Consider the following 144,179-nt stretch of genomic DNA (forward strand, 5'->3'; position numbering starts at 1 on the left):
AATAAACACAATTAACTTTTTTTTTCATTCAAAAGTTAAAAAGTACCATCATTAAATAGAGATCTGTCATATGAATGAGGGACATTGTTAGTTTATATATACTAAGACTAGAATGCAAAAAGTGTTTTACTAGACAATAAGTTAGTATATTAAAGTACATTGTTCTTATTTTCTATGTTACATTTTATATGCATGGTGGGAAATTTACCTGTGAAGACCTTTGGCATCCCATTAAAATGTTTCAGATTGCAGCACTAGAATGTAGTTTACATCATTTGAGAAACATTTTGACTCAGAGTTTCCCATCTTTCATAATCAGGATACATTAGTATTTAGCATTAACTTGAAAAAGAAAAGGTAATCACAAATACTGAGCAACTGATTGTATTACCTGAGCTTCACTTGATGTAGCCTAAAAGTTTGGCCTGTGGGAGTGTCCTGAGGAAAATCTGTTGCATGATTGTTTGTGACAGGGTTGCTTGGCAGATATAGCTTCTGATTGGCTCTTTTGACCTGCTTTTTATATATAAATATTTTAGTAAGTTAAAATCATACCCTTAGATAGAATGATTTATTTGTTACCATTTTTACTACTGCCATTAGTTGACAGAGTTAAAAAAACAGCAACACATAGTACATTTAGCAATCAGCAAACACTACCCAGGTGCTGAATAAAAAATGTGCAGGCTCCTAAACTTACAAATAAAAATTGACAAAAGGAGTAAATTAGAAAGTTGCTTAAAATTGCATGCTCTATCTGAATCTTGAAATAATAAAATGGGTTTAATATCCCTTTAATTTTAGCCAACATCCTGAAAGAAATGTTATTCAAACATCCTCTGAAAACCACTCTACATGGACGAAAAGAGACATCATACTTTAGAATTTTATCTTGTCTCAGTATGATACAGGGCAGTGCTGAATTTCACGGTTGTCTATTATGCTTCAATATTAGAACACAAATAAAGTTACATGAAAGCTTATTGATTGCAGGGATCACTAGGCTTTTGTGCATTAGTAAATCAGTTTGCTCTTTTGCAATCTGTCCAGAAATCCACAGTGGATCCTTTCCTAATCCATCTGTTTAAGTCTCAAATGATATCACTGCTTCTCTCGCTTACTAGTATCACTGGAATGTTAGTGCTTTATGATTAAAGGATTTTATCTTTCCATTCATTATCTCAGAGTTCACGGTTAATGATTAAAGTTATTTTTGTTCTATCAAAATCTTAAAAAGTTTCACATATTCAGCTTTTGCCCTCTTCCCTGTTTTCCTTCTCCACCTTGTACATTGCAAATATGCACACATGTAATTAGACATGAAATGCACCTTTCAATAAACATACATAAAAAAGTAAAGTGACACAGAAAAAGGCCAATTGTATGTGGGATGAATCAGTAACAAGGTCATCATTTTACATTTTTTTTTTAAATATTTTAATTTATCCATTTTTTTCTTTTATACATAATGACTTAGTTTTATAGTCATTTAGCTTCAGAATGGAAATAGAGGTACAAACCCCTTTATCCAAAGTTGCCTTTGACTGGAAAAGGTTTGGATTTCCGAATATCTGTACTTTAGAATATTTGTATATTTGCATCTGTAAAACAGGACAGCTTGGAGAGGGGATTGGACCAAGTGAAAACAATAATATTTGATGTCATTTAGACAATATTTATATGTCATAATACAGCTTATAATATAATGCAACCTAAAGGTAGTTTTATTTCATTAATACTTTTGCACACATGGCACCATCTGACAGATAGTACAGAATTGTAATCAAGCTAATATTCGCTGTTTTAAATAAATTTGTATTTTATAACACAAAAACCAAACCAAAGATGCAGACAGTGAAGATTGTGACTTGGTTATTTTTATTCATTATATTTAAAAAAACATATTAGTTATTTTTTTACCTGCATTACCTTTATAGCTACATGACAACGAGTGTCAGTAAAACAAACACATGTACAATCACCCTAAAACAAGTCAGCAAAGAGAGAGTCTGCTAGAAACATCACAAAACTGGGCATCAGCAGGAACTTATCTCAGATGGAGCAAGAAAAATCCCAACCATAATTATATTAATTTAGACAAATACACCCAGTATATGATTACACTTTGATGACTGTAAACCACTGTTTTTCAAACCTGTCCTCCAGCCTCCCCAACAGGCCAGGTTATCCATATTACCTTGGGTGAGAGCAGGTAAAATAACCATGTTCACTAATCAGCTGATTATTTATCTGTGCTCTGGTTCAGATATCCTCAAAATCTGACCTGTTAGGGAGGTCTGAGGACAAGTTTGAAACCCAGTGTTCCAAACCAAATATCTTGCTAATTTAATGGCTGTATTTTATTGAGTATGTGCTATCTAGAGGTTCATCTGACCCATCATTTCTAATGTAAGACTCTTCTTTTTTTTTAAAGAAGCTCAAATGTGTATTTTTTATATTTATTTTTGGAAGGTTTGTATAGCTGTCATTCCCACTACATGTAATTTCTATCAGTTTTGTGTGGATTAAACATGTTAATAAACTATTTGATATATAGAAGAGTGTCCTTTTTCAAATGAGGGATGCAATGAATGTCAGGGACAGGCACCTCACACATAATTACTATAACTGTTTTTTCACATGTTGCATGCGCAGTATATTCCTCTGGGTTAGAAGAGGGCTGAATTATGTGATATTTCACTATCTATTACTATCTATTTACTATTGGTCTCTAGACAATAATTCAGTTTACTGATTTTCTTTGGACAGAGAAAACTATTGCCTAGATTACGAGTTTTGCGTTATGAGGGGTGCGTTGCTAACTTGCAGTTTATTCTCACCGCTCACTTACCTACAGCGCTGGTATTACAGGTTTTTATAAACCCGGCGTTAAAAGGCAAGAAGTGAGCGTAGAGCAAAATTGAGCTCCACACTGCACTCCAATACCAGTGCTGCTTAAGTGAGCCTAATCTGCTGCCCCCAACATCGCCGACACCTACATTATATTTATTAACCCCTAATCTGCCGCCCCTAACATCGCCGCCTCCTACCTACATTTATTAACCCCTAATCTGCCGTCCCCAACATCGCCGCCACTATTCTAAATTTATTAACCCCTAAACCTAAGTCTAATCCTAACCCTAACACCCCCTAACTTAAATATAATTAAAATAAATCTAAATAAAATTCCTATCATTACCTAAATGAACTTCAATCCTATTGGCTGATCTAATCAGCCAATAGAATGCAAGCTTAATCCTATTGGCTGATTGGATTAGCCAATAGTATTTTTTCAACCTTAATTCTGATTGGCTGATAGAATTCTATCAGCCAATCTGACTCTAAGGGACACCATCTTGGATGATGTCACTTAAAGGTACCTTCATTTAGCAAGAAGACGTCGGAAGAAGAGGATGCTCTGTGCCAGATGTCTTGAAGATGGAGCCACTCCACATCTGAAGGATGAAGATAGAAGATGCCGTCTGGGTGAAGACTTCTGCCCGTCTGGAGGACCACTTCTGCCCGTCTGGAGGACCACTTCTGCCGGCTTCGTTGAGGACATCTTGCCGCTTGGATGAAGATTTCTCCCGGTAAGTGAATCTTCGGGGGTTAGTGTTAGGATTTTTTAAGGGTGTATTGGGTGGGTTTTATTTTTAGGTTAGGGCTTTGGGCAGCAATAGAGCTAAATGCCCTTTTAAGGGCAATGGCCATCCAAATGCCCTTTTCAGGGCAATGGGGAGCTTAGTTTTTTTTAGTTAGGCTTTTATTTGGGGGGTTGGTTGTGTGGGTGGTGGGTTTTACTGTTGGGGGGTTGTTTGTATTTCTTTTTCAGGTAAAAGAGCTGATTTCTTGGGGGCAATGCCCCGCAAAAAACCCTTTTAAGGGATATTGATAGTTTAGTTTAGGCTAGGTTTTTTTTTATTTTGGGGGGGCTTTTTATTTTGATAGGGCTCTTAGATTAGGTGTAATTAGTTTAAATATCTTGTAATTTGTTTTTTATTTTGTGTAATTTAGTGTTTTTTTTTCTAACTTAGCTAATTGAATTTCATTTATTTAATTGTATTTAATTTAGGTAAGTTATTTAATTGTAGTGTAGTGTTAGGTGTTAGTGTAACTTAGGTTAGGTTTTATTTTACAGGTAAATTTGTATTTATTTTAGCTAGGTAGTTAGTAAATAGTTAATAACTATATAGTAACTATTCTATCTAGTTAAAATAAATACAAACTTGCCTGTAAAATAAAAATAAACCCTAAGCTAGATACAATGTAACTATTAGTTATATTGTAGCTAGCTTGGGGTTTATTTTATAGGTAAGCATTTAGTTTTAAATAGGAATAATTTAGGTAATGATAGGAATTTTATTTAGATTTATTTTAATTATATTTAAGTTAGGGGGTGTTTGGGTTAGGGTTAGACTTAGGTTTAAAAGGTTAATAAATTTAGAATAGTGGCGGAGACGTTGGGGAGGGCAGATTAGGGGTTAATAAGTATAATGTAGGTGGCGGCGATGTTAGGGGCGGCAGATTAGGGGTTAATAATATTTAAATAGTGTTTGCGAGGCAGGAGAGTGGCGGTTTAGGGGTTAATATGTTTATTCTAGTGGCGGCAATGTCGGGAGCGGCAGATTAGGGGTTAATAATTTTATTTTAGTGTTTGCGATGCGGGAGGGCCTCGGTTAGGGATTAGTAGGTAGTTTATGGGTGTTAGTGTACTTTTTAGCACTTTAGTTATGAGTTTTATGCTACAGCTTTGTTCCAACAGAGTTTTGGCACATACCTTTGTTTGCTTGGTCTTGCCTTCTTCCATTTGTTTCTGGCCATACCTAGTTATGTCCTAGAGGCAGGAGTTTATAATGACAATATCAGGCTTGAGCTTGGCCTGTAAGTCAGATAAGATAAGACAATAAATAGAAATACACACAATGCATTGCTCTAAAGTTCCCTCCCTTCCCCAAAGCATCATTGTCAAAAGAGATCTCCCCTTTCCATTTAATTTGTGCTTCTGAGAGAAGCTGGTTAGTAATTTAAAAGGTCTTTGTAAACAGATCTCTGATTTGAATGTCCTAAGAGAACTACAAACTTGTTGTGGAGCAGGTGTGTGGGACAGTGATAAATCTGGGAACTTTATTTTTTTTTCATCCATACTACTTTCATTCCAGCTGTGTACCTTTCTTTGCTTTGTCACACACTACTTTTAGCTCCACACTTTCTTCCCAACTGCTAACATAAGGAGTGCAAAGGACATGGCAGAGTGTGGAAGCACAAGATGGCATGAAAAGATAGTATTAGTTGGAAGTAAAAAGTCATCAAAGGGTGAGACAATAGGGTGGTGGAAAAGGGTAGTGAATGATTAATTGATTATAATTATCACATGCTTTTAATTTAACCTTATTATTTTTTTTGTTCTTATACGTTTTTCTCTCTGTGTTAGCATTGAAAGACAGGCTATTTTAATTGTTGGCATTCCATAATGTAAGTCTTTTTGTTTTAATGCATTTTCTATTAACTTCCCTTTGGGAATAACGATGAAAGAATTAGTTAAGAACACATTTTTGTATTGAACACTCTGATAAGCCAAATGTCCATGTGAACGAAATTCTGCTGAAACAAGCATTGAGGAAAACCTGAAACACATCTTTCAAACAAAATATTTTTTTTCTCCATACACGTCTAATAACTACTCTTCTTTTTCTTTCTTTTGGTTAAGAATCTGTAATTGGCACCCCCAACTAGTTATTTATCAGACTGTTAAAAGTAATAATGCAACAGTATAGGATATCTACATACCTATTCTCCAAGTAGGAGCTTTTTCTTTTTTTGTTGATCATCTCCCATATGTGAAGGAAGTCCCCCTATTTATCTGGCTTGTCCTAAAATTTTGGTCCAGCACTTTTTTCATTGTTGTTTTGCTGAAAAATTACTTAACATGTGTCATGCCTGTTTTTCTGATCACAATACAAATTCTTGATACTTTATTTCACATTTATGAGGATATTTTTCATCCCAGAAAACTTTTCAAATTATTGCCAAGTACCTCAAAAAGTTTTTGCATATAACATTTGTTTTGTGTATTGGAAAAACACTGACATTACTTACTCCATATTGGATGACTGCAAGAAGCGACGTCACTAGACATATAAAAATGTTTAAATGTCCGATCTTCTATTTGACAGTATTGATGACAACTAAGTTATTTCATCATGGGGGGAGTAGGTCCCTGTTCCAATCTGGTTTGTAGGGACCCCTGCACTGCAGCTGAGGAAGTCTCTGTCTCTTTTTGGAGGTCACAGGGGGCGGGTACTCCCTGCTGATGCACAGTGTAATAGAAAGTGAGCCTGGAGCTGGGGGACAGCTTTAAAAGCTTGTACCTCAGCCCCAAGGCCACTTACTTATTTGAAAGAGAGCAGTCTGTCCCTGTAAGATGAATAAATACAGTCATTATCCGAAGCAGCACTTAAAGCACTGTTTAAAATGAGGGTGAGGGGGCTCTAATAGAGCCACTATCTACTTTCCTGTTAGAGATAGAGGATCAAGGGACCCATCATTTGAAAGGGCATAATCTGCTCTTTCAAAGGAGGAGACATTTTCCCCCCAAGGATGCAGATTATCACCAAAAATGGTGATCACCTGCCACAATAGTAGCAAAGTGATTTCTAGTGTTGGGGGAGGGGTCTACTGCAGATCTCCTATCTCCCCCTCTGATTTAATAAAAGGGGCTTGAGACAACTCATGTGAAAGTGGGAATTCCCCTGGTTTAAATGATGTCACACCCTCTCTAATTTTGAGGTGACCTCCGGTCCCAAATATACACCCATACTAATATATATACTGTATGGAGGAAGGGCCCCAAAGCAGCCCCTTAAACCTAAAGACAGCATACAACCCACATATGAACAACACCCCTCACACTGAAAAGGTGATTACCCATTTTAATGTGAGTGTTCTCATACCTTTTTAAAAAGCAGATGTCAATAATCTGTCTACTTGGTGCCTATTACAGTTTTCTGGGGTTTAATTAGCAGTACAATAATAGGCTGCTCTTTTTCAAAGGAGGGTTCACATGCCTAGGTAGCTATCAACTGATCACTGTAGTAACAGTAATCACCTGGCAGAACCATAAGAATATAGAATTGTTCTATTTATTTAGATGCTTTTTAAGTGGCTTTTATTACTCCCCATTATAATAATCACTTCATAGGTTTCGTGTCCTTATAGCTATGAAGTGATTATAATAACTTTTTATGTTGTTGATGTTATGGGGCATATTTATCAAGCTCCGTATGGAGCTTGATGCCCCATGTCAATCAACCCGAACACGATCGGGTTGATTGACACCCCCTGCTAGCGGCCGATCGGCCACAAATCTGCAGGGGCGGTATTGCACCAGCAGTTCACAAGAACTGCTGGTGCAATGATAAATGCAGAGAGCGTATGCTGTCGGCATTTATCGACGTGCAGCGGACATGATCCACTATATCATATCATGTCCACTCGCACCATAATAAATAGGCCCCTATGACTCAGATCCATGTTTATCTGAACTTATAAAACAATTTAGGAAGCAGAACAAATGAAGAACTGGGTAAATAAAAAAAAATATGTGAAATCCTATATTGGATGTTTTTTGGTACAAGTATTTAATGCTTTATTTTAATAAGTGAATGCGTTTAGACAGGGGTAGGAACATGAATACATAGTTAAAATTGGTTAAATCATCCCTCTGGGATATCAGAATTTTTCTTTGTATGTTGCATAGAGACAAAAATAATGAACGTTATCTTCTGATATTTAATTGTTAATTTTATATTAAACTAAAAACTGAGGTATAATTTGTATGGGTATCTCACAGAAAAAAATGATGTGTAAATGCAATAAGGCCAAACAACTAAAATGATCCTTTAGGGGTGTGACAATGGCTCAGCAGCGAAAGGGTTAAATTAAAAAAAATATAAAAATTAGCCAAACCAATGACCAAACACTCATGCCCAATATACATATAATGACGCTGTTTAAATCCCTTAAAGGGACATGAAACCCAAACATTTTCTTTGATGATTCAGATAGAGAATACAATTTTAAACAACTTTCCAATTAACTTCTATTATTTCATTTGCTTCCTTCTCTTGTTATTCTTTGCTGAAAGGTTTATCTAGATAAGCTCAGGAGCAGCAAAGAACCTAGATTCTTGCTGCTGATTGGTGGCTGCATACATATACCGATTGTCATTGGCTCACCCATGTGTTCAGTCAGCAACCAGTAGTGCATTGATGCTCATTCAACAAATGATACCAAAAGAATGAAACAAATTGTTTAATAGACGTAAATTAGAAAGTTGTTTAAAATTGTATTCTCTATCAGAATCATGAAAGAAAGGTTTTGGGTTTCATGTCCCTTTAATTACACACGTCACTAGCATCACTAGACACTATTAAAAGGTATCAATCGAGATATAAATGTTATTTTCCAGTGGCTGCTTTTCTTTGGTGAAGAAAACAAAAAGTAATTGCTGGAATATTTAACATAACCTTAAAGGGACACAGAACCCAATTTTCTTCTTTTGTGATTCAGATAAAGTATGCAATTTTAAGCAACTTTCTAATTTACTCCTATTATCAATTTTTCTTTGTTCTCTTGCTATCTTTATTTGAAAAAGAAGGCATCTAAGCTTTTATTTGTTTCAGACTCTGGACAGCACTTTTTTATTGGTGGGTGATTTTTTTCCACCAATCAGCAAAAACAACCCAGGTTGTTCACCAAAAATGGGCCGGCATATAAACTTACTTTCTTGCATTTCAAATAAAGATACCAAGAGAATGAAGAAAATTTGATAATAGGAGTAAATTAGAAAGTTGATTAAAATTTCATGCTCTATCTGAATCACGAAAGAAAATTTTTTGGGTTCAGTGTCCCTTTAATATGCTCTTGTCCAGTAAAAAAAAAGCCCAGAAATTAAATCAATACACAATCAGTAGAGATTTCCTATAGCTTCTTTCAACCAAGATGGCCACAACTTTGATCCATAAAGGAAGTAAAGATAGTAATTGTACTTTCTGTGCATGTGATATTACTGTCCCTAGGGTTCAGCTACAGTCTCAGGACTGATCTGTAGATTCAAACATGATTTTAACAGGAAACCAACAAAATGAACCACAGCTATCACCTTTTGACTTTTAATTCATAAGAGATGTATTCCCTTTAATTTAAATCTGTAACCCTGTATATTCATTAAAGGGATATGAACCCAAAACCATATCTTTATAGCCCAAACCATAAAAATACATATTTTGAAAACACCTTATGTTGGGGTTTTTCCTTTTTTCTTCATTTGTCATAACCCCACCCCAAGAGAACAACCAAAACACCTAGAGACACAACCTGGGGAAAAAAAAAAAAAAAGAAAAAAAAAAAAGGGGGGGGGGTGAAAGAAAAGGGGAGGGGAAGGGGGGGAGAGGGGGAAAGGGAGAAAAATAAATAAACCTGGGAATTACCTTCTCCTCCCCCTACTCCATTTACCAAATTCCCAACAGGACTATTTCTGAGTTTTGAAATGGGAAGATCATATATTCTATTTCGTTCTCAGGGAGTGTTTTAATATACACTGCCCACTTATTAAAGAAGTTCTTAATATCTGCTTCATTATCTATGTCTGTATCCTTTTGTTCCAATATACACTGTTTTTTTCAGGCAGTTCTTAATTTCAGAGATACTGGGCACTGTTCGCATTTTCCATTTTTTACATATTAGATATCTAGTAGCCAAAATGGATATAGACACCAATTTTTCATTTGCATGTCGTTCATTTGGGTTCCCTGAGCATAATATAATCTGGTATAAAGATAAAGTCAATGAGGGGACGTTCAACACCCTATTCAACCAAAATTCTAATTTACGCCAAACAATTCTTATTTTTGGACATAGCCAACATGTGTTCGAGGTCAGCTGCTGGGAGTGAACAGTTGGGACATCTATTGGACTCCAAGTTATGAACCCTGTAACCTTTTTCCGGGGTAAAGTATGCTCTATGAAGAAGCTTAATATGTGCTTCCCGCCAAGTAGCGGAGAGCGTGGTCTTTGCTACTTTATCTATAGAATATTGTAAAGTCTTTGAATCTATCATATTCTGAGCTGAGAGTGAAGTCCATGTTAATACTAGCTTTGCCAAGATAGGAATTCCCCTGTTAATACCAAGTAGATGATAACATGGGGAAATGGACAATCGATCAATTCTTGTAAGTGTGAGCCAATTTTCTAATTTGCCTAATGCCCAACACCAGCCTGCTTCTTTAGTTATTTCTGAGACAAAGGGCCTTATCTGCAGATATGCAAAGAAATCTTTATTAGGTAAGTTAAACTTTACTTTCAACCCCTCAAATGTTTTAACATTCTTTCTATCCTTGTCTATCAGATATGATAACTTATTTAAGCCATTCTTGTGCCATCTTCCAAAGACCTCTGAGTTTAACCCATGTTGGAATCTCGGGTTACCTATTAGGGGGAGATAATTCGATATCCTGGTATTAACTGAGAGAAGTTTTGATATTCTCCACCATGCTTTGATGGGGTTAGAAATCGTTTTTAGTCCCTTAATTTCTGATGGTAACTCTTTGGGGGAGGAATGAAGCAATGCTACAGGAAGATATGGATTACATATATTTATTTCAAGATGATTATTTAAAAAATATTTTTTAGAGAAGATCCAATCGCTTGCTATATGTGCCAAGAAGCTGAGATTATATGCTCTTATATCTGGCAGCGCCAGACCTCCAAACTCATTTGGCAGAGAAAGTTTAGTAAGAGAGATCCGGGCTCTTTTCCTCTGCCAAAGGAATTGTCCAATTAAGCTATTGATCAGGCGAACTTCTTTTTCTAGCAAGATTAAGGGAACATTTTGAAGTACATATAATAACTTTGGGAGGAGGGCCATTTTAAATAATGCTACTCGACCCGAAATTGATAAAGGTAAATTTTGCCAGATTCTAAGTTTTTCCCTAATTTGCTTTATTATTGGAGGTATATTAAATTTATACAGATCCCCAGATTTACTCGGAATATTTATTCATAAATATTTAAATGATTCTGTTACTGTTTTAAATGGGTTATCTGAACATGAGTCAATGTTCCTCCGAATCCATAAGATTTCTGTTACATTTAGTTACATTTACCTTATAACCTAAGAAAGTACCGAAATGGTCAATTATCTGCAAAAGTTTAGGAATATTAATTTTAGTATTTGACAGGTACAAAAGGAAATCGTCCGCATAAAGTCTGATTTTCATCTCATGGTTTAGGATCTTTATGCCTTCCATACTTTGTCTTAGCATAATTGCCAAGGGCTCAATGGTAATATTGAAAAGAAGTGGGGAGAGAGGACATCCCTGGCGTGTTCCTCTCTCCAATTTAATTGGGGAGGAAACAATGCAATTGACTATCAGTCTTGTATAAGATTGCTTATATAAGTTCTCTATAAATTCAGGGAATTTGCACTTGATCCCAAATTTTATCAAAGATATATTTAAATGTTTAAAGGTAACGGAGTCAAAGGCTTTTTCTGCATCTATAGATAGAATAGCCATGTCAGGTATTTCCTCTCTCCCCACTCCAGATATCGATGCTTTTTCAAGATATTCCAGTGTGACTAAGACCTCTCTAATTTTGGCCGTTGAGTTCCGTTTGTTTAAAAAACCGGCTTGATCTGTATTAATTATTTTTGGAAGGATTAACTGTAACCTAGATGCTAAAATAGAAGTTAAAATCTTATAATCTGAATGCAATAGGGCTATTGGCCTATACGATTCTTTTTATGCAGGATCCTTCCCTCCTTTAAGTATTAAGGTCGTAAAAGAAGAAGAAAATGAAGGTGTAACTAATTTGCCATTGATATAAATATCATTATATAAATTGGTCAGATGAGGAGAGATTTCTGCAGATAAAATCTTGTAGAACTCGTTAGGTAACCCATCTGGTCCTGCCGCTTTATTAGTAGATAACTTAAGGATCACATTCTAATCTCAACTTCTTCTTTAGAAATAGGAGAGTTGAGACTATCGATTGATTCGTCTGTTAACATGGGACTCACGATTTTGCTCCAGAACTCTGCGGACTTCCCCGTATCGTATCCTTAGGGCATGCAATTTTAAGCAACTTTCTAATATACTACTATTGTCATTTTTTCTTTGTTCTCTTGGTATGCTTCGTTGTGAGCAGCAATGCACTATTGGTTGCTGACTGAACATATAGGTGAGCCAATGACAATCAGTATATGCATGCAGCCACCAATCAGCAGCCAGAAACTAGGTTATTTGCTGCTCCTGAGCTTTCCTAGATAAACATTTCAGCAAAGGATAACAAGAGAAGGAATCAACTTAAATAATAGAAGTAAATTGGAAAGTTGTTAAAAATGTTGTGTTTCATGTCCCTATAAGCCTAGATTACAAGTGGAGCGCTAATTTATCGCGCACCCACAAATGGGCAAATTTGCATGTTTGCGGGCTCGCAATAAATAACCAGCCATTACAAGAACCATCATTGTCACTGTATATAGTATTCTCACTGCACCCTAATTGTCACTACCAACACAACACCCTTCTACTCACTCTTTACACAGCACATACAAATGAGGGATAGGCACAGACAAAGGCTGTGGTGGACATTTTCCAAAGTACAGACCTTAATGAAGGACACCAAGGTACATTTGAAATTAAAAACATTATTTTATAGTGCCGGGTGTTATTATACTGATGCAGATACCACAGATTCTATAACCAGCCCTTCTCTGGCTATACACATGTGCCAGTGTCACTACTGTGTCATTATATAGTGCTGGGTGTTATTATACTGATGCAGATACCCCTGATTCTATAACCAGCCCTCCTCTGGCTATACCCATGTGCCAGTGTCACTACTGTGTCATTATATAATGCTAGGTGTTATTATACTGATGCAGATACCACTGACCCTATAACCAACCCTTGTCTGGCTATACGCATGTGCCAGTGTCACTACTGTGTCTTTGTATAGAGCTGGGTGTTCTTATACAGATGCAGATACCACTGACCCTATAACCAGCCCTTGTCTGGTTATATGCATGTGCCAGTGTCAGTACTGTGTCTTTGTATAGAGCTGGGTGTTATTATACTGATGCAGATACCACTGACCCTATAACCAGCCCTTGTCTGGATATACGCATGTGCCAGTGTCACTATTGTGTCTTTGTATAGAGCTGGGTGTTAATATACAGATGCAGATACACATCCAGTATTTCACTCAGGCTTTAGTTATTCCATAACTTATTACCCAATATCACTAGCAGTCTCTTGACAAACCACTAACTTTATTCACACTACATATTTTTTTTTATTCCTATTATTCAATCAAAACATATACTAAGGTTGTGGCGGACACTGCAAGGGCTAGTCACGGACACCTTGCCTACCCCTTCTACAAACACAGCAACCTCACTGTCTCTGCTGCATGCAAAACCCTCACTGCACACAGCACATTTTGTTTATTTTTATATAGTCCAGAGAAAAATGCTGTTATTATGCATATATTATTTGTAGCTATTTACATTCCATACTTTAAGTTTTATAAACATATTTGTAATATTTGTAAAGTAATTATTAATTTTCTAATCACTACCTAACTCTCTTTCTGCAAATGTTTCTATTGTGTAACCATCGTTTTTCATTTCTAATCATTATTTGATTCCCTGTGGCTGCCTGCTACTTATTTGTAGTAGCACCATTCATCCATTGAGACCTTTCCATCTGTCACACAGCTTTGCCTTTTCCCCAGAAGCTTTATTCTCCTGCTGTGACATATTTGCTGTATCTTGGCTTGGTTCGATATAAGCATGCTATTTTAATTTTTAGTTTTAGTTTGGTCAAATGCCAAATTAGTGTTGTTTCAGCACAGAAATAGCAACACATATTTGTTTGATTAGAGGGTTTTCAAACAGGCTATTGGTAATGGATGTTTAAATTCGGACTCTTGAACAGAATACAATATTTTTAGTGGCAGACTATTATTATGCTTTACAGAATCTACTGTAGTATTGTGTGCCTCTAGCTTAATTGGATGTGGAAGAATTAAATGTTTACTGCAAAAATAGTGGTTTATTGAATATAAATGAGTGAGATGTGTACTTTGCTGTAAGCTTAAAATACCTTAAAATATATTCTACTATTTACTAAAAGAAGAATGAATCATAGATGATTAATATTTTGTAGGGTATACAAGTTATTCTGTGAAAAATCATTACATTCAACAATTACAATATTTTCTTTCAACTAATTTCATATGATAGACATAGAGGCCCATTTATCAAGCTCTGAATATAGCTTGAGGGCTCGTGTTTCTGGCGAGTCTTCAGACTCGCCAGAAACAGCAGTTATGAAGCAGCGGTCTAAAGACCACTGCTCCATAACCCTGTCCGTCTGCTCTGAGCAGGCGGACAGGAATCGCCACAATTCAACCCGATCGAGTACGATCGGGTTGATTGCCACCTCCCTTCTGGCGGCTGATTGGCCGCGAATCTGCAGGGGGCGGCATTGCACCAGCAGCTCACAAGAGCTGCTGGTGCAATGCTGAATACGGAGAGCGTATTGCTCTCCGCATTCAGCGATGTCTGTCGGACATGATCCGCACTGTCGGATCAGGTCCGACATACATTTGATAAATAGGCCTCATAGTGTCAGGCATACTTGAATTCCCTTGGTGTATTTGAGGCAACCATCTTTGGGTTACATTATGAGTGGCGCATTGGAATTAGCGCATGTAATACAGGTTGAAATGAAATGCGTTTATTTGAGAGCAATTGAATTTAATGTGCGTTGGGATAGCACAATTTCAGAGCTCTGGATAACTGGTTTGCTCGACTAAAAAGTGAAAAAACAATCAAAAATACATTTACAAGTACAGTAACAATCATAATAACGCTGTTTGATAAAAAAATTATTATAAAAAAAATATTGTATATAAAGTCAATGATATGAGGTCTCAGGTATTAGGTAAAACAAAAAGTCATAGAGATACATTTACATGTCTAAATATGTATATGCATGTATCTATCTATCATCTATCTATATGTATGTACATATATATATATATATATATATATATATATATATATATGTGTGTGTTTATATGTGTATACATATGTATTTATGCATTTATATGTGTATATATGTATTTACAGACATATTTACACATTTTTGGAGCCCTTTGCAGTCAAGTAGCTGAAAACATATAAAAGCCTATTTATGCAATATTCATATTTAATAAAGTGTTTAACTGTGTATGTACTGCAAATATTTAACATTTCAATGTTCTTCACATAGGGGAATATGCTCTAAGTATTTTTTAAATATTTATTCATATATATATATATATATATATATATATATATATATATATATATATATATATATATATATCTGTGTATGTATATATATATATATATATATATATATCTGTATATGTATATATATATATATATATATATATATATATATCTGTGTATGTATATATATATATATATATATATATATATATATATATATATATATATATACACTGTATACAGGGAGTGCAGAATTATTAGGCAAATGAGTATTTTGACCACATCATCCTCTTTATGCATGTTGTCTTACTCCAAGCTGTATAGGCTCGAAAGCCTACTACCAATTAAGCATATTAGGTGATGTGCATCTCTGTAATGAGAAGGGGTGTGGTCTAATGACATCAACACCCTATATCAGGTGTGCATAATTATTAGGCAACTTCCTTTCCTTTGGCAAAATGTGTCAAAAGAAGGACTTGGCAGGCTCAGAAAAGTCAAAAATAGTGAGATATCTTGCAGAGGGATGCAGCACTCTTAAAATTGCAAAGCTTCTGAAGCGTGATCATCGAACAATCAAGCTTTTCATTCAAAATAGTCAACAGGGTCGCAAGAAGCGTGTGGAAAAACCAAGGCGCAAAATAACTGCCCATGAACTGAGAAAAGTCAAGCGTGCAGCTGCCAAGATGCCACTTGCCACCAGTTTGGCCATATTTCAGAGCTGCAACATCACTGGAGTGCCCAAAAGCACAAGGTGTGCAATACTCAGAGACATGGCCAAGGTAAGAAAGGCTGAAAGACGACCACCACTGAACAAGACACACAAGCTGAAACGTCAAGACTGGGCCAAGAAATATCTCAAGACTGATTTTTCTAAGGTTTTATGGACTGATGAAATGAGAGTGAGTCTTGATGGGCCAGATGGATGGGCCCGTGGCTGGATTGGTAAAGGGCAGAGAGCTCCAGTCCGACTCAGACGCCAGCAAGGTGGAGGGGGAGTACTGGTTTGGGCTGGTATCATCAAAGATGAGCTTGTGGGGCCTTTTCGGGTTGAGGATGGAGTCAAGCTCAACTCCCAGTCCTACTGCCAGTTTCTGGAAGACACCTTCTTCAAGCAGTGGTACAGGAAGAAGTCTGCATCCTTCAAGAAAAACATGATTTTCATGCAGGACAATGCTCCATCACACGCGTCCAAGTACTCCACAGCGTGGCTGGCAAAAAAGGGTATAAAAGAAGAAAATCTAATGACATGGCCTCCTTGTTCACCTGATCTGAACCCCATTGAGAACCTGTGGTCCATCATCAAATGTGAGATTTACAAGGAGGGAAAACAGTACACCTCTCTGAACAGTGTCTGGGAGGCTGTGGTTGCTGCTGCACGCAATGTTGATGGTGAACAGATCAAAACACTGACAGAATCCATGGATGGCAGGCTTTTGAGTGTCCTTGCAAAGAATGGTGGCTATATTGGTCACTGATTTGTTTTTGTTTTGTTTTTGAATGTCAGAAATGTATATTTGTGAATGTTGAGATGTTATATTGGTTTCACTGGTAAAAATAAATAATTGAAATGAGTATATATTTGTTTTTTGTTAAGTTGCCTAATAATTATGCACAGTAATAGTCACCTGCACACACAGATATCCCCCTAAAATAGCTAAAACTAAAAACAAACTAAAAACTACTTCCAAAACTATTCAGCTTTGATATTAATGAGTTTTTTGGGTTCATTGAGAACATGGTTGTTGTTCAATAATAAAATTAATCCTCAAAAATACAACTTGCCTAATAATTCTGCACTCCCTGTATATATAAAACTATATATAATCATACAACTATTTGTAAATTTAGCAACATCTATCTTTAAATAATGAACAATTTCTAAGGAATTATAGCATATTATTACTGACATGGGTGTATTTTAGTCTAGGACAAATAGGTTTGTATCCTGGTTAGCATCCTTTTGATGGGGCAGCAGATTGAGATTCATTAGTATAATGCCTCCCAAATTTTATATTCTCCAAATGTTTTATTTATTCATTTTTATTGCAACTAAACAACTCTTCATTGTTAATGTGTGTTGGGGTGTGACCCATCCATGTTTCCCAGAGAAATCGTAGCTATAACTGTTGCTGGGAGGCTTGAGGTGCAGCAGAATTCTCAGTGCCTAAGCTAGCACGAAAAATGAATTTGCCACTTCATACTGACGATACTCTGTAGAGATAAACAAATAATTGTGTTTTGTATACAACAATTGTTAACATATTAGTAGAACAATAGATAAGTTTATTAATAACCCAATTATTATTAACCTTAAATATCCAGTGCTAGTATTATACATAATACTCATGTATTTAACTCGAATACACAAATCCTTGGTACTAAGCACTTATTTCTGTGATCTTGCACAGCAGTAATGCTTGAAAGGCCATAAACTGCTAAAGAAATATTTTCTCATGGAGTCTAGTAAGCATTGTTTTATATTCTTTTATTTAAAAATACCTTTTTATAAGGGCATTAAATACTTGAGTAGTTTTCTTGTGCACCACGGGATATCCTGGCAGCATGACCAGTGAATGTGATGTCTATAGTATTTAGCATAGACAGTTTACTTGTATGCTGCCTCAATTCACATGGTGGAGTGTTGGGGGATGCATGAACAAATGGAAAACTTATTTAACTAAACCTTAAAATAAAGAAGTATTTTATGCAGGGTCTATCTATCTATCTATCTATCTATCTATCTATCTATCTATCTATCTATCATCTAGCTATCTCTCTGTCTGTCTATGTAGCACTGTCTGTATGTTTTACTATATCTATCTATCTATCTATCTATCTATCTTTTATCTATGCCAGAACCATCTTGGGGTTCTGTATCTTTTTACCATGGGTATGCTGTTCAACTGCACAAATTTATGAAACAATGATGGTTCTAAAAAAAGAAGAAACAAATCATTTTGTATAAAAGTCTAATGCAAGCATTAAATTAATATTCGCCCCAAAAGCACAAATTACAACCTATTGTTAAATGTTTGTTTCTTTTGGAGCTATGTAATTTACAGACACACACTTTAAATTCATATATGTTATGTGTTCATGTTGTTAGTCCTCTTAGGAAGCTTAAATGATTACACTGTGATGAGTGCAGATTGTGTGGGATTCAACAATCAATATGCAAATTAGTTGTTCATTTATAGCATCATTATAAACATATAAATCTTAGTACATGGCAATAGAGTGAACTGATAATATATAAAAATACATCTCACCTAAGAAATTTTGCTTACAAATCACAGTTGGCAGGACTGATTGAATTAAGAATTAAACAATGTCATGTCTATGTACACTCGTGACTTAAAAAAAATGGTTAAAATAGGAAAGGCAGGTTCTTTGATACTATTTAATATATATATATATATATATATATATATATATATATATATATATATATATATTTATATACAACTTTTATATGCATATTCTTGTGAAAAATAACAATGACTATAAAGCACTTTTAGAAAAATAACTTTAGTAAACAAAAATGCCTAAATGTCACCACATAGTTTGCTAAAAAGTATGTTTTTGTTACTTTGCATAGCAAATATACGGCGATTCCAGAGTAATGGCCAGGAACGCATATTACGAGTCGTGTCGGTATAGCTATACCGCAAGCATTTTAGCCTGTAACGCAACATTCATTCCGCACTCAAAAAAATTATGTTTTTGTGTGGGATTTTCATAGCGCCGGTATTACAGGTTGTGCGTTGAAGCTAAAAAGAATACGTTACAGCCTATACCGACACAACCCATACTGCCATCTGAGAGCAGTAGTTATGGATTTTGCAAAAAAAAATGTTTAGGGGCAATGGGTAAATTTGTAAGGAGATTGCCATTAAAAGGGCATTCAGCTATTTTTCACTGCCCTTATAAAGGCATTGAGCTCTTTTACGAAAGTCCAAAGCCCTAATCTAAAAAACAAAACAAAAAAAAAACACCCAAAAAAATAAAAAAAACCTAACACTAACCCCAGTATATCTACTCACGATTATATCTAGTTCACATTTTTTCCGGAACTGTTATACCACTTTCATGGGGCGGGAGAGTTTATTACCCCAGTCCCCATTTTTTGCTTATCTGGCTCTACAAGCCTTACCTACGGACTGCCTGGCTACTGAGACATGAGAGTATCAAGACTTACTTTTGTTTTCCTTACATATGACCCGGATCCGCTTAAATATACCACAATCTAAATAAATTATCTTCAATAAATGGTAAAGAATATGAAATCAAAACATTTATAAGCTGTGAATTTAAATTGAGATGTGGTGGATCTTCACACTAAAAGTGTATAGGTCTTGGGGGTTAAATAAGAACACAAAAGTAGCAGCATTTATTTAATATGCTTTTAGTTTATTAATGTCATATATATCATTCACTTATATTTTCTTTTTTAGTCTATATTTAAATAGTTTATGTGTTGGACTTTAAAAGAACTCACTTCACATAAAGAACACTGTGGAATCACATCTATATTTTAAAATAACTTTATTTTAAACAAGAAATCATGTGGAATCAAATTCACATTTTTGGGAATTTATACAATTTAACAAATTAAACGTCATAGAGGGCATGCCATCCACCAGTCTACGCAGATGCCTTTGTGAATCGTAAGTGTAAACAAATGTATGTTCACAAATTTTTTGTTTTCAAATGATATTATGTATTATAGATCACATTTTTTTATGTTTTTCTTACGTATTTTGTAATAGAGAATATGTTTCATACAATTGGTCTATTCATACCATGTAATTACATAATCACTGGAGTACCTGAAAGGGAACTTCTAGTTAAACAATACTGAGAACTGTTACTAACATCTAGTCTTAATGGTTATTTAAGATTTATTGTCGAATTGGTTTTTATTGGTTACCTTATTCACATGACCTATACCATGTTTCCGAATGACTACCTGATTGGGAACTAGGAGTCTAAAACTACTTTAGTGTGAACTACTGCATTTACACAAATGTGATTTGTTGCTCTTATCATGTGATCAACTCTTTTGCTGAATATTATTCTTAATTTAAGAATATTATACCTTTAATATATGTACAAATAATTCTAGATTGTAAAATGTCTAAATTTAAATTAGATATCATATGAGAATATGTTTTATTCTTTTGACTGGTTTTAATTTCAGATTAATTTATCACTATGCTCCTCCATGCTGAATAGTAGGATATACCCCTTATTTGTAAACCTTTTCCCTGCACAGGTGCCATCAATGCAGGAATTAGGTAGGTGGGGTTAATTTACCATATAAAATACATAATGGTAGAAACTTTGAGCTTTTTATTGATGTTATAATGAGTGTAACTGTACTTTGTAATCTAGTTTTGATGTGTTTTGTGACAAGTTTTGTTTGCCAAAACATTTAATTAGAGCTCTGAAGTCGCGGTAAATCACAATTGCGCCCAAGTGATCGCGTTTACTTTCAACTTGTAATATGAGTAGAAAACCTGACACCCTCAAACAGCTGTGATAAACCCCTTATTGTTCATAGATAACTGTTAATGCGCCACTAGTAATCTGGCCCAAATGTGTTTATGTAATATACTGTAGGTGATATTAGTGATTGAAATGAGTTCTGTAGGGTTTCCCAATAAAATTTAATATCTGCAAAGAAATACACTTTTTCTTTCTAAAGTAACCATAATAATAATAATAATTTATTTTTGATGTGACACTTTTTTGTTTCATGAAACAGTTAACCAGAGATCTTAGAACACGCTACCCCAACATGCGTAGACTTCAATTGCACTCAAGCGATCGCGTTTTACTCATCTCGCAATACGAGAGAAAACCCCAATGTGCACAACCCCCCGAGACAAAGCAGCGCTCCACTCGTAATCTGGCCCTCCATATTTTGTAAAGTGTTACATGTTTTTTGCAAAATCTTTGCCATCAGCATGGTTTACAATGTGAAAGATAGGGATGATGAAATTGAAGATGGCTATTAACCTGAAAAAAAAGGAAAATATGAATTTATCTATTAAAGTAGTTGCAGAATTAAATAATATTTTTTAGCAAAACTTTTATGTTATGTATACACAACTGTTTACTAACCTGCAATGATTCAATTGTAATTTCCAAAGAGTATTTTTTACTAATGGTGAACTTAGTAAAAATAAAAAAATAATTAGATAAGCTTTTATAAAGAATTGTTACCGACCCCTATATGTTCTTTTTGTAATGCTCGTGGAATATTTCTTTATCCGGCCAAACTTGGCCAGTAGTCTTCTTATCCCAGCGTCAAGTGGAAGGATAGGAAATATCCCAGAACAGAGTGAGTTTATGAAATGAGGTAAGCAGTACTCACGGAGGACAGGCTAGTCCTTCACGGCAATAAGATTAAGGCAGAGAATGGTCAAGACAGGCAGAGACTGGCAACAGGAAGGCAATCCAGCAGTACAACAGTTCAGGGGTAAACAAATAGAATGGTCAGAAACAGGCAGGTGTCAGCAACAAAGGTAACCCAGCAGTATAACAGTTCAGAGGTAAACCAATAGAATGGTCAGACAGGCAGAGTTCAGCAATGATAAAGCAATACAACAATACAAGGGTTAAGCAGGCAGAGTGGTCAGGCAGGCAGAGTTCAGTAAAGCTATGGCAATCCAGCAGTACAAGGGTTAATCAAGCAGAGTGGTCAGACAGGCAAAGTTCAGTAATGATATGGCAATCCAGCAATATATGTAATACAGCCCCCACGAGCACACACAGTAACACCTATACTTGGGCAGTGTAGTAAGGGAAATAGAGTACTTACATAGGCGCAGATTGGCACCATGGAGGACACACAGGTGCAATCAGGAGCAGCATCCAGGAGAGAGAGATATCGTGTGGTGATGATGTCATCTCTGCACACTCTGAACCACCGCAACAAGTCCCCGCCACCACGTCTATGGCAACAGCCATAACAAGCAGCAGCGTGGCGGCGGCGTGACATAGCCCTCTTCCTAAAGCTTACCTCCAGGAACCAAAGTCGGCTTGGAGGGATAAGCAGCATGAAACCTGGAGACCAAAGAAGGAGCATGCACATCACAGGCAGGAATCAAGGAACGATCTGCCACAGAGTAACCTTTCCAATGCACGAGGTACTGCAGTTGCCTGCACCTGTAACTGGAGTCCAGGATCTTAGCAACCTCATACTCAGGTTCACCATGAATCAAGAGCAGAGGGGGAGGAGGTTTGAGTCGAGAATATCTGTTCTTGATGTAGGGCTTGAGTAGTGAGATGTGGAAGACTGGGTGTATGCGCAGGGTTTTAGGCAAGGCCACTTTGTAGGCAACAGGAGAAGGTATTTTAAAGGACCCTGTAAGGGCTGATATACCTAGGTCCTAATTTATGACAGGGTTGACGTAGACAAACATGTTGAGTAGAGACCCAGACACTTCACCTACCGAAAAGGCACGTACAGTGGCTCGATGATGATCAGTAAAACTCTTGTATCTGGAGACAGCTGACGTTGCCAATGAGTAGTGAGGTCAGTAAAGTGTCAATTTGCGGCAGGAACCCCTGTAGACTGAGCGGAAAGAGGAAAGACACAAGGTTGATAGCCTGCTGCAGCTTGAAATGGAGAACATCATAGAGAAGTGGGCCAGTGAGTATTCTTTGCCAGCTCAGCTATGGGCAACAATCCAGACCAATTGGTATGAAGAAAATTGACATAAACTCAGAGATAGGCTTTGAGATCTTGATTTGCTCTCTCTGTTAGCCCATTAGTTTGGGGATGATAGTCAGAAGACAAAGAAACAGTGGTTCCAATCAATTTGCAAAAAGCTTTCCAAAAGGTAGAGATGAATTGAGGACCTCTGTCGGAAACAATGTTCACAGAAATGCCATGAAGTCGTACCACATGTAACAGAAACAGAGTTAATAATTATTGGGCAGACAGTAGCTTGTTTAAGGGTATAAAATGAGCAAGTCTGAAAAATTGATCCACCACAACGCAGATAATAGTATGATGGTCACAACAAAATCCATGGTTATGTGTGTCCAAGGTTGTATGAGAATGGACAATGGTTGGAGTAAGCCATGAGGCAAGGATCTGGGACTCTTATTGACAGCACAGGTCATGCAGGCCTTTAAATAATCCTGTAAAACAGATTTCATGGTAGGCCACCATACATGTTGGGAAAGAAGCTTAACGGTTCTTGTCAGACCAGGATGTCCTGATATTTTGCTGTCATGAGCCCAGGATAGCACAGGGGTGCGAAGGTCCAGAGGTACAAAGAAGATCTCAGGAGCCGCGAGGGCTTCTGGAGGCTTTCTAGACTGGGCATGTTGCAGTGTTTGTAGTAGAGAGGTGTTAAGTTGAGCAACCACACTTCGTCCGGGCGGCAAGAAGTCTTCATCCGGGCGGCCTCTTCTATTGTAATGCTTCTTTCATAGCCTGTCATACATCATAGCCTGTCATAAATGACATCATGGCTCCTCCTATTTGTCGGCCTATTTAAAAATCACATCTCAAGCTATCCTTGCTTGATTATTTTGTTCTCATGCTGTGTAGTTGTTTCTGCTCCTGCTCACTTTAGAACAACTTCCTGTGAATACTTCCTGTTCCAGCTCAAGTCAAGCCTCTGCAGTTTCAGAATCTCTACACTAAAATCCATCTCACAGCTCCTCTGCATGCCTCCTTGGTGCGTGGCTTTTTGCCGGCTTTTTTGATAAATATGGAGATTGTAATCAGGTCCGCTGCCGCAATGTTAGGTGAGTGTATTGGTGCCGGCAAATGCAGCATAGTTGAGGCTTTGATAAATATCCCCCTAAGACTAATATTTTATGTGTATAAATATAATTTTTTTCCATTCCCACAAAAAAACACAATGGGGGGAAGAGGAAGGGGAGGACAAAATCCTCATCAAGGTCAGAACAGCTATCCAGTCAGGAGAGGGAGATACCAGAGCAAATACCAATGAAAAACAGTGTTATTAACCTATCCCACTATACATTATCGGATATGAAGTTGAAAGTGCTAAATCTTAGTTTAGGCTTTGTACCTTCTAGCAATTTTTTTTTTTTTTAATACCTTGGTGGATATTAATAAATTAACCAGAGAACTAACATTGAGAAAGTATTTTCACAGGGAGGACCAGGTCACTAAGAGTGAGGGATTGGTAACACCCACCAGTGGGCAATTGCCAACTGAAGTCCTTTCCTTTGGTGAAAGTTGTGACCTGGCAGCCTTGGAATTACTCTTTCAAGAAGGTTCAACCTTAGAGAATTCACTAAATATTATATATCCAAGTTTTAGAAACAAAACCAAATTTTACCCTATACAGTACATTATTGGGAAACCATGTTGGAGACTTTTCAAAAACGGGTTGAATGGGACTTGACCGTACTACATCAGACCACCCCTGTGGGAAGACATAATCTAAGTAAGGAAGAAAAACTGTCCTTAAGTGTCTTCAAGAAAACACGGGGCTGGTAATACGTAATGCCGACAAGGGAGGTTCTGTTGTAGTCATGTTCAGGTCCCAATTTATTCAGGAGGCAGAAAGACAGTTACATATTGAAACACACTATAAAAAACTGTGTGGTGATCCTACAATTAAATACAAACGTGAGCTAAAACAGATCCTAGATGATGGTAAGGAGATGGGATTCCTGGATGGGCCAACCTGTGACTTTCTCCTAGTGGACAATCCGGTTACACCGATTTTCAATAATTTGTCAAAAATGCACAAATCCCTGGAGAGAGTCATGGGTAGACCCATAGTCAGTGGAATATGATCTCTACTAGAGAGGCTTTCACAATGGTTGGATACCATTTTACAACCCTCTGTATCCAACCGTATATGTCTCCCTTCAGGAGAAATATACGCCTGTATAGGCATTATATAGATGATTTGCTCCTGGTTTGGAGGGGAACAAAAGAAAGGTCCATATAATTTATAAAGTGGATCAATGTTAATGATATCAGACTTGAGTTTACTTATGAATGCAATAAACAAACTATCACTTTCCTGGATTTAACCCTAAAGGGTATACCGGGAAAGGGGATATTAACTGAAGTCTACAGAAAACCAATTACAGGCAATAATCTCCTCCACGCCAGGAGCAATCATCCAAGGCAAGTATTTTGCTCTGTTGCAAAAGGGCAGTTCACAAGATTGAAAAGGAACTGTACCATACAGCAACAGTATGAGGAACATGCCAACCTGACCAAAGAGTCACTGAAAAGTAGAGGGTATAAACAGAGTCTTATTCAAGGGGTAAGAAAGGAAGTGGGAGCCACTAGGAGACAAGACCTCATAATAAAGAAAAATAGGGAGTCAGATCTTTTCGAAAATATAAAAGGGGCTTTCTTTGTTATGGATTACAGTGATCAGTATCAAAAAATTTGTGGGGTAGTGCAAAAGCACTTTAGACTTTTGGTTGCAGACGATGCCATAGCTGACACTGTACAACAGGGTTGTAAATGCTCCTTCAGAATGGGTCTTTCCCTAGGCAACATTTTAGCACCCACACAGTTGAAAACAATACAAAGAGAAGACAGGAGCTCATGGCTCAGGTATAAAGGTGTTTACAGGTGTGGTAATTCTACCTGTATAGCGTGTGACCACCTTATAAGTGGAGAAGGTTTTAAAATTTATGTTACCAACAAGACTTTTAAACATAAGATGTGCATGAATTGCAGGACAACAAATGCAGTTTATCTAGCAGGTTGTACCATTTGTAACCTACAGTATGTAGGGTTAACAACCAATATCAAAGCTGGTACATTCACAACCCCATTAGTCCAACATTTCAATAGGGTCCACAACAAGGATTCCTCTAGTTTCAAATGGACTATAATTGAAGCTATTGGCATTGGAAAAAGAAGAGGTAATAGGGACCACACTTTAGCTAAAAGGGAGGTAGTCTGGATTTTCCAACTACAGATCAGATATCCCAAAGGTCTGAATTCGGAATACAACCTTATTAATTTCTGGTATTAAATACACAGTAGGAATCCTTGGGGAGACATCAGTTTATATATAGATATGCCCATATACATACTAAATAGTCTAGGGTATGTAGCAGTGTTGGGAGATTACACCTAAAGGGCCATTGTATAGATTAGTAAGTCTATGAGTATGATTTCTAAAATACATTTGGATGGAAAATACTATACACACAAAATATGGATGTAAATACATATAAGAGCTTTTATAAGTGGTAAATAATGGTGTGAAAGTTTAGCTAAGGGTCAGTAGTAACATTGTATATAAAACAAATTTACAATTATATGCTTAGTGTTTTCTAAGTTGTTATCTAAACAGGTATTATGTCTTTAAAGTGTATACCTTGGAGGGGCGGAGCCTGGCCACGCTAGCTGATGGCCGCAAACTGATCGAGCTCTGAAGCCCCAATGCTCTCATGGCAGGGTAGGAGTAACTCTTAGCATGCTAGAAAACAATATATAGTAAGCAAAGTAAAGCTGAACAGTTGCAGCATACAATTCTGCAACCCGGACCTTAATTATTGCAAATAAAAGGCTAAATTAAAGGAGTGAAGCAGCTGCGCACTTGGGCCTATTACGGAGCACAGCACGTCATGCACTGATAGTGCCGGGACACACGCGGAGCGCGCAGAGCTGTATACGGTACACAGACAGTCCGGGTATTAGCTCTGTACAATCGGCCAACAAGATATTGCTCCGTAAGAAAAGTAGAGGGGGCTGAGAGTTAAGCCCTCACAAACAAGCGACTGCACTCCCGATCAGACTATCTCCGGCGCAGCCTGGTGCTGGGAGCGCTCTCTGGCTGGTTATGCAATAAACGGCTGGGACATAGAAACGAGGCAGTGTGACCCCCTTCGTCTGGGTGAGTGTTAACGGTCAGAAAACTGCAGCACCTATATGAATACCATGACCTACACAGACCCATCACATATAACCCTACTGTGAAAAGTATTGTGGAAGTAATTTTATCTGGCAGCAGTGGAGAGTCAGGGCTAGCAAGTACACTCATACATTATACAGAGAATACAGTGGGCCTACACTGTTGATAATAGAGGGTCCCTAGGATATCATTAGTATCACTGCTGTAGAAGGAGATTAAGTGGAGTGCTACAGCACTGATTAAGCTGCCACAAACATTTGAAAGGAACATTGAACACAGTACCTTCTGGCCTGCAGTGATAACCCCTGTGAGATGTCTAACAGGAGAATGTCTAAACCAGCAAAGAGCTCACAGTCTACTAACATGGAGAATTATTTACTACCTCCTGAGCAAAACCCAAGCACTAACAGAGATACCTCAGACACTAGCGGGCAACCAGGCGCTACTCAAAGCTCAGATCTAGCACACTATGGCTTCCTTACCAAAAATGACATTAAACACCTGTCATCTAAAAATGACATAAAAGAAGCTATGATGGATGTGAAGCTCATGTTCGGTGAATTAAAAAAAGACATTGCTATGGTGGATCACAGGGTGTCACAGGTTGAGGAAGTGCAGGAAACCCTGCGCTCTGATCTCCAACATCAAACAAGCTGTGTGCAGTCGCAGGAAGCAGTAGTACAAAACCTGACAGAGAGAATAGAAGATTTAGAAAACAGGAGCCGGCGGAACAATCTGCGGCTCCGTGGGGTCCCAGAGGCAGTAAGCCCACCTGAAATAGGACAATATATTCAAGAGCTATTTAAAGTGTATACCTTGAATAGACAGCCCATATCGTTAACCTATTAACCAATAGGATGATATTAACCCCTTTTTAAGAGGGTTGTATCAAGCAAGCTATGAGTATGTGGCATTGTAGCCGAAACGTGTAAGCTGCTCTCTACCACGCTATTGGTTGCATTTGTATGCTGTGACCGTCAATTTTAATAAGTAAATAAAAGTAAAGTTTTACTTTTACATTGTATATCAATAGGGGACTTAGCACTTTAAACTATATAAAAGCTTGGATATTTCCTAAAAAACATATGAAAGCTTGTATCTTGAAACACGAAAACCCCATGGAAGCTTGAAATTTGTCATTTATTTAGATTTCTTAGGAAATCAATGTTTTATATCTGTAACATATATGCAACATTTCTTCCCTTTTATGCTACAGTTAATTGTTATTTCATTTATGTGGTATCATAAAATTAATGTAGATTTTTTTTTTCTGATTACCACTTTCAGGGCTCTCTTTGCTTTTACTTAAAGGGACACTGAACCATATTTTTTTCTTTCGTGATTCAGATAGAGCATGCAATTTTAAGCAACTTTCTAATTTACTCCTATTATCAATTTTTCTTCGTTCACTTGCGATCTTTATTTGAAAAAGAAGGCATCTAAGCTTCTTTTTTGTTTCAGTACTCTGGACAGCACTTTTGTATTGGTGGATGAATTTATCCACCAGTCAGCAAGAATAACCCAGGTTATTCCCCAAAAATGGGCCGGCATCTAAACTTACATTCTTGCATTTAGAATAAAGATACCAAGAGAAGGAAGAAAATTTGATAATAGGAGTAAATTAGAAAGTTGCTTAAAATTGCATGCTCTATCTGAATCACAAAAGAAAAAATTTGGGCTCAGTGTCCCTTTAAAATAGATTTTTCTAGCAGTCCTATGAAGGAATTTTGTAGCATAATTAGGTGTGGATTTGTGTAGCCATGACGGTTCTTCTTTACGCACACACACAACATATGCATGTCATTTCTGTCATAAAGCATAGTGTTTTAAAAGTGGATGCCTATTACACATTCATGTTTTAGCTTGATTCTGAATAGATCTGACAAAATTCTCTAAACATTAAAATATTCTCATTTTTGACAGTGAGTTTTAAATATAAAGGGCTAGATTACAAGTGTAGCGCTAATTTAACGTGCGCCCATAAAACGGCAAATTTGCCCGTTTATGGGCACACGTTAAATAACCAGCACTAAGCAAAATTAACCAGAGGTCAGGCCTCTGGTTAATTTACAAATTTTCCCCTAATTGCCCCCATAATAAAGTGCACAGTTCCTTTTTAAAAATAAAATATATTAGTATCTTAAAAAAAAAAAAAATGCACAAAGCAGTTATAAGGGGTTAAAGTGAGGGGATGTAGGGTGTGAAAAGTGCCTTTACATAGCGGTCTTCTTTATAAATATATTAATATGTATATGCTTATATACATATATATTTATGTGTTAATATGTGTATATACACATATAAACACATAAATACATATGTAAAAATTCATATACATATTTATTTTAAATATGCTGCCCAACGCTGGGTGACTTACCCCCTTTTAATTTGCTGCGCTAGGTTCTGTGCCGTGTCTATCAGTATCAAAATGAGGCTCCCATGGTAGCCTATGGAAGCACGATCTTATGAGAGCAAAGCTTCCACGCAATGTGAACGTGAGGTCCTGTTCGCATCGCGCTTTACTTGTAATACCAGCGCACATTTGGTATTACTGAGTGGAGCGCAATTATTGGGCTTTGCGAAAGCACAATTTTGTTCTCCACTTGGAATCTTGCCCAAACTGTAATATTAAAATAGTCAAATATTAACATTTAAGTGTTGATTCTCACAGACCCCAATGTAGGTGTATTTGGAATCATCATTGAAATGTAAAACAGGAATGTTACTTTTTAAATTAAAAAATTTAAATTAAATCTATAGCAACATTTGAATGGCAGAACAAATGCTAAGGGGAATATTAATTTTACCCTTTTGTTTCTTTTAAATGTTAAAATTCTGACATCTGCTCATTTATAAATATCATCTCAATATGAGACATATTCTGTTTGTTTGTTTTTTTGTTTAGATCAGTGGGAGTGTTGAGACAGAAATGCTTCTTGTTACTGTGTGGATTATCACATAAGAGGCAAATTTAAATAGTTGTTTTTTACTTATTCCGAATGCTCCAACAAAAACTGATTCTCTGTTTAATATTCTATAGTTTAGGTTTAGATATTGCTGAGAGAGATACATACTTTAAAAACAAATATATACAATACGGATTGTTACTTCTCTTTGATGTCAGAACTGCTGCCTTTCCACAGTCTCTCCCAAAGCCAGTTGAATCCATAGGTTGTGCAAAAGGAGGCGCTGGTTCACTATGGATTCCCGACTGAGATACATACTTGTAATATCATACAACACAAATAAGTTGGTATTTCTCTGATTATTGGGCCACTCCAATGATGATCACTGCCCCCCAGGTTTGAATGTGGCTTTTCTGGGGGTCGATCCGATAAAAATCGTCGCCCGCAAAAGCCGGCGATGCCAATATTTACGCTGGTTTGTTATCACATATACGGCGTAACCTAGAAGTTACGCGCGTATATTTCTGCCGTCGCCCGTAGTTTTTTGGGCTATAGGCAGGTATACCAAACCAGCGCAGTTTGGTATCCAATATGCAGCGTAAGGACTTACGTGGCGAAAATGGAGAAATCTTACTCCATTTTCACCTCGCCACAAAAAGCAGCCGTAAGAAGCCTTACGCTGACTATTGGAGCCCCGTAACTCCCTAAACTGGCAGCTAAAATAAACCTAACACCTAACGCATGCGCAATGTCTATCTCCCTGTCAACCGCGATCTTCTAAAATAAACCTAACACCTAACGCATGCGCAATGTCTATCTCCCTGTCAACCGCGATCTGCTAAAATAAACCTAACACCTAACGCATGCGCAATGTCTATCTACCTGTCAACCGCGATCCCCCCCCCCCCCCCGAAATCCCTAATAAAGTTATTAACCCCTAAACCGCCGCTCCCGGACCCTGCCGCAACCTAATAAAGTTATTAACCCCTAAACCGCCGCTCCCGTACCCCGCCGCCAGCTATATTATATCTATAACCCCCTAAAGTGAGCCCCTAACACCGCCGCCATCTATATTACAATTATTAACCCCCAATGTAAGCCCCTTACACCGCCGCCATCTCTATTAAAATGATTAACCCCTAATTTAATCTACCTACCCCGCCGCCAGCTATATTATCTATATTAACCCTAAGTATATTATAGTTAATATAGGTATTACATTATATATATTAACTATATTAACCCTAATTATATTAGGGTTAATATAGTTAATATAGTTACTATAGTATTTATATTAACTATATCTAACCCTAACACCCCTAACTAAATTTATATTAAATTAATCTAATTAATTTATAAACTAAAATATTCCTATTTAAATCTAAATACTTACCTATAAAATAAACCCTAAGATAGCTACAATATAATTAATAATTACATTGTAGCTATGTTAGGGTTAATATTTATTTTACAGGTAAATTGTTAATTATTTTAACTAGGTATAATAGCTATTAAATAGTTATGAACTATTTAATATCTACCTAGTTAAAATAATTACCCAATTACCTGTAAAATAAATCCTAACCTAAGTTACAAATACACCTACACTATCAATAAATTAAATCAACTACAAACATCTATCTAAAAATACAATTAAATTAACTAAACTAAATTACAAAAAAAAACAAACACTAAATTACAAAAAATAAAAAAAGATTACAAGATTTTTAAGCTAATTACACCTATTCTAAGCCCCCTAATAAAATAATAAACCCCCAAAATAAAAAAAATGCCCTGCCCTATTCTAAATTAAACAAATTTCAAAGCTCTTTACCTTACCAGCCCTTAAAAGGGCCTTTTGTGGGGCATGCCCCAAAGAATTCAGCTCTTTTGCATACAAATACAATACCCCCCCATTACAACCCACCACCCACATACCCCTATTCTAAAACCACCCAAACCCCCCTTAAAAAAGCCTAACACTACCCCCCTGAAGATCTCCCTACCTTGTCTTCACCACACCGGGCCGAACTCCTGATCCGATCGGGGCGATGTCTTCCTCCAAGCGGCAAAGAAGAATTCTTCCTCCGGCGACGTCTTCCTCCAAGCGGCAGCAAAGTCTTCATTCTTCCGGCGGCATCTTCAATCTTCTTTCTTCGCTCCGCCGCTGCGGAGCATCCATCCCGGCCGACTACTGAACTTGGAATGAGGTACCTTTAAATGACGTCATCCAAGATGGCGTCCGCCGAATTCCGATTGGCTGATAGGATTCTATCAGCCAATCGGAATTAAGTTAAAAAAATCTGATTGGCTTATTGAATCAGCCAATCAGATTCAAGTTCAATCCGATTGGCTGATCCAATCAGCCAATCAGATTGAGCTCGCATTCTATTGGCTGTTCCGATCAGCCAATAGAATGCGAGCTCAATCTGATTGGCTGATTGGATCAGCCAATCGGATTGAACTTGAATCTGATTGGCTGATTCAATCAGCCAATCAGATTTTTTTAACTTAATTCCGATTGGCTGATAGAATCCTATCAGCCAATCGGAATTCGGCGGACGCCATCTTGGATGACGTCATTTAAAGGTACCTCATTCCAAGTTCAGTAGTCGGCCGGGATGGATGCTCCGCAGCGGCGGAGCGAAGAAAGAAGATTGAAGATGCCGCCGGAAGAATGAAGACTTTGCTGCCGCTTGGAGGAAGACGTCGCCGGAGGAAGAATTCTTCTTTGCCGCTTGGAGGAAGACATCGCCGGAGGAAGAATTCTTCTTTGCCGCTTGGAGGAAGACATCGCCCGGATCGGATCAGGAGTTCGGCCCGGTGTGGTGAAGACAAGGTAGGGAGATCTTCAGGGGGGTAGTGTTAGGCTTTTTTAAGGGGGGTTTGGGTGATTTTAGAATAGGGGTATGTGGGTGGTGGGTTGTAATGGGGGGGTATTGTATTTGTATGCAAAAGAGCTGAATTCTTTGGGGCATGCCCCACAAAAGGCCCTTTTAAGGGCTGGTAAGGTAAAGAGCTTTGAAATTTGTTTAATTTAGAATAGGGCAGGGCATTTTTTTTATTTTGGGGGTTTATTATTTTATTAGGGGGCTTAGAATAGGTGTAATTAGCTTAAAAATCTTGTAATCTTTTTTTATTTTTTGTAATTTAGTGTTTGTTTTTTTTTGTAATTTAGTTTAGTTAATTTAATTGTATTTTTAGATAGATGTTTGTAGTTGATTTAATTTATTGATAGTGTAGGTGTATTTGTAACTTAGGTTAGGATTTATTTTACAGGTAATTGGGTAATTATTTTAACTAGGTAGATATTAAATAGTTCATAACTATTTAATAGCTATTATACCTAGTTAAAATAATTAACAATTTACCTGTAAAATAAATATTAACCCTAACATAGCTACAATGTAATTATTAATTATATTGTAGCTATCTTAGGGTTTATTTTATAGGTAAGTATTTAGATTTAAATAGGAATATTTTAGTTTATAAATTAATTAGATTAATTTAATATAAATTTAGTTAGGGGTGTTAGGGTTAGATAGAGTTAATATAGTTAATATAAATACTATAGTAACTATATTAACTATATTAACCCTAATATAATTAGGGTTAATATAGTTAATATATATAATGTAATACCTATATTAACTATAATATACTTAGGGTTAATATAGATAATATAGCTGGCGGCGGGGTAGGTAGATTAAATTAGGGGTTAATCATTTTAATAGAGATGGCGGCGGTGTAAGGGGCTTACATTGGGGGTTAATAATTGTAATATAGATGGCGGCGGTGTTAGGGGCTCACTTTAGGGGGTTATAGATATAATATAGCTGGCGGCGGGGTACGGGAGCGGCGGTTTAGGGGTTAATAACTTTATTAGGTTGCGGCGGGGTACGGGAGCGGCGGTTTAGGGGTTAATAGCTTTTTTATTGTTAGGATAGTGAGGAGGGATAGCGGATAGAGGGTTAGACAGTGCAGGCTTTGTTAGGGAGGCGTGTTAGACGTGTCGGGCTATGTTAGGGAGGCGTGTTAGACAGTGCGGGTGTTTTAGACTTTAGTCAGGTTTTATAGGCGCCGGCAGTTTCTAACGTGCCGCAAGTCACTGGCGACGCCAGAAATTTGTACTTACGCAGATTTCTGGACATCGCTGGTTTGTCAGACTTACGGCACGTTAGCATCTGACGGCGACTTATATGGGATAGCTCGAGTTGCGAGCTGAAACTGCGGGCGACGCCGGTTCCCTCGCTTGCGCCGCAAACTGCGATCTATATCGGATCGCGCCCCTGATGTTTCTGAATTTGGTTTAGTTGTGTTTGGGAAGTTCCTGGAATTATCATTTTGCTTAAAATACATTTATAAGGATAACAAGTTTTGTGCCATACCAGATGCGTAAATAATGCAACAAAATGAGCGGTATTGCACTTTCTATAGCGCTCCCATTACAAGTTACTGAAAAACCTTCTCTTGTTGTGCGTTATTGTGCCATAAGCTCCATACCGCCCAAAACCCAAAGCCTGACTTTATGTGCTTGTGCACGCTTTCCCCCATAGACATCAAAGGAGAGAAAGTTTTAGAAAAAAACTAACACCTGCGATCGCGGAATGGTGATCACCATAATGCAACCCCATTGATGTCTATGGGGAAAATAAAGTTATGTTAAAACCTAACACCCTAACATAAACCCCTAGTCTAAATACCCCTAATCTGCTGCTCCCCGACATTGCCAACACTAAATAAAATGAATAACCCCTAATCTGCCCCCCTGACATCAAGGACACTAAATGAACCTATTAACCCCTAAACCGCTGCCCCCCCACATCGCTACTAGTAAAATAAACCTATTAACCCCTAAACCGCTGGCCCCCCACATCGCTACTACTATAAATAAACCTATTAACCCCTAAACCGCCAGCCCCTACATTGCTACTAATAAAATAAACCTATTAACCCCTAAACTGCCGGCCCCCCACATTGCTCCTAATAAAATAAACCTATTAACCCCTAAACCTAATAGTTCCCTAATTTTAAATTAAATTTACAATATAACTATCTTTAAATAAATAAAAACTTACTTGTGAAATAAAAAAAACTAAGTTTAAACTATATATATATTCAAATCAGCCATTGGATTTCAGTAGCTCTCATGCTATTGGCTGATTTGAAAATGTCAGCCAATAGGAATGCAAGGTACCCTATTTTCGTTCTTTTTAGAACTCTTCAGTAGCAGATAGATTTCTGATTGCTGCTTAGGTAAAGCTAATTTCAGGGTTAAATAAAAAAAATATTAAAATTATGGTGGAGATAAAAGTCTGAGATTAAAATCCTCCATGTCTCAAAAGTAAATCAATACAAAAATGTTGCATAGGAAATTAGCACATCCAGGCAAACTCCCCACTTGCTTTTCCCCAGTAAAACTCCATGTACACTGTTACCAATGCAGACAAGGATTCTGGGTAAGATATGCAAATTAGATATGCAAAATCTCAGATTTTTTGCTTCAAATACTGTTTTAACACAGTAATCCCTTTATAAGGTTATTGCAGCAATACAGAAACCCATGCTAGACAGCCTGTTTCAGAAATCTATCTGCTACTGAAGAGTTCTAAAAAGAACGAAACAGGCTGTCTAGCAGAGGTTTTTGTATTGCTGCAATAACCCTATTAAGGGATCTCTGTGTTAAAACAGTATTTGAAGCAAACAATCTGGGGCGCGATCCGATATAGATCGCAGTTTGCGGCGCAAGCGAGGGAACCCACGTGGCCCGCAGTTTCAGCTCGCAACTCGAGCCATCCAATATGCGGCGCCGTCACTTGCTAAAGTGGCTCAAGTCTCACAAACCAGCGATGTCCAGAAATCTGCGTAAGTACAGATTTTTGGAGTCGCCAGTGACTTGCGCCACGTTAGAAACTGCCGGCGCCTATAAAACCTGACTAAAGTCTAAATCACCCGCACTGTCTAACACGCCTCCCTAACATAGCCCGACACGTCTAACCCTCTATCCGCTATCCCCCCTCACTATCCTAACAATAAAAAAGCTATTAACCCCTAAACCGCCGCTCCCGTACCCCGCCGCAACCTAATAAAGTTATTAACCCCTAAACCGTCGCTCCCGTACCCCGCCGCCAGCTATATTATATCTATAACCCCCTAAAGTGAGCCCCTAACACTGCCGCCATCTATCTTAAAATTATTAACCCCTAATGTAAGCCCCTAACACCGCCGCCATCTCTATTAAAATGATTAACCCCTAATTTAATCTACCTACCCCCGCCGCCAGCTATATTATCTATATTAACCCTAAGTATATTATAGTTAATATAGGTATTACATTATATATATTAACTATATTAACCCTAATTATATTAGGGTTAATATAGTTAATATAGTTACTATAGTATTTATATTAACTATATTAACTCTATCTAACCCTAACACCCCTAACTAAATTTATATTAAATTAATCTAATTCATTTATAAACTAAAATATTCCTATTTAAATCTAAATACTTACCTATAAAATAAACCCTAAGATAGCTACAATATAATTAATAATTACATTGTAGCTATGTTAGGGTTAATATTTATTTTACAGGTAAATTGTTAATTATTTTAACTAGGTATAATAGCTATTAAATAGTTATTAACTATTTAATATCTACCTAGTTAAAATAATTACCCAATTACCTGTAAAATAAATCCTAACCTAAGTTACAAATACACCTACACTATCGATAAATTAAATAAACTACAAACATCTATCTAAAAATACAATTAAATTAACTAAACTAAATTACAAAAAAAAAAAAAACACTAAATTACAAAAAATAAAAAAAAGATTACAAGATTTTTAAGCTAATTACACCTATTCTAAGCCCCCTAAGAAAATAATAAACCCCGAAAATAAAAAAAATTCCCTGCCCTATTCTAAATTAAAAAAAGTTCAAAGCTCTTTACCTTACCAGCCCTTAAAAGGGCCTTTTGTGGGGCATGCCCCAAAGAATTCAGCTCTTTTGCATACAAATACAATACCCCCCCCCCATTACAACCCACCACCCACATACCCCTATTCTAAAACCACCCAAACCCCCCTTAAAAAAGCCTAACACTACCCCCCTGAAGATCTCCCTACCTTGTCTTCACCACACCGGGCCGAACTCCTGATCCGATCCGGGCGATGTCTTGCTCCAAGCGGCAAAGAAGAATTCTTCCTCCGGCGATGTCTTCCTCCAAGCGGCAAAGAAGAATTCTTCCTCCGGCGATGTCTTCCTCCAAGCGGCAAAGAAGAATTCTTCCTCCGGCGACGTCTTCCTCCAAGCGGCAGCAAAGTCTTCATTCTTCCGGCGGCATCTTCAATCATCTTTCTTCGCTCCGCCGCCGCGGAGCATCCATCCCGGCCGACGACTGAACGACGAATGAGGTACCTTTAAATGACGTCATCCAAGATGGCGTCCGCTGAATTCCGATTGGCTGATAGGATTCTATCAGCCAATCAGAATTAAGTTAGAAAAATCTGATTGGCTGATTGAATCAGCCAATCAGATTCAAGTTCAATCCGATTGGCTGATCCAATCAGCCAATCAGATTGAGCTCGCATTCTATTGGCTGTTCCGATCAGCCAATAGAATGCGAGCTCAATCTGATTGGCTGATTGGATCAGCCAATCGGATTGAACTTGAATCTGATTGGCTGATTCAATCAGCCAATCAGATTTTTCTAACTTAATTCCGATTGGCTGATAGAATCCTATCAGCCAATCGGAATTCGGCGGACGCCATCTTGGATGACGTCATTTAAAGGTACCTCATTCGTCGTTCAGTCGTCGGCCGTGATGGATGCTCCGCGGCGGCGGAGCGAAGAAAGAAGATTGAAGATGCCGCCGGAAGAATGAAGACTTTGCTGCCGCTTGGAGGAAGACGTCGCCGGAGGAAGAATTCTTCTTTGCCACTTGGAGGAAGACATCGCCGGAGGAAGAATTCTTCTTTGCCGCTTGGAGGAAGACATCGCCGGAGGAAGAATTCTTCTTTGCCGCTTGGAGCAAGACATCGCCCGGATCGGATCAGGAGTTCGGCCCGGTGTGGTGAAGACAAGGTAGGGAGATCTTCAGGGGGGTAGTGTTAGGCATTTTTAAAGGGGGTTTGGGTGGTTTTAGAATAGGGGTATGTGGGTGGTGGGTTGTAATGGGGGGGGTATTGTATTTGTATGCAAAAGAGCTGAATTCTTTGGGGCATGCCCCACAAAAGGCCCTTTTAAGGGCTGGTAAGGTAAAGAGCTTTGAACTTTTTTTAATTTAGAATAGGGCAGGGAATTTTTTTTATTTTGGGGGTTTATTTTTTTCTTAGGGGGCTTAGAATAGGTGTAATTAGCTTAAAAATCTTGTAATCTTTTTTTTATTTTTTGTAATTTAGTGTTTGTTTTTTTTGTAATTTAGTTTAGTTAATTTAATTGTATTTTTAGATAGATGTTTGTAGTTTATTTAATTTATTGATAGTGTAGGTGTATTTGTAACTTAGGTTAGGATTTATTTTACAGGTAATTGGGTAATTATTTTAACTAGGTAGATATTAAATAGTTAATAACTATTTAATAGCTATTATACCTAGTTAAAATAATTAACAATTTACCTGTAAAATAAATATTAACCCTAACATAGCTACAATGTAATTATTAATTATATTGTAGCTATCTTAGGGTTTATTTTATAGGTAAGTATTTAGATTTAAATAGGAATATTTTAGTTTATAAATGAATTAGATTAATTTAATATAAATTTAGTTAGGGGTGTTAGGGTTAGATAGAGTTAATATAGTTAATATAAATACTATAGTAACTATATTAACTATATTAACCCTAATATAATTAGGGTTAATATAGTTAATATATATAATGTAATACCTATATTAACTATAATATACTTAGGGTTAATATAGATAATATAGCTGGCGGCGGGGTAGGTAGATTAAATTAGGGGTTAATCATTTTAATAGAGATGGCGGCGGTGTAAGGGGCTTACATTAGGGGTTAATAATATTAATATAGCTGGTGGCGGTATAGGGGGATTAGATTAGGGGTTAATAATTTTTATATAGGTGGCGGCGGTGTAAGGGGTCAGATTAGGGGATAGATAAGGTAGATGACAGCGGTGTAAGGGGTTCTAATTAGGGGATAGATAAGGTAGATGACAGCGGTGTAAGGGGTTCTAATTAGGGGATAGATAAGGTAGATGGCGGCGGTGTAAGGGGTTCACATTAGGGGATAGATAAGGTAGATGGCGGTGGTTTTAGGGGTTCACATTAGGGGATAGATCAGTTAGATGGTGGCGGTTTTAGGGGCTCACAGTAGGGGGTTAGTTTATGTAGATGGCGGCAGGGTCCGGGAGCGGCGGTTTAGGGGTTAATAACTTTATTAGGGATTTCGGGGGGGGGGATCGCGGTTGACAGGTAGATAGACATTGCGCATGCGTTAGGTGTTAGGTTTATTTTAGAAGATCGCGGTTGACAGGGAGATAGACATTGCGCATGCGTTAGGTGTTAGCTTTATTTTAGCAGCCAGTTTAGGGAGTTACGGGGCTCCAATAGTCAGCGTAAGGCTTCTTACGGCTGCTTTTTGTGGCGAGGTGAAAATGGAGTAAGATTTCTCCATTTTCGCCACGTAAGTCCTTACGCTGCATATTGGATACCAAACTGCGCTGGTTTGGTATACCTGCCTATAGCCCAAAAAACTACGGGCGACGGCAGAAATATACGCGCGTAACTTCTAGGTTACGCCGTATATGTGATAACAAACCAGCGTAAATATTGGCATCGCCGGCTTTTGCGGGCGACGATTTTTATCGGATCGACCCCCTGAGATTTTGCATATCTAATTTGCATATCTTACCCAGAATCCTCTTGGGCATTGGTAACAGTGTACATGGAGTTTTACTTGGGAAAAGCAAGCGGGGAACTTGCCTGGATGTGCTAATCTCCTATGCAAAAATGTATTCATTTTTAGGTAAAAAAGCTGTTTAACTTAGGGCAATGCCCTACAAAAGGCCCTTTTAAGGGCTATTGGTAGTTTAATGTTAGGTTAGGTTTTTTTTTATTGTTTTTATAGGGGTATTAGATTAGGTGTAATTTTTATTATTTTGGATAATTTCGTTTATTATTTTTTGTAATCTTAGAGTTTTTTATTTTATGTAATTTTAGAGATTTTATTTTTTTGTAATGTAATTTTTTTGACATTTTTTCGTAGTGTTATGATTTTTTTAATTTGTAATTTTTTTTTATTTTTTTTGTTAATTGTATTGTTTTAAAATAGTAGTGTTAGGTTACTTTATAGTATAAACTTAGTTTTTTTTATTTCACTGGTAAGTTTTCATTTATTTAAAGATAGTTATATTGTAAATTTAATTTAAAATTATGGGTGTATTAGGTTTAGGGGTAAATAGTTTAATTTAGTGTGTTGCGATGTGGGGGGCCGGCGGTTTAGGGGTTAATAGATTTTGTTTAGTAGTTGCGATGTGGGGGGCTGGCGGTTTAAGGGTTAATAGGTTTATTATAGTAGTTGCGATGTTGGGGCCTGGCAGTTTAGGGGTTAATAGGTTTATTTATAGTAGTAGCGATGTGGGGAGTTTTGTGAAACATTTTTGTTTCACAAAATCCATAACTACTGGTCTCAGATCGCTGAATGGATCAGGGCGGTATAGGCTATAATGAAAGCATTTTAGCCAGACCGCACAACCTGTAATACAGCGTTATGGAAATCCCGCAATCAAACGTCATTTTTTGAGTGCGGAATGGATTGTTCCGTTACAGGCTAAAATGCTTGCAGTATAGCGATACCACCGCAACTTGTAATACGGGAGACCTGCCATTCCAAGGGCCAATTTTTCAATTGTGTAATTTAGGTGTTTTTTTAATAAAATCTACAATAAAATACAATAAAATAATAGTATCTCAGATACTGCATGAATTTCAATTCTTTAGTAAGGGCTTCTAATTTAACAAAAAAGAAGTCCAGTAATATACAGTATTTGAGAAGTTGATTTTTGTAGAAAGATGATCTGTCAACACTTTAATTTATTTTAATCAAAAAGATTAATAATCCAGATATTGCAAGCCTTTATGCAACATAAAATATATTTTAGCTTATACAGTTATGCTTTATCACTAAAAACAAAATATGCAGTACATTTATTTTAGAGAAGAAAGAAGAAGGATATTATTATTAACTAGTTGATAATCCTGCCCAGAGGGCAGTCTATGTGTTGTAAATACAACCCACCGAAGCTACAAAAAATAAAAAATAGAAATACAGAAAAAAATAAACAAAGCTGTGAAAAATAATAAAAGTAAAACTAAACTAATACCCCTATAAAAAGAAAAAATCCCCCCCAAAATAAAAACACCCCCTAATCTAAGCGGTCTTTAGACCGCTGCTTCATAACTTGTGTTTCCGGCATACGGAGCTTGATAAATATGCCCCTAAGTATGATAACATAAGTATATACTGTATCTTAGTGTATAATCCTATGACTCCTCATACATTCTATAGCTAAGCATACACGAAGACTTTAATATCTTTATTATCAGCATGCAAGAAAACTGTTTGCTCCTGGAGATTAAAACACTTGCCATGCTGTACTGTATTTGATGCACTTATAACAAATACAGTTCCTGTTCAATACATAACTAGTTGTTTCAAATCAATTGCTGCTCGAGGCATTGACTAGTACAGCACTTGTAGGAACTAATCTATATACTTGTATATATACAAAGTAACTCTCCTGTGGTCTTACCATGAACTTCCATATCTGACTCAGGCTTGTGTATTTCTGAATCCTCCATATTATCATGTCTCTGAAATAATAGTATGTACAGTATGTGGGATCTGGCATATCTTTATACATAGCATACATTGTGGTCTGTATTGAAAATATTTGAAAATCCTTTCATACTTTCATTCTATCAATACAATTTTGAAAAAGTTGTGCAAATCAAGAGCGGTTCATAAAAACACATTTAGAAAATCCCGGTGGAATCCATTTTCCTTGTTTAATCTGCTGTGGCCTTTTACTGCAATATGAGTAACAAACATTTTCTCTTGTATGTGAAATAGTTGCTTGTGTTTATTCAACCCCTCAGCCATAATAAACATTTCTATATGTAACATAAATAACATTAGCAGGTCTGCTTTACTTACAGGCTCAGCCCATTGTTATGTGCAGGTTTTGCAAAACTATCAAAAACTGTAAATGCTATTCGATAACAGAATAGGTTAGTGATGGTTAACCTTGGCAACCCTGGTGTTTCAGGACTTCATTTCCCATGAGTCTTAACTAGACTGCAGAGTGTCTAAGCACTTGTCATAACTATAAAGGAGGTCAATGGCAATATCAGTTTAGCTTAAGAAAAATGTTCTGGGTCATATTACTGCCTTAGCAGCAAGCTTATATTATTTACATTTATAATTTTCATACTTCTGTGTTGCTTTGACTCATTGAAGGGCTGCAATTCATATCCTGCTGTACATGTCACTGATACTAAGATGGGCGAATGTTTCTCAACATTCGAAAAATAAAACAAATTTTAACACATTCTTTCGTTTGAATCGAATTTCGATTGTTTGCACAACAATCTAACATTCATTTAATGTAAAAGTATTTCTAATAATTCGATTTTAATTTTTGTAATAATTTGATTCGAATTATACAATATTCAAATTAGAAAAATGTATGTATATGTACTAATATTTATCAGAAGAGAGAGAACAGCACCCCTGAAATAGAACAAAATCTAGACTAACTTCCATGCCTGTTCATTTTTATTACAATTCAGGGTGCACGTTCTTTTAGCACACTATGCCCATTCACAGAGAAAAAATATCCTGTAGCATATCAGTCTGACCCTGCCCAATGACAGTCCAGCGCTGAAATACCAGGCAATTCTTCTCTGAACAAGAGAAGCAACAACTCCAGATGATCGTTTCGGCCTTCTGTGGGCCTCATCAGTGAGGTGCAGTTGTATCTCTCTAAGGGCATGTGTGCACGGAGTCCACGTCTGGTTTCCCCATTACTCTTAGGGAGACCCAAGAGTAATTTGCATAAATATCAGAAGAGAGAGAACAGCTCTCCTGAAAAAGAACAAAAGCTAGAATAACTTCCATGCTTTTAGCACACTATGCCGCTTCACAGAGAAAAAATATCCTGTAGCGTATCAGTCTGACCCTGCCAAATGCTTTCTTTAAATTTAATATTTGAATCATGCAATATTTGAAATAGAAATATTCAAATTGATATATTTGTATCTATTATGTTTTAATTAACTAAATTCACTACCACATAAACTATTAAACTTCTAAATAGTATTTGCTAAATCAAATTTCGAATGTGGACATTAAATCTAATTATGAACAATCGAAATTGAAAGTGACCTTTGAAAACTGTAAATGCTATTCGATTACAGAATTTTTAAGAATAGTCATTCTTATCAACAATCAATTATGTAAATCAAATTTCTACAATAACATTTGTTCTAACTTTTGAATTGGAATATAAACACATTCGCCCATCCCTAAAATACCTGTCAATCAAGATTGACAACCTAATTGATAATATGATACTCACATCCCCATTACAAGTAACATTATAAATACCAGTGTTCACTTCAGGGGTCAAGTCCTACAAAAAAAGTGTGGGAACTTACAAAGACATAATTAAGATTGTTTTATACACACACATACACTGTATTTATATGTATATAATCTATGCACTCTGGTTAATTAAAGCAAATTAAAACCAGTGAAGGGCGGAATGGTTGTCTATGGGCCTGAGGATGGAAACCCATGGTTACATTTTTACATGACAGGGGTGACATTTTTATTTGTAATTTAGGATTCAACTGATACTGAATACTGAGAAGCCAGATACACACTTTTTAGAATACATGAAGGGGCATTTGTATATAGATGATGTTCAATAATCCAACATGCTAAGAGCCTTAGTAAAATTCTAGGAGATGTTACCCCCTGGCTCTCAGGATGTGTATCCTTCTTCTGTATCATGTGGCAAGTCATCAGCCAATCACAAATGCATATACATATATTCTGTGAATTATTTCACATGCTCAGTAAGAGCTGGTGACTCAAAATGTGTAAATATAAAAAGACTGTGCACATTTTGTATATGGAAGTAAATTGGAAAGTTGTTTAAATTTACATGCATTTCTGTCCTGTGTCCAGGGGGAACTTAGTTTCAACTGCAAAAATAGTGCAGGAACTCCGTTCCCATGTGTTCCCACTGGACTTGACCCCTGGTTCACTTACGTTTTAAGGGGATTCATAATAAAATGGTAATTTTAATAACTGAAAAACAAACTGGCTTTAAATATTAGCAACATACTGTACATCAGGTAGAATATGTGTGTCTATCTGTATATAATGCATAATACAAATTAGGCACTTCACTGCAAAAATCAGCATACAAAAAAATATTTTTAAAGTATTTTAAAATTGCCCAGCACTTCCTGTGAGTTTCAGCTGGAATTTAAACAACCTTTTTCATATGAAGCATATGTTTAACATGCTGAAATATTGTGCTTTGTCCCTTTAAAGGTTTTGTCACCCTTTTTCAATAACAATAACATCATAAAGATAATGGGTAACCTACATGCTTACCCTTCCTTGTTCACTGTTTATTGGACTACATCACTGGAATGATTAAAAGTTTTCTTTTTTATAAAGGAGAATTTCCTGGTATTGTGGTGCTACAATGTCCTTGTTGTATGTGGTCAGACTGATATATTGCAGTAAAGTTGCTTTCTGTTTAGGTTTACATCTGTTACTGCATCTCTGACATTCTCCTTATGTCTTGTGCATTGTAATTACCCTCACATAAAATGAGAGCATCGCAAGAACACAGGAATCTTACACAAAGCATGGTTCACAGATAGATAGATAGATAGATAGATAGATAGATAGATAGCAAGTTAGAAAGATATCATATATAGATAGAAAGATGATAGGTAGATAGATAGATGATTGATAGACCGACAAATAGAAAAATAGATCGATAGTTGGATATTTCTGAGAAGTATATATTAATAATCAACATTAAAAACTAAGGGACAGATTACAAGTGGAATTTTTAAAATTCACATGATGCATGATGGAACTTAAATATAAGATAATAAGATATTATGCTAGGAATCAATAATCACAATAATATAACAGTTAGCGCTGCGGAATCTGTTGGCGCTCTATAAATAACAGATAATTATAATAATAATAATAACATTTGCAGTACATATTGGGCTAGATTACAATTGGAGCACCTTTTTGTTCCTTTGGGTCAAATTACACTGGTATTATGAGTTGAAAGTAAAAAAGTTACTGCGCTTGTTCTAACCCAAAAGACTGAGTCTTGAGAAAGGCCCTATCAGTGGGCCGAAACGCGTTGGCAATATATGGTGAGCTATATTCCTTTCATTTGTCAGAGTTTTTAACAGTATTATACTATGTTACTGTTTTTCTTCCACAGGTTTTGAGGACTTTGCTTTTTTACTTTTTGTCTTGTTTTGGATTACCATTTTTCCCACCTATCGGATCAACGACCAATTGACACTTTATACACCCCCCTTTTTTCGCAATAATCTCACTCTACTCCATTTTTATGTGATCACCAACACACATCTGTCGTTATTGCACTAGTTTGTGTACACACTAGTTGTTATTTTTGGATTTATTTTTTGGATCAATTTTTGGAGCATGTAAATTTTTGGACTGTCTTTATTCATCTATTTTTTCACTTTGCAATTATTTTACTTCGAATTTTTTCACTTTGTGTTTTTCAACTTCAATTTATACTCATTGTTTGGACAGTAGATGAGGAGAACTGTCATAACAACAGAACACCAATTCTAGTTGGACTGTTTGCTTCCTTCTTTTAACACTTTTTTTCAACACACCTGTTATTTTGTGTTAGTCTTTTGTCAAACACATTTGTACTAGCCATCTAATTTTGGGATTCACACTGTTAGTGCTAACTCACTGGCAATTCTAACCTTGCGAATCTCATATACATTGTCATTTGTTTTTATTTGGCAAATACATTTGTCATTGGTTTTTATCCTTTTTAATGTCTTCATGGATCCATGTGTATTTATGTGAATACATTTTTATATTTTAAGTACTGTAATTTGTACTGCTATTTGTATTTATAACCTGCATGGTACATTTTTACCTTGGTTTATATGTACATCCCGATACATGTTACATTCAGATTTATGGTTTTTTCATTTTAAGTACTGTAATTTGCACTGTTATTTGCACTTGTAACCTGTATGGTACACTTTTATATTTGCACTTGTAACCTGTATGGTACACTCTTATCCTGTATTTATATGTCTGTAAATATATATATATAAACTGAGAAAAAATAAATAATACCCGTAATACTGGTCAGAGCATAAAGCTGCAATGTATAATCCGGGCATTCTATTAGTAAGAATAGGGTCTGGCATAGTGATTACAGTCTATTGATGGCAAAGAGTCCCTGCGCTCTGAACTTCAAAGGTATCAGTAGTTCTCCCAGTCTTCGGTCCTGAATAGTGACGTCCCTGTCAGCTGACCTCCATATGGTGCGGTCTTGGCCCGTGTCCAAATTTAGATATCCTAGGCTGGGGTAAACTGGTGGGAGATGATCTTCATAAAAAGCAAAAGTCTCCAGCCAGGAATCCAATAAAAGCAAGAAATGTGTTGACAACGTCTTAAAAGCAGCATAGTCATAAAAACACATAGGAGAGAAGTTGCAGCAACCCCGGTGTAACGTGTTTCAGTTGAACTCATAGACCTAGGCTTCTTATAGCTATGCTGCTTTTAAGAAGTTTTTAATACATTTCTTGTTTTTATTCGATACCTAGCTGAAGACTTGTGCTTTTTATGTAAATGTGTTAGTGTTATGAGCGTAACTGTACTTTAAAGCACACAAATGAGAGGAATATATACCTGTTCCTGGATTTGGGGGAGAAAGAGAGAGAAAAGGTTACAACAAAGATCCTCATAATTTTTATTGATATATCGCTATTTCACAGCACAAGCGCATGAAAGACGGAGGCACTGGTGACGTCATTGGATATTGCAGTGGTTGAGGAGGGACCAGAGTCGGAAGTAACAGTTACCGCGAGTGGCCCAAAAGAGGACAGGTAAACTGTATGGGACGAGGCTCCTGTGGACCCACACAGCACTCGAGAGGATATTCCAGTGCTTTCTTCCGGAGTTGGCTGGTAAGACTTACAACGCAGTGCGCACGCAGAGCATTCTAAAAATGAAAGTTTGAAAATGGGTGTCTGCTAATGTTCTAATGTGCTATTGAACTAAAGAACGGAGACGTTACATTTGGATTTTATGCCAGTTTATGGATGTAACAAATTATCCAAATACCCAGGTTTTTTACAAGTTTTGGTTGATACATGAACCTTTCTGGTGCTAAGACTTTTGTTTGTGTGTGACTTTGTGTAACTGTACTTTGTAATTTTTTTTATGTGTTTTGTGCAAATTTTTACTTTGCAAAACAGTTAACCACAGCTCTGAGGACACAGTAATTATTCTAGCTTAAATCGCGATTGCACCGAAGCGATTGCATTTACTTTCAGCTTGTAATACCAGCGAAAATTAACCTGCGCGCAAACAATCAAGAAAACCCGATATTGCCCATTATTGGCAAAGCAAGCCCCACACAAAGATTTCTTTTCTATCAATTTTAAATGTTTAATAGCCCATTAACACCCCTTGTGCCCTAAGGTGAATGACTTTGCATACTGCAGTTTTCTATAGTTAGCCAGTCTGTGTGATTGCTTAGATCACTAGATCAGTGCAGGAGCTCTGATCTATTTATAAGAGGAGGGGAAATGAACACACAAGTTGCTTTTCAAGAGTGAATTCCTAGTAGCACATTTTGCTAACATAAAAAAATGATATGCTTATAAAACATTTATATTTTTAATAATGCAATTCTTTATTGCTGATATAATGAATATGTAAAAATAACTTTAATTTCCGTTTTAAATGCAATATTTTGCAGCAATCATTTCAATTAACTTTATTAGCTAACTTTTTTTCTCATGGACAGGTTTGTTTTTAATTTTTATCAAAGGTTATTTAAAAATTATTCTCTGTGAATGAAAATAAATAACTTGCAATCATGAACAGATATTGCATAGAATACAATAAAGTATAGTAATAACAATAACAAAAATAATAATAATAATAAAAACCATCATCGTCATCACTAACGTAACTTGAGCAAGCCAGTGATAGACACATTCTCTGTTACCTTTGGAAATAAAATCTAATTGGTTCTCTGGCAGTAAGGTTACATATCAAACTAGTTTGCTGTAAATCAAAATGTCCCAACTCCAGTCTTCAGGAGCCACTAACATCCAGATTTTCCTTTTATCTGGAATTCAGCAGAAGTGATAGAATCAGCAGACAGTAAGTGTAGTTATCTTATTAGCTCTTGTTCAAGGTAGCCCTAATAAAATGGCTTTTTTGTGAGTGCTGTAGTCTGGCGGTGGGGAAACATGGTTTAAATTCTAAAAGCCCAAGTAGCAGACAAATTGCTTCCCAAAGTAAATGTTATATAGATTTTCACTTGCTTACATGGATCACCCCATTTTTATTTTCATATTCTAACTAAGCATAGAACACTTGACATTACATCTAAGCTGACTTGCAGAGTAATATTTAATTATTTTTTTTTTTTTTTTTTAAATAAATGGAAGCAAAACTGCTCAGTCTAATGGACCTAGTAAATTAATGTAAACAAACGTGTAAACCTTTTACATAGCAGAATTATCATTTCAGAAAAAATATGTATGTTATACAATTTTCCCTCCTCCTTAAAGGGACATTAAACCCAAATGTTTACTTTCATGATTCAGATAGAAAATACAATGTTTTTCTATTATCTAATTTGCTACATTCTCTTGATATTCTTTCCTGAAAAGCATATCTAGATTGGCTCAGTAGCTGCTGATGGCTGCACATAGATGCCTCGTGGGATTGACTGACCCATGTGCATTGCTATTTCTTCAACAAAGGATATCTAAAGAATGAAGCAAATTAGATAATATAAGTAAATTTGAATGTTGTTTAAATTTGTATTCTATGTCTGAATCATGAAATAAATTTTCTGGGTTTAAAGGGACAGTCTGCAATAGAATTTGTTTTAAAAGATACATAATCCCTTTATTACCCATTCCCCAGTTTTGCATAACACAGTTATATTAATATACTTTTTACCTCTTACTTTTTATCTAAGAACCTTCTGACAGCCCCCTGATCACATGACTGTGACTATTTATTATCTATTGTCTTGCATTTAGCATTGTGTTGTGCTAAATCTTAAATAACTTTCTGTGCCTAAACACAGTCCGCCTAGATTGTGAGTCTTGCTTTAGGGTTAAACAGCAGCGTTGGCCGGTCCCAACGCTGCTTTTTAACGCCCGCTGGTATTACGAGTCTTGCAGGTACAGGTGTACCGCTCACTTTTTTGGCCAGACTCGGAAATACAGCAAATCCACTTACGTCAATTGTGTATCCTCTTTTTTCAATGGGACTTGCGTAGCGCCGGTATTATGAGTCTTCCAAAAAGTGAGCGATAGACCCTCTCCTGTCAAGTCTGGTACCACATTTAAAAGTCAGTAGTTAAGAGTTTTACACTACAACGCCGTAGCATAAAACTCTTAACTAAAGTGCTAAAAAGTACACTAACACCCATAAACTACCTATTAACCCTAAACCTGAGGCCCCCCACATCGCAAACACTAAGATAACATTTTTAACCCCTAATCTGCCGAACCGGACATCGCCGCAACTATAATAAATATATTAACCCCTAAACCGCCGCACTCCTGCATTGCAAACACTATTGAAATATTATTAACCCCTAATCTGCAGGCCCTAACATCGCCGACACCTACCTACATTTATTAACCCCTAATCTGCCGCCCCCAACATCGCCGCCACTATATTAAATGTATTAACCCCTAAACCTAACTCAAACACTAACCCTAACCCCCCTAACTTAAATATAATTTAAATAAATCTAAATAAAATTACTACAATTCACTAAATTATTCCTATTTAAAACTAAATACTTACCTATAAAATAAACTTTTTTATAGGTAAGTATTTAGTTTTAAATAGGAATAATTTAGATAATGGTAGTAATTTTATTTTGATATATTTAAATTATATTTAAGTTAGGGGGTGTTAGGGTTAGACTTAGGTTTAGGGGTTAATAACTTTATTATAGTGGCGGCGACGTTGGGGGTGGCAGATTAGGGGTTAATAAATGTAGTTAAGTTACGGGGACATTTAGGGCGGTAGATTAGGGTTTAATAAATATAATGTAGGTGTCGTTGATGTTGGGGGCAGCAGATTAGGGGTTAATAAGTATAATGTAGGTGGCGGCGGGTGTCCGGAGCGGCAGATTAGGGGTTAATAATATAATACAGGTGTCGTTGATGTCGGGTCGGCAGATTAGGGGTTAATAAGTGTAAGATTAGGAGTGTTTAGACTCTGGGTTCATGTTAGGGTGTAGACATAAAAATTATTTCCCCATAGGAATCAATGGGACTGCGTTAAGAGCTGAACGCTGCTTTTTTGCAGGTGTTAAGTTTTTTTCAGCCGGCTCTCCGCCATTGATTCCTATGGGGAAATCGTGCACGAGCACGTTTTACCTGCTCACCGCTAACGTAAGCAGCGCTGGTATTGAGGTGAGATGTGGAGCTAAATTTTGCTCTTCACTCAATTTTTTGCGGTTAGCGCCTGATTTGTAAAAACCTGTAATACCAGCGCTGTCTGCAAGTGAGCGGTGAGGGAAAACTGCTCGTTATCACCGCACCCCTGTTAACGCAAAACTCGTAATCTAGGTGAGTGTTATCTATATGGCCCACATGAATTATCAAGTCTCTTGTTGTGAAAAGCAATTTAAAAGCATGTGATAAGAGACAGCCCTCAAGGGCTAAGAAATTAGCATATGAGCCTACCTTGGTTTAGTTTCTACTAAGAATACCAAGAGAAAAAGCGAATTTGATGATAAAAGTAAATTGATTAAAATTACATGTCCTATCTTATTAATGAAAGTTTAAGTTTGACTAGACTGTCCCTTTAATGTCCCTTTAAGTAGTTTGCCTCTCTCCTAAGGGTGGCAGCAGACTGAACATAGGAACACAACTAGATCAGACTTCAGCAATTTATATTATCTGCTTATGGAATATACTTGTATTACATGCCACATAAGACGATCTGCTAATAGTAAATAGAGAAAAATAACTTACCACAAGAGGATTTAAGTTACTGAAAAAAATTAGAGGTTTGCCTTTTATACAGAAATTTATATCAAATATAATCAAAAAGTTAGGGTTAACACACAAAATACCTTTTTTTGTAATATAATGTGCCAGCAGAACAGATGCACAGTTAAAAATCTCAAAAAAGGAAAGAATATGTAGTTTTAGATTACAAGTGGAGCATAACAATATTAGCACTATGGAGCGCTTACACTGCCCTAGTTAAACTAAAAGAACTCTTCTTGTACGCTTACGCTAATATTGCAAGTTGAAAGTAAAATGTTAGCGCTCAAGCAAAATGATGTTGTTAAACCTCTCAGCTAATAGACTTCAATGCAGCACTCTATAAAGCTCATGGATCCTGAAGGTGATCTAGCTCAAAAGTGTGTTAAGAAATAGAAATAGCTTTGTTCTTCACTTGATATGGTATATAGCAAAGTGTTGAACTGGGAAGGACTCGAACGTGTGTGTGTGTGTGTGCGTGTATATATATATATATATATACACGCACACACACACACCCATGGGCCCTTCCCAGTCCAAAACCTTGTCATATACTATATCCTTTTAAATGCTTTTTAAACATTAATTTTAATAAATAAAATATATTTAACTTTTAATATGAATATATGTGTGCAAACTACAGTGTTTGGTTATATTTTTATCGTGGCCCTAATAATTTACTTCAGGTCTCCATGTCTCAAGTCTCTTAGCGCTGCTATGTAATGTGCTTTAGTGCAACAAATAACTTACCACTTTGATTCATTTGAGCCATGTTTACTGTGGCCATGCTATCCAATAAAATTTAAAAATATATGTTGCCCACACTAACATTCTCTGTTAATTCTTTTTTACCATTGACTTTTTGTTCTATTTTTAGTGCAAGCCCACAATATTGATAGTCCACCTTTTGCTATCAATAGCACTCTACTTGCAATCTGGGCCTTAATATTTTGTTAGCTACTGAAAAATTGCAAGACATTAAACAGAGTGATAAATAAGCTAAAACCATAAATGCAATCAGAGAGATTACTAAGATAAACTAGGGTTGCCAGGTGTCTGGTATTAGACCGGACAGTCTGGTATTTTAGCTTTTTGTCAGGTAATACCTGTGGAAGAAACATTTGAATGTTGTTCAATGTGTGTCTTTTTTTTTAATTTGATCACTTAAGTTATGTGGCTTTGCTGTGTGCCACATTATCTGGCTAGCGACCAATAGGCATATTTGTTCTCCTTCTCGTAAGGTGGGCGTGCTTTAGCGATGGTGAGGTCTGGAACGCAGATTTTGCATGTCATTGGTTAATGTGGGCTAAGCGGCTCGGCTGCGTTCCCGTACTGTGCCTGTCTACCTGGTTCGATCGTGGTCGCGCAGGTTGTGGGCGCTGTGCGGCTGTTACTATGGCGGAGCTACCGGCTTTCCTTATAATTACACTAAACCTCCTTTTGGCACTGACTGGCTTCCTGGATGGTATGTACGGTATATATGTCTGTAGAATATGATAAAGGTTCTGGCAGGCGAGGGGATACATACACCCTATGAGAAAGTGTAAACTATAAACAGTTTGGACCTAATGATTGAGGGAGAGGATACAGTTTGTATGGGAAAACTACTGTGAGAATACCAGCACATGTTTTGAAAGGAGATTATTCAATTGTCTTGCACTGATTGATGTCTGTGTTCATACAAACCTTTGTAAATATTTATTGACTATCGATTTTATATATATATATATATATATATATATATATATATATATATACATATATACATATATATATATATATATATATATATTTTTTTTTTTTAAATGTGTGTGTGTATATACAGTATCTCACAAAAGTGAGTACACCCCTCACATTTTTGTAAATATTTTATTATATCTTTTCATGTGACAACACTGAAGAAATTACACTTTGCTACAATGTAAAGTACTAAGTGTAAAGCCCGTATAACAGTGTAAATTTGCTGTCCCCTCAAAATAACTCAACATACAGCCATTAATGTCTAAACCGTTGGCAACAAAAGTGAGTACACCCCTAAGTGGAAATGTCCAAATTGAGCCCAATAAGCCATTTTCCCTCCCCGGTGTCATGTGACTCAGTGTTACAAGGTCTCGGGTGTGAATGGGGAGCAGGTGTGTTAAATTTGGTGTAATCGCTCTCACACTCTCTCATACTGGTAACTTGAAGTTCAACATGGCACCTCATGGCAAAGAACTCCCTGAGGATCTGAAAAAAAGAATTGTTTCTCTACATAAAGATGGCCTAGGCTATAAGAAGATTGCCAAAACCCTGAAACTGAGCTGCAGCACGGTGGGCACGACCATACAACAGTTTCACATGACAGGTTCCACGCATAACAGGCCTTGCCATGTTCGACCAAAAAAGTTGAATGCACGTGCTCAGCGTCATATCAAGAGCTTGTCTTTGGGAAATAGACGTATGAGTGCTGCCAGCATTGCTGCAGAGGTTGAAGGGGGTGGGGGGTCAGCCTGTCAGTGCTCAGACCATACGCCCCACACTGCATCAAATTGGTCTGCATGGCTGTTGTCCCAGAAGGAAGCCTCTTCTAAAGGTGATGCACGAGAAAGCCCGCAAACAGTTTGCTGAAGACAAGTAGACTAAGGACATGGATTACTGGAAACATGTCCTGTGGTCCGATAAGACCAAAATAATCTTATTTGGTTCAGATGGTGTCAACCAGGTGAGGAGTACAAAGACAAGTGTGTCTTCCCTACAGTCAAGCATGGTGGTGGGAGTGTCATGGTCTGGGCTTGCATGAGTGCTGCCAGCACTGGGGAGCTACAGTTCATTGAGGGAACAATGAATGCCAACATGTACAGTGACATACTGAAGCAGAGCATGATACTTTCCCTTCAGAGACTGGGCCACAGGGCAGTATTCCAACATGATAAAGACCCCAAACACACCTCCAAGATGACCACTGCATTTCTAAAGAAGCTAAGGGTAAAGGTAATGGACTGGCCAACCATGTCTCTAGACCTAAACCCTATTCAGCATCTGTGGGGCATCCTCAAATGGAAGGTGGAGGAGAACAAGGTCTCTAACATCCACCAGCTCTGTGATATCATCATGGAGGAGTGGAAGAGGACTCCAGTGGCAACCTGTGAAGCTCTGGTGAACTCCATGCCCAAGAGGGTCAAGGCAGTGCTGGAAAATAATGGTGGCCACACAAAATATTGACACTGTTGGCCCAATTTGGACATTTCCACTTAGGGGTGTACTCACTTTGTTGACAGCGGTTTATACATTAATGGCTGTGTGTTGAGTTATTTTGAGAGGTCAGCAAATGTACACTGTTATACAGGCTGTACACTCACTACTTTACATTATAGAAAAGTGTAATTTCTTCAGTGTTGTCACATGAAAAGATATAATAAAATATTTACAAAAATGTGAGGGGTGTACTCACTTTTGTGAGATACTGTATATAAAACAAAGGGAATTATTTTATTCCTTTCCTATAACGTTTCAGGGTGTTACCCCCGTTTTCAAACAGACAACCAGACCCCACATAACACAGATCCTTAAATACCCTCTCACCTTAATCACCAAGTGCAGGTGTCGCTCAGAACATAGCGCGCATCATCAAGCAGCGCCCGTATCCTAGCAGTCACTAGTAAACAAACTACATGACCACCTAAGTACTTACATACTAAACTTTAAAAACAATATTACTGAGTTAAAACCAGCATTGTCCCGTAAGAGACCTACTATGTCAGAAGGTTATACATCAAACCTGATAAACATTGAACATCAATATTTTGGAGCCGTAACCGTTAACAGCAGAACATGTAATGACATACGAATATATACGCTAAATAGTAGCGTTCCCAAATTTTTCATTCTATTGCTAACGGCTCTCCAACTATTAATATATTAACCAGTAACCGGCATAAGTATGCCAATCGAAATCATGGCTGCAACGACTATCCTAAAGGACAAAACAATTGCTTATATTTAATATTGTTAATCTCGGCTGACCAGTATCGCAAGCAGACATAAGGGGTCTCTATTATGTTGTTATATGGTTACCCAGCCTTACAATGTATGAGCAATAAACATGAACCAAAGAACAAAAAAACATTAAAGATAAGATAAAGAACAAAAGATAAATAAATAAATAACAAAAAAATAAAAAGGAAATAAAAAAAGAAGATAAAAAAGAGAAGAAATAACAAAGAGAAGAAATAAAAAAGAGAGAGATAAAAAATAATAAATATAATAAAAATGAAAATAAAAATAAATATAAAGTTAAAAATAAAAACACAATAAGGAAAAATAAAAAACAGAACGATAATAAACACAGGAGATCACATATAACTGCAGCATAGAACATCACATACAATAAAGTATAATGAAATAAAATAAAAAAAATAAATAAATAAAAAACAAGAACAAAATCAAACATAGACAAACATAGAATTAAACAAAAAAGTTCCATGGAAAATTCCAAGTGTATCATTCTATCCATTGAGCTATGGTCACAGGGCTATAGAAAGCTATGCCACGCTCATCTCCGGTATATGGTCGATGATTGTGTAGCGAAGTTCTGCAACATTATGTCCTTGCTCTTGGAAATGTCTGGCCACAGGTTGATTGATTCACCTTTCTTAATAGCTTGTGTGATGGCACTCCTATGATTAGCCATCCTTATCCTCAGGTTATCACAGGTCTTACCTACATAGAATAGGCTGCATGAACAATGTAGCAAATAACCAATATAGGGGGTCGTGCAAGTCACCCTATGTTTATGATAGTATTTCTTATTTTACCTCGGATGGTTAAAGTATTTCCCTGTAGACATCCCATTACAGGTAGTACATCCACCACATTTAAAGCATCCGGGATTCAATGACTGTCTATTGAGCCAATTTTTGGAATAGCAGTGTGTTGGATCAGTCATCTGTAAATTATCTTTAAGGGATTTCCCTTTCTTGTACCCTATTCATGGTGCCATCATATCTTTAAAGGGAAAAAACTTGTGGAGCTTAAGTATTCTTTGAAACCGTAATATGTCTATATGCAGATCAAATTCATTAGTAAGTCCCGTGGGTACATATGAGAATCCTTTTTGTGGTAGTTTATCCTCCTCAGGTGTTAATATCCTACTACTGATATTGATAAACAAGTTATATATATATATATATATATATATATATATATATATGTATATATATATATATATATATATATATATATATATACACAGATGCTCGTCGACATACAACTGCATAATGTTCTGACTGCCCGGTCGTAAGACAATCTGGACATAAGTCTGTCAATTATATATATGGCATGTAAATAATATGGTCTATTGTAGGGTGAGGGGCAGATAATTAATGATTAATAATAATAATAATAACACCAGAGTTGTTTTAGATACCTTTACTAATCATAACAGTATGAATAATAAAATAACATTTACTGTAATGTACCTGTACTGTGCAAATAATAAAATAAAATTTACTGTACTGTAACTGTACTGTACCTGTACTGTGCAAATAATAAAATAAAATGTACTGTACTGTAAACTGTACTGTACCTGTACTATGCAAATAATAAAATAAAATTTACTGTACTGTAACTGTACTGTACCTGTACTGTGCAAATAATAAAATAAAATTTACTGTACTGTAACTGTACTGTACCTGTACTGTGCAAATAATAAAATAACATTTACCTGTATACCTGTACAAGTACAGTACTTTACTGTAAAGGAGTACAGGAACTTTAACACTTATTTTACTTACTTAACTTTTAACTTAAAATTTTTCTTTTACCTAAATGTTTACCTTTTACAGGTACAGTATGTACAGTATGTCCTGTATAGAAAATTAAATGTACTGTACAGTAATGATCACTCTTGATTCATACTTGACTGCAAGTCAGAGTTATCATCTTGGTGAGTTTAGGCTAAAGGGGTTTAAGATGCAGTGTTCTTTTCAAAAAACATGCTGAGCTTTGTTTATTTTTTCTTCTCATAGATTTCACAATAGTCGCACACAGCATACTTAATTTGATGGTCAACCTTGTTAAATCTTTCAACATTTTGGTCAATATTTTCAAAACAGGAGACAACAGTGAATTTCTTCTCTGGCTCTTCTTCTTTGTCTTCTTCCTCCCCCCTTTTTTCCTCTGCAACTATCTCTGCTTCCAGTTCTATTAGATCTTCATTTCTTTTGACTCATAATCTAACAGCTCTTCTACATCTTCCACTTCACATTCCATTTCAAGATTTTTTGCAAGTTTCTCATTGCTTTCTCTAATTTCATCGAGCACTCCCTCTGTTTCAAGTCTCTCAAATCTGTTCACGTTTTAGGCACTTCTTCCAAATTCTGTACATGCACTTTTCTGTTACATCCTCCCACGCTGCTGCAACATTTTATATGCACTGAAGAATGTTATAACTTTTCCAAAAAATCATGCAATGTTATGTCATCATCAGAATCTGCAGCAGCTATGGCTTGGGAGAATGTAGATCTGAGGTAGTATGCATTAAACGTGGCAATTGCCCCTTGGTCCATCGGTTGAATGAGTAGTGTTGTGTTGGATGGCATATAAACCACTTTTACATCAGGATGAAGATCATCCAGGAGTGGTGGATGTGCAGGTGCGTTGTCTAAAATCATTAAAATTTTGAATGGGATTACTTTCCCTAAGCAATATTCACGAACTTGGGGAATGAAACAGTTAACAAACCCAATCTGTGAAAAATGCCTGAGTCATCCATGATTTAGCATTTGACCGGTAATACACAGGCAGCGTGTGCTTATTAATTTTTTTAAATGTATGTGGGTTTTCTGAGCGATAGATAAGAAATGGCTTAAGCTTAAAACCAACAACATTACCCTCAAAGCAACAAGCTTACCTGATCCTTAAATGCCTTAAATCCCGGCATAGGTTTTGCTTCTTGGTGAATTTATGTGCGCTGGGGCATCCATTTCCAGAACAGACCCGTTTCATCAACGTTAAATATTTGTATCTTCCTCTTGGATTAATTCATCCAAAGTGTCAATGAACTTTGCAGTGGCTTCTGAATCTGCACTTACTGCTTCTTCTGAAACACGCATATTATACAGACTGAATCTTCTTCTAAAACGTTTAAACCATCCAGTGCTTGCCTGGAAATTAATTCTCTTTGTAATCCTCACCAGCTTTCTCCTTTAAAGTCTCAAACAGACTTTTAGCCTTCATCTGAATTGTTAGAAGGCTTATGGGTGTACGTTTTTGTATTTGATCTTCTATTATTATTATTATTATCAGGTATTTGTAGAGCGCCAACAGGTTCCACATTAATAATTTCTCCATTTTGTGAATGGGTCCTTGTCATTGTTTTGTAATTATTTTTTATTTAATTGGTGTGGAACCTTTTACAGCTTCACGTATGCATTCCTATTCCCTTAATAATCGTGGAAACTGTAGAATGTGACAGTTTCATATCACGCGTGATCACGTTTACTTTTTTACCTTTGTCATACTGCTTTATGACTTTTTTTTAAGCTCCAAATCAAGAGCTTCCCTCTGCTTCTTTGTAGCTCTACCATACACATTATAGGTCTTTTGGACTGTGACATGGTGTGACAAAGCCTTTAGACCGCCTTCAGCACAAGCACTGCCTTCAGTATGACACATGGTCATAAGTACGGACTGCTGTTAGTCGAGTATCTGTATATATATATATATATATATATATGTCTCTCTCTCTATATATTTATATATATGTCCATGTATAATAAAAATACAATTAAAATAATGTGTGTGTCTTTTTCTGCACCCAACAACCCCCCCCCCCGGTTATCTGTTGGCTGTCCAGTATTTTTTTGACGGACAGCTGGTAACCCTATAAATAACTTTGAGTAAATTAAAACCTAAAAAGTGGTGCCACAGTCCAACTTCAATATCAGACCATCAGTAAATCCCTTTAGTAACAGTTAGGGCTCCCGGGCACTTAGTGTAAATTTCTATAAGCAAATATATGCACATTTATAACAGGAGTATCTGTTTAGATAAATCTTGAATCTACAAACTCAAGATCTGTATATGTCTATATCCTAATGAAACTGCCAATAGTGCAACATTTGACATATTTTACATTAACAGTCTTGGAATAGATAATGTGATAAATGTCAGTGGCAGCTATACTTTAAATTATCTGAGCAATAAGTAAAATATATATGTATCACGCTGCCTAAGCTACACAACTTATATTTAGGGCTGTTATAATTTTTTTTTCTCTCCATGGGATTCCATAGCTCTTTCTATATTACTATAACTCACACTATTTTAATTGAAATGCTTAAAGGGACAGTCAAGTCAAAATTAAACTTTCATGATTCCTATACGGCAGGTCCTCAAGTAACCCCAAACTGGTCAGGTTTTCATTATAGCTGAACCAGTACACAGGTAAAGTAATCAGCTTATCACTAAGAACAAGGTTACTAACCTGCTCTCACCCATCTGCTGATTATTTCACCTGTGCCCTTGTTCAGCTATAATGAAAACCTGGCCTGTTGGGGGTACTTGAGGACCACACTTGAGAAACATTGAAATAGGGCATGCAATTTTAAACAACTTTCCCAATTTACTTTTATCATCAAATTTCCTTTGTTCTTTTTGTATTCTTTGTTGAATACTAAACCTAGGTAGACTCATAAACTGATTTCTAAGCTGTTTAAGTGCATTTTGACAGTTTTTTGCAGTTAGACGGTGCTAGTTCATGTACCATATATATCACATTGTTCTCACTCCCATGGGGTTATTTATGAGTCAGCACTGATTGGCTAAAATTCAAGTCTGTCAAAAGAACTGAAATAAGGGGGCAGTCTGCAGAGGCTTAGATACAAGTTAATAACAGAGGTAAAAAGTGTATTAATATAAAAGTATTTGTTTATGCTAAACTGGGGAATGGGTAACAAAGGTATTATCTAAAAAAAACATTTTCCTTTAGAATATACCTTTAAGGTAAATTCATGTAATCTCATAATTCTATATATTGCCTATGGATTTTGCTCTGATTATGATCTTAAAATGAATGATAACAACATATATGTAATTGCAAAACGAAATGTAATTGCTAACTGCATGATAAATTATTCAAAGTTGCACCAGCTGAAATTTGTAATCAATTTCTAGAACAAATTTTGTAAATGTTGAGTCTCAGTTTCTTGTATGATCTCACAAGTGTGTTTGCCAGACTTATTAAAGGGCCACTAAAGTCAATATTAAAGTTTCATGATTCAGATAAAACACGTAATAAACCCCCCCAAAACTTTCCAATATACGTTGATTATTAAAACATGCAAGTCTTTTTTATATGCACATTTTCTGAAGCTCCAGCTCCTACTGAGCATGTGCAAAAGTGCACAGGTACATACATATAAGAATGTTGTGACTGGCTGATGGCTGTCACATGATACAGGGGGAGGGAAAATGGTAAAACTTTGAAATTTGCCAGAAACAACATACTACTTATTTCAAATTCAAAGAAAGTGCTATGCATTTTCTTATTATTTTGTATTTGTCATTTTTCAAACGCGAGATGGACAAAGTCCCATTCCTAGGACCTTGTCCATTTAGCATTGCTTAACCATGTGTGTGTGTGTGTGTGTTAAAAAAAATGCTGTATAGAAGCCTATGTTTACAGATTTTATAAGAATGCAGGCTCAGTGCTGGTGTTTAAATGTAACTAACACTGATCCCATGATTTAAGTGAAGAATTGATTGTATAATGCTTTACTTTTTACCTAATGCTAAAATTACAAGTTGGTGTTCAATAAATCACTGTGTTTTCCTAAGATGACATTTGCCAAGACATTTCCATCTTATTGTGAGTATTCTACCTTCTAACCCAGCTTGATAAGAAATAGTTGCAGTTCACATTACTTATCGCCCATGCAGTGAAAGTTTAAGCTTGAAATGCTTTTATCCAAAAGGTGACTTATGGGAAGGTGCTGGATACAAACAGACCAACTAAAAAATCCAGAAGAATGGGGCAAGAAAAACCGGCAAGCAAAAGCAGTTATAAGCCTGTTAGTGGAGGATGAATCAACTCATTCATATAAGAAAAGAAAACTCAGATAAAGGTATATGGACTGCACTACAAAAACTGCATGAGCGTTCAAACTTAAACAGTAAACTATATTTGCTGTGCAAACTGTATAAGATGAGGCTGGAAAAAGGCCAGGAAATGTGTGAACATGTGAATGCTATGCTAGAGATTGTGGAACAGCTACGTGCAATTGTAAAAGAAATGAAAGACAACCATATAGTAGCATTGCTATTGTGCAGCCTTCCAGAGTCATATGAAGCCCTTATCAATGCTCTTGAAATTAGACCTGAGCCAGAACTAACACTAAAATATGCTAAGGGAAAATTAATTGATGAATATAATAGAAGAAAGGAAAACATGCATAGTGAAGAAAAAGAGAGATCAGAAGTAGCTCTGAAGGTGCAAGAAGGCACAAAGCAAAACAGAGAAACAGAGTGTGTTTTCACTGTAAAAAAGCTGGTCACCTGAAAAAGAGCTGCTCAATCTGGAAAGCTGAGCAGCGAAGGTTAGAGCCACCCACAAGATAAAGAGCAAAGGCAGCCACAAAGGAAACTGCAGCTGCATCTTGGAACGGTAGCTTTAAAGTGACTCAGTTTAGTACAACCACACAGATGTTGCATTGACTCAGGGGCAACTAGTCACATGACAAGCAATGAGACATTCTTCACAGAAATTGATTTCAATGCAAAAAACAAAGTCTTCCTAGCAAATGAGAAAAGTATTACAGCAGAAGGTAATGGTCAAGGGTTCCAGAATTGCATCACACCATTAGGAGGTAAGCAAAGCATCCTAGTAAAGAGTGTTCTGTATGTCCCAAGTTTAGAAGGAAGCCTCCTATCAGTGAAAACTCTTGCTAACAATGGACTCACAGTCCAGTTCCAAGGCAATGAATGCACAATTCAAAACAGGAGACAAATTCTAGCAAAAGGAAGATTGAATGAACACCTGTACAAACTCATCACTGAATGGGAGCAAGCCAAAACAACCATTCATAATCCCCACAACAAATTGTATCCACCTGTGGCACAGACGATTAGGGCATCGAAACCCAGAAGACATTAGGAACTTGCAAATGGAGGTTTATCAGACATGATAATATTGCCTTGCCACATGCTCATGAGGGCACATGTTGTATCAAAGCAAAGGCCACATGTACCTCACTTCCACAAGCCAGTCAAAGAAAAACCCAATGAAAACCCCCACACCTGGTGGAACAGATATTTACTGACCTTCATAGACGATTATTCCAGGTACACAACAACATATCTTATGAAGCACAAAAGCGAGACATCAGAGAAACTTCAAGAATTTATAGCTACATTTAGCAACAGATTTCAACGGAAAACAGGAATAATACGTACCGACAATGGAGGGGAATATATGAGTAAGGAAGGTGGAGTCATACCTAAATAAACAAGGTATTGTACACCAAACAACTGTACCATACACCTCCTGAGCAACATGGTTGTGCCGAAAGTTGCACCCTCATAGAAATGGCCAGATGCATGCTTTCAGATGCCAATTTACCTAACCAGTACTGGGTGAAAGCAATTGCCAATAATGACTGCAACATACCTACAGAACAGGCTGCCAGCAAAAACTATTGAAAGTACCCCATATGAAATGTGGAATGGATCAAAACCTAGTATGGGGCCTATTAGAGTGTTTAGAAGTAAACGCATACACCTATGTTCCAAGTGAGAAATGCTCCGACTTAGAGAACCACAGCCATAGAAGTCATTCTAGTGGGCTACCAGTGAACAAAGTAAGGTCTATAGATCCTTCATCCAAAGACCAACAAGATCACAATAAGCCGCAGTGTATATTTTGATGAAGCCAAACATCAGAAAAAATGTCCCTCAAAAGCCATGAAAAGCAATTGTCCACTGAAACCAGAAAGAGATGCTGACCAAAGTGAAGCTCTACAGGACTCAGAACAAGAAGTGCAGCTTACAATAAAAAAAAATAGCTACTCACAAACCAGTAGAACCCACTGAACAACCAGAAATCAGAAAATCAACTCGGGTGACGAAAGGGATATCACCCTGCAAGCTGTCAACATCGCTAAAACACTGGAACACTCAAACCAACATCCTGGGAGGATATAGAAAAATTGCAAAAAGGGAAGCCAATCAATGGAGAAAGGCAGCCAAATAATAAAATAAAATCACTTCAGGAAAGTAAAACCTGGAACCTCACTGAGCTCCCCCATGGTCGCAAAACTATAGGAAGCAAATGGAATTCAATAGGAGAGGGAAGAAGATGGAAGCTATCTTCTTAACCAAAGTCAGAAAATTGCAGAAATATCAGAACGGTTTCACATGCAAGATGCAAAAGAAGTGAAAAACACCTATGGGAACCAGACTACCTGAAAAACAACAGAATAGAAAACTTGTTAACCAATAATGACAATTACCGCAGGGCAATTGGAAAATTGCTATACATTGCCACCGTGACAAGACCAGACATTGCAGCAGCAGTGGGTATACACTGTAGAAAAGTTGCAACACCATGTCAACATGACTGGAACGGGTGTAAAGAGCGTTATACAGTACCTAAACAGAACAATTTGGATGAAGCTGCGACTGCCAGCAACATCAAACCCAAAACTAATTGGATTTGTTGTTGCTGATTGGGTCGGAGATACCACTGACCGCAAGTCTACAAGTGGTTACATCTTCCAGTATGGAGAAGGGACAATAAGTTGGTCTAGTTGAAAACAAGTGACTGTTGCACTCTAATCAACTGAGCAGAATATATAGCAGCAGCACATGCATGTCAAGAAGAAAATTTGGATTTGTCAACTTCTACTAGTTCTGGGACTGGATGTGTCTAAACCCATACCAATCCTTGAAGACAACCAAGGGTGTATAAAGTTTGACACAATCAGAAAGAGTCAATCCTCGAACCAAGCACATTGATGTAAAATATCATTTGCTGAGGGGCATGCAAGAACAAGACATAATTGACATTTAATAATGCCAATCGAAAGAGATGACTGCAGACACACCTCCTAAACCGTTTGCCAAAGCAATGTCATTGTTTTCTTCAAAAGAAGCGTGAATGTTCTATGATTATGTACATGCTGTTAAGAAGGGGTGTTGGAAATACAGCGAGCATGTACTGTACCACATGTATGAACAACATTAAGACTGTAAATAGCGCTGTTCAGTTTAGATTACTAATTGTTTATATCTGTGAACTTGTTCATTCACTAACAGGAAGAAGTTGTGTTCTTTTTCTCTATTGTTTCTCCCTCTCTGTGTGCTGACTACTGTTTTACAAGTTATTGGTATGTTCTAAATGCTGCTGTTGCATCTGTATAAATAAAGCCTAATGCAGTATTTCTATCTGCAAGTGTACCATGTATTGCTGGGTACCCAAGTGTACCAGCAATACATGGTACACTTGCAGATAGATTAAAACGTATTATTCAGTCACAGCCATATACTTCTTTCAAATAATGTTAACCTTTGACTGATTTAAATGATACTATGGTGCGTTTAACAGAGTGTCAGTTTTAGCCCTATAGCTTCATGACATTCAGTACTTGACACCAAGGATTATCATCACAAAGTCTACTATTTCTTGTTTTCTTTTGGTAAATCAACCCATAACTCTTTTATCCCTGGTGGATAAAGGGACATTGCATCCATAGCATATATATGAAATAAACACTGCTTTGAAAAATACAGTTTAAAAAATATTTACAATGTTATTTACAAGGATTCAGCTCAACTTGAAAACACCCAGTGGCATCCATCTTCCTGGTCTCCTTTGCTGCAGTCTATTAAGAACTGTACTGTGAGCTATTTGATGTATAGATTGTTGCAGGGTCATTTCATTTCCCCATACAAAATATGATCAAGACATTTGGCCTGTTTTGAAAGAGTGGAAGTAAAATATATTCTTTATTACTAAAGAGAAAAAACTCAGCAATATATACAACCGGTGGATATACAGCTCGAGTTTTTCTCTTGTGCGCATCGGCTTCCTTTTTTTTGCCTGGTAGATTTGCCCATATTGCTGGATGCCAATACTACTTATTTAGTTGTACACTATGGGCTCCCATTTACCAAAGAGCAGGCGGACATGGTTTGCTGTAATGAACCTTGTCTGCCCTGCCTCGTGGTGAGCGAGTTCAGCTCTATGCTGCCCGCATTTAACATTGTACAAGCCACTGCTTGTGCACATACTGCCCCCTCGCTTGTGTGCGGCAATCACATGCACAAGTGGGCAGTTAATCATCCCGACCTGCAAACACACTACGCATTTTAAATTAAGTTAATTATTAAACATAAAGGCGCTTTTATTTTTGTTTATTTTTAGGAACAAGCATTTTGTGTAGAGAATATTACTATGCACAAAAGGACTGTGGCCGAAAGTTTTCCGGACGGTTTTAAAGATGTGTTTTTTAAATTCTTATATTTTGAGCTGCTACAATCATTCAAAATAAAAAGTAAGTTCTCTCTTAATATAACAGGTTTACTTCTAATATCACATTCATGCTATAACAAATGTGTTTAAATATTATCGTCTAAATTACGAGTCTTGCGTTAGCTTTAAAAAGCAGCGTTGAGAGGTCCCAACGCTGCTTTTTAAAGCCCGCTGGTATTACGAGTCTGGCAGGTACAGGTGTACCGCTCACTTTTTTTCTGCTACTCGAGCATACCGCAAATCCACTTACGTAAATTGCGTATCCTATCTTTTTAATGGTATTTTCCTAACGCCGGTATTACAAGTCTTGGAAAAAGTGAACGGTAGACCCTCTCCTGTCAAAACTCCTACCGCATTTAAAAGTCAGTAGTTAAGAGTTTTATGGGCCATAACATAAAACTCTTAACGAAAGTGCTGTAACATAAAACTCTTAACTAAAGTGCTAAAAAGTACACTAACACCCATAAACTACCTATTAACCCCTAAACCGAGCCCCCCCCACATCGCAAACACTTAAATTAATTTTTAACCCCTAATCTGCCGAACCGACATCGTCGCCACTATAATAAATATATTAACCCCTAAACCTCTGCACTCCAGCCTCGCAAACATTAGTAAATATTATTAACCCCCTAATCTGCCGTCCTAACATCGCCGGCACCTACCTACATTTATTAACCCCTAATCTGCTGCCCTCAACGTCGCCGCAACTATATTAAATGTATTAACCCCTAAACCTAAGCCTAACCCTAACACCCCCCTAATTTAAATATAATTTAAAATAATCTAAATGAAATTACTACAATTAACTAAATTATTCCTATTTAAAACTAAATACTTACCTATAAAATAAACCCTAAGCTAGCTACAATATAACTAATAGTTATATTGTAGCTATCTTAGGGTTTATAAGTTATTTTACAGGCAATTTTGTATTTATTTTAACTAGGTACAATAGTTAATGTATTAAATAGTTAATTACCTATATAAAAACTATCTAGCTAAAAATAAATACAAAGTTCATGTAAAATTAAACATAACTTATGTTACAATTACACCTAACACTACACTATCATTAAATAAATTAACTAAATTAACTACAATTAATTACAATTAAATTAAATAAACTAACGTACGAAAAAAACTAAACACTAAATTACAGAAAATAATTTAACTACAATTTTTTTAAACTAATTACACCTACTCTAATCCCCCTAATAAAATAAAAAAGCCCCCCAAAATAAAAAAAATCCCTACCCTATACTAAATTACAAATAGCCCTTAAAAGGGCTTTTTGCGGGGCATTGCCCAAAGTAATCAGCTCTTTTACCTGTAATAAAAAATACAATACCCCCCAACATTAAAACCCACCACCCACACACCCAACCCTACTCTAAAACCCTACTCTAAAACCCACCCAATCCCCCCTTAATAACACTAACCCCTTGAAGATCACCCTACCTTGAGACGTCTTCACCCAACCGGGCAGAAGTGGTCCTTCAGACGGTCCAAAGGCTTCATCCTATCCGGGCAGAAGAGGTCCTCCAGATGGCCAGAAGTCTTCATTCAGGCGGCATCTTCTATCTTCATCCATCCGGAGCGGAGCGGGTCCATCTTCAAGACATCTGACGTGGAGCATCCTCTTCTTTCCGACGACTAAAGCTGAATGAAGGTACCTTTAAGTGACGTCATCCAAGATGGCATCCCTTGAATTCCAATCAGCCAATAGGATTGAGCTCACATTCTATTGGCTGTTCCAATCAGCCAATAGAATGTGAGCTCAATCCTATTGCTGATTGGAATTCAAGGGATGCCATCTTGGATGACGTCACTTAAAGGTACCTTCATTCAGCTTTAGTCGTCGGAAAGAAGAGGATGCTCCACGTCAGATGTCTTGAAGATGGACCCGCTCCGCTCCGATGGATGAAGATAGAAGATGCCGCCTGAATGAAGACTTCTGGCCATCTGGAGGACCTCTTCTGCCCGGATAGGATGAAGCCTTTGGACCGTCTGAAGGACCACTTCTGCCCGGTTGGGTGAAGACGTCTCAAGGTAGGGTGATCTTCAAGGGGTTAGTGTTATTAAGGGGGGATTGGGTGGGTTTTAGAGTAGGGTTTTAGAGTAGGGTTGGGTGTGTGGGTGGTGGGTTTTAATGTTGGGGGGTATTGTATTTTTTATTACAGGTAAAAGAGCTGATTACTTTGGGCAATGCCCCGCAAAAAGCCCTTTTAAGGGCTATTTGTAATTTAGTATAGGGTAGGGATTTTTTTTATTTTGGGGGGCTTTTTATTATTATTAGGGGATTAGAGTAGGTGTAATTAGTTTTAAAAAAATTGTAGTTAATTATTTTCTGTAATTTAGTGTTTAGTTTTTTTCGTACGTTAGTTTATTTAATTTAATTGTAAAATTGTAGTTAATTTAGTTAATTTATTAATGATAGTGTGTAGTGTTAGGTGTAATTGTACATAAGTTATTTTACAGGTATATTTGTACTATTTTAGCTAGGTAGCTATTAAATAGTTAATAACTATTTAACTAATCTACCTAGTTAAAATAATTACAACGTTGCCTGTAAAATAAATATACCCTAAGATAGCTACAATGTAACAATTAGTTATATTGTAGCTAGCTTAGGGTTTATTTTATAGGTAAGTATTTAGTTTAAATAGGAATAATTAGTTAATTGTAGTAATTTCATTTAGATTATTTTAAATTATATTAAATTAGGGGGGTGTTAGGGTTAGGCTTAGGTTTAGGGGTTAAAATACTATATGCGGCGACGTTGAGGGCAGCAGATTAGGGGTTAATAAATGTAGGTAGGTGTCGGCGATCTTAGGGACAGCAGATTAGGGGTTAATAAAATTTAACTAGTGTTTGCGAGGCGGGAGTGTGGCGGTTTAGGGGTTAATATATTTATTGAAGTGGCAGCGATGTCGGGTCGGCAGATTAGGGTTTTTATTTAAGTGTTTGCGATGTGGGGGGGGCTCGGTTTAGGGGTTAATAGGTAGTTTATGGGTGTTAGGTACTTTTTAGCACTTTAGTAAGAGTTTTATGTTACAGCACTTTCGTTAAGAGTTTTATGTTATGGCCCATAAAACTCTTAACTACTGACTTTTAAATGCGGTAGGAGTTTTGACAGGAGAGGGTCTACCGTTCACTTTTTCCAAGACTTGTAATACCGGCGTTAGGAAAATACCATTAAAAAGATAGGATACGCAATTTACGTAAGTGGATTTGCGGTATGCTCGAGTAGCAGAAAAAAGTGAGCGGTACACCTGTACCTGCCAGACTCGTAATACCAGCGGCTTTAAAAAGCAGCGTTGGGACCTCTCAACGCTGCTTTTTAAAGCTAACGCAAGACTCGTAATTTAGACGATAATATTTAAACACATTTGTTATAGCATGAATGTGATATTAGAAGTAAACCGTTATATTAAGAGAAACTTACTTTTTATTTTGAATGATTGTAGCAGCTCAAAATATAAGAATTTAAAAACACATCTTTTAAAAACCTCCGGAAAACTTTCGGCCACAGTCTTTTGTTGCATAGTAATATTCCTCTACACAAAATCTTGTTCCTAAAAATAAACAAAAATAAAAAGCGCCTTTATTTTAATAATTAACTTAATTAAAATGCGTAGTGTGTTGCAGGTCGGGATGATTAACTGCCCACTTGTGCATGTGATTGCCGCACACAAGCAGGGGGCAGTATTGCACAAGCAGTGGCTTGTACAATGTTAAATGCGGCAGCATAGAGCTGACTCGCTCACCACGAGGCTGGGCAGACAAGGTTCATTACAGCAAACCATGTCCGCCTGCTCTTTGGTAAATGGAGCCCATAGTGTACAACTAAATAAGATATTTGGCATCCAGCAATATGGGCAAATCTTACCAGGCAAAAAAAGGAAGCCGATGCGCACAAGAGAAAAACTCGAGCTGTATATCCACCGGTGTATATATTGCTGGAGTTTTTCTCTTTAGTAATAAAGAATATTTTACTTCCACTCTTTCAAAACAGGCCAAATTGTCTTGATCATATTTTAGTATGGGGAAATGAAATGACCCTGCAACAATCTATACATCAAATAGCTCACAGTACATTCTTAATAGACTGCAGCAAGGAGACCAGGAAGATGGATTCCACTGGTGTTTTCAAGTTGAGCTGAATCCTTGTAAATTAACATTGTTAAATATTTTTTTAAACAGTTATTTTTCAAAGCAGTGTTTATTTTCATATATATGCTATGGATGCAATGTCCCTTTATCCACCAGGGATAAATAGTTATGGGTTGATTTACCAAAAAGAAACAAAGAAATAGTAGACTTTTGATGATAATTCTTTGGTGTCAAGTACTGAATGTCATGAAGCTATAGGGCTAAAACTGACACTCTGTTAAACGCACCATAGTATCATTTAAATCAGTCAAAGGTTAACATTATTTGAAAGAAGTATATGCTGTGACTGAATAATACGTTTTAATCTATCTGCAAGTGTACCATGTATGCTGGTACACTTGGTACCAGCAATACATGGTACACTTGCAGATAGAAATACTGCATTAGGCTTTATTTATACAGATGCAACAGCAGCATTTAGAACATACCAATAACTTGTAAAACAGTAGTCAGCACACAGAGAGGAGAAACAATAGAGAAAAAGAACACAACTTCCTTCCTGTTAGTGAATGAACAAGTTCACAGATATAAACAATTAGTAATCTAAACTGAACAGCGCTATTTACAGTCTTAATGTTGTTCATACATGTGGTACAGTACTGCTGCTGTATTTCCCAACACCCCTTCTTAACAGCATGTACATAATCATAGAACATTCAGCTTCTTTTGAAGAAAACAATGACATTGCTTTGGCAACGGTTTAGGGAGTGTGTCTGCAGTCATCTCTTTCGATTGGCATTATTAAATGTCAATTATGTCTTGTTCTTGCATGCCCCTCAGCAAATGATATTTTACATCAATGTGCTTGGTTCGAGGATTGACTCTTTCTGATTGTGTCAACTTTATACACCCTTGGTTGTCTTCAAGGATTGGTATGGGTTTAGACACATCCAGTCCCATAACTAGTAGAAGTTGACAAATCCAAATTTCTTCTTGACATGCATGTGCTGCTGCTATATATTCTGCTTCAGTTGATTAGAGTGCAACAGTCATTGTTTTCAACTAGACCAACTTATTGTCCCTTCTCCATACTGGAAGATGTAACCACTTGTAGACTTGCGGTCAGTGGTATCTCCGACCCAATCAGCAACAACAAATCCAATTAGTTTTGGGTTTGATGTTGCTGGCAGTCGCAGCTTCATCCAAATTGTTCTGTTTAGTACTGTATAACGCTCTTTACACCGTTCCAGTCATGTTGACATGGTGTTGCAACTTTTCTACAGTGTATACCCACTGCTGCTGCAATGTCTGGTCTTGTCACGGTGGCAATGTATAGCAATTTTCCAATTGCCCTGCGGTAATTGTCATTATTGGTTAACAAGTTTTCTATTCTGTTGTTTTTCAGGTAGTCTGGTTCCATAGGTGTTTTCACTTCTTTTGCATCTTGCATGTGAAACCGTTCTGATATTTCTGCAATTTTCTGACTTTGGTTAAGAAGATAGCTTCCATCTTCTTCCCTCTCTATTTGAATTCCATTTGCTTCCTATAGTTTTGCGACCATGGGGGAGCTCAGTGAGTGTCCAGGTTTTACTTTCCTGAAGTGATTTTATTTTATTATTTGGCTGCCTTTCTCCATTGATTGGCTTCCCTTTTTTGGCAATTTTTCTATATCCTCCCAGGATGTTGGTTTGAGTGTTCCATGTGTTTTAGCGATGTATGACAGCTTGCAGGGTGATATCCCTTTCGTCACCCGAGTTGATTTTCTGATTTCTGGTTGTTCAGTGGGTTCTACTGGTTTGTGAGTAGCTATTTTTTTTATTGTAAGCTGCACTTCTTGTTCTGAGTCCTGTAGAGCTTCACTTTGGTCAGCATCCTTCTGGTTCAGTGGACAATTTCTTTTCATGGCTTTTGAGGGACATTTTTTCTGATGTTTGGCTTTCATCAAAATAAACACTGCGGCTTATTGTGATCTTGTTGGTCTTTGGATGAAGGATTCTATAGCCCTTACTTTGTTCACTGTAGCCCACTAGAATGACTTCTATGGCTGTGTTCTCTAATTCGGAGCATTTCTCACTTGGAACATAGGTGTATGCTTTACTTCTAAACACTCTAATATGCCCCATACTAGGTTTTGATCCATTCCACATTTCATATGGGGTACTTTCAATAGTTTTTGCTGGCAGCCTGTTCTGTAGGTATGTTGCAGTCATTATTGGCAATTGCTTCACCCCAGTACTGGTTAGGTAAATTGGCATCTGAAAGCATGCATCTGGCCATTTCTATGAGGGTGCAACTTTCTGCACAACCATGTTGCTCAGGAGTGTATGGTACAGTTGTTTGGTGTACAATACCTTGTTTATTTAGGTATGACTCCACTTCCTTACTCATATATTCCCCTCCATTGTCGGTACGTATTATTCCTGTTTTCCGTTGAAATCTGTTGCTAAATGTAGCTATAATTCTTGAAGTTTCTCTGATGTCTCGCTTTTGTGCTTCATAAGATATGTTGTTGTGTACCTGGAATAATCGTCTATGAAGGTCAGTAAATATCTGTTCCCACCAGGTGTGGGGGTTTTCATTGGGTTTTCTTTGACTGCTTGTGGAAGTGAGGTACATGTGGCCTTTGCTTTGATACAACATGTGCCCTCATGGCATGTGGCAAGCAATATATCATGTCTGATAAACCTCCATTTGCAAGTTCCTTAATGTCTTCTGGGTTTCGATGCCCTAATCGTCTGTGCCACAGGTGGATACATTTGTTGTGTGGATTATGAATGGTTGTTTTGGCTTGCTCCATTCAGTGATGAGTTTGTACAGGTGTTCATTCAATCTTCCTTTTGCTAGAATTTGTCTCCTGTTTTGAATTGTGCATTCATTGCCTTGGAACTGGACTGTGAGTCCATTGTTAGCAAGAGTTTTCACTGATAGGAGGCTTCCTTCTAAACTTGGGACATACAGAACACTCTTTACTAGGATGCTTTGCTTACCTCCTAATGGTGTGATGCAATTCTGGAACCCTTGACCATTACCTTCTGCTGTAATACTTTTCTCATTTGCTAGGAAGACTTTGTTTTTTGCATTGAAATCAATTTCTGTGAAGAATGTCTCATTGCTTGTCATGTGACTAGTTGCCCCTGAGTCATGCAACATCTGTGTGGTGTACTAATCTGAGTCACTTAAAGCTACCGTTCCAAGATGCAGCTGCAGTTTCCTTTGTGGCTGCCTTTGCTCTTTATCTTGTGGGTGGCTCTAACCTTCGCTGCTCAGCTTTCCAGATTGAGCAGCTCTTTTTCAGGTGACCAGCTTTTTTACAGTGAAAACACACTCTGGTTTCTCTGTTTTGCTTTGTGCCTTCTTGCACCTTCAGAGCTACTTCTGATCTCTCTTTTTCTTCACTATGCATGTTTTCCTTTCTTCTATTATATTCATCAATTAATTTTCCCTTAGCATATTTTAGTGTTAGTTCTGGCTCAGGTCTAATTTCAAGAGCATTGATAAGGGCTTCATATGACTCTGGAAGGCTGCACAATAGCAATGCTACTATATGGTTGTCTTTCATTTCTTTTACAATTGCACGTAGCTGTTCCACAATCTCTAGCATAGCATTCACATGTTCACACATTTCCTGGCCTTTTTCCAGCCTCATCTTATACAGTTTGCACAGCAATGTAGTTTACTGTTTAAGTTTGAACGCTCATGCAGTTTTTGTAGTGCAGTCCATATACCTTTATCTGAGTTTCTTTCCAATTTACTTCTGCATAACTTTTCACCCTAATTCTGCACCCTGCATGACACAGGTTCTTAAAACAAATTTCAAAGTGCAACCTTTCCTCCTTAGAAAGGAAACATGCAGTGCAAATTCATGCTGTGAAGACTTGCAAGATCCTTAAGGCTAAACCAAGGTGTGAATCCTCTTCTGGTGATCTGCTGGAGTATTTCTCAGACAACTTATTAGCAGGAAACAACAAAATAATTTACCCAAAAAGAGCAGTTTATCATAATATTGATTTTCTCCCTGCTCGGCAGAATAAACCATACTTAGCACAGATAAAAACGATTGAAGACTTCACCTTTCAATCGAAAAAGAACACAGGGGAAATACATTGCCTAACATAACACTTTATTTATATTTAGCCTTTTAGCACAAGGCCAGCTTATTTTATAGCAGAGCTAATGTCCCTTTTCTTGCCGAAGTAGCTATGAAATACATTTATTTGTGAAATTGTGAAACCTAATTCCTTAGAGTACTATAGGGAAAAACAAATGCTAAATGTTTAATTTCTTTAGAAAATAGCATAATACCTCCTAGAAAGCATTTCATATTCTATGCTGCTTTATTCTCATATACAAATCTATTGCATTGTCCTTACATGGAAACAGCAATATTTTGTTCTCTATCCCAGGGGCCCAATTGATTTATCTGCCAGAATCCTAAAGACCCAAAATAAGATAGCTTTGAGTTTACAGAGGTCATATTTCATTGTCTAAATAAAATTTTCTAAACAAAAATCTTTCATCCTGTTAACCGCAGGGTCCTTAACTCCCTCGAGGCTAGAGAGACCTGGAAAAAAAACAACACATTTCAATTCCTTTATGACGAAAGATAAAAGAAACCTTTTGATTAAAAAGATTGGAGGGAAAAATGAATAAAAAACTCTCCACTAAAAAGTAGAAATATGAGCTAGGAGACAACACTAACATTATATTTAAATGAAGTATTGCCCTGAAAATTACTAAAATAAAAAGGGTATGTGAATTCACCCTTATTTATAACTAAATTGAACTATATAATCTTTAGTATATAAGAGGGTAAATAAATATTGCATTCTTTTAAAAAACTGATGTCTAAATTGAGTCTCTTATACCAATTAAAATATTAATTTAAGAATTTAGTTTGTATTTTTATTCCTATCATTTTTAATATTATATACATTTTATAATAAAAACAATCAGTCTTGTAGAATACATATGAAGTAAATTTTAGATGTCTGATTTCTATGTTATATTTAATATGAATATGATTCTGCCAATTCAGTGTTGGTGTCATTTCTGCAGTACGCTGCTGAAATTCATGCTACAATTAAAATAATTAAAACCAGTTATAGATCTACTAAGATTTGACTGAATTTCCACATGATAAACTATAATTATTGCTACATAATGGTTGTTTGTTCGACATCTGTATAAAAAACAGAAGCATCATGCATTACATATTTTTAATGAACAATATGAGCTAAAAGTTATGGAGTTTTTAAAGGAACGGAAAACTAGATTGGATCTAATTAGTACCTTTGTAGATCGGCATCCATGAAATCATTAGTAACAGGATAAAGATTCTTGCTTCAAAATTCTTATTTCTCTGGTGGAGTAAATTTGTATATTCAGATTGTAACTTAAAATGTAAAACTGATTTAAACCTTTAACTGTTGAGCCATTTTCCTGTGCTGAAGCTGTCAGTAACCTTTTGTATTTATTACACGTAAACATTTCAGTGCTTTTTCTGTCAGTTACCAATGCAAACCATACCTTGTTTTTGTCAACGAATGCAAATAGCGTTTGTTTCAAGAAATACCTAAACACGCTTAAAGATATTACAGTATGCAAATAAAAGGACATTCTGTGTACATGATAACCAACAGAACAGAAGTCAACTTTGCCTCTAAGACACTGAGATGGTTTGTTTTTTTAAAATGTAATGTTTACATGGTTATAGATAATAAGATATGTAGGGTTTAAGTCTAGTACATTTCTGGGTATCAGTGGAATATCTAAATTACAAAAGTAATATTTCATTCCCCTTTCTAGGACATTAAGGTACTTATATAAGTCATATATTATGCAAATTATGACAAGCTAACATTGTGCAATTTGAAATGCTCCTCACAATCATGGGCAGACAGGTTCTCTAGTTGGGAACTTTGTCACTATGTGATTAATTATGATGTAACCAAACATTTTATTTTACAGAGGGACAACACATTTTGACAAAATATATATGTTCTTGCGTCAGTTTTTTTCTTAATAATAAAAAACATTTTTTTTTATTTGCTCAGAAAACCAAAGATCTATCAGCCCTAAAAAAACAACACTCCAAAACGCTAAAGATTTTTAAATAAAAGACAGCTTTCCTGTTACTGCCAGATCAAAATGATTGCTATGAAGATCAGTTGAATGTTATTAGAACATAGCAACCCTTATGCAAAGGGTTAGAACATTCTTAAATTACTGTAATGAGAGGGGGCTTATGTTTCTTTAGAGTCACCAGACCTCCAGAATAGAAATAAATGTTATGAGGCATTTGTCATTGTTATTACAATCACCTCACAGTTGGACAGATAAAGGGCCACAAATATAAGAGGAAATTACATGTTCAATTAAGGGATCTCATGATCTACCATATATTGTAGAGGGGGCAACAGAGAGGCTTTCACACCAGATTTTATGCTATCAATGTGAACACTGTTGCCATGATGATCACTAATTCACTCTTTCTATAAAAGATGGGCCTCTTTCAAAATAAATATCACTCACTTTCCCATTTTTTTCATATATGCACTTTATTGTCTTTTTAGACACTTACAAGTTTTATTACAATTACAATTTTATTGTAATCACAGGCTACCTTGAGGGACATGAGACTCCTCATTTAAAAAGTAAGTATGCTTCTATTTTATATGAAGGGTATTTTGTGTGAATATTGTATACTGTATTTAGTTGAAAGAAGCTCCATAGGAACAACTATCCTATCATGTAGTAAATGCAAAAATATCATACGTATGAGACCTTTAACTGTACAGAATATGTCCCCTCTTTTAAAAAGTTGCATGACCTTTCTGTGTATGTTTGGGAGTGATAAGGGCTGTAAAATAACTTCCTCTAACTTTGGAAACACCCACCTGATGCATCTTAAAGGGACATATGGGCTTCTAAGATCTATTTTAAATGAGTGGTCTTATGTAACTCTAAATAGTGTATGGACTAATACATGAGCTCTGTATGTGCCTCCCTCACACCACAATAATGTTGAAGTATCTTTGCTAATAAACACACGTAACCTACAGTCCATTTAAAATGGAGTTTAGAGCCCTTGTGCAGCAGTAGTGTAATCTGTGCAGGAGATGGAATTTAGAAGGCAACCTAACCTTTTCTCCAGTAGCATCCTACCATAAACCAATACCCCACACTTCAATACCCCCCCCCCAATAAAAAAACACATATCAAAGGCTCTTTAGCCTTTTAAGAAAAGAGTAATACACATATTACAATTATGTTTGAAAAGTGTTTAGAATAATATGAAGTGTGGTCACACAACTACTCTTATATGGCAGCACATCAAAAATGTCTTGTATAGATTTTCCATGAATCCTCCTACTCCAATAGTAGTACTTACAAAGAAAGGGAGAAAGCAGTGTAGCACTTCCATAATACATTAAACTCCTATACTACCAACAACATGTAACTAAAATATAAAAATACGTATTTTCATATAATCATCTTTCAGTAAAATTAATAAAAAATAGCCTTTTTTTAATAAAAAAATAAAGAAATACGTGTGCTGAGACCTGCCTTCTTCAGGAGAAGGATAATGCAGTACAGCTTAAATGAAGCCACCATCCATGTTCTCTCATAACTAATATTTTTTTCCCACAGATACTACAACAGTGGGGAGGTCATTCTCAGTCTGCAGGGAGGGGAATGGGAAATATTGGGTACACACTATATAAAAGAACTACTTAAAAATAATAATACAATCTGTATAACTAATCACCTAGAAGCATAATATTTCATATTTCTAAAATCAAATCAATGTCAAGCATACAAAGTCTTAATAAGCAGACCACAGTCTCTATTCATAGGCCACTTCTCTTGAAAAGGAGACCACTCATCAATAAGATTTAGGCCTCTCTGACCTAAGTGGCTTCTACAGCCTTTCAATAGTTCCTAACAGGTATCCTCAGCCACACAAATTAACAGTTCTACTGGTTTTCCAGCCACTGCTGTAACAATCTGAATTTATGTTTGTTTCCCAGATGATTAGAATGGATGTTTTAGCTTTTGCAAATCAGAAGCATAGTTTAACTAACCGATGAGGGTAGTGATATAGCTGTGATGGATGAATCTAGAGAGAATGAAAAAGATGTATCTATGGTACTCACATATATTTTAAAAATAATTAGTTCAAAAAACAACAAATATATTATATGAACTTACAAACTTCTAGCAGAGTTTTCCTTAAAATAATCCTTCCCCTCTTTTTGGGATCCAACTTCAGTTTCTTCTTGCCTGTTTGTGGCTGGACACTCACAGATAATATATGAACCTTCTTGTCTCCCTGAACCCTTCTAATGATACGTATCCTACTTGAAGAATATTCCTGCATGGTATAGAATCATATTAAAAATGACAACAAAGTTACTTTTTGGGTGTATATTTGGTGCATATTTGTATGATATTTTTAATGCATTAATAACAAGTTTAAAACTTGCTGTTTTTATTACATTTAATAATGCTAATGGAGCCAGAGCTACCATACCTACACATGTGTGATGCTTTGAGTTTGAATACAATATGCTATTTTTGTTTCGGAATTTTAGAATAATTTCAGGAATTTTAATAGTGTAGTTTTCTACAGGGTAGTTTTCAACGATGTGTATGTTAAATAGCACTATAAATATTTTGCAATCAAAAATGAATTTATGTGCTTAATATCTTGTCACATTGTTTGTACACGTCCGTCACTACAGTGCCATCATTTGTCGGTGTTCTGCAGCAGTCTCTTATTAAGATAGATGGAACAAAGGGAGTAGAAATTTTAAATTTAAGGAAGACTTGGTCAATACACAGCTTCATACATTTTTAATCTCTATTATAGGTTACTATTTATAGCTTGTGTGTAACGGCTTTTTTGATTGGGTTGTTAATACACAACAGGTAACTATGATTTTCTGTCTTATGAATTAGATTACTTTTCTCACTGACAGATAACTAGCAATTGAGCTTCTTCATGAAAAGAACCATGATGGATGGGTGTGTCCACTCGACAAGGCAGAAGGGTAATTCTCTTGGGTGTACTATAATTACCACTAGCTGTTCCATTAATAAAGTATGGTATATCTGAAATAAATGTACAGTTAAATATTTACTGGAAATTTAAAAGAAAATACAGTATTTAAAAAATGTTTGTGGATATTTCTGATTTTAAATATTGAGTGTTACTAATCACACAGGAATAAACATTATTAACATTAATTATAAAATATGAATATCCTTATTAATCAATAGAACTTAAAGGGACAGTCAAGTCCAAAAAAACTTTCATGATTCAGATAGGGCATGTAATTTTAAACAACTTTCCAAATTACTTTTATCACCAATTTTGCTTTGTTCTCTTGGTATTCTTAGTTGAAAGCTAAGCCTAGGAGGTTCATATGCTAATTTCTTAGACCATGAAGGCCGTCTCTAATCAAAATGCATTTTGATAGTTTTTCACCACTAGAGGGCATTAGTTCATGTGTTTCATATAGTAGCATTGAGCTCATGCTCATGAATTTACCATGGAGACAGCTCTTATTGGGTAAAACGTGTATAATTATAACTGTGTTGGTTATGCAAAACTGGGGAATTGGTAATTAAGGGATTATCTATCTTTTAAAACAATAAAAATTCTGGTGTTGACTGTCCCTTTAAGACAAAGCACACACCTACAAAAGCATTAACTCAACTATTAAATAAAATATTAAGACTCATATCTCAAAGTCGCAAGCATTTAATAGGAAGAACCTAAATGGTAGTGCTAACAGCTAAACAATTAAAACAATTGCATAATTAATAAACAAGTAATTACAATGTATTAGTGCAAAGTATTCCTCAGTATCTGTTTACTGGAAAATAAGGCTTTAAAAACAGTTAATAGTCAATGCATTTCAGACCAATACCAGTCTTGTTTTCTGGTAAGCAGATACTAATAGGTGTACTTTTCTCTTCTTTGTGCAGAGTTGCACTATATTCTATTATTTGTTTTAAAGACTAATATACAGGTAAGAAAGAATTTGTGACCAAATTCACCCTGCTGTGATGTTCTGCAAGCGGAGTAATCTTCATTTTCTTTGAACTGAACTTTTTTATATTTTACTATTTTGTATTTTCACACTTTGTTTATATTATTATTCTATTTACAATTGTGTTCTCAGTCTGTATATGTGATTATATATTGTATGTAAATTTTGGAATCTGGATCCAGTATAGGGATTTGCTTGTGGAATATTTGTGTTAAAAATTACTGTGTTACTAATGTGTAATTACTTGTGTATTAATTATGTGATTATTTTAACTATTACTATAGCAATTTAGCTGTTAGCACTAACGTTTTGGTTCTTTCTATTCTAATTAAACATGAATACATTATATAGTACATGTAAATATATATTACTCTTATTTAACTCATCGTCGTGTTCTAGTTACAAGTTCAAAAATGACTGCACAAGCACTTTGAAATGGACTCTTATGAACGTGTTTGGATGGAGATGTGTCCCCTGTAAAAACCCAGTCACAAAGGCACAATCTCGTGTTTGAGGTTTTTTTTAGGGAGATGCAGTGTTGCAATGCATTGGTTTCACGCTTTTCAAATTAAGTAATGTTAAAGTTCAATAAAAGAGGATAATTCTGCGGTGCTCCCCCTCCTCCGTCTTCTTTTTAATAGAAACCTGCAGTCACCATCTTGATTATGGATCACACCAAAATGGAAACTGTTCTTTAGCTAATGATAGAATTAAATATTGTCAAAGACCAAACTCGTCAAAGTTTAAAGTGACCATATAGCGATAGAAAAATGGTGCTGCCCATCATACAATATGCATTCAGATTGTTTACCAGTGGTGCAGATGGAAACGGATTACAATAGATTCCTATGAAAGCTGCGATTGGGTGATCACCTTTCTAAACATGGTTTTGAAGACACCATTACTGTAAGTGACAAACACGACTTTGCGAGTATGAGGTTTAATAAAATAAAAAAAATAAAAAAACATGCCATTTGTAGATGTTGGAGTTCTGAAGTGACTATTAAAGTATGACGATCATGCCAAGAAACATGTGACATTCGTATGGTTAATCAGTGTTGAGGATTACAATAGGCTTATGTCAAACATATAAATGAGTTTTTGCCTTCAATGGTGAACAAAGGGGTTAGATGAATACAACTTTACTGTAACCTTAAGAGGTGTGAATGTTTTATTGTATTAGTCAATGTCAAGTGACCTCCCAGTTTCTATTTCAAGAACAGGTACGTAAAGGGATAATAAACTCCAAAAAATTCAGACAAGAGCATACCATTTAAAAAAAGTTTCCAATTTACTTTTGTTATTAAATGTTCTTCATTCCAATGACATTCCAATGACATTCTGTGTTGAAGAGATACGTAGGTAGGCATCTGGAGCACTACATGGCATTAAATAGTGCCATCTAGTGATCTTGCAAATGGATAACATTCTTGCAAAACTGCTGCCATATAGTGCTCCAGAAATGGGCTGGCTCCTAAGCACGTCACTGCTTTTCAACAAAAGATACCAATAGAATGAAGAAAATTTGATAATAGAAGTAAATTGACAGTTATTATCAATATGAATCAATTACTCATCATTTTTTACTTGGTTGAGTACCTTTTACTCTAATGTAAGTTTTACATGGATAACGTTTATGGATTAGAATGGGAGTCCATATTTACTTATCTCAATTTGCAGACAAGCAAATATTTTTATAAAGCTGATATGCACAATGAAAAAACATCTTGAAATTGTAATTCAAAATGTTTAATTATGCATAGTAAAACACTTTGGAATATACTATTAATTATTTAGTTATTTATTTTGCCCCCTTTTCATATAACTTAAAATTGTGGGCTTTTCTAAGAATTAAATCTCATTTGAAAATAATCATTATAAAGAGCTTAAGGGCTTTTGTACTTAACAGTGAAAGCTACTGTTAAGCCCTTCAGGGCAGGTACGCTCATGCGAGCTTGCTTTTCAATGTAAGAAGAATAATTTATCTTACTGCTGCTTCTTACCCTGTCTGACACCTCTGAGTTGCTGAATATAAATCACATGTGCTCATGCGCAAACAGGGGGTAGTGCTGCAAGGGCAACAGATGCACATACACTACAAAGCAAGGCAGACAATTTCCCAAGTCGGGAACCTTTTCCTCCCATGGCATAGTACATTGGTCCTATATGATAACACATTTCATGTGCTTGTTGTGGCCCAAGAGTTACTCCACTAGCTAATCTAATTATAAAATTGCAACAAGAGTAACAAGACTTCACATAAACATTCAGTTACTAAAGGACCACTTAATGCAGTAGAATTTCATAATTAAAAAGTGCATAATAAAAAGACAATGATTTAACATCTATTCTGAATTTCAAAGAAGTCGTAGATTTTTTTCTGACAAATTTATTTTTCTCTCTCATTGTCTGGCCCCTTGTATCATGTGACATACATCAGCCAATCACAGACTAGTATACATATACCATGTAAACTTATGCACATGCTCAGTAGGATCTTGTTCCCCAGAAAGTGTGAATATAAAAAGACTGTGCAAAATTTGATAATGGAAGTAAATTGGAAAGTGTCTTAAAACTGCATGCTCTATAGGAATCATTAAAGTGTATTTTGACTTGTGTGTCCCTTTAACTTATAAAGAGATTCCTGCATACATAAATGTGCTGTGTGGAGGAATGATGCTAGGAAGTGTGAGGTATCTTAGGTTCTTTGCATGGCATATGATATTTAACAGGCAAGGTACAAAGAAATTAATTGTGGTGTCAGTGCAAAGAACATGTTTGATACACTGGAGAGATATCTGGTAGACAGGAAAAGAGGCAAATCATTACAAAGGTTGGGTACGTTTTTGCAACCAGGAGAATAAAAGAGATATTCAACAGAGAATGAGAAGGGATAATAGTTAAATAGAGTGTAATTCTGGAAAATTTAAGATGAACTAAATAATAAACTAATGGTTAGATTTGATAACATAGTAATAGGGTTGATACAACTCCCTTACAATGTAAAACTCATGAGCAATCAAAATCAAACTGAATTGTCTTGTGTGTAGAGATAGCCATGGTAAAGTAGCAAAAGCTATTAATGACAATAAGAATTTCTACAGGCATTTAAAACTATTAAGCACTAAATTAAGGCAGCTGTTCAGCCAAAAAAAGCAATGCAGATAATCAAAATGAAATGATTGTCCACACTGACTCCCTCAATAAAACCCTGATTGTGGTTTATATCCCCGCAGCAACTGTAACAAACTGTGTCAGGTGGAGTACTTTTCCAGAATAAAGGCTGAGAGGCCCAACTCACCACAAACCCTTACTAGGATACTGCAAGTTAAATACAGTAACCAAGCAGAGGTTAGAGGTAAGAGAGAGAGAGTAATGAGACTAAACTTAGTAGTTGAACCCTCTCTAGTACTTTAATAAGCACCTATAAAGTAAAAGCACAAATAAGTACTAGGAAGTAACTGTAAATTTATAGATCCTAATTCCAAAAGGAAAACATACCTTTGTAAAAGTTTAGTCTCGCTATACAGACAAAAACAAACTTGCGTAGGAAATCATTTTCTTAGACTAATTCCTGTTATGACAGAGCCCCCCTCAAGCGCAACATTGTGGTGTGCCTACATGGTTTAGAAGGATGAGTCTTATGAAAAGAAGCCAGCAAATTAGGAGCATTGATGTCACTTTCTTGCTACCATGAATTATCATGTAGGGAGTTTACCAGATGAGTTATAGGGAATTGGGGATGTTTTGCATTAAGGTACTGAATTGCAGTGAATTTCACAGCACGTGGGAAGTGTATCATAGTGTATAGAAGAGTATCTGTGGAGAGGGGTGTTTGGGGGGCTCATTTGGGGGTGTTAGGGAGTATCACTGGAGACTGGGTTATGCATGGGACTTATATTGGTGAGGACCAGGGTATGCATTTGGTTTATAGTGATTGGAATCAAGTAAAATAACTGACTCAGCCACAGTTAAGGATACAAAGCTATCATACTAGTACCTATACAGTATAACATATATGTCAGGCTTATAGTGGTTGGGGTCAGCACCGCATTAACTCTCTTGCAGTCATAGAAATCAGCCATAAGAAGTGGCTATTTGTTGTAGACCCAAATATAGCATTGCTGTTATTGAAAATATGTAGTTCTGTTACAATATAAACAGTAAAAAGGAGCTTCTATACAAAAATTGCTGTTTCTACATTTTCTCAAACAGCCCCATTTTAGTGACTTAATTGATTTTAAACCATATGTTGTCTCTAAAGAGCTGCATTATTCACACTGCAGATTTGACCCAAGGTTTGCAGATTTATCTTAGACTCCAAAATGTAGTCTTTAATTCTGAGTGACATCCTATGTCATGAAGTGCATCAGAAATACAGATTTATCTTTGCATATACACAAAGACGAAGAGACAGAGAGGAATGCATTGCTCCTGTATGCTAACCATTTCATAAATGTAATCTGACTTTCTATCTTTTTAGTAGCAAACTATTTTCTTTAAAATAATGCACTGGGGACATCTTTGTTCTTTTGCATAATGCATATCATTATTTTCCTTTCCTACAAAACGTCTTTCTTATTTTACTGTTTTTACCTTTTTTCCTTTGTTTCGTTCTTTTCCATATCTGCCAATCTTTTCTCTATCATCTTCCTAAATTAAAGTTCTTTTGAGAGTAATATTCTTCTTGTATCAGCTGTATTGCCGGGTTTTCTTTATGTTTTTGTACCTGTATTGTACCCCTATGTATAAGTCAAGTATTGTTTATATTATTATAATTATTATTATTATATTTTCATGGCATGCACTATTCTATTGTATATGGCAAACTACAATTGGAATGTCAAATTGACCACTATCATTAATTACTTCTGCAACTAAAATACTTGCTTTCATCATTTTTATAACCAATACTATTTTTCTTTAAAGTTCTAAAACCTTTATCATGGTCATATATGTACCTGTGCACACAAAGTTGTGCTTAAGGTTGCAGATTTTGGTTGAAGCTATCCTATGATTAAGTGCCGCACGACCCAAAACGCTTAAGGAGTGGTTCTTCTTCTGTTTGTGAATGTTTTAAACTTGTCAATAAAGATTGATTGTTTTATGAAGTTCTATTGAATCCGAGAGTGCTGCCATTTTTTCTGTTTTTACAGATTTTGGTGCCCTAAAACACTGGCCTTGTGCCCACAGTATAAATTTACCACCCGGGTGTCTAGTGTTGAGTATTATTCCTTCATTTGCCCAATGATAGGCTTGTCTGGCACCACCACATGAACGCTATATAAGATATATTTATAGGAACTTTCTTGCTTTAAAATTACATTTCTGTATTTTGTTACTGCATTATATTTTTAACAAATTCAACTTCCTTATTCTCTATTTAAGATCTGTAAAAATGAATGAACTAGGCAAGTTAATTATATGGATGGCAAGCCAATCAGGAATAGCAAATATATGTATTATCTGTCAGCTGTATCCAACCTGAAATAGCATACTTTATGCCCCAGGTGTGTGACTTCTATTGCGGTTAACCCCTTAGCAGGGCTTAAAAGCATAATATTAAAAGGGAATGCCTTTAACAATAAACAATTTCATATTACATAGACATATAGAGTGTTTTATGTTTGAGTTAGAATATCCCTTTATTGTTAGAAACTCCATAGAAACTATGCTGCAGTGAATATACATGTACAATGCAGAAACTAATATTTAGGGGTGTTGACAAACAGGTGTCGTATAAAGATATTACATTTAGAAAGTCTAAAGATTATATCAATTATTATATTCAGATATTTTTTTGCTGAAAATTATGTAGCAACAATACCCATTAATAAAAATATATACTGCTACATTCACCAATATTATCACAGCCCCTTGGGGGATTATTGTGACCTAGAGGAATAGGGAAAATAAATTGCCTATTATGAAAGCATGATTTTTGTAAATGAATTAAGTGGCAGTCCTTAGCAGTACTGAAAAAAGAAGCAAGGTAAGATAAATTGGTCTTTGATTTAGTAGATTATCTTTAATGTTTAGATTTGTATTGAATGATCAGCACACTATTTATCCTATTGTATATCCAGTCTTTTACTGTATTCATTTTTGGTTTAAGAGGGCCAACAAAACATCTGTGATAATGGAAAATACTGTAGAGCTTTCATGGAGAAGAAACCTTACAAACCATTGCAAGCAATGTGTGATACCTTACTATACGGCATTTATATGGATTCAGGGTTTTTTACAGTGTATGAAATTATAGCAGAAACAGGTATGTTTTACTTGATGTGGACCACATAGCAGAACCAGACATTAATTATATAGTTGTCTGAGTCCTGGTGAGTCCATTAAAACTCAGACCCTCACATTTTCTTACATAGAAATATAATACAAATCTGGACTGTCTTCAGTCCCTGTAAATAAATGATGGACAACCCTAATGGATACAGCTTACAATTCAGCACAACATTCATATCTAATCACAATTTCATAATGTAGTCTATAGCCACATTTGTTCAGTTGTGGCATAGCCTTCTTCCTTTCATAATACTTGTGACTTTTTTTTAGGATTATCTTAGCATTTTGTATACTAGCAATGCATATGCTAGACTTTGGCATGTATACACAAGCAAGGGTGGTTGCTATTTATTATAGTACATTAAGGTTTTCATCTTGTTAGATGCCAAAGGTAGTACAATTATGTTGGACTCCATTTATCAAGTTGCAGATGGTGATGATTGATAAAGGGGGGGCATTGACTTAATCCAGATTTTTTATTAAGGCAGTTTTATAATATATTAATTTTCAGTGCTTCCAGATTATTTTTTTCTTTTTATTTAGGATGTTCTTTCCTTTTGTTTTTCATTAACAAAACAAAAAAATTGCATTGAGAGAAATCAAACAAAAACTGTTTTTTAAGTATTATATTGTCATGTAGGTGTCTTTCCTTCACATCCAGAACAGTTCTCCAGCTAAAATGTACCTTTCTAAAATTATTTGATTTGTTCTGACAAGTTCAAATATTTCTGCAATAAAAAAGAGTTATATGAGCTGATTTTCTTGATTTGGAAGCTAACACGAAGTGCATATCTGTGTACAACTGGGCCTTATGGACTGATTGCTCATTGGCTGATAAGCAAAATTCACGTTGCTTTGACTCACAGAGATAAAACAACAACATGTACAGAAACATATATTTTAGGGAGAGAAAAAAAACTGTAATACTCTTAAAATGGTATGTTATGATGCAACCAAGAAAGAAATAATTTATTGCACCTATATTAAAAAATATATTAATATTATTTGGGTTTATAAAAATTAAATTAACATACTCTACAATCTTTAAAAATACACGTAAAATATTAAAAATCAACAGTGAAAAGAAGAGGGTGAATAAAAAAGCAAAAATCCTGAAACATATTGTTATCTAGATCCCAAACAAAACACTTAGAGGTTAGTCTGTTATTTTTAAGAATACGCCAATAGCCGCTTTTAAACATTGCTCATTTGGAACTCTGTTTTAGTCCTAATTGTCTTTTTTTTGCATTTTAAATACATTTCTAAAAAAAATCATCAACTATTCATTCCACTTTTTATCCTTGCCCCAATTATATTCCATTTAATAACACTGAGAAATATCCAGTGGCAGGGGAAATGAAAGCTATATGATTTTATGGGATCATTCATCAAGAACTAATTGAAGCCTTCATACAGTTTAGTGCTGATAAAATGCTGTAACAATAAACAATAACAAAATTCACCAGAGAATGATTTGTTTTGCCTTGAGGAATATAGTTCTGTTTTATCTTGGGAATTCCTAGTTAAAAAGAGTCTCGGTTTCTATTTTTAAAGGGGATCAGCACAAGCTCCTCTGGATAATTATGTGATGGGAGCTGTGTCAGATGTATTAGTATTGCTTCAGTGAAGCTATTCTCAGTGCAGGCATTAGCCATTGTATGTGTCTGACATTCCATAAAAAAGCAATGCAAAAATATGTAGAAATATATTTCATCCTTCTCCCCATTTTAACTGATATTGTCCCCTTAATTTAATGCAACTGATTGATTTCCTGTCTTAGAAATGTTTGTAATGTTTATACAACTTATAGCTACTTTGGGAACATCATTTCAATTGGGTATTTATTATAAACATATATAATTTGCATCATTTCTTAGAATTACATTATTTGTATTGTCTTACTTTCAACTGGATATTTAAGGGATTCTGCTGTATAACATATTCTTACAATACATTGGTACCTTTCTTTGAATCAGGACATAGAAATGAATATTTTCTATCTTCTGATGAAACAGGTGTTAAATACTGTAAAATAAATCTATGAGGGGTATAATTTTGCAAACGTTTATACTAAAACTAATGTATAGTTTACATACAGTGAACTATTATCTGACAAAGTTTAGCTTAATAACAGCAATATATGTATATAAGACTCTTATAAATTAAAGTTATTAACCTGTAATTAACAGAGAAACACAATGTATATAAATACAACTCCATGGCAATATGAAATGGATATGAAACTGTATAACAGCATGGTAAAGAAGCCAATGTAAAATTAATTTTCAAATATTTTTACATTTTGAAAGAGTGAATTGTTCTTTTAGGTACTAAAGTAATTTTCTGTGCTTGAAACTCCTTACGTGTTTTCCTATTTTAATTTAAGCACAATTTATCTTCAAAGTCTTTAGAAAGTAAAACACAATTCTGTGAGGTTTTGGGTGAGTGGAACTCAATATGCATGAAAAGAGGTACAGGAAACCAGTTAATTTAAAAAGCCTTTACTAATGCAAGAAAAACAAATTAAATAATTGATCAGTAATAAGGGTGAAACCAGAACAGAGTCCAGGGGGCCAATGGTCAGGTATAGTGAGATCAGTCCAACATCTAGATACCAAGGGGGTGAACAAAGTCAGAGTCCAGGATCAGGTACCACAAGATCAGTCCTACAACTAGGTACCAAGGGGGAAGGTTTGAGCAATGTCCAGCAGGTAAAGGTGGACAAGCTGGCACAGGATTCCAAATAGTTGCAGTAGTGAGAGCAGGATTCAGGTAAGCTGCCACTGGTACAGCAAGTACAGGAGACTCAGCTGGCACAGGATACCCACCTGATGAAGAAGCCATAGTGGTTTGAAAGCTTGAAAAAAAAAAATCCTTTTTCATTTGCCAATAAACATATTACTTATACAATTTGTTATTTTATTTTTTAATTGCTTTAGTAGTAAAAATACCCTTTTAATTGATGGTGGACAGGTAACTGTTTTTCTTTTCAGAAGTTTGGATGATACCTGAACTGACATAGGGAGCAGACAGTACTTGTTGAGGTAATAACCTGAGCCTCAATTATATTAGGTCCAAGGTTAGCTGAACCATTATTTACAGATTCCGTTCATAGGGCTCCATGTACTAAGCTGTCAGTGAGGTGTTCGTGAGCTTTTCCGTGTAAAATTCTGCGTGTGGATAGAAGATCGTATGTACAAAGCCCCGAAATCAGTGAAAAAATTACATTTACAAGTATCGAGCGAACTTGTCCGCAACTCTTATATTCTACCCTTTTTTGTGGCATAAAATTCCTCGCTCAACATAAATCTTGCAATAAACAATAATTACTAAACAATCTATTTCCCCGCCCGCTACTTTTTCAGCACCTATCACGTGAATTATCCCTCGCCAGCATTTGGTGGCGAGCACAATAATAAACAATAGGCTCAATAACATATACGCCTACAAGTGATATAAAAGAAGTTCAATAGGCTTGAATCTTTACTCACTGTTGATCGTGCTAGCCATAGAGACACTTCTTCAACTATAAATTCTTTGTCTGATGCAAATCATGTGGAGAAGGCATTATTGAAGACATACTGATGGATATTGTTTAATATATGTAAAAAAATAATATTCATTACAAATTTTGACAAAATGTTTAATATGTATGTTTTGTATTACAGAGGATACTGGTTACCCTTGTTATAAATGGCTGCTGACACCGTATAGTAACCCCCAACTCAGGAAACATATTCAGTTCAATGAGTAACACAAGACGACCAGGGGGGTCATTGAAAGGACATTTGGAATACTGAAAATGAGGTTCAGATGTCTGGACAGATCTGGCGGTGCAATGCAGTATTCAACAGAGAAAGTTGCTAAAATAATATTAGTTTGCTGTATTTTGCACAATATTGTAAACAAAAGAGGATGTCCCATGTCCTTTGAAGATTTTCCAAAGGAAATTTGTAGGGAGACCTCAAATAGATGTGGCATGACCACAAGGGATATGGTTTCCAATCAATATTTTGACAATTGATTTGCAATATAAATTACAGTATTATGTTCTTAAAGTATGTTACCTATATTAAAAATATGTAATAAATTGTACATTTCTTTAGTTAATCTTTTGGTCCAATTAAAACATTTTCAAAAATGTTTTTGTTCTTTAGTCTGTCCAATGTAATAAACATCATTGTACAGTCAAGAGTCCAGTACCATATCAACAAAAAACAGGTTCTGCTGGTGTGAGAAGTGTGGATTCTTGTATTTGGTTGTGTGCGAATCTGATCCTGAAGTTCCCATACTTAATTTAAGAAAAATAAATATATAAGCTAGAAATGCTTCAGGTATTATACATTTTCTGTCTGAAAATTACATAAAGTGGACTTTATATAGTGCAGAAATAACTTCACGCGACAAATGGGATGTCTCTGACACCTTGCAGTCACATGGGACAAACATGACTGTTCTAAGAACATAATAGTACATTCGCTACTAGCAAGGCGTCAGATGTATCAATCATTTGCCTGGCTCGATGCGAATTAGACACAACACATTTTTAGCTGTTTTTTAGTATATATGGCTAGCGGGCATCGTCTTGCTAACTGCATGTTCTAGCGAGTAGATCAGACATGCTGTCAGCGAGCAAATTGACCCTTTAGTACATGGAGCCCATAGGCTAGAGTTTAAATTTAGAGAGTGCTTTATTAAAGGCCTTGATAGTTTATCCTGTATTGTTTTTAGTACTTTGTCAATTTGGTTAAATTATTGTGTTAATGGCGTTTGAATATTTAAACATTTTCTGGGGTATTGATCTGTATTCATATATCTAGTAAACTGGAAATATGGTTTTCTGACAACCAATCTGAGAATTGTCAAAGTTTGTCTAAATGATCATTATAGAATAATAAGGTAAAAGATAATAATGTGATTAGATAAAAAAAATTAAATTGTAAAATTCTCTCAAAATTCTCTGGACCCATCCCCCAGGGATGTTAGAGGAAACATTTTAGACACATGTTTAGTAGATGCATCTACTTAGTAGATGCATCAGTGTTATAATAAAGTGGGAGGTATTTCTTACACTCAATGGGAATTATTATAATTTGTATTATTTTGTTGTATAGCACCACATCATTCTGCTATGCTAGTGATGATCAAAAACTATTTGGGGGCTCTTTTTGAGCATTATATTTTAATGTGTGTCTTTATCATATCCAAAACCCTGCATAGCCAGATAAAAAAATCTCACACTAACATTTGCCTTTTTAAAACTATTTTAGGGACCTTTAATTACTGACATGACTCCTTAGGTAATCTTACCAGAGTGGAGAACGTTATGTTATCTGACCCTATTTGAGAAAAAAAAAATATATTTTTAGAATTACAACTACTATCATTTCAATAAAACACAATTCTCCATAAGAGATGTCCTTACTTTTCTTTATTTTAGAGGAAGATGTAAAAGAAAATATCACAAATGGACCAACCCGACCCTGTCTGCAAATATTTATATAATTACTGGCTCATGAGTGATCAAACTCTTGATATTAAATAAATATCTAAACTTAATATTGATGTTTCATATTATTTATTGGCTACCTATACTGTCTATGAGGCTTGTAAAATGTACTTTCAAATACTATCTCAATCAAATTACACTTAATTATGAGCATTTGATATACCAGTACTGGAAACATCCTGTTGAAGTCTTTTGACTTTGTGTTAAGTTCTAACATGAGGGACATGCTAGGTATTTCTCTCAGTGGGCCTTATATTCAACAGCTCTTAGTTGATCTAAGACATCTTGGCGGTATGGATAGGTTCCTAAAAATGTTAGAAACACAAATTTTAATTTGAAAGATATTTATATCAGTATGCAGGGATTCCCTACCATTTTAACGCTTACTTGACAGAGATTTAAGGCTAGATTACTAGTGGAGAGGTATTTGGCATTCCCGGCCAAGCGTATATTTCGTATATTTCGTGTTAGGTGTGTATTACAAGTTTAAAGTAAAAAAGTTGCACGTGAGCAAAACCTGACGCACGCTAGTTACCGAACTTGGGCCTAGATTTGGAGTTCGGCGGTAGCCGTCAAAACCAGCGTTAGAGGCTCCTAACGCTGGTTTTGGCCGCCCGCTGGTATTTGGAGTCAGTGATTAAAGGGTCTAACGCTCACTTTTCAGCCGCGACTTTTCCATACCGCAGATCCCCCTACGCCATTTGCGTATCCTATCTTTTCAATGGGATCTTCCTAACGCCGGTATTTAGAGTCATTTCTGAAGTGAGCGTTAGAGCTCTAACGACAAAACTCCAGCCGCCTGAAAATAGCAGGAGTTAAGAGCTTTCTGGGCTAACGCCGGTTCATAAAGCTCTTAACTACTGTACCCTAAAGTACACTAACACCCATAAACTACCTATGTACCCCTAAACCGAGCTCCCCCCACATAGCCGCCACTCGATTAAAATATTTTAACCCCTAATCTGCCGACCGCCACCTACGTTATACTTATGTACCCCTAATCTGCTGCCCCTAACACCGCCGACCCCTATATTATATTTATTAACCCCTAATCTGCCCCCCTCAACGTCGCCGACACCTGCCTACACTTATTAACCCCTAATCTGCCGAGCGGACCGCACCGCTACTATAATAAAGTTATTAACCCCTAACCCGCCTCACTAACACTATCATAAATAGTATTAACCCTTAATCTGCCCTCCCTAACATCACCGACACCTACCTTCAATTATTAACCCCTAATCTGATGACCGGAGCTCATCGCTATTCTAATAAATGGATTAACCCCTAAAGCTAAGTCTAACCCTAACACTAACACCCCCCTAACTTAAATATAATTTACATCTAACGAAATAAATTAACTCTTATTAAATAACTTATTCCTATTTAAAGCTAAATACTTAACTGTAAAATAAATCCTAATATAGCTACAATATAAATTATAATTATATTATAGCTATTTTAGGATTAATATTTATTTTACAGGCAACTTTGTAATTATTTTAACCAGGTACAATAGCTATTAAATAGTTAAGAACTATTTAATAGTTACCTAGTTAAAATAATATCAAATTTACCTGTAAAATAAATCCTAACCTAAGATATAATTAAACCTAACACTACCCTATCAATACATTAATTAAATAAACTACCTACAATTACCTACAATTAACCTAACACTACACTATCAATAAATTAATTAAACACAATTCCTACAAATAAATACAATTAAATAAACTAGCTAAAGTACAAAAATAAAAAAGAACTAAGTTACAAAAAATAAAAAAATATTTACAAACATAAGAAAAATATTACAACAATTTTAAACTAATTACACCTACTCTAAGCCCCCTAATAAAATAACAAAGCCCCCCAAAATAAAAAATTCCCTACCCTATTCTAAATTTAAAAAGTTACAAGCTCTTTTACCTTACCAGCCCTGAACAGGGCCCTTTGCGGGGCATGCCCCAAGAATTTCAGCTCTTTTGCCTGTAAAAAAAAAACATACCATACCCCCCCCCCCAACATTACAACCCACCACCCACATACCCCTAATCTAACCCAAACCCCCCTTAAAGAAACCTAACACTAAGCCCCTGAAGATCTTCCTACCTTGTCTTCACCATCCAGGTATCACCAATCCGTCCTGGCTCCAACATCTTCATCCAACCCAAGCGGGGGTTGGCGATCCATCATCCGGTGGCTGAAGAGGTCCAGAAGAGGCTCCAAAGTCTTCCTCCTATCCGGCAAGAAGAGGACATCCGGACCGGCAAACATCTTCTCCAAGCGGCATCTTCGATCTTCTTCCATCCGGTGCGGAGCGGGTCCATCTTGAAGCAGGCGACGCGGATCCATCCTCTTCTTCCGTTGTCTCCCGACGAATGACGGTTCCTTTAAGGGACGTCATCCAAGATGGCGTCGCTCGAATTCCGATTGGCTGATAGGATTCTATCAGCCAATCGGAATTAAGGTAGGAATTTTCTGATTGGCTGATGGAATCAGCCAATCAAAATCAAGTTCAATCCGATTGGCTGATCCAATCAGCCAATCAGATTGAGCTCGCATTCTATTGGCTGATCGGAACAGCCAATAGAATGCGAGCTCAATCTGATTGGCTGATTGGATCAGCCAATCGGATTGAACTTGATTCTGATTGGCTGATTCCATCAACCAATCAGAAAATTCCTACCTTAATTCCGATTGGCTGATAGAATCCTATCAGCCAATTGGAATTCGAGGGACGCCATCTTGGATGACGTCCCTTAAAGGAACCGTCATTCGTCGGGAGACAACGGAAGAAGAGGATGGATCCGCGTCGCCTGCTTCAAGATGGACCCGCTCCGCACCGGATGGAAGAAGATCGAAGATGCCGCTTGGAGAAGATGTTTGCCGGTCCGGATGTCCTCTTCTTGCCGGATAGGAGGAAGACTTTGGAGCCTCTTCTGGACCTCTTCAGCCACCGGATGATGGATCGCCAACCCCCGCTTGGGTTGGATGAAGATGTTGGAGCCAGGACGGATCGGTGATACCTGGATGGTGAAGACAAGGTAGGAAGATCTTCAGGGGCTTAGTGTTAGGTTTCTTTAAGGAGGGTTTGGGTTAGATTAGGGGTATGTGGGTGGTGGGTTGTAATGTTGGGGGGGTATGGTATGTTTTTTTTTACAGGCAAAAGAGCTGAAATTCTTGGGGCATGCCCCGCAAAGGGCCCTGTTCAGGGCTGGTAAGGTAAAAGAGCTTGTAACTTTTTTAATTTAGAATAGGGTAGGGAATTTTTTATTTTGGGGGGCTTTGTTATTTTATTAGGGGGCTTAGAGTAGGTGTAATTAGTTTAAAATTGTTGTAATATTTTTCTTATGTTTGTAAATATTTTTTTATTTTTTGTAACTTAGTTCTTTTTTATTTTTTGTACTTTAGCTAGTTTATTTAATTGTATTTATTTGTAGGAATTGTGTTTAATTAATTTATTGATAGTGTAGTGTTAGGTTAATTGTAGGTAATTGTAGGTAGTTTATTTAATTAATGTATTGATAGGGTAGTGTTAGGTTTAATTATATCTTAGGTTAGGATTTATTTTACAGGTAAATTTGTTATTATTTTAACTAGGTAACTATTAAATAGTTCTTAACTATTTAATAGCTATTGTACCTGGTTAAAATAATTACAAAGTTGCCTGTAAAATAAATATTAATCCTAAAATAGCTATAATATAATTATAATTTATATTGTAGCTATATTAGGATTTATTTTACAGGTAAGTATTTAGCTTTAAATAGGAATAAGTTATTTAATAAGAGTTAATTTATTTCGTTAGATGTAAATTATATTTAAGTTAGGGGGGTGTTAGTGTTAGGGTTAGACTTAGCTTTAGGGGTTAATACATTTATTAGAATAGCGGTGAGGTCCGCTCGGCAGATTAGGGGTTAATAATTGAAGGTAGGTGTCGGCGATGTTAGGGAGGGCAGATTAGGGGTTAATACTATTTATGATAGGGTTAGTGAGGCGGATTAGGGGTTAATAAGTGTAAGGGTAGGGGTGTTTAGACTCGGGGTACATGTTAGAGTGTTAGGTGCAGACGTAGGAAGTGTTTCCCCATAGGAAACAATGGGGCTGCGTTAGGAGCTGAACGCTGCTTTTTTGCAGGTGTTAGGTTTTTTTTCAGCTCAAACAGTCCCATTGTTTCCTATGGGAGAATCGTGCACGAGCACGTTTTTGAGGCTGGCCGCGTCAGTAAGCAACTCTGGTATCGAGAGTTGCATTTGCGGAAAAAATGCTCTACGCTCCTTTTTTGGAGCCTAACGCAGCATTTGTTTGAACTCTCGATACCAGAGTTAAATTTATGGTGCGGCCAGAAAAAAGCCCGCGGAGCGTTAACAGCCCTTCTACCGCCGAACTCCAAATCTAGGCCTATGTGATTAATGTAATTCTCTCCAAAGATTTCAATAGAGAGTCCAGTAGAAAATAGCCTGGCACCTATCGCTCACGCGCTAACCTGACAGAAGTTATTAATATTTCACATTCCAGTGTTCTTCATTTACAGAAAAATGTCATTTTGATTGTAAATACATATTTGTATATATCTTTACCTGTAGATCTAATCCTATAGATATATAGTATAGGTATAGATATCTATTTACATTAACATTATCACATATATGTAAAGGTCTTACCTGGATTGGAGTCTGTAGCAGAGATATATGCTCACCCTTACAGGTATCACAGCCCAAAGTGATCAGGTAAGAAATCCACCTGGGCTGTGAATAAATGCACGGGGGCTGTTTGCAAAAAACAAGGATCCGAGTATGCTGTACAAACAAAGGTAAATCCAAGAGAGTAATCAAGGTATTGCAGAGACCAAAGGAAGCCAGAGGTGCAGGTAAACGATGAACAGAGCCGGGGTCACAAGCCAGGGTCAGTCTTAGGGATTCAGGAACAAAGACACCTAAACAAGAAACATGAAACAAAGAACTGACACTGAGCACAGGAAAAGGCAGGGTTATATAGCAGCTAATGAGCTGCTAATTGGTAGGAAGTCCCAGGTAAGCCTGATTGACAGGTTGTAAATGAACACAGGTGATCCAGGAAAAGCAATATCCAGAGTCCACCCCAGTGCTGCAGGCAGGATAAGGAAAGCTCACATACACACAAACAAAGAGAAGCAGCTGTGGCTTAGAGGCAAGAAAACAAGCCTAGGATACAAGAGGTCCCAGGTTCAAATCCCTCGCTTGCCCCCAAAGGGGCGACCACACCTGGCTGGGTTGAGACCACTTTGAGTTTGGGGGTAAAGTCAGCCTCATCTTTGGACATGTCATGTGGCAGGATGGCGACTCTTTCGTGGGCATCCAGACCTACAATTTGGTCATCGTCTACATTACTGGAAAACACTGTGCCAATAGTGGCATTAGCAGCCTTCTTCCTATTCTTTTTCATCTTAGCTGTTGTCAAAGTACTCGCAGGTGAGGCAGTAAGAGCTTGCAATGCTTTCTCAAACATCACAAGATCCTCCTTGCAGACAAGGGTACCATTCGAGGCATAAGTGCAGTCAGGTGGCAGTACTTTGGCAGGGCAGAAAGTAATGCTGGTGTTTGACTGTGCAGAGATGATGATGGTTTCCGCATGAGGCATATCATCTGAAAGCTGAGAAGACACTTCAGGAGCAAGAGGTAGAGGCATAATCTGGGTCTCAGGGATTTCAGGACTAACAAGAGCAGGTTCCGTAGGTTTACAGGAAATAACAGTCTCAGAGGTTAGTAGACTCCTCTGAACAGCAGAACCTGGACAGCCATAACAGCAACCTTGGCAGCTCACAGAATTGCATGTAGAACAAAGAGGATGAACAAAAACAGTGCCTGTTTGGAGAGCTGGAGACCGAGATGGGCAAATAGGGCAATTGGAGATAAAGTGCCCTCTTTCCCCACAGTAAATCTAAAGGCAATGGCTCCTCCTTCTGGCTCTTTCTTGGGGAGCCAGCCTATTCCGGATTACCCCTATCTCCATGGGTTCCTCAATGTCCTGAGAAGGAGTATATGATTCGTCAGGAGCATCAAGGTTTGCGGGTGAGTACTGGTAAAAAGCATCCCAGTCATGAGGAAGCCGTGATCTGTGGGAACATGGAACAGTCCTAGGAACCTTAGTTTGCCTTGTGGTAGTACACTGAGTGGCCATGGCTGTTATGAAAGTCCCCCAGTTGTCTAGGACAGGACTCTTAGCCAGGAGCATCTGGTATGCCCATTTTTTAATCTGCCCAGAAAGCAGGTTGATGGCTGAGTGGACCATGATGAAGTCAGTGGCATACGTAAGAGTCTTTAAGGCAAACAACAGCTCACAATCTACCTTAAAGGACAAGAAGCAGGAATGGCTACAATCAAATCTCTCGGGTAGTAATACAAAAGTTTCATGATATGCTGGTTCTGGGCGTACCATATCTTTAAGAGCACAAAAATCCTGCTGCAAATCCAGAACAGTCTGAGACCAGTTGGATACCTGCTGGGTCAGGGCAGTGAGCATCCTGTTCATATCTGTGGGTGCCATAATGGTCAGTTCTTATGTAAAGGTCTTACCTGGATTGGAGTCTGTAGCAGAGATGTATGCTCACCCTTACAGGTATCAAAGCCCAAAGTGATCAGGTAAGAAAACCACCTGGGCTGTGTGTAAAAAACAAGGATCCGAGTATGCTGTACAAACAAAGGTAAATCCAAAAGAGTAGTCAAGGTATTGCAGAGATCAAGTAAAAAAGTACAGACACACAAGTATTGTTACAGCGCTAATACACTAAAAACTATCAAATCACCTAACCTGCTTCTGTCAATGAGTAAAATCAAATGAAATTGAATTAAATAATCTCAAGGAAAATGAAATAATCTTAGGGAAAATGAAATGAAATATATAAACCTATATAAACATATACAGATTAAACTAACTTAGAAAATAAACCAGGCAAATAAACAAACTTCACGATAAAAAACAAATCACAATTGACACATAGAGTTCAAACCTAAAGTCCCAATGTATTTCAATTTTTCACAGGAGTAAAGGAACTTCCAAGCAATTGGGTCTGTAGGCTAATTCGAGTTGATGCCGCTTTTCGAAATCTGTTTTGGACATATCTGCCTGAGGATCCGGTCCTGTACTGCGGCTGTGTTGTATACTTGGTGCACGAATTTACTTACTTGAATGTAAGTTTTTATGTTGAATATTTTTACTTGTTGTGACAAATAAATAATTCAAGGCTTCTTGCGCTTCTTGTACTCCTTTGCCCTATTGCAGAGATCAAAGGAAGCCAGAGGTGCAGGTAAACAATGAACAGAGCCGGGGTCACAAGACAGTATCAGTCTTAGGGATTCAGGAACAAAGACACCTAAACAGGAAACATGAAACAAAGAACTGACACTGAGCACAGGAAAAGGCAGGGTTAACTATTTTGATCAGATAGTGTTAATATAAGTGTAACTGCAATTTTCAAACAATTTATGTTGTGTTTAGTGCATTTTTTTTAATAACACCCTACCCCTTACACAAGAGGTTGTCAGTCGTGCAAACCTAACGAGCATAAAATGCAAATGCACTCTTGCAATCTCGTTTACTTTCAACTTGTAATACAATCACTATTTCCATTGCGTGCAAAAAACAAAAAAATTATATTGCTCTTGCGCTACAGTTAGATCGCCACTTGTAATCTAACCTTTAAGTGAGGCAAATTTGACATAGGATTTGCAAGTACTTGGGTACCAGATTTTTGTGTGGCCAAGACATCACCAAACTTAAATAAACCAATGATATATAATTGACTAATTTCATGGTAACTGCTTAGAAACTGAGCTTCCAGAAATAATTGAAGATTGGCGGCTTCCTTTGATACTGGAGAAAAGGAGAGAAGCGCAAACAACGATTCAAGTGTAGAATCACAAAGTTTATTGTAGCTGCACTCGCTACCTATATACTCACAAGATAACAGAAGATAAAAAGCACATCAAATAATGTAAATAAGATCCTCAGCGTGGTTCAACACTTCGAGTGATTGTTTCAGACAAAGTCACTGGCTGGTGGATAAAAGAAGTGGAAATCCAGCTTCCATACAATGTAAAAGTTCGCTACACAGCCGTAACCCAATATCCGTTGAGCCCTCTCACAAACTAACACACACACCCTTGGCTCTAGCCAATAGGGACCTCTCAATGCAATTGAGGACCTACGGAAGCCTCACAGGGCCAAAAAACTTACCAATAGTACAGAAATTCTACGCGTTTCGTCCCAGTCGTCTGGACTTTCTCAAGATTCCTTTGATAACTTAGGCCTTTGTGTTTGTGTCACAGAGTGGTGGAATACTACTGTATTGGCTAGAATGGGACTGTACATATATTTTTTAGCATTTTAGGTTGCAGATAACAGAATTTCATTTCAGAAAACTCCCCAAATATTTTATCTAATTAAAGGGACATAATACTCATATGCTAAATCACTTGAAAGCTGACAGGAAAATATCACTTGAGCATTTCTATGTAAATAAGGAAGACATTTTACCTCACAATTTCCTCAGCTCACCAGAGTAAGTGCTGGAGAGTAAGTTGCTGGAGAGTAGTGCAGAGTAAGTTATCTTTCAGTTAAAGCCCAGCTGCAGGTAAAAAATTAAAAAAATAAAAAGGAAGAAATCCACAGCAGGCAAACAGCATCAGCAGTGCTGAGGTCATAAACTGTAATCTCATGAGATTTCATAGAAAACTTTCTTAAACTGAATAGGGAAATAACATGAGTGTACATGAGGCACGCTCCTTAGCAGGTCCCGGGACAGGCATACTGATTTGCTGCTTAAATTACTTTACAGAGGGGTGTGAATACTTAGGACATTTTGAGGTAAAATATCATTCTTTTTTACATTGAGATATTCAGGTGATATTTTCTAGTCATCTTTTTACAGCTATGCTGCATCACTTTCAAGTGTTTCAGCATTTGGCTATCATGTCTTCTATCTGTGCAAAGGAGGGCTACCAAAATGGTAAATGGTTTAAAAAATAAAACTTACCAGGATAGGCTCAATGACCTAAATATGTATAGCTTAGAGGTGAGAAGGGAAAGAGGTGATATGATAACAACTTTCAAGTACATTAAAGGGTTTAGTAAAACTGAGGCTGTGGGTATTTTACATAAAATGGAAAATTCAAGAACAAGGGGTCATGAGTTCAAGCTAAAGGGTAGTAGATTCAGGAGTAATTTGAGAAAGCACTTCTTTACAGAAAGAGACATTGATTTATGGAATAAACTTCCTCAAGAGGTAGTAGCAAAAACACTGTGGGGGACTTTAAAAATGCATGGGACAAGCATAAGGCTATCCTACAAACTAGATAAGTTTATACTGTTAGGTAATATCGGGCAGACTTGCTGGGCCTATGGCTCTTATCTGCCGTCAATATCTATGTTTCTATGTTTCTATGTCCTTTTAAGATTATACACTACTTTTCTGCTCCTCATTACTACAAAGTTATATACTTGGTACAAATACACTTGTAAATGATTAATTCTGTATAATTGATAAATAAGAACAATAATAGTGTTAGACACATGCCTGCATTAGTATACACAGGCCCTATTTAGGACTCACCTGATAAATTATGTTGTTAGCTACTTTTAATAAAGCCCCCTGTATACATTGCTATAAGTCCAGTTACAAAATAAATGCATGCAACTGAAATTGCTATATCTGCTGTGAATGGTATTAATTTCAATAAACAATAAATGAACATTTCATATCTGAATATGATAAAATAATATATCTATATCTCATCCTTCATTTCAATAACATTATTTTTATTGCAGAGGGGTTCTGATGCAGCATATTCATTGCAACAATTATTATAATAAATTACCAAGCAGACAGATGTGTCAAGACATAATATATTGACTCTAGTTTATAAATATATTTTACATTGTGCTTCATGTTGCAACTCTCTTGTAACATATCACTACTATATTATTATCAACAAATATCCTACAGGGATTTCACAGATTTTTCATATTTTTTTAAGTTTTAGAAGTGGTTTTAAATGACAAAAAGAAAATTTGACTCCATTTGTTGACCTATATTTTAAAGATTCTTTAAAAAGGTTTTTCTTGCACTGTACATTAAATTGTGCTAATAATTTGTTCTCCAAAATAGGCTGAAAAGAGGTTTTAAAAGCACTTTAATTGCTCCTTTAATGCATCATCTTAATATAACTATATCCCCTACTATGAAAATTGATGGTGAGCATGCATTTCAGGAAGACTTAAATTGGACTTTGCAGAATGCATATATGAGTTATGGGCATAAAAACCTAAAATTAATAAAATTTAAACATCTTGTGGGATTTCATTTTAATGGGAAACTTTAAAGAAAGGAAGCATTTAACAGAGACATTTTGGGCTATATTCAGTGCTACAAGCTTTTCTCTTTCAATATATCCTACCATTCATTGGCACTTATCAACCTTTTACAATATGTCATGGGCTTTGGATTCTAATAAATAAAAAGGTCTAAGTGTTCATACACTTATCAAGGTTACATCATCACTAATATCAAAATTACAAAGTACATTGCAGAATTTTATCTCAGTCCATATACTTTTTTTTATATTTATAGCACACAATTTAAAAATAAATGCACCTTTCCCACAAAAAAATAGTGACCTGGATGGGTAAAAACAAAAGTTATGTAAATAAATGATAAAATAAATATTATTGTTCAAAACAAATATATATTCATGAAATAAGACCTAGATTATTTGCAACAATCCATTGATGCTGACTACTAAGTCACAGCCTTGTTGGTTAAGCCATCACATTTAAACTCCTCAAATCTTAATTATTGGAAAATTAGGGCTAGCTGTAAATGTGTGCTTTGCTCTATGAAATCACAGTGTAGTATTAGCTGGTTAAAGCAATTTTGTATCACCTTGCAGAAAACTTAAGTTACAGATTTTGACTTTCAGCACCTTTAGGGAATGTGAGACAAGAATATTTATTTCTAGAAAAATAAAGAAATAATAAAATGTATAATGCAATTGTGTTTAATTGTTATTCACTAATGTGTCCCTCTTTGTGAAACATGTAAAAAAGTTTTATATCAGTTTTCATCTTTTGTAGAACAGCTTTTAAGCAGATAAAACTCACTATGGAGGATTAAAAAGAAATGATCTACAATAATTCTGACCCCTGAACACTATTTATCCTAACTACATCTGATCCAGCACCACGTCCTACAGATCATTATTAGCCCTCATTGTTATCCTGTTTTTCAGCAATTAACCTGACCTGGCCCCACCACTGCAAATCCTAAACTTGACTCCCTAACAGGTAAGACACACCCTATGCATAAACCTCACCCCCACTATGATATTACCTTCTTTCCAGTCCCTCAGCTTCATCATATTCTTATTTCTAAACAATTCCCTAAACAATCCCCTCATAAAAAAAACTCCTTTCTTTATCTCACTAATACATATCTCTTATTTGTGATTACCCCAGCTTAAACATCACTAAGAACAACTAACCCCCCTACTACACCTGATTGGTGAGCTATAGGTTGCAGTTAAAATAATTCTCTTAGGGGATGAGGACAGTATGGTAAGAGATAAAGTGTGGTGGTGGATCTGGAAAGATCTAGATAAAGTGATTATAGTTAAAGTATAGTGGGGAATAAGGACAGCAGTTGCTATAATAAACCTGCTATAGGGGGTCATACTGGTATCCTCACTTACTGCAGTAACAAGGTGAGATTGGCTCCTTCAAATTAGGCAAGTGGTGAAGCTTTGTCATTAAAAACAACTGCGGCAAATGCTGTGTCAACATATTCAGAACATTTTCATACTTGTGGCCTAATTTATTGCAAGAACAAAGAAATGCATTGTTAGTACAAGGTGTTTCATGTGTCCATTGGTTATGGAAGCAACAAGATGTGCACACTTTCAACACTGTTCTTGGAAGATAAATCTGCATTTCTGTGGAAAAGAATTGTAAAGGATGAAGCATAAGACTGACATTCACCGTATAAAGCTCTTGTTTAGAGGATTGCCTGGTATTTATGCTCCACTCTCCTGTATATGGCGAGATTACGAGTGGCGGGTTAACTGTTGCGTGCAAGCGTTAAGTGGTTTTATTGGAAGTAGCACAGGTATTACAGGTTGAAAGTAAAAGCAGACACTTTAGTGCACTTGAATATAACTCTGGTAGCGCAACCTAAGAGCTCTGGTTAATTGTTATGCTCAACTAAAAAGTGTCACAAAGCACATCAAAATTGTATTTAAAAGTACAGTTACACTCATAATTATTATTTTAAAAAATTGCATAAAAAAGCTTTAAGGGCTCAAAGATAGGTCTCAGGTATTAGAAAAAAGGACTGCCAAGGGCTTGAACATAGAGATGCATACATATACATGTTTAAATATATATATGTATGTATATATGTTTATATGTGTGTACATGTGTATTTATATGTGTATATATATATATATATTTACAGACATATATATGTATATATATAAACACACACAGTATCTCACAAAAGTGAGTACACCCCTCACATTTATGTAAATATTTGATTAGATCTTTTCATGTGACAACACTGAAGAAATGACAATTTGCTACAATGTAAAGTAGTGAGTGTACAGCCTGTATAACAGTGTAAATTTGCTGTCCCCTCAAAATACCTCAACACACAGCCATTAATGTCTAAACCATTGGCAACAAAAGTGAGTACACCCCTAAGTGGAAATGTCCAAATTGGGCCCAATTAGCCATTTTCCCTCCCCGGTGTCATGTGACTCATTAGTGTTACAAGGTATCAGGTGTGAATGGGGAGCAGGTGTGTTAAATTTGGTGTTATCACTCTCACACTCTCTCATACTGGTCACTGGAAGTTCAACATGGCACCTCATGGCAAAGAACTCTCTGAGGATCTGGAAAAAAAATTGTTGCTCTACATAAAGATGGCCTAGGCTATAAGAAGATTGCCAAGACCCTGAAACTGATCTGCAGCACGGTGGGCAAGACCACACAGCGGTTTCACTGGACAGGTTCCACTCAGAACAGGCCTTGCCATGGTCAACCAAAGAAGTTGAGTGCACGTGCTCAGTGTCGTATCCAGAGGTTGCCTTTGGGAAATAGATGTATGAGTGCTGCCAGCATTGCTGCAGAGGTTGAAGGGGTGGGGGTCAGCCTGTCAGTGCTCAAACCATACGCCGCAAACTGCATCAATTTGGTCTGCATGGCTGTCATCCCAGAAGGAAGCCTCTTCTAAAGATGATGCACAGGAAAGTCCACAAACAGTTTGCTGAAGACATGCAGACTAAGGACATGGATTACTGGAACTATGTCCTGTGGTCCGATGAGACCAAGATAAACTTATTTGGTTTAGATGGAGTCAAGTGTGTGTGGCGGAAACCAGGTGAGGAGTACAAAGACAAGTGTGTCTTTCCTACAGTCAAGCATGGTGATGGGAGTGTCATAGTCTGGGCCTGCATGAGTGCTGTCGGCACTGGGGATCTACAGTTCATTGAGGGAACCATGAATGCCAACATGTACTGTGACATACTGAAGCAGAGCACGATCCCCTCTCTTCAGAGACTTGGCTGCAGGGCAGTATTCCAACATTATAACGACCCCAAACACACCTCCAAGACGACCACTGCCTTACTAAAGAAGCTGAGGGTAAAGGTGATGGACTGGCCAAGCATGTCTTCAGACCTAAACCCTATTGGGCATCTGTGGGGCATTCTCAAACATCCACCAGCTCACTGATGTGGAAGAGGACTCCAGTGGCAACCTGTGAAGCTCTGGTGAACTCCATATCCAAGAAGGTTAAGGCAGTGCTGGAAAATAATGGTGGCCACATAAAACATTGACACTTTGGGCCCAATTTGGACATTTCCACTTAGGGGTGTACTCACAGTTTAGACATTAATGGCTGTGTGTTCAGTTATTTTGAGGGGACAGCAAATTTACACTGTTATACAGGCTGTACACTCACTACTTTACATTGTAGCAAAGTGTCATTTCTTCAGTGTTGTCACATAAAAAGATATAATAAAATATTTACAAAAATGTGAGGGGTGTACTCACTTTTGTGAGATACTGTAAATACATATGTATATATAAGTGCACTGGAGCCCTTTGCAGTCCAGTAGCAGAAAACATGAAAAATCATATTTATGCAATATTCATTTAAATAAAGTGTTTAACTATGCATGTACTGTAAATATTTCACATTCAAATGTTCTTTGCATAGGGAAATGTGTTCTAATAATATTCATGTATTTATCTGTATGTATGTATATATATATATATATATATATATAGGTATAGATATATATTTTACGATAAAAACATCAGACATATATAGAAATATGTATTTATGAATAAATAGTACATATTCTTCTAGGTAAAGAACATTGACGTCTATGGGGGAATATGTTAATGCGGTCACGATATTCCAAGTTCAGTTTTTTGCAACGGGTTTAGCGCTTGTGCAAAAACTTTTTGCTTTCAACTTGTAATACCTACGCTACCCAACGCATGCAAAAAGCTTAATTCTAGCCAAGTTAATGTGCAAGTCGGAGCAATAAATGGTGCTCCACTCATAATCTAGCCCATAATTAGATTTCTATACTGTGAGAAATCATTCCTTTTTTAGAAGGCACAAGTGAGCTAAAAAAGGTGGCACCATGATGGGCATATTTACATATAACAAGCTACAGAGCTATGTTCATTCCCAAATGTAAAAATAAAAAAATATCTCAATAAATATACATATCATAGAAATGACTGTCATTTTAAAGATATTTTAATGACTGGTTTCCTTTTGTGTGTGGAAATCACTCCTCTGAATAAATTAGAACATTTCCTTAAGAAAAATAGATCATATGGATGCTTTTACGTGTCAATAAGAGCATATGGATAAAGATATGGAAACTTCTAACAAGGATATATTTACTCATAGGCCCCTTAAATTATCTTCTCAGTTACACATATTATGTTATTAATGTCTTCAATATTTTTATCATCATAAAGGTTCACAAAATAACAATTGTATTGTTTTTGAAAGGTAATTAACCCTAGCAAATCAAATTATTTTTATGCATTTTGCCATAGTTTCGAAAAATTAAACAGGGCGTTGACAACTGTCTTTGATGTTCTTATTTACAATAAGGAAGCCACAGAAATATTGGTTTGTCTGTGTTAAAGTGAATTTCTATTACATTAATTTTAATTTGTTTTAACCTTCAAGAATTTGATACTAATTTATTAAATTTTGTTAACTACTTATAAGCAAGTTAGAATTATCAAATAGTCGCCGTTGGGGACGTTTTCAAAGGACTGCATGTCAACTTATTTTTCCCAAATAGATTTGGTAGATTATAGTTTAGATCCAGGGATAGGCAAGGTGTCCGTACATGGACACTGGTGTCCGTGACTGGCCCTTGCAGTGTCCACCACCCTTTTTCCGGAGGGGAGGGAGCAGTAGGACAGATAAATGCTGGTCCTCACTCCTCCTTGACCCAAGCAGTGCCATGCTTAGTAGCGGGAAAGTGAAGGAAGAAGCAAGCTGTCTGCAGTCAACTAACCGTAAATCATGACCCATCCCAATTCCTTGATCTATGCGGCAGCGTGGTGCTGGTGTCTGCGTGTAGAAGACCGCTGCCTACTCTGACAAACCTTGCGCAACCAAGTAAGTAACCAACAATGACGATCATGCAATTAACATCAAGGTGGGTGGGTGGTTTTGGTCAGGAGTTGCAGACTCTCAATATAACCACAAAAAATAAAAGGTAATACCACAAGCAGTCTTTATAAAAATATGTTATTTTCAACTTGTTTGATTAGATGACTAATTTATACTAGACCAGGGGTGTCCAACGTGCAGCCCATTTGACAGCAAAATGTTGCTCTCCTTACTTATAGAAACATAGAGGGCGCGATCCGATAAACGGCGTAGTTTGCGGCGCAAGCGAGGGAACCCGCGTCGCCCGCAGTTTCAGCTCGCAACTCGAGCTATCCCATATACGGCGCAGTCAGATGCTAAAGTGCCGTAAGTCGGATAAACCAGCGATGTCCAGAAATCTGCGCAAGTACAAATTTCTGGCGTCGCCAGTGACTTATGGCACGTTAGAAACTGCCGGCGCCTACAAAACCTGACTAAAGTCTAAATCACCCGCACTGTCTAACACGCCTCCCTAACATAGCCGACACGTCTAACACGCCTCCCTAACATAGCCCGACACGTCTAACCCTCTATCCGCTATCCCCCCCTCTATCCTAACAATAAAATATGTATTAACCCCTAAACCGCCGCTCCCAAACCCCGCCGCAACATAATAAAGTTATTAACCCCTAAACCGCCGCCAGCTATATTAAATCTATAACCCCCTAAAGTGAGCCCCTAACACCGCCGCCATCTACCTTACCTACCCCCTAAAGTGAGCCCCTACCCCGCCGCTATCTATTTTAAAATTATTAACCCCTAATCTAATCCCCCTACCCCGCCGCCATCTATATTAAATTATTTAACCCCTAAAATACTAAACTATCCCTACCACTAAACCTAAGTCTAACCCTACAAATAGCCCTGAAAAGGGCTTTTTGCGTGGCATTGCCCCAAAGTAACAGCTCTTTTGCCAGCCCTTAAAAGGGCTTTTTGCGGGGCATGCCCCAAAGAATTCAGCTCTTTTGACAGTCCTTAAAAGGGCTTTTGGCGGGGCTTTGTCACAAAGTAAACTGCTCTTTTGCCTACAATCTACATCCCCCTACACCGCAGCCACCTATAATAAATGTATTAACCCCTAATCTAATCCCCCTACACCGCCGCCAGCTATATTAACTATATTAACCCTAATTATATTAGGGTTAATATAGTTAATATAGTTATTATATTATATATATTAACTATATTTATCCCTAATTATATTAGGGTTAATATAGTTAATATCGTTATTATATTATATATATATATATATATATATATATATATATATATATATATATATATTAAGTATAATAACCCTATCTAACTAAACTCTTATTAAAATAAATCTAAAATTAATATTATTAAATAAAATATTCCTATTTAAATCTAAATACTTACCTATAAAATAAACCCTACGATAGCTACAATATAATTAATAATTACATTGTAGCTATGTTAGGGTTTATATTTATTTTACAGGTAAATTGTTAATTATTTTAACTAGGTATAATAGCTATTAAATAGTTATGAACTATTTAATAGCTACCTAGTTAAAATAATTACCCAATTACCTGTAAAATAAATCCTAACCTAAGTTACAAATACACCTACACTATCAATAAATTAAATAAACTACAAATATCTATCTAAAAATACAATTAAATAAACTAAACTAAATTACAAAAAAAAACCACTAAATTACAAAAAATAAAAAAAAAAGATTACAAGATTTTTAAGCTAATTACACCTATTCTAAGCCCCCTAATAAAATAATAAAGCCCCCCAAAATAAAAAAAATTCCCTACCCTATTTTAAATTAAAAAAAGTTCAAAGCTCTTTTACCTTACCAGCCCTTAAAAGGGCCTTTTGTGGGGGCATGCCCCAAAGAAAACTGCTCTTTTGCCTGAAAAAAAAACACAATACCACCCCCCAACATTACAACCCACCACCCACATACCCCTAATCTAACCCAAACCCCCCTTAAATAAACCTAACACTACCCCCCTGAAGATCTCCCTACCTTATCTTCACCACGCCGGGCCGAACTGCTCATCCGATCCGGGCGATGTCTATCCAAGCGGTAAAGAAGAAATCTTCATCCCGGCGATGTTTTTATCCAAGCGGCAGCAAAGTCTTCTTCCATCCGCCAGCATCTTCCATCAAGCGGCATCTTCAATCTTCTCTCCACCAACGCGTAGCATCCATCCCGGCCGACGACTGAACGACGAATGAGGTACCTTTAAATGACGTCATCCAAGATGGCGTCCGTCGAATTACGATTGGCTGAGAGGATTCTATCAGCCAATCGGAATTAAGGTAGAAAAATCTGATTGGCTGATTGACTCAGCCAATCAGATTCAAGTTCAATCCGATTGGCTGAACCAATCAGCCAATCAGATTGAGCTCGCGTTCTATTGGCTGTTCCGATCAGAATCCTATCAGCCAATCGGAATTCGACGGACGCCATCTTGGATGACGTCATTTAAAGGTACCTCATTCGTCGTTCAGTCATCGGCCTGGATGGATGCTACGCGTTGGTGGAGAGAAGATTGAAGATGCCGCTTGATGGAAGATGCTGGCGGATGGAAGAAGACTTTGCTGCCGCTTGGATAAAAACATCGCCGGGATGAAGATTTCTTCTTTACCGCTTGGATAGACATCGCCCGGATCGGATGAGCAGTTCGGCCCGGCGTGGTGAAGATAAGGTAGGGAGATCTTCAGGGGGGTAGTGTTAGGTTTATTTAAGGGGGGTTTGAGTTAGATTAGGGGTATGTGGGTGGTGGGTTGTAATGTTGGGGGGTGGTATTGTGTTTTTTTGTCAGGCAAAAGAGCAGCTTTCTTTGGGGCATGCCCCCACAAAAGGCCCTTTTAAGGGCTGGTAAGGTAAAAGAGCTTTGAACTTTTTTTAATTTAGAATAGGGTAGGGAAATTTTTTTATTTTGGGGGGCTTTATTATTTTATTAGGGGGCTTAGAATAGGTGTAATTAGCTTAAAAATCTTGTAATCTTTTTTTTATTTTTTGTAATTTAGTGTTTGTTTTTTTTTGTAATTTAGTTTAGTTTATTTAATTGTATTTTTTTAGATAGATATTTGTATTTAATTTATTGATAGTGTAGGTGTATTTGTAACTTAGGTTAGGATTTATTTTACAGGTAATTGGGTAATTATTTTAGCTAGGTAGCTATTAAATAGTTCATAACTATTTAATAGCTATTATACCTAGTTAAAATAATTAACAATTTACCTGTAAAATAAATATAAACCCTAACATAGCTACAATGTAATTATTAATTATATTGTAGCTATCTTAGGGTTTATTTTATAGGTAAGTATTTAGATTTTAATAGGAATATTTTAGTTTATAATATGAATTAGATTTATTTAATAAGAATTTAATTAGGGTGTTAGGGTTAGATAGAGTTAATATAGTTAATATAAATACTATAGTAACTATATTAACCCTAATATAATTAGGGTTAATATAGTTAATATATATAATGTAATAACTATATTAACTATAATAAACTTAGGGTTAATATAGATAATATAGCTGGCGGCGGGGTAGGTAGATTAAATTAGGGGTTAATAATTTTAATATAGATGGCGGCGGTGTAAGGGGCTTACATTAGGGGTTAATACTATTAATATAGGTGGCGGCGGTGTAGGGAGGGCAGGTTATAGGGCAAAAGAGCTGTTTACTTTGGGGCAAAGCCCCACAAAAGGCCCTTTTAAGGGCTGGTAATAGAGATAATTATTTTAGGGGGATTAGATTAGGGGTTAATAATATTAATATAGCTGGCGGCGGTATAGCGGTATTCGATTAGGGGTTAATAATTTTTATATAGGTGGCGGCGGTGTAAGGGGTCAGATTAGGGGATTGATAAGGTAGATGGCGGCGGTTTTAGGGGCTCACAGTAGGGGGTTAGTTTATGTAGATGGCGGCGGTTTAGGGGTTAAATATTTTATTAGAGATTGCGGCGAGGGATCGCGGTTGACAGGAGATAGACATTGCGCATGCATTAGGTGTTAGGTTTTATTTAGCAGATCGCGGTTGACAGCTAGATAGACATTGCGCATGCGTTAGGTGTTAGGTTTTATTTAGCAGATCGCGGTTGACAGCTAGATAGACATTGCGCATAAGTTAGGTGTTAGGTTTTATTTAGCAGCTAGTTTAGAGAGTTACGGGGCTCCAATACTCAGCGTAAGGCTTCTTACGGCTGCTTTTTGTGGCGAGGTGAAAATGGAGTAAGATTTCTCCATTTTCGCCACGTAAGTCCTTACGCTGTATATTGGATACCAAACTGCGCGGGTTTGGTATACCTGCCTATGGCCCAAAAAACTACGGGCGACGGCAGAAATATACGCGCGTAACTTCTAGGTTACGCCGTATATAGGATACCAAACCTGCGCAAATATTGGCGTCGCCAGCTTTTGCGGGCGACGATTTTTATCGGATCGACCCCATGATATGTCGGCAGATAGGAACCATTCGGCCTATCTAGTCTGCCCAATTTTCTGAATACTTTTATTAGTTCCTGGCCTTATCTTATATCTAGCATAACCTTATGCCTACCCCATGCATGTTTAAACTACTTCACTTTCTCTACCACTTCTGCTGGATGGCTATTCCACCATGTTTCCACTACTCTCTCTGTAAAGAGAGTGTTTTTTGATGTTTTTAATTTGAAATGTGCATTGCCAAAGCCTTGGTCCGTGCCTATCCCTTAGATCATTTACATTTTTTAATTGATTTTTGGGAATATATTATATGATGGCATAATAAAATGAATAAACGAATAACATAGCTTGTCTAATATTTATACCATATTTCTTCTTAGCTAAATTACATTATCACAATTTTGAAATTGTGTTTTTAGGCTTGGTGCTAAAAAATTATAATCCATCATTTAGGGTTTGCATATCTGCAGCTACTAAACAGATTTTCACAAAAATTTAAACATTCTACATCATGAGATCTACATGATGATTGGTGCCGTAGTTTTTACTGTAGTATTGTCTAAAAATCCTTACACAATGATATATGTCATTTTTAAAAACGAATAATTGAATAAATTTATTTCAAAATTTAAACACATGAATAGTTATAATTTAAACAGCATTTGGCATGGAATTGTAAATTAAACTTAAATTATAGGGGCACTATCAGGTAGCTATATCTTTGTTGTTTTGTATGCCCATAGTAAAATAATTAAATTTCTCTTTACAAAGAGTAAAACATCATGGTGGTTTTTGCTGTACAGTGAAACTGTTCTTAGGGTTTTATTATCACCTTGATCTTTTACACTTTGTAACGAGAACTTGAATTATTATACTGCAGAATTTACATATATATATATATATATATATATATATATATATATATATACTGTATATATATATATATATATATATACATATATATATATATATATATATATATATATATACTTACTTAAAGAGGTAACTAAACCCAATTTTTTTCTTTAATGATTCAGATACAGCAGCAATTTTAAAGTGCATGTAAAGTGAAGACTATCACCCTTCGTCATATTATGCATCTACTAAAATAAATAGGACTTTAATTCATGATTTTTTTTAATATCGCATCCTAATTCACAAAATCAATCTATTTACCAAATATTATAAGCCGTGATTCCTCCGCCCGCCATTTTATCCCTCAATTCACAAGTGATTGACATTTCAGTCTTCTAATCCGCAGTTGCACCCCGTGGCGTTCAGCCCCTTTACTGTAATGTCACGTGATGCTTCTGCGCATGCCTTTTTGACTCCCAGAACTATTCGGATCCAAAGCGCATCCACGGCACGCATGCGCTACACAGACACTCACTAATTTTCAGAAATAATACCCGCTTTATTCAGTAACGCATGCGCATATCTACTAACAATGTAGACACGCATGCGCAAATTGAGCACTCCACGGGGACGCGCGTAGACACGCATGCGCAAATTAAGTACTCCACGCTTGTAATAGAGTGTGCGGGACCGCTCTTTATGTCAGGGACTAGACAAGAAGGAAGTAGAGGATGGGAGGAGCGGCTCGCAGAAACGGAGCTAAGTGATAATATAAAATATTACATAAATAAAAATATTTACAAAAAAAAAAATATGGCGGTTTAACTAAAGAAGTGGTTCTGAATTAGCAGTGAATACAAACTATCAGAAAATTTACATTCACTTTAAGCAACTTTCTAATTTACCCATACTAACAATTTTACTTCATTCTCTTGCTATCTTTATTTAAAAATCAGGAATTTAAAGCTTAGAAGCCAGACCATTTTAGGTTCAGCAACCTGGATAGCGCTTGCTTGTTGGTGGCTACATTTAGCAAACCAATTAGGAAACATAACCCAGGTTCTCAAACAAAAATTTGCCGGTTCAAGATTTACATTCCTGCCTTTTATATAAAGATGGCAAGAGAACGAAGAAAAATTGATAGTAGGAGTAAATTAGAAAGTTGCTTAAAATCGCATGCGCTATCTGAATCATTAAAGAAACAAATTGGGTTTAGTGTCCCTTTAAATATATACTCTTTTTCAGTTGTAGTTACCAGGAATTAATTTACTTTGTTTAAAGGGACACTGTACCCAAAAATTTAATTTCGGGATTCAGATTGAGCATGAAATTTCAAGCAAATTTCGAATTTACTCCTATTATCAAATTATCTTCATTCTCTTGGTATCTTTATTTGAAATGCAAGAATGTAAGTTTAGATGCCGGCCCATTTTTGGTGAACAACCTGGGTTGTCCTTGCTGATTGGTGGATAAATTCATTCACCAATAAAAAAGTGCTGTCCAGAGTACTGAAACCAAAAATAAGCTTAGATGCCTTATTTTTAAAAAAATGATAGCAAGAGAACGAGGAAAAATTGATAATAGGAGTAAATTAGAAAGTTGCTTAAAATTGCATGCTCTTTATGAATTACAAATGAACAAATTTGGGTTCAGTGTCCCTTTAACTAAACATGGTTCAAATGTTCAAATGAATATTTAAGAAAATGCTTCTTTGGTTATTTACTAAACTCTCATACTTAATTTACATACAATCCAGATGTGATAATCAGAAATAACAGTTCTTAACATTGTTCCAGCTGTATCATTTAAATAGTAAACAAACTGTTCAGAAAAAATAGAATTGTTTAATGTAGCTTCCCCCAGTACATCCCACATGTAGCGTTGGTTATTAATCTACCTGCTGCACATTCTAGGACATATTCTGTCATCCATCCGTCTGGTCGTGGCTCTCTGGGTGGCACGAGCATTGGTTGTCATTTTTATTGTTCTATATATCAAATTTATTACACTACGCACCAGCTGTATCTGACCTTGAATTATCTGTTCTTTTTTTTTTTTTACCAAGACATGGACGTCTTTCTTCTGAGCACAGTAGCTCTTTTCTTCTTGATAAATGGAAATATATAATTTTTTTGAAATACCCATTAAAGCCTAAAATTTAAAAAAAGAAATGTTGTATGATAAAATATCAAATTTTTATTTCTTAAATATATTTATTTTAAGTCGATTTACAAACAACTATTTTGATATTCTGAACTTCTTTTAAACTTTTTAGTAAGCCATTATGTGAATCAAAATAAACATCTTTAAATGATAAATAATCAGTGTTGACACAGGTAGAGAACGGAAGTTGATGCTGGCTATTTTCCTAGTTTTCCAATTTCTTAAAGAGTTAAGACGTATGAAGTATATGCTAATCTTTAAGAAATAATTATCAAATTATTTTCTTTAAAAAAATTCCCGTACAGTTTTGTAGAAAAAAAAAATTAAATTAGCTTTACTAATTGATTATAATATTCCCCTATATTTGAATATGCATAGCAAAATATACTTTTTGAAATGAATGCTACCTCAACCCATTGACAAATTAAAAACATACACATTTTGCATTTGTATGAACTGATAAAACTTTCAGAGCTTATTAAAAAGTAAAAAAAAAAACATTCAAACTCAGTGACCATTTATGTTGCTGTCTTTGCTTTAGCACAATGTATGGATTTCACCAGGTTAAAAGATTATCCTTCTTTTCCTAACAGTTTTAGAAACCCAATACAAATCTCAACAGCAGTTTCAGAGAAGCGACATACCCACCAGTTAGCTGTGTTTTTTTAGATAAATGACAGAATGGCCTTAAAGGGACACTGTACCCAAATTTTTTCTTTTGTGATTCAGATAGAGCATGCATTCTTTTTTTTTTTTTCAGTAACTTTTTATTGAGGTTATTTTAGCATAATAAAGAAAAAATCAAGAATAAAGACAAAAGAAAAAGCAATATTGCATCAGTTTCACAAGAAAAAGACATTAAACATATGCATTCTGTTCTAATACAATGGAAATAATTTTGCTAACCTCCTTTTATCAAATTAACAATTGAACATGACAATCAAAAGATCTAATTCTTAATATGTCTGTATGCATGGAAAAAGAAAATTTAATTTAAAATATTATACAAATTAGTTCAAGTTGGTCATATCTATCTCGCAATCTGACCAGACAGGGAAGATAACCAGACAGGGGGGAAGGGAAAAACGAGAAGAAAAGAAAGGAAAAAAAAGAGGGGGGAGAGGGGGAGAGGAAAGGGGAGGATCCGAGGGAAGGAATAGGGTAGGGGAAATGGGTCTACCTAAAAAAAAAGTGGAAAAACTATTTTCTCTCTCTACCTCCCTTACCAGTTTTCTGATAAAACCAACTCAGTGTTTCTGAAAGGGAATATTAAGTATTGGACTTCGGCAGGTGAAAAGATCTTGATAAATTTTGCCCATTTATCAAGGAGAGCTCTTAATTCTCTTTCTGAATGTACTACTGTGGCTTTCTGTTCGATTAAGTATTGTTTTCTGAGATAATTTTTAATTTCTGTAATTGAAGGCACTATTGTACTTTTCCAATTCTTAAATATTAGGTTTCTGGTTGCTAGAATTATCAGGTTCACAATTTTAAAATCTGTAAACCTGTTATTCTTGTCAGCCAAGAGAATGACATGGGTCTTTAATAACTTATATGGGGTAATTTTCAAAGTTTTATTTATCCAATACTCTATTTTATACCATAGTTGTGAAATTTTTGGGCAGTCCCATACCATGTGATCTAGATTTGCGGCTTGGAGACTACATTTGGGACATTTATTGAAATTCAGATTATACCATCTGTAGCCCCTCTCAGGAGTGTAATATGTTTGGTATAGTAGTTTTAGATGTGACTCTCTCCAGGTCTCGGACAAGGTTGTTTCCATTGCTAATTGAATTGACCTGGAGATCTGTGATCCATCATTTATATTTACCTGATTTTCCCATTTCGGCGCTAATCTTGTTAGGTTGTCATTTCCCTTATGGGAAACTAAAAGATTATACCATGGAGTTATTGAAAAGAGTCCTGCTCTATTTAGTGATACCCAATTTCCCAGCTTGTCCCACTTCCATTTCCACCTATGTTTATTCATTAATTGCCACGCATAATGCCTGGTTTGAAGATACATAAAAAATTCCTGATTTTTTACCTTAAATTCTAATTTTAATTCTTCAAATGATTTGATGGTACCTGACTCATGTTTAAAAAACTGTGAAATCTTTGTTAATCCTTGATTATGCCAACGTTGTAATATTTGATCTTGTGTTCCCTCCTGAAATTCTGGGTTCCCTAAGAAGGTTTGGTATACTGGGATTTGAGTATTTACCTGGATATGGGCCCCTATTTTTCTCCAAGCTACTATTATCGTATTTATAGTCTTCAGGGCTTTTATTCGTTTGGGTATTTTTTGAGGGGAAATATGTAAAAGTGAGACTGGGGATAGCGGAGCTGTCATACTTTGATCTAAATCGTAATCAGTGAAGTGATTTGATCAAGCTAGCCAGCCTGTCGCTATGCGACCCAGAAAAACTAGATTGTATAACTGGAGGTCTGGGAGGGTCATTCCACCTTTTTGCTTGGGAAGGGTTAATCTTTTCAATTAGATTCTTGGTTTTTTGGCTTGCCATATAAAGTGACGGAGGGCTGTATAAAACTTCTTAATATCATATTTTTTTAAGATTAAGGGGAGATTTTGAAATAGATAACCTATTTTGGGCAGTAACACCATTTTAAACAATGCTATTCGTCCTGCTATTGAGAGGGGGAGATTTTGCCAGCTCCTCATCTGTTGTATTATTAATTGTAGAGTGGGAGGAAAGTTTAATGCATACCATTCCAGCGGATCCGCTGATATAATGACCCCAAGATATCTAAATGATTTAGAGACTGTTTTGAAAGGATTGTCGGTTAACAAGTTATTTTTTATCCTTAGCCATAGTAATTCTGATTTAGTGCTATTCATTTTGTAGCCAGAAAAAAGACCGAAGGTCTCAATTATATTTAGCAGTATTGGGATATTCTTGTTGGTATTTGCTAAGTAAACCAAGAGGTCATCTGCATATAGGGCTACTTTGGCCTCTTTAATACCAACTAAGATACCTTCAAGTTTTTGCCTTATTTTTATTGCTAAAGGTTCGATTGCTAAATCAAAGAGCAAAGGTGATAATGGGCACCCTTGTCTGGTGCCTTTTTCTAACTTGATTTTGCCTGTAATCTGACCATGTATAATCAAGCTTGTAGATGCTTGCGTACATAAGTTTTTGACTAAGGTAAGAAAGTTATTTGAGAATCCAAATCTAGTTAGTGTGTCAAGTAAATGCTGATGATTTATGCTATCGAAAGCCTTTTCGGCATCTATTGCAACTACTGCTGCATCTGGATATGAAGTAAGGAAATTATCCTCAGAGTTTTTAATATATTCAATGATCTGGAGAAGTTGTCTGATTTTAGCCGCTGAGCTCCGATTATTCAAAAATCCGGCTTGATCGTTATGTATGATTTCAGGTAAACCTTTCTGTAGTCTCCTGGCTAAAATCGATGTAAATATTTTGTAATCAGAGTTAAGCAGTGCGATGGGTCTATATGATTCTCTTTTTTGTGGGTTCTTCCCAGGTTTTAAGATGAAAATAGTGTGTGATTCTAAAAAATTGGGAGGGATCTGAGTGTTTTCTTGATAAAAATAATTAAACAGAGTTGTGAGGTGGGGAGTAATCAATTCATTCATGCTTTTATAAAATTCGTTGGGAATTGCGTCTGGACCTGGTGTTTTTTCTAGTTTTAACTCATGAATTGACTGCAATACTTCTGTTTCAGAGATTGGGGTATTTAAGTTGGATATAAAGTCCGTCTCGCCTTTTTTTATAGGTAAGTTGTCCCAGAATCTTTCTTGCGCTACCTTATCCATGGTTGATGGTGCATAGATATGTTTATAGTACTGGAGGAATGAATCTAGAATTTCTTCTGTTGAGGTTAGTCTGCTCTGATCAACCTGTAGACTCTCAATCATATTTGATTGTTTGGCATTTTTTACAAGTTTTGAGAGCATTTTACCAGCCTTATTCCCAAATTTATACAGGTTTGATTGATATTTTAAATCAGAATATATTGTTTGCGTAGTAAGATAAGAATCGCGTTCCTTTTTTACTTTTATATATTCGTCCCACTTGCCCTTACTGGGAGATTTCAAATATCTATCATATGCAGTTGTTACTGAGACAAGTAATTGAGTTTCCTTCTGTTTGGATTGTCTGCGCACTTTTGCTGTGTATGCTATGATATCTCCCCTTAACACCGCTTTCGCGGTCTCCCATAGGATCGCAGGGTTAGAAACCGAGCCTTCGTTCAATCTAAAAAATTCCTCTAATCTAAGTTTTAACCATTCTCGAAAGTCTATGTTATTACTTAGATGTTTGGGGTAAAAAAAACGTGAACCAGCGAAATTCTTGCGATAAATTAGAATGTCTAACATTATTGGGGCGTGATCCGAAATACAAATTTCTGCTATAGTGGCTTTTGGGCCTGTTTGGAAGCAGTTGTTGTTTATTAGCATCAAGTCAATTCTGGACAGACTCTTAGTAGCTCTCGAGTGACATGTATAAGCCTTAACATGGGGATTCTGTGTCCTCCAAATGTCTCTTACTGCTAATGTGTGCTGTATGTTGTTAAATAATTTCATTTCAAGGTTATAGAGACCTATAGACATTTTTAACTATGAAGGAATCAAGTCAACGACCGTCCTTATTAATATTTGAAACCATATTCTTCTAACTTTTTAACTGCTTCTTCCATAGAATCAAAAAAGTATATTTGTTCTTTGTATTTTATCTTAAGTCTAGCAGGATAGACAACAGTTGCTTGCCAACCTTCCTTAATAAGTTTCCCACACAACGGGGTGAATTCTCTCCTCTTCCTGGAGGTCTCTATTGAGAAGTCCCGGAAGAAGAGGATCCTGTTACCTTCATACATGATTGGTTGTTTTTTCCGATAGTGATGTAAATATAGTTCTTTGTCTTGAAAGTTTAGGAATCTTGATATGATTGGTCTAGGTCTGCTGGTATTAAGTGCATTGTCTGAGGCTCTCCCTAAGCGATGGACTCTTTCTATTATGAAAGATGAAGAGTTTGGGGGAATTTTTAACAGAGTGGGTAGAATTTTAGTCATGAAGTTCTGGAGATCTTCTGACTTAGAGGGATCAGGAACCCCAATAATCCTAAGATTATTTCTCCTAGACCTGTTCTCCAGGTCATCTAGCTTTGCTTGGAGTTTTATGATCTCACTCTGATTATTTTCTATCATAGGTAAGTATGTGTTTTGTTGTGTCTTCAATATCGGAGACACGTTGCTCAACCTCCTGTATTCTTACAGAAAATTGTCTGATTTCTGTTGTGAGGGATGTTAAGTCTTGTTTAATTTCTTTCCTTAGTGATTCAAATTTTGGGGAGATGGCTTCTAATATGCTGGCTACCAAATCTTGGTTGTCTTGCGATGTTGTAACCTTTTGAGTTTTTGAGGGAGTGCCTTCACTGCTGTTTTTGACTAGAGCTTCTGCGGAGTTCTTATTTCTGCGATCCTTATTCTTGGTCGCCATACCCAGATTGTGTTTAGTAGTGACAAATTTATCCATCAAGTGAAGGAAAAACGAAGAAAAAAAAGAGAGTCGAGTGCCTCATATAAGAGGGCTAGGAGCCCAATTGGGGAGTGATGTGAGTGTGAAGGAAGGGGGGTGCGAGGAGAAAAAAAAAAAAAAAAAAAGGGGGGTGGATTGTAATGGGGGGGTGGGGTGAGGGGAATCAGCCGTGAGTGATCTCGTGTTGGCTGGAGTGTAAAGGGTACATTGGGGTGGTGATTAAATGTGATTGGAAGAAAAAAAAAAGGAAGACCAGGAAATGGCGATTAGAATAGGAAGTTTAACGGCGCAGTGATTAAACGATATGAACCCCCTCTCGAATCTCAAAGTGCCACAAATCCATCTATCAATATAACAATGTTAATCAATAGCATACATATACACTCAGTGTAGATTATGTATGCTCCAGCCTTAGAAAAGTTTCTAATCAGGTTTACAAGCTGTGGCTAAGGCAGTGATCTCAGCTTGTTTAAGGAATTAACAAAGAGTGATTTATAAGTTACCTTGACCCTCTCTTGTGAGAAGCTATGAGAAGTTTGGGGGTTTCCTCTCTGGATGGACCAAATTTGTCTTGATAATGTATCCTTATGTCATATGATTATTTTGCTGAATATTTTAAATGTGCATATTAAGGAGAAACTCTAGCAGCCCCAGATTTATTTTTACCCTTTCCCCAACCCCTCCCTTCCTTCTTTATTGTTACCTTTCCTCTTCGTGCTACTTTATTTAAACCGTCAATCTGGGTAATACAAATTAGGTCTAGGGGCGATTTTCTAGATTTTTACTTATGTGGAATTATGTCAGGGGTTGTTTTCACAATATTTTCCTACCTATACCTCTGCTTGGTCTGTAAACCCTCTGAAATCCCTATTGCCTCTCCCCCCCTACTGAAACCAATGAGTAATTAGCTGAATATTTAGCAAACCAATTTACAAAAAGTGAAAATAAACATATCAAGTATTAACTGTTTGTAAAAAATCCCATATAGTACCTATATCACCTAGATCAAGACATTAAAAAAAATAGAGTGAAAACCCTTATATAACAGAGTAAATTAGTCCAGTTATTTGCCAGGGAAGTTTAAGTCAGTTCGTGTGATCTTGTTCAGATAATTATTATATCAAATTATACCAAATAATAATTTTATTGCTTCCCAAACCCTTCTGCTTGCCCTTCTTTTACGGATTAATCTTCAGACCTTTCCCTTTTTCGCTTGGTCCTTGTGAGATTGTTTAACTAAGAGTTCCCCATACAAAATGTAGAGTCCTGTTAATATTTGCCAACTGTCGTTTTGCATGAAAAGTTAACTGTCAGGGAAGTTTTCAGCTAACATCAGCCTATATTTTCTTCTTTAAATTACTGTCTCTTTGCTTTCAAACTTCCTTAGTTTTTCTTTCTTTTTCCTCTTCCCCCTCTGCAACTCCTCTCCCCCCTCTGAAGTAAATTGAACGGGTATCTCACACTCACCCCTTTAATGCGATGTCGTCTTTGGGATCCAGTCTTTTCCTGGTGAGGCTTTGTGGAGAGAGCTAACAGCTTTGCTTTTGCAAGTTAGCCTCCAGCTCAGCAGGTTGTCTCCGCCGCCGCAGCCTTTGCAGATAAGCAGGAGCAGCTTGCTCAATACTCCTGAAGCTGGCACCTCGCAGACTCGATTCCTCCTCGCAGCATCGGTGGGGAGGTAAATCGAGTGAAATAACAAAAAGGGACAATCGCCGTTCAAATCAGTTGACTCTCCATAGATACCTTGGACGAGCTACTCCCCGCTCGCAGCACCGGTGAGCGGGGAGTACAGTCCAGCGTGCAAGCAGACAGCGTCTGTTGGTATGGTGCGTTGACGGCTTCAGAAAGCCCAGGCTGTGTAAGCGGGGTGAGTGACGCGCACCCGGCGAAGGTCTTCCAGGGACTAATGGGAGAGGGTTCAGGTTGCAGAGCGGCAGCTTTGTGAAGGCTCTAAAACCATAAAGGGAGCCTGGCTGAACGACCTTCTACTCCAGGCTCCGGGTATATGTTAATTGCGCTATGGGGGGAATCACCTCAATCCTCAAGGGTGACTGCAGCTAAATTCTCCCTTCTGAACGATGGGGAGTCCTGGCGCGATCAACCGCCACTTAGGAGAGCTGCAGGGGAACCGAATCTACTGCTTGTACAGAGACTTGCGTACAAGCTCCTCCTCTTCCTCCTCCTCTAGAGCATGCATTCTTAAGCAACTTTCTAATTTACTCCTATTATCAATTTTTCTTCGTTCTCTTGGTATGTTTATTTGAAAAGCAAGAATGTAAGTTTAGATGCCGGCCCATTTTTGGTGAACAACTTGGGTTTTCCTTGCTGATTGGACAGCACCAATAAACCAGTGCTGTCCATGGTTCTGAAACCAAACATTTGCTGGCTCCTTAGCTTAGATGCCTTCTTTTTCAGATAAAGATAGCAAGAGAAGGAAGAATAATTGATAATAGAAGTAAATTAGAAAGTTGCTTAAAAGTGCATGCTCTATCTGAATCATGAAAGAAAAAATTTGGGTTCAGTGTCCCTTTAAGCATTGTTATGTTACTGAAATTCATAGGGACACTTAAACAGGAGCTTCCCGCTAAATATCTTAGCTTCCCACAACAAAACACAGCAATTATTTTTGGGGAAATTGTGTATTTTTTGGAATAATATAAACCACGTAACTTATCTCCCACACTCATTATTTTGAAAATGTCCATTAGGCTGGTCTCTGTGCCTTTAACGGTTAGGGCACAACGTCCTGTGGTGCTTTGACTGTAGAAGGTGTGAAGTGGTATTCTAGTCATACACTGTTAGCATTTTTAAAAGTTCAAACTGGACTGAAAATTAGTTCTAATCAATCTACCAGCAAAAAGCTTGCAAAGTGTAGATTTGTATGACTTTATGAAACTGTTGCATTCATTGTAGCTTGAACCATAGTGTAGAGGGAATCTACTTCAGGGCAAAAGAAAATGCATGACTTTTAAGATGTGGTTAAGCAAAACACATTAGTGGGTCCAAAATTGTCATACCTCTATGTTAAAAGCATTTCAAGAACTCTTGCTTTCCTCCTATTTCTTGCTATCTGATTCAGGTTGTTATAATAAGTTATCGCAATAAAAATAAGGTCTTGACAATCGTATATTTTCTTTAAGTGCTTTTCCTGTCAAAAACTCTCTAGACTTTTCTACATCAATTTACATTTTCATCATTTTGTATGCACTTTTAAAATATCAGTAAATGGCTTGAAGTTGATTTAACTAAACCTCATTGCTGCTTCTGTAGTGCTTCTATACTATTGCAATTTGCAAGTTACTTTCTTAAAGGGACATGAAACCCAAATTTTTTATTTCATGATTCAGATAGAGAATATAATTTTAAACAACTTTCTAATTTACTTCTATTATCTAATTTGTTTCATTTTCTTGGTATAATTTGTTGAAGGAGCAGCAATGCACTAATGGTTTTTAACTGAACACGTGTGAACCAATCACAATCGATATATATATATGCAGCAACCAATCAAGAGCTAGAACCTAGATTCTCTGCTGCTTCTGAGCTTGCCTAGATAAACATTTCAGCAAAGGATAACAAAAGAAGGAAGCAAATTTAATAATAGAAATAAATTGAAAAGTTGTTTAAATTGTATTCTCTATCTGAATCATGAAAGAAAACAATTTGGGTTTCATGTCCCTTTAAGCATATTCTCTTTATGATAAATGTAACCTTTTTGCATTGTTTGTATGTATATATGTGTACTTATAGTTTGCATGTGTGTGTATATATTTGTACATATAGGGGTAGAATTATCATAGTGCAAGCAGACATGATATGATGTAACGTATCATGACCACTGCACATCGATAAATGCCCCCAGCATACGCTGTCAGCATTTATTATTGCACCAGCAGTTCTTTTGAACTGCTGGTGCAATGCCGCCCCCTGCAGATTTGCGGCCAATCGGCCGCAAGCAGGGGTGTTGATCAACCCAATTGCATTTGATCGGGTTGATTTCTGTCTGCCGCCTCAGAGCAGGTGGACAAGTTATGGAGTAGCGGTCTTTAGTCCACTGCTTCATAACTTCTGTTTCCAGCGAGCCTGAAGGCTCGCGCAGAAACAGGGGCATCAGGCACCATATGGAGCTTGATAAATCAGTCCCATAGTATGCACGTGTGTATGTGTGTATATGTGTACATATTGGACCAGATTACAAGTGGAGCACTAATTTATTGTGCACCCATAAATGGGCAAATTTGACTATTTGCGGGCACGCGAAAAATAACCAGCCATTACATATATATATATAAATATGCTACAATCGCTGCGCTACTTTCCCCTTTGCTGCGCAAGCCTATGGAGCTTATGAAAGTGCGCTCTCATAAGCTCAATGCTTCCTAGAAATGCGAACGCTTCCTAGAAATGCAAACGCAAGCTTGCGTTCACATTGTGCTTTACTTGTAATACCAGCGCACATTAGCGTGCACTGATATTACTCAGTGAAGCGCTAATATCGTTTGCTTGCAAGTGATAATTAGAGCTCCACTTGTAATCTAGCCCATAGTGTGCACGTGTGTATGCGCATGTGTATATATGTGTACAGATATATGTATATATGTGGCCAGATTACAAGTGGAGCACAAAATATTGCTTTCGCTAAATCAATATTTGCTCTCCACTTTGTAATACCAGCGCACGCAAACAAAAGCATTTAATGGAAGCATTGCTCTCATGAGCGTGCTTCCATATGCTCCAATGGGAGCCTCGTTCTCATGCAGTGAGACAAGGCAACGAAAGGGGTAAGTCACCTAGCGATGGGCAGCAGATTGTAAATATATATGTATATACCTATATATTTATATGTTAATATGTGTATATACAAATTTGCCCATTTAGACCGCTGCTTCATAACTGCTGTTTCCGGCGAGCCTGAAGGCTCGTGCAGAAACAGGGGCATCAAGCTCCATTTGGAGCTTGATAATTCGGCCCCATAGTGTTCATGTGTGTGTGTGTATATATGTGTACATATAGTGTGCACGTGTGTGTGTTTGTATTTGTGTACATATAGTGTGCACGTGTGTGTGTCTATATGTGTACATATATTGTGCACGTGTGTGTGTATTTGTGTACATATAGGGTGCACATGTGTATGTGTGTGTGTGTGTGTGTGTATATTTGTGTACATATAGTGTGCACGTGTGTTTGTATTTGTGTACATATAGGGTGCACATGTGTATGTGTGTGTGTGTGTGTGTGTGTATATTTGTGTACATATAGTGTGCACGTGTGTGTGTTTGTATTTGTGTACATATAGGGTGCACATGTGTATGTGTGTGTGTGTGTGTGTGTGTGTGTGTATATGTGTTCATATAGTGTGCACGTGTGTGTGTGTATATATGTGTACATATAGTGTGCACGTGTGTGTGTGTGTGTGTGTATATGTGTACATATAGTGTGCACGTGTGTGTGTGTATTTGTGTACATATAGGGTGCACATGTGTATGTGTGTGTGTGTGTGTGTGTATATATGTGTACATATAGTGTGCACGTGTGTGTGTTTGTATTTGTGTACATATAGGGTGCACATGTGTATGTGTGTGTGTGTGTGTATATATGTGTACATATAGTGTGCACGTGTGTGTGTGTGTGTATATATGTGTACATATAGTGTGCATGTGTGTGTATGTGTGTGTATATGTGTACATATAGTGTGCACGTGTGTGTGTGTGTATTTGTGTACATATAGGGTGCACATGTGTATGTGTGTGTGTGTGTGTATATATGTATACATATAGTGTGCACGTGTGTGTGTTTGTATTTGTGTACATATAGGGTGCACATGTGTATGTGTGTGTGTGTGTGTGTGTATATATGTGTACATATAGTGTGCACGTGTGTGTGTTTGTATTTGTGTACATATAGGGTGCACATGTGTATGTGTGTGTGTGTATATGTGTACATATAGTGTGCACGTGTGTGTGTGTGTATTTGTGTACATATAGGGTGCACATGTGTAAGTGTGTGTGTGTGTGTGTGTATATGTGTACATATAGTGTGCACGTGTGTGTGTTTGTATTTGTGTACATATAGGGTGCACATGTGTATGTGTGTGTGTGTGTGTGTATATATGTGTACATATAGTGTGCACGTGTGTGTGTGTGTGTGTATATATGTGTACATATAGTGTGCATGTGTGTGTGTGTGTATATGTGTACATATAGTGTGCATGTGTGTGTGTGTGTATTTGTGTACATATAGGGTGCACATGTGTATGTGTGTGTGTGTGTGTGTATATATGTGTACATATAGTGTGCACGTGTGTGTGTTTGTATTTGTGTACATATAGGGTGCACATGTGTATGTGTGTGTGTGTGTGTGTGTGTGTATATATGTGTACATATAGTGTGCACGTGTGTGTTTGTATTTGTGTACATATAGGGTGCACATGCGTATGTGTGTGTGTGTACATACATTTCTTTACCAGCTAAGTAAAGAGATTAATTAGTTTATTTTTTTGCTTTTGACATTTATACACAGAAATTACATTATTTACAATTTTTTTACATACACATAACACCCATACATCTGTTCACCAATCCTTTTCCTCATTAAAACAGCATTTCCTAGCAGTTGCTATTTAATTTAATTTAATAGATCATATCCCTATTAATTTTAACTTTTTAAACCTCCCTCCCATTTAAATCATCCCTTAAACACATGCACAGGATATTCTTTACAATAAAATATAATCACACATTTAATAGCAAGAATAAATAAATAAAATAGAGCCAACACATTGGGTCTTGCTGAAATGTAATAGCATTTAAAAAAATGCACAACTATATGTGCTTCTTCAACATGGTGCAATGTTTAATTAAATCCTGTTCTATATCATACAACATAACCAACATCCAAAATCTCATGTTCAGCATCATTTATAATACTAGAAATGGCCAATTAGTAACATCACAGATCACATGGTATATGACATCACTCTTGGAATGTACGAGACTCAACACTAATGATGAACAGTCAACAGGACAGATTATGCACATAACATTTGTAATTACTGTATTCAATTTGTTTTACCTATGCGGGAATAAAATATTTTTTTTGTGCCTCGTATAACCCATAATTATCATATTATATGATTACTAGTACTAAAGCCCGTGTACACGGGCCATTTTTTGCAGTACAGCGGTCCCACCCCTTGCTCTCTCCCCCCTCTTTTTTGCTCTCTCTCCCCCCTCTCTTTTGCTTTCTCTCCCCCCTCTCTTCTGTGCTCTCTCTCCCCTCTTTTGCTCTCTCTCTCCCCTCTTTGGCTCTCTCCCCCCTTTCTTTTGCTCTCTCTGCCCCCTCTTTTGTTCTCTCCCCCCTCTTTGGCTCCCCCCCCCTCTTTTGCTCTCTCTCCCCCCTCTTTGGCTCTCTCTCCCCCCCCTTTGGCTCTCTCCCCTCTTTTGCTCTCTCTCCTCTTTGGCTCTCTTTCCTCATTTGCTCTCTCCTGTTTGGCTCGCTTTCCTCTTTAGTTCTCTCTCTTCCCCCTCTTTGGCTCTCTCTCCCCCTCTATTTGACTCTCTCCCCCCCTCTATTTGGCTCTCTCGCCCCCTCTATTTGGCTCTCTCCCCACCTCTTTGGCCCTTCCCCCCCCTCTCTTGCTCCCTCTCTGGCTCTGGCTTTCAAACCCTTTGCCTCTCTTGCCATGCCCCCATCGCGGCGACACCTGCCCGGTCACGCCCCTCACCGTACCCGGTCATGCCCCCTCATCACACCCGGCCACGCCCCTCGCTGCACCGGCCACGACCCCATTGCGGCGCTCCCGTCAGCCACGCCCCCTGACACTAAGCTTCAGCCTTGCTCTGTGCTGAGTGCTGAGTGTCAGGATCCAAACGGCCAGGTATGTTTGTCACGTGCAGTCTCTACTGCTCATGACTGCATCTGACAAACATACTTGGCCATTTATTATATAGGATTCTTTCTAACATTGCATTGAATTAGTAATGACAGCCAATGCACTGAAACACTATCATTCAATATAACAACATATTTGCACAAGCATTGCAACAAAACACTTCATTATTGTCACTACTAACCCTAAATAAACATCGACCAATCTAGTGACAATAGTGTGCTTAAAACATCTCCTAGCCAATCAGAGTTACCAACATGGAAACACGCAAGGAAACTGTTATATGGAACATAACTGCTTGTTGGTAGATGGGAGGGCTACAAAAACTGGTGCCCCCTTGCCTACCAGATCTCAAGAATCCAGAAACAGCAAATAGGTAGTAGCATAAATACTGCAGAAGTTTTCTTATTTAGAGTATACTTTGGGCCATCCATGAAGATGTGCGATCAATAAAATTATTGTTTCCAAGTGCAACAACCATACACAATTGTGTTATATCCAGATAAACGTGAGTTGAGTTAAACAACTTACCGCAATATATTCGCATACTTTAGTCACTCACCACCTGTTTGTTGATTCACCGTGTGGTGTTACAGTATGTGCACACAATGGCGTAGTAGATACTTAGGCATGCATCTTTCCTCCACGTCGGCTAGGTCCAGTCAGGGTCTGCTTTCCACTTATGCAGTAAGGGCTCTCCCTCACGCCCTCAATAAACAAATAGCAATACTCCAAGGAACAGCGTTTAAGTGGCAACAAAATGTGAGAAAGTCAGGTATCCAAAAAAAAGGTAAAAATAGCTTTATTTCATATAAAAGATAAAAAAGTTCATATAGGGCACAGCACACAGACTAAACAGCTGATGCGTTTCACTCCTTTACGGCGTTTCATCAGCTACATGAACTTTTTTATCTTTTATATGAAATAAAGCAATTTCTTTTTAAAGATACGATGAGTCCACGGATCATCTTCATTACTTATGGGATATTCACCTCCTGGTCAGCAGGAGGAGGCAAAGAGCACCACAGTAGAGCTATTAAATAGCTCCTCCCTTCCTTCCCACTCCAGTCATTCTCCTTGCCTACGTTAGTGCTAGGAATAGGTTCTTCAATCAAGAGTTTATTATTTTTAAAGTAGTGCAAGATTGTGATGCTTTGTTCTAGGGTGTAGCCATAGTCCATATCAGTCTCTTCAGTAGAGCTCTTGGTGGCTTTATAGCAATGGGAACTGGTGGGACATAATTCTCAGTGCGCCTCCCATACATTTATGCTGCCCTTATCCTGATGGCCTAAGCAAGTCTAACTCAGGCCTTATCATTTTCCACAGGGCTATAGGAGGGAGAGGACCTCTTAAACCTGTTGGGCTGTCCTGCTGTCGGACAGCATTAAGGTAAGTGCTGACTTTTTTATTCTGGGAAGATATGCAGACTCAGAGGATAGTGGGCACTTTGATTATACCTTTATCACATATAAGGCTCAGAAATGGGGCTTTTTATATGGGACATCAGGCTCTCTGTGTATGGAGGGTGTTTTTCATGGCAGCTTACGTACAGGCACTGGGGCTGGGAGTTAAGCTTATGTCACTATCGGTTTAATTTTTTTAAAAATGAAGCCGGTCGGGTTGTGTGTATTGTTAACGCCCACGATGGGCGGGGCTATTATTTTCACGCGCTTGCTATTACGCTGCTCAGTTTTCAACTTGTCTGGTACACTGAGCTGTTCCGGTTTAGCTGTGGGGAGACTTTTCTCTCAAACAAGCAAGGACATTTGGAGAATCAGTATTGCACTAGAACCGCATGGTTTTTCAGCAGAACAGGCAAGCGGTTGTTAGCGCTCTAGAGACCTTATCTTCTGCACCGCTGGGACATTGCAGTGAGACCGGTCGGCAGGTAGGCGCCTCAGCAGAGCTGCTGAGGCGTAGAGGTGTCTGACTGTTGTGAGCAATAAAAACGTTAATCTAGAGATACGTTTTTTTCTTTAAAGCAGGAAAATAGTTTACGTTTAAAATTTAAAGGCACAGTATTTTGAGTCAAGGTATTCTGTTTAAATTTTGCTTTTCATTTTTTCCCTGCAGTAAAAACGTTTAGTTTTAAATTTTAAAGGGCCAGTAACAGTTATTTTTCTGTTCTTTAATATGGATATAGAAGCTGTGCAAAATGTTACTTGTGTCATGTGTTTGGATGCCAATGTGGAACCACCAATTCCTTTTTGTCCCTCATGTATTGAGAGGGCTTTAAGCTATAGAGAGAAAATGTTTCATTAACAAAAAATTTCAAAAGTGGATGCTTCTCAGGAGATTCAGAGTATGCCACAGCTTTCTTTCCAAACGTCCCAATCTTTAACGCCCTGTACTTCTGCTCTAGCACCTGCTGGAGTTACCTTAAAAGACATAGCTCCACTTATGTCTTCCACAATTTCTGATGCGTTGTCTGCTTTTCCTATGCTACAAGGCAAACATAAGAGGAAAGACAATCATGTGGTCAGTGAGGTTTCTGATGCCATGGTGGCAATCTCGGATGTACCCTTCCGGGGAACTGAGATGGAGGGTATAGAGGATATATCAGAAGGCAAAATTTCAGACCCAGAGAGTTCATTGCCTTTGACTGATTCAGAGGTTGTCTCTTTCAGGTTTAAACTAAAACACCTCCGCCTGTTACTCAGGGATGTTTTGGTTACTTTAGACGACTGTGATTCCACAGTAGTGGTCGCTTCTGCAAAGTGGAGTAAATTGGACAGATATTTCGAAGTTCCTTCTTACTCAGATGTTTTCCCGATGCCGAAGCGAGCTTCGAGATTGTTTCTAAGGAATGGGAGAGAGCAGGTATTCCCTTCTCTCCTTTTCCTATTTTTAAAAAGATGTTTCCTATAGCTGACGCTGTCAGGGAAGCTTGGAAATGGTTCCTAAGGTGGAAGGGGCTATTTCCACCTTAGCCAAGCGAACTACTATTCCCATTGAGGATAGTTGTGCTTTTAAAGATCCCATGGCCAAGAAGTTGGAGGGTCTACTTAAAAAGATTTATGTTCACCAAGGTCTGCTATTGCACCCGGCTGCGTGCATTGCTACTGTCACTAGTGCGGCAGCTTATTGTTTTGATGCTCTGTCTGAGTCTCTCAAGACTGAGACTTCCTTAGAGGAGATCCAAGATAGGATTAAAGCTCTGAAGTTAGCTAATGCTTTTATTATGGACGCTTCTCTGCAAATTACTAAATTGGCAGCCAAGAGTTCGGGGTTCTCCATCCTAGCCCGCAGAGCCTTATGGTTAAAACCTTGGTCTGCGGATGTTTCATCTAAGTCTAAGCTTCTAGCGATTCCTTACAAGAGGAAGACCTTGTTTGGACCTGGCCTGACAGAAATTATCTCTGATATCACGGGAGGTAAGGGTCATCACGGGGCATTGCAGTGGCACCTTATCTGAACGATATTCTAATCCAGGCGCCATCTTGTCATCAAGCAAGATCTCATACCAACGTTGTGCTATCCTTCCTGAGAACTCACGGGTGGAAGGTGAATCTGGAAAAGAGTTCCTTAGTCCCGAAGACAAGGGTGACTTTCTTGGGAACTATAATCGATTCTATATCTATGAGGATTTTTCTGACAGAAGTCAGGAAATCAAAGATTCTAGATACCTGTTGAGCCCTTCAGTCCATTCCTCGGCCGTCAGTGGCTCAGTGCATGGAAGTAATCGGACTGATGGTGGCAGCAATGGACATCATCCCATTTGCTCGGTTCCATCTCAGGCCTCTGCAGTTAAACATGCTCAGGCAGTGGTATGGAGATTATGCAGATTTGTCTCCTTGAATAACCCTGGAACAGGAGACGAGGGACTCTCTTCAATGGTGGTTGTCTCTGGATCATCTATCCCAGGGAACCTGCTTTCGCAGACTATCCTGGGTGATTGTGACAATGGACGCCAGCCTTCTAGGGTGGGGAGCTGTCTCGGGTTCCCTAAAGGGTCAGGGAGTATGGACTCAGGCAGAGTCTGTTCTTCGTATAAACATCCTGGAACTAAGAGCGATCTTCAATGCTCTTCTGGCCTGGCCCCAGTTGGCTTCAGCCCAGTTTATCAGACTCCAGTCAGACAACATAACATCAGTGGCTTACATCAATCATCAGGGAGGAATGAGGAGTTCCTTAACGATGACCGAGGTAGCCAAAATAATCCGGTGGGCGGAGGCCCATTCTTGCCATCTGTCAGTGATCCCTATCCCAGGGGTGGACAACTGATTATCAAATGGGGTCGGCCAGAGTTAGATCTCAGGGCATCTCAACAGAATGCCAAGCTCCCGAGATACGGGTCGAGGTCCAGGGATCCCCATGCAGAACTGATAGATGCTCTGGCGGTTCCTTGGTCCTTCAGCCTTGCATACCTATTTGCGCTTCTTCCTCGGGTCATTGCTCGAATCAAGCAGGAGAAGGCATCGGTGATCCTCATTGCACCTGCTTGACTTCGCAGGATTTGGTATGAAGATCTGGTGGACATGTCATCCCTGCCACCTTGGAGACTTTTGTTGAGGAAGGACCTTCTCATTCAAGGGCCCTTTCTTCACCCAAATCTAGTTTCTCTGAAGCTGACTGCTTGGAGATTGAACGCTTAATCTTATCCAAGCAGGGTTTTTCTGATTCGGTCATAGAGACCCTGATTCAGGGTCGTAAGCCTTACTAGAAAGATATGGCATAAATATCTCTATTGGTGTGAATCCAAGGGCTACTCATGGAGTAGAGTTAGGATTCCCAGAATTTAGTCTTTTCTCCAAGAAGGTTTGGAGAAGGGTTTATCGACAAGTTCCCTAAATGGTCAAATCTCTGCCTTATCTGTTTTGTTACACAAATGACTGGCAGAGGTCCCAGATGTACAATGATTTTGTCAGGCCCTGGTAAGGATCAGGCCTGTGTTCAAACCAGTTACTCCTCCATGGAGTCTGAATTTAGTTATCAAAGTTCTTTAAGGGGCTTCATTTGAGCCTATGCATTTCTTAGATATTAAGTTGTTATCTTGGAAAGTTTTATTTCTTGTTGCTATTTCTTCAGCTCAGAGTGTCTGAGCTCTCGGCATTGCAATACACTTTGCCTTACCTTATTTTCCATTCAGATAAGGTAGTTTTACGTACTAAACTAGGTTTTCTTCCTAAGGTTGTTTCAGACAGGAACATTAATCAGGAGATTGTTGTTCCGTCATTGTGTCCTAATCCTTCTTCTCAGAAAGAACGTCTTCTGCACAATTTGGACGTCGTCCGTGCTTTAAAATTTTACTTACAAGCGACTAAGGACTTTCATCAGTCCTCTTCTTTGTCATTTTGTCTAGAAAACGTAGAGGTCAGAAAGCTACGGCTACCTCTCTTTCTTTTTGGCTGAGGAGTATCATCCATTTTGCATATGAGACTGCTGGACAGCAGCCGCCTGAGAGGGTTACGGCTCATTCCACTAGGGCTGTTGCTTCCTCATGGGCATTCAAAAATGAAGCTTCCGTGGAACAGATTTGCAAGGCTGCAACTTGGTCCTCTCTTCACACTTTTTCAAAATTCTATAAATTTGACACTTTTGCCTCAGCTGAGGTTGCTTTTGGTTCTTCAAGCAGTGGTGCCTTCCGTTTAGGTTCCCTGTCTTGTCCCTCCCGTATCATCTGTGTCCTCTAGCTTGGGTATTGTATCCCATAAGTAATGAAGATGATCCGTGGACTCATTGTGTCTTTAAAAAGAAAAGAAAATGTATGCTTACCTGATAAATTTGTTTCTTTTTAGACACGATGAGTCCACGGCCCGCCTTGTTCTTTTAGACAGGTTGTTAATAATTATAAACTTCAGACACCTCTGCACCTTGGCTTTTCCTTTCTCTTCTTAACTTCGGTCAAATGACTGGAGTGGGAGGGAAGGGAGGAGCTATTTAACAGCTCTGCTGTGGTGCTCTTTGACTCCTCCTGCTGACCAGGAGGTTAATATCCCATAAGTAATGAAGATGATCTGTGGACTTGTCGTGTCTTAAAAGAAACAAATTTATCAGGTAAGCATACATTTTCTTTTTTACCTTTTTTTGATACCTGACTTTCTCAAAAAAATTTGCCACTCAAACGATGTTCCTTGGAGTATGGCAGATCTCAATAATCACCTTCAGCTACCCTCCTGAGATTGCATTTACCGAAGGGAGGCTCTGAACAGGTATTTAATGGCATATTTTAATTGGGATTTTTATGAGAAAAAAAAGTAAAAAAATAAAAAAATATATGTTAAGAATTATTTTAAGGGTATAGGAATGCTGTCACATCTATTCACTCCCCCATATAAGCAGATTAGAGATCCCATATTAAAAGAGGTGTGATCATCTTATTAATACTGTGAATTAATTAAATGTGCTTGGCCCACTTCCAAGAGTACGTTAAATTAATGTGCTTGAAACTCTGGAGATAATTGTGTTGAAGAGAATAACTCAGTCATAGGATACCATCACTATTATGTTTTAGTGGGTCGCATACAAAGGACTAGCTGTCAATATTACTTGGAAATACTTAAACTGACCAGCCACTGCTATTGACAGCAACAGAGTTTCTACTCTGCTGTGATTCTGTCACTCTCATTAGCAATTTGCATAGGACCTAGCCGAAGGATGATGAAAATATTATATATATAAAAAAACATGTTTTTTTACCTTAATATGAAGTTAATTTCCATAATAAATGTTTACTTTTCACTTTATTTTAATTCAGTAAAAAAATATTTTTACTTTCAACTTCTAGTTATATTTATTTCCCTGATGATTTTTTACTGAAATTTACAATTAATAAAGCTATAAAATTAATTTTTATAAACATACAATATCTTTGCAAGGAGATATGCAAATTGCTATGCACATTCAGTACTTCAAAGTGAATTGCCTGTTCACCTAATTATTTAACTGTGTCAATGGGCTCAGCATTATCATATTTAATTGAATAGTTCAACATCATAACAGGTTAGCATACAAAATGTTCAACATCTTTTAATGCAGTTTCTGTTCTCAACATAACAGAATCACAAATATATCTATCATCTATCTATCTATCTATCTATCTATCTATCTATCTATCTAATCTATCTATCTATCATCTATAAATTATCAATCAATTATCTATCTCTATCTATCTATCATCTATCTATCTATCTATCTGTCGGTCTGTCTATCTGTCTGTCTGTCTATTATCTATCTATCTATCTATCTATCTATCTATCTATCTATCTATCTATCTATCTATCTATCATCTATCTATCTATATCTATCATCTATGTATCTGTCTATCTATATATCTATCTATCATCTATCAATCATCTATCTATCGATCTATCTATCATCTGTCTATCTATCTATCTATCTATCTATCTGTCTGTCTGTCTGTCTGTCTGTCTATATATATGTCTATCATCTATCTATTTATCTATCACCTATCTATCTATCTATCTATCTATCTATCTAGCTATCTGTCTGTCTCTCTGCCTGTCTATCATCAATCTATCTATCTATCTATCTATCTATCTATCTATCTATCTATCTATCTATCTATCTATCATCTATTTACCTATATATATGTCTGTCAATCATCTATCTATCACATATCTATCTATCTATCTATCTATCTATCTATCTATCTATCTATCTATCTATCTATCTATCTATCTATCTATCTATCATCTATCTACATAGCTATCTATCTATCTATCATTGTGCACCAGAAATTATTGATAATCAGTTACACTGATACTTATTTGTGAAAAATAATGCTTTGTTTGTAAATTAGTTTTTGGGCTCTTTTTTTCTCCCTAGAGTAATACAGATTTGACTTTTTTGCTAACTGTGTACATTTGGTTTTAGAGTCCCTTAAAATGCAATAGACTCAAATATTTGTAGGGATATGCAATTTCTCTTTTTCAGACAAGAATTGCCTATTATGTCACAGCAGGCTGTTTTTTTTATAGGGTCACACTGAGATAATACAGGTGAGCAAAAAACAACCAGCTTCAAATTTCAGTGTATGCATTGTTTTTCATGTTCAATGGCAAATCAACATGCATTATATGAGTTTGAAAAGCTGCACAATAATGCATTAAATTCCTACCTTTCTGTATTACAACGGGATACAACATCAAAGACGTACTTTCTTGCAATTGATCACTGCACATGCATACCAATTTAGGTCCACAGAGCACCTGAGCACAAAAATAATTTATTTTTAATGAGCTGAGTCTTGCTGCATGACAGCCATATTAAATATGCAGATGAAAATTTAAAATAATTTTAAGTTTTGAGTTTATAAGGCAAAAGTAGTAGAGTTCAAAGGCAAAACTATGGAGCATGGAGAATCTATAAATCTAGCCCTCTGACAAATTAAATACCCCATTGACAAATGTGTAAGGCACTGAGGTCACATGGAGGTGTATCAAAGAATCCCCCTCCACCAACAATGCCCCTGATTATTAAAGCGCATAGGGCTATATGAGCTCTGAAATGTAATGGTCCAGTTAACAAAGTACAGTTCACTATATGCACATTGAATAAATGGGTCATTTTTGAATATCTGAATATTATTATTTCATATATATATATATATATATATATATATATATATATATATATATATATATATATATATACATATACATATATACACACACACAATACAAAAAAATATCCAAGCTCACTGGACTTTGTGAAAGTAGGTTTTATAGTGATGTTTCGGGGGACAGCACCCCTTCCTCAGAGCAAAAAATAGTGAATTTACAAACATTCTATAGCATGATAAGCCCCGCCCCAACATACAAAATTGCACTAAAACATGTCATAGTGATTAAGAGTATCAATAACAATAATCTGTATAATGTCATAAAAAATACAATATTGAAAATAAAAAAATCTAATAAAAATGATGATCAATGGTGATGCAATGTGTTTCCAATAAGGGACATCAATTTATTTATTATATGTTTTTGGACTATGCACGTTCATTACACAAATTCACTGATATGTTTTATTTGATTTTTTATTTTCAGTATTGTATAGCTGACACTATAGGTCTTCCAGGTGGGCAGTCCAGACTCTTATGTACTTTTGGAAGGGTGTAAAACACTGGAGTCCTGGGGAACTCTGTGTTCAAATACTCCCAAGTTTGCTTGTCAAGAAAGCCTCCTTCATAGACCTCCAGTAGGTATGCATCAATCTGTCCCTTGAAACACTTTACAGGGTCCGCCGGGAGGCGTATGTAGGTACTTGTGTCACTGATTTGTCTCATAGTCTCCAGCTTGAGACTTAGGGAATTCTTCCCCATACAACATTAAGGTTGCTGAAAATGGTTTCCAGATTTGACCCCACTAGTAACAACGCAAGTGTAAAAACATTTTGAAGATTGGTCCATACTGAGATGGAAATTGACATCAAGAAGAACAATTGTACATACAATAATCTTTCCCAGGAGGAGCGAATCCGCCAGGCGGACAAAGGTGGTGTGATAGTGCTGCAGAATTATGATGATAACAAGCTGGAGATTATGAGACAACTCAGTGACACAAGTACCTACATTCGCCTCCCGGCAGACCTTGTAAAGTGTTTCAAGGGACAGATTAATGCGTACCTACTGGAGGTCTATGAAGGAGGCTTTCTTGACAAGCAAACTTGGAATATTTGAAGACAGAGTTCCCCAGGACTCTGGTGTTTTGCACCCTTTCAAAGGTACATAAGAGTCTGGACTGCCCACCTGGAAGACCTATAGTGTCAGCTAAAGGATCATTATTGAAACCCATAGCAACTTCCAGGTGTTGTACTACAGATACAGATACTACCAACAATGTAGGAAGATGACTTATTTGTCACGTTGGACATGATAAGTCTATATACTGTAATCCCCCATAGCGAGGGTTTACAAGCCATCAGGAGACAACTTTCCAGGTACCCTTATGTGGGACCCCTGACTGAGATTTTGATACACCTGCTCTAATTTTGCCTAATGATGAGCTACTTTAGGTTTGAGCAACATTTCTACCTACAAAAAACTGGGGGGAAAAATGTGGCCCCATCTTACACCAATCTGTATATGGCAGAGTTCAAAACCAGTGAGGACAGCCTCTTCAATGACCAATGGTACATTGATGACCTGGTGTTGATCTGGAAAGGCAAGAAGCAATCTCTGGATGAGTGGTTCATGAAATTGAACAAGGCTAACCCTGCACTGAAATTTAAAATGGAAGTCGATGATAAGAAAATTAATTTCTTGGACCTCTGCCTTTACAAAGAGAATGGTCGACTGAAGTCCACACTGTTCAGAAAGACCACAGACCACAATTATTTTCTCACATATACCAGTGGACATCCACCATCACTTAAAAAGTAATTACCAAAGTCTCAATTCAAGAGAGTATATCGGAACAACTCTGACGAGGACAAGGCTTCTACACAAATTTATAAGATGTACAGGAGGTTCTAGCAGAGAGGATATCCCCCAAGGGTATTGGACTAGCTGATACAAGAGCTGGACATTGCCAAGACAAAGAAACTCCAGGACCAGATTACTTTTGAAACCACCTATACGGGTGACTAGAAGGATATAAGGAAAGCTATGGACAAGCACTGGGTGATTCTGAAGAGTGATCCCTCCCTTCAATTTAGATGGATGGAGCCACCACGTATTGGATATAGAAGAACAGCATCACAACGTGATATGTTAGTTAAAACAGATCCCAGATCCAGCTATCAGAAGAAGACCTGGCAGGACACTACAAAATTTGGCTGATTTAGGTGCCTTAGGTGCACCACTTGTAGTGCTTTACAAACTGGCTAATACTTCACGCATCCCACAATGAATATGAAATACAAGCATAAATTCAGATTGACCTGTACTGCTACACATGTGGTATATCTCCTGCATTGCCCATGTGGACTTTTTTATGTGGGGAAATGACCAACGACCTGAGAACCAGGATGGCCAATCATAGGTCGGCCATGGCCATAAGGTTGTCCATACAGAAAGGAACATCTGACCAACTGGTGGCCAGACATTTTGTCCTGAAGGGGCATACAGTGGTGAACCTGAAGTACACTATTATCGACCATGTCCCTCCCCTACCATGAGGGGGTGATAGGGGGAAGATCTTGTTTCACAAGGAAGCCAGATGGACATACAGATTGGGTACTTTGGCCCCTAATGACCTCAACTCACATCTGGATTGGCATTGTTTCCTCTAGTGTGGTCTTTAAGTTTTGTTCACCAACCTGGAGAAGTGCTTTTCCAGGGATTGGTATTGGCTGCATCCCCTATGGAATTTATTATTGTATGTATTGTATTTATTGAATTTCTTTTTGGAGTTGGTTAATTAATAAGTTTTTTGGCTTTTAATAGTACTTGTTCTATTTTTATTTTTACTATTTTTTTTATTTATTATTATTTTCTTGTTGAACATTCTGGCTCTCTGGTCTAGCTTTAACTATGTGTTTAATTTAGTTTAATTTAATTTTACCTGTTTAGTTTAACCTGCTTAATTTTATATGTGGAGTTTGCATATTTTTGTTTGTTAGATATTTCTGTACACTGTGGCACTCATTTTTCTACCTTGGTGTTAAACTGCACCATGGTGTCTAATCCTTGCTTTAGGATCAGGTTCACTATAGTGGGATGAGTTACACCCTTGTTTGGTGTTGATTGTTGCATGATTAAACTTCATGGCTATAGAGCATTCATATGCGGACATTATCCACTAGCCTTTGAACCGCTCCATTAACATGTATATTGGAATGTCTAATTTTTTCGTGTATTTTACTTTGATGTACTTGTATTTCTACTTGGATGTGGGTAGTTTTTAGGGGATTTCGCTGGTCTGTGTATTAAATTAGATTATCCTAGCTAGCCCATGAGCTCATTGGACATCGAACTGAGATCACGACCTGATTGGCCACTTTGGTCACACCCTATTGGTGATCCTATGATCATGGGGAAGGATTGTGTATTGCGGTTGCTATAGCAACCCGGATATCAGTTTGACATTACTGATATTGCAATTTTACCCGATAACTCTGATTTTAGTCCATTATTGGGATGTATGGGTTTCCTCAATTTTTGTCTGCCTGTAATTTAATGTATTTGAATGTTTGTTAATGTTTATGCTGTAGACACGCTAGGTTGGTTTAGACACAGGGGAGTCCAGCTGCCGGGTCGCCATCTGGTGGGAGTGGCGCTTCTGGTTGCGACTCGGTTCTGGATCATTTGAGAAAGTTTAAAAGGCACAGAGGGGGTAAGTAAATGGTTGTTATTTTTTGATGTCTGACGAAGGGGGTAATACCCTGAAATGTTACAAAGAATAAAGGTAACGATTTTAAAAATCCTGGCGAGTGCATCCTTCTTCTTCTGCCTATACCTATTTTTTGGAAGCACACTGGGTAGATGTCTTTAAACCATAAATGCTGGCCCTCTACAAATCTATCTATCTATCTATATATTTATTTTATTATTATTTTTTATTTTTTAAAAACGATAGAAAAACGTAATTTATGTAAGAACTTACCTGATAAATTCATTTCTTTCATATTAGCAAGAGTCCATGAGCTAGTGACGTATGGGATATACATTCCTACCAGGAGGGGCAAAGTTTCCCAAACCTCAAAATGCCTACAAATACACCCCTCACCACACCCACAAATCAGTTTAACGAATAGCCAAGAAGTGGGGTGATAAGAAAAAAGTGCGAAACCATAAAAAATAATGAATTTATCAGGTAAGTTCTTACATAAATTATGTTTTCTTTCATGTAATTAGCAAGAGTCCATGAGCTAGGGACGTATGGGATAATGACTACCCAAGATGTGGATCTTTCCACGCAAGAGTCACTAGAGAGGGAGGGATAAAATAAAGACAGCCAATTCCGCTGAAAAATAATCCACACCCAAAATAAAGTTTAAATTTTATAATGAAAAAAACTGAAAACATAAGCAGAAGATTCAAACTGAAACAGCTGCCTGGCGTACTTTTCTACCAAAAACAGCTTCAGAAGAAGAAAACACATCAAAATGGTAGAATTTAGTAAAAGTATGCAAAGAAGACCAAGTTGCTGCTTTGCAAATCTGATCAACCGAAGCTTCATTCCTAAACGCCCAGGAAGAAGAAACTGACCTAGTAGAATGAGCTGTAATCCTTTGAGGCGGAGTTTTACCCTACTCGACATAAGCATGATGAATTAAAGATTTCAACCAAGATGCCAAAGAAATGGCAGAGGCCTTCTGACCTTTCCTAGAACCGGAAAAGATAACAAATAGACTAGAAGTCTTTCGGAAATTCTTAGTAGCTTCAACATAATATTTCAAAGCTCTAACTACATCCAAAGAATGCAATGATTTCTCCTTAGAATTCTTAGGATTAGGACATAATGAAGGAACCACAATTTCTCTACTAATGTTGTTGGAATTCACAACCTTAGGTAAAAATTCAAAAGAAGTTCGCAACACCGCCTTATCCTGATGAAAAATCAGAAAAGGAGACTCACAAGAAAGAGCAGATAATTCAGAAACTCTTCTGGCAGAAGAGATAGCCAAAAGGAACAAAACTTTCCAAGAAAGTAATTTAATGTCCAATGAATGCATAGGTTCAAACGGAGGAGCTTGAAGAGCCCCCAGAACCAAATTCAAACTCCAAGGAGGAGGAATTGACTTAATGACAGGTTTTATACGAACCAAAGCTTGTACAAAACAATGAATATCAGGAAGATTAGCAATCTTTCTGTGAAAAAGAACAGAAAGAGCAGAGATTTGTCCTTTCAAGGAACTTGCAGACAAACCTTTCTCCAAACCATCCTGAAGAAACTGTAAAATTTTCGGAATTCTAAAAGAATGCCAGGAAAAATGATGAGAAAGACACCAAGAAATATAAGTCTTCCAGACTCTATAATATATCTCCCTAGATACAGATTTACGAGCCTGTAACATAGTATTAATCACAGAGTCAGAGAAACCTCTTTGACTAAGAATCAAGCGTTCAATCTCCATACCTTTAAATTTAAGGATTTGAGATCCTGATGGAAAAAAGGACCTTGCGACAGAAGGTCTGGTCTTAACGGAAGAGTCCACGGTTGGCAAGAGGCCATCCGGACAAGATCCGCATACCAAAACCTGTGAGGCCATGCTGGAGCTACCAGCAGAACAAACGAGCATTCCTTCAGAATCTTGGAGATCACTCTTGGAAGCAGAACTAGAGGCGGAAAGATATAAGCAGGATGATACTTCCAAGGAAGTGACAATGCATCCACTGCTTCCGCTTGAGGATCCCTGGATCTGGACAGATACCTGGGAAGTTTCTTGTTTAGATGAGAGGCCATCAGATCTATTTCTGGAAGTCCCCACATTTGGACAATCTGAAGAAATACCTCTGGGTGAAGAGACCATTCGCCCGGATGCAACGTTTGTCGACTGAGATAATCCGCTTCCCAATTGTCTATACCTGGGATATGAACCGCAGAAATTAGACAGGAGCTGGATTCCGCCCAAACCAGAATTCGAGATACTTCTTTCATAGCCAGAGGGCTGTGAGTACCTCCTTGATGATTGATGTATGCCACAGATGTGACATTGTCTGTCTGAAAACAAATGAACGATTCTCTCTTTAGAAGAGGCCAAGACTGAAGAGCTCTGAAAATTGCACGGAGTTCCAAAATATTGATCGGTAATCTCACCTCCTGAGATTCCCAAACCCCTTGTGCCATCAGAGACCCCCACACAGCTCCCCAACCTGTAAGACTTGCATCTGTTGAGATTACAGTCCAGGTAGGAAGGACAAAAGAAGCCCCCTGAACTAAACGATGGTGATCTGTCCACCACGTCAGAGAGTGTCGTACAATCGGTTTTAAAGATATTAATTGAGATATCTTTGTGTAATCCCTGCACCACTGGTTCAGCATACAGAGCTGAAGAGGTCGCATGTGAAAACGAGCAAAGGGGATCGCGTCCGATGCAGCAGTCATAAGACCTAGAATTTCCATGCATAAGGCTACCGAAGGGAATGATTGTGACTGAAGGTTTCGACAAGCTGATATCAATTTTAGACGTCTCTTGTCTGTCAAAGATAGAGTCATGGACACTGAATCTATCTGGAAACCCAAAAAGGTTACCTTTGTCTGATTAATCAATGAACTTTTTAGTAAATTGATCCTCCAACCATGATCTTGAAGAAACAACACAAGTCGATTTGTATGAGATTCTGCTAAATGTGAAGACTGAGCAAGTACCAAGATATCGTCCAAATAAGGAAATACCACAATACCCTGTTCTCTGATTACAGACAGAAGGGCACCGAGAACCTTTGTAAAAATTCTTGGAGCTGTTGCTAGGCCAAACGGCAGAGCCACAAACTGGTAATGCTTGTCTAGGAACGAGAATCTCAGAAACTGATAATGATCTGGATGAATCGGAATATGCAGATATGCATCCTGTAAATCTATTGTAGACATATAATGCCCTTGCTGAACAAAAGGCAGGATAGTCCTTACAGTTACCATTTTGAATGTTGGTATCCTTACATAAGGATTCAATATTTTTAGATCCAGAACTGGTCTGAAGGAATTCTCCTTCTTTGGTACAATGAAGAGATTTGAATAAAACCCAAGCCCCTGTTCCAGAACTGGAACTGGCATA

Source organism: Bombina bombina, chromosome 4 (genome assembly GCF_027579735.1).
Source record: "Bombina bombina isolate aBomBom1 chromosome 4, aBomBom1.pri, whole genome shotgun sequence".
NCBI lineage: Eukaryota > Metazoa > Chordata > Amphibia > Anura > Bombinatoridae > Bombina > Bombina bombina.